This window comes from Lampris incognitus, chromosome 5 (genome assembly GCF_029633865.1).
Source record: "Lampris incognitus isolate fLamInc1 chromosome 5, fLamInc1.hap2, whole genome shotgun sequence".
NCBI classification, from domain to species: Eukaryota; Metazoa; Chordata; class Actinopteri; order Lampriformes; family Lampridae; genus Lampris; species Lampris incognitus.
In genome coordinates, this window is record NC_079215.1 from 32063551 (window position 1) to 32207729 (window position 144179).

Consider the following 144179-nt stretch of genomic DNA (forward strand, 5'->3'; position numbering starts at 1 on the left):
GACATGGAGCAGGGTTTCTGTTGTGTAAGCGAGCATGGAGAGGAAAATAGAAAAACTGGAGTGGAATTTACCTTTTTTGTTTTGTTCTTACACCCAGTGTTCACCCAATCAGCGCCGAACAGTAGACTGCTGTCTTTGCCATTTCTTGGTCACATATGAGATGGGGCATTCTCTGGATTGTTGTGTCAGCACAAAAATAAGCAAAATTGTTCACTTTAGCTCATTCATTCATTCATTCATCATCACCCGCTTCTCCAGTGTCGGGTCGCGGTGGCAGCAAGCTAAGTAGGGCACTCCAGACATCCCTCTCCCCAGCAACGCCCTCCAGCTCTTCCCGAGGGATCCCAAGACGTTCACAGGCCAGATTGGACATGTAGTCCTTCCAGCGAGTTCTGGGTCTACCCCGGGGTCTCCTCCCAGTTGGCCGTGCCCGGTAAACCTCCGGGCACGGCCAACTGCTATTAACAAATGGTAGCTACTTCAGTAGCTATAATTTGTTAATATTCGGTCTCTGTAATAATAATAAAAAAGACATCACAAAGTATTGGATATTTTGAAACTGCAAGTGGCTCCTCCATGGTTGCAGTGGCGCCCCCAGAAATTTTTCATAGGGGTGGTCAAATGGGGCCACTGAAAATCTTGGGGTGGCACACCAAAACCAAAAGCCCTGACTGAATTTCAGGAATTCTATTATGCTGTTGTAGTATACCGTATAGGCTAGTTGAAAACTGTCAGTATGAGAGTTAAGGAATCGCATACTGGAATACTTTGGTTTCTTATTTTATTTTATTTTGTTTTTTACAGTTAATGTTACTAAATATCTGATGTGCATAGACTAATACCGGTACAGTTAACATTTTGAGTTCCACAACAATTCTGTTTTAATGTGTTATGTATCTGTATATATTGTATATATATATACTGTATATATATTAGACGATTCATTGTTATATTGTATATGTCCAAAAATGAAAAGCAAAACAAAAAACCACAATCATGGTCAACAATATACATTTTATTATAGCCTACTCACAACCTATTCATATCCCTGCTTTATTAGGCTACATTAATTTCAATACAGCTTTGCTTTAGGTTGTCCGTCGTGTCCGATGATGACAATCCTGCCTCTGTCACTTGTGAGTCTTCTTATGGCTGTAAAGCCCAATCCGCGATCCACAATGTCTGCCACAGACAGAACAGGTGAAATCACTGACTGGGGGTGTAGGTGTGGTACTGGCTTCATGTCTCTTCAGACGTCTTCTGGTCCGTCGATCACCGCGGTCCTTCTCGAGGTTTTGCACCCCTTGTTGACAGAGCTGCCGCCAGATGGAGCGTTGGGCGGCAGTGTCTTCCAGCTGGCTCGGGTTCAGGCTGCACTTCTTTATGATGGTCTTCAGCTGGTCTTTGTACCGTTTTTTCTGGCCCCCTGCCAAGCGGCGGCCAAGATGTAGCTGGCCATACAGCACTTTACGCGGTAAGCGCTCCTTTGGCATCCTGATGACGTGACCGAGCCATCGAAGTTGGTGCTGGGTGACGGTAGCCTCCATGCTGATGCAGTTGGTCTTGCGGAGTATTTCAGTATGGGGCACTCGGTCACGCCAGGTTATCCTCAGGATGCATTGTAGGCATCTGATGTGGAAGGCCTCAAGCATCCTGAGGTGGTGGCTGTACAGGGTCCACGCCTCACAGCTGTAGAGGAGAGTCGTGATGACAACTGCCAAGTAGACAGATATTTTGGTGTGGAGGTTGAGGTCTTTGTTTTGAAAGACCCTTCTCCTAAGTCTGCCAAAAGAGGATGACGCTTGTTTAATCCGGTTTTGCATCTCCCTGTTGATGCTGCAGTCGTCAGAGAGAAAGCTGCCCAGGTATTTGAAGGATTCCACTGTTGCAAGTGGTTTGTCGGAGATGTTGAAGGTTGGTGAATGAGATGGAGGAGTAGATGCCCACTGGCATACTACTTCGGTCTTTGTCACATTTATAGAGAGCCCCAGCCTACCATACGCCCTTGTAGCAGCTGCAAGGGTAGCTTGTAGTGCCTCGGGTGTGTGGGCCACAACTGCACAGTCATCTGCGTACTGTAACTCAATGATGTACTCCGATGTCATTTTTGTGACCGCTTGGAGCCTACGGATGTTAAATAGGTTTCCATCTAGTCTGAAGTCCACAGTAACCCCACTGTCCTTCCTGATTTCCTTGTGGAGCAGCAATGTCACACACAGGAGGAAGATGTTAAAAAGAACTGGAGCAAGGATGCACCCCTGACGTACCCCGGTGCACACCCTGAAGGGCTCAGATTCCTGGCCTCCAATGGTCACACGTGCCATCATCCCCACGTGAAATCTTTGAAGGATGTTGACAAACTTTCGTGGACAGCCAAACTTCAGGAGGATGTTCCATAGGATGTCCCTGTTGACTGTGTCGAAAGCCTTTGACAGGTCGATGAAGGCTATGAAGAGGTTCTGATGTTGCTCCCTGCACTTCTCTTGGAGTTGCCGTGCTGTGAACACCATGTCCACAGTACTCCTATTCCTCCTAAACCCACACTGTGACTCAGGCAACAGCTCCTCTGAGATGTGTTTTACCAGCCTGTGTAACATGAGTTTGGCCAGGACTTTTCCAGCAACAGCCAGTAGTGAAATGCCACGGCTGTTGCAACAGAGGGACTTGTCTCCTTTGCCTTTATATATGGAGATGATGTTAGCATCCCTCCACTGCTGAGGGACAGTTTCGTTCTTCCATACGTGTGAGATGAACAGGAAAAGTGCACGGGTGCAGAGGTAGCCTCCCTGTTTAAAAATCTCTGCAGGGATACTGTCAGGGCCAGGGGTCTTGTTATTTTTCAGCGACCTAACTGCACAATGAACCTCTTCAAAGGTTGGTGGAAGGTCAAGGTCTTGGATGGTGGGGCGGACAGGTAGTTCATCCAAGATCGAGGGATCGGTTGGGGAGGGCTGGTTCAAAAGAGTCTCAAAATGTTCTGCCCATCTTTTTGTGATGAATTTCTGGTCTTTTATGAGGGTGGTACCATCATCAGACTTCAGGGGGGAGACAGAGCAGTTTCTTGGGCCGTAGATGGTTTTCACTGCATCATAAAAGTTGTGCATATCATTTCTATCGGCATGGGATTGTATTTCATTTGCCTTCGATATCCACCACTCATTCTGCAGGGCACGCAATTTTGACTGCACCTCTCTCCTGGATGCTTGCCATTGTTGCCGGAGTGTAGCTGATGTGGGATTGTTGAGGACAGCACTGTGTGCTTTATGCATGCCTTTGAGTATGGAAGTTATTGTGCCTGTGTTGTCATTGAACCAGTCCTGGTGTTTTCTGCTCTTGTAACCGATGGATTGGGATGCTGCCTTGTAGAGTCTGGAGCTCACGGAAGACCATTTCCTGTCAATGGAATCATCCGTGCTCAAGAGAAGCTCAATGTCTTCCAGGTTTTCAGCCAGAGAGAGGCGGAGATTGTTCTGGACCTCAGCCTTTTCTAGCCGGGTACAGTCAAGCCTCTTCTTTCCTGACCTTTGGAGACGAACAGCAGGGCGTACCTCCACCTGGAGCCTGGTCATGATGAGCCGGTGATCTGTCCAGCACTCAGCACCTCTCATTGCACGAGTGAGTAAGACGTCTTTTGTATCAGCACGTCTCACAATGATGTAGTCCAATAGGTGCCAATGTTTGGAGCGTGGGTGCATCCAGGATGTTTTGTGCTTGTTTTTTAATTGGAAGAGGGTGTTTGTGATGGTCAAGCCATGCTCAGCACAGAGGCTTAGGAGGCGCAGTCCATTTGCATTGACTTTCCCAATGCCATGCCCACCAATGACACCACTCCACACCTTGTTGTCTTTCCCCACTCTGGCATTGAAATCGCCCAGCAAAAAGATCTTGTCCTCCTTGGGTATATGACGGAGAGCCTCATCTAGTGACTGATAGAAGCGGTCCTTTACGTCATCCTCTGATGGCAGTGTTGGTGCATAGGCACCTAGGAGGGTGGCATAACGTTTCTTGGCCAGAGGGATCCTGAGCGACATGAGTCTTTCACTTACGCCAATCGGTGTTTCAGTGATTCCGGTTGCTGGTCTCACCGAGGCAGAGGTGGATACCTGCGCAAAGAGATTATTTACAGTGCCGCTGGGGGTGCGCATGTCCCAGCAGCACTTCTTCACTGTGAGAGGGTGGGATCTGGTGGCAAGGGGGGCCCAAGACGACCAGCACTCTTCCACAGCTGCAGGAGGCTGCCGGAGCTCCAGTCTGTCAGAGGACCGCCTATCGTGCGCCGCCATGCACGTTGCTTTTCTCTCAGGGTGTGCTCCCCTAGCCTTTGTCGTCCTACACTTACCCACAAGGCAGTGGGACAGTGGTTGGTCAATGCCAGGGCGTATCCACTTCACATGGGCCTGCGCATTAGACCTCTGGGGACCACTGTAGCTCCGAGATCCCCTACAGTTTAGCCAGGGACCGCAAGGTACCCAGTTACCGTGTGTGGCCACGAGGAGGCACTGCAGGAGTCTTGGCGGTAGAGAGGCTATGTACCGGCAGGGGAGACTTACGCACTCGGCTCCTCTTTTCACCCCCACAAAGAGGGCTAGCCGGCGGCAGTAGCTGAGAGCAGAGAGTAGCAAGCAGAAGCAGCATGCAGCATGCACTAACTACAAGCACTACTACCCCAGTATTACTGCACTGACGCATCACACACGCCCTGTGCATCACGCACACACACACAGCTTTATTCACGCAGTGATGAACGATCAAAAGTGGCTGGCTGCCTCGCTATGCATTTGTTATTTTCTTTGGCATGAACTATTATAAAAAATATACATTATTGATTTAAATGAACAACACCTAATGTAAAATATCAGATAGAAGCATATTATGCATAATCAGAAGCATATTCTGCATATGCGACTCGTGGCTGGGGGGGGGGCAGCGGGGGGCCAGGGATAGTATCAGGGTGGCCGTGGCCACCCCTTGGGGGCGCCACTGCATGGTTGTCGCTGGGACCACCGAGCACTGGAATGTTTAATTGACTTTACGCATTAAGGGAGATTATTTCAGAAGCGCTTTAACGCACATGACATGGACCCTGCTTTCTCATTGGCTGCCGCTCTAAACTCAAACTCGAAAGTTGACAGGCAGTCAACTTTATGGAGTGAGCAGATAGCAGCGTAAATACGAGTTCTTCTTCTCCGTGGCCAGTCTCCACTCTTACCTGCTCTTCTCCACAGTTTTCCATCGGCAATGTAATGAATCATCTCGCTTTGCCACTAATAAGCACTGTCTGTGCAAATTGGCCGTACTATCTGGGCGTGCATGTGTTTGATTTGAGCGGCAAGAGGGGAGGGGTGTGAAAGTGTGGGAAGATACTTTTTACAATAGCAGTTAGAGGAAAGCATCCTCGCCTGGTAAGCACACGAGTTCGCAACCGCTTGTTTCAGTAGGCTATCTTATAAAGAATGACACACACACGAGTTGCTCAGTGCAGCCAAGTATATTCAAAGTGATGTAACATGTTCGTGAGCGCGGGTCATGTGTATCTAAGGTAAACTAGTGGATAGCCGATGGCATCGATCTATCTAGACCCGTAACATCCTCCTTTTCCAAGTATAAACACATACACATGAAGTTAGTGCAAAATAAAATTACTTTCATATACGAACAACCAATAACAGTGCAACAGCAGTAAATCTCTTCATATCCCATACCATTGTAATAACCACAGTAGCGTATGATAACATTTCTCCTCTTTTCCCCCTCTCTCCCACATAGCAACCATCAACATTATTCAGATTACATAGTGAGTTTCAGTGGAGGTTCAGACAGCCGTCCAACCCTTGTGTAAGTGTGTCCATCCGAACGCGGAGCGCCAACAGGAGTAGATGGCGCCTTGGGCATGGACCTGATGGGGCTCGGCTCGAACACAGCCTGAGGGGTCTCAATGACAGTTTCTGTAGCTGGATCCCCGTCCGGTGTGTGTGCCGCAGCGGGTTCAACAGGATCGTGCGCGGCTCGTGCAGCTGGCTCAGCCACTCTGAGACCGATCCTGTTACGACGGTACAGGGAGACATCAATGTCCACAAGATAAGACCTCGGCGCAACCCTGCGGAGACAAGTTCCGACTCTCCAGCGGCCAGTGTTATCACCTGGCAGGGGCTTCATCCGTACGACTTCCCCAATTTCAAGTGCCGGCAATTCACGGGCAGATCTGTCATAGAAGGATTTGGCGAGTTGCTTCCTGTGGCGCAGCTTTTCAGTGACGCCCACGACAACAGCTGGTTCCAGGAGCTTGCTTGCCGCCGGGATGGACGTCTTCAACCGGCGGGACATGAGGCGTTGTGCTGGGCTGCTGCCCATGTTTTCCGTAGGTGTATTCCTCCAGTGAAGCACGGCTTTCCAGGGGTCTTCACCATCATGCGCGGCCTTACGCAGAAGATTTTTTACAATCTTCACGGCCGACTCGGCCTTGCCATTCGCTTTCGGGTGTCTGGGAGAGGAGGTCACGTGCTCAAATTCCCACTCAGAAGCGAACCGTGTGAACTGAGCTGTGAACTGAGGGCCGTTGTCTGTAATAACCTTCTCTGGCTGACCATGTCGGGCGAACTGTGCCTTACATCGCTTGATGACTGTCTCTGCAGACATGTCGGGTAGAAGCTCAATCTCCCAAAAATCGGAATAGTGGTCGACTATTAGGAGATAGTCTTTCTGTCTGAAGCTGAATAGGTCCATGCTCAAGACCTGCCATGGCCTGGTTGGTACTTCGTGAGAGAGCATGGTCTCCTTTTGCTGATTGTGGGCGTACACATTGCAGGTCGAGCAGCTGCTTACAAAGTCCTTTATCTCTGACTGCATGTTGGGCCACTACAATGTCTCTTGAGCGTGTCGGTAGCATGCATCACCCCCTATGTGACTTGAATGTATGCGCGTCAACATTTCTGGGCGGAGTGACTTTGGGATGATGACTTTTTGCCCCCGGAACAGAACTCCGTTCTGCACACTGATTTCATCCCTGAAGGGCCAGTACTCCCTAGCGATGAGGGGCGCTTCCTCCTTTACATCTGGCCAGCCCACGAGAACAGTGTTCTTCAGTGCCTGTAAGCATTCATCTCTGTCGGTGTGTCGTCTGATCTGTTCCAGCCGCTGGTTAGTCACATTCAGGTACTCTGCCTGGTTCACGTGCTGTATGTCTTCCTGCTCTTGTTGCAGAGAGCAGATAGCGTGTCGCTGATATGCAGTCCCTCTGCCGGAGCATCCAGCCGTAGCTCTGCTGAGCGTGTCGCTTATGAACATCTCTGGGCCTGGTTTGTAGATTACCCTCAGGTCGTAGTTCTGCAGAGTCATGAGCATGCTCTGGAGTCTCTTGGGCGCATTGAGAAGTGGCTTGCTGAAAATAGAGATCAGAGGCTTATGGTCCGTCTCTGCTGTGATTGGGTCGCGGCCATATAGGTAATGGTGAAACCTCTGGCAGGCGAAGACGATACTGAGACACTCCTTCTCAATTTGTGCATAGTTTTTTTCGGTGGGGGTAAGAGCCCTCGAGGCAAATGCAATGGGCTGACCTTCCTGCATGAGACAACAACCGAGACCGCTCTGGCTGGCGTCGCTCTGGATTGCGATTGGCTTAGTTACATCATAGTAGCGCAGGACGGGCATGGCTGTCGCCAGCGCCTTAAGCTCATGAACCGCCGCCTCGTGCTTAGGCAGCCAGTGCCAGGGTGTGTCCTTGTCCAACAGGCGTCGCAACGGCTCGCAGACAGTAGATAGATGAGGCATGAACTTGGCTAAATAGTTAGCGAAGCCAATGAGACGCTGCACGCCCTTGGCATCTGTTGGGTTCGGCATGTCAATAATAGCTCTCACCTTCTCTGGATCGGGCTTCAGTCCAGCAGATGAGAGAATGTGGCCATGAAACTGCATCTCAGCCACCTTGAACTGCAACTTCTTCAGGCCGAGGCGAAGCTTGACCTCGCGGCAGCGTTCCATCAACGCCGCAAGCTTGACGTCGTGGTCGTCCCCAGCCTCCTTGTCTGTGTCCCCGCAGCCGACGACCAGGATATCGTCTGCAATGGGCTCAACGCCCTTCAGACCGGCGAGGAGCTCGTGCTGCTTGCGCTGATATACCTCGGGCGCCACCGATACTCCAAATGGTAGCTTGAGCCACCGCTTCCTCCCCCAGGGGGTCCAGAACGTGGTCATGAGGCTACTCTCATAGTCCAGTTTGCATTGCAGGAATGCATCCCGAGCGTCCACTAACGTGAAGACTCTGGCCTTGGGCAATTTATACAAAATGTCCTCCAAGGTAGGCATGATGTAGTGAGAGCGCTTTAGGGCTTTGTTCAATGGTTTAGGGTCAATGCATATTCTCAGCTTCTCCGGTTTTTTAACAATCACCATGTTGCTGATCCAATCTGTAGGATCTGTGACAGGCGCAAGGTGGCCGTCAGCCTCGTACTTGTCCAGCTGGGCTTTGACTGCTGCTTTCATTGCGATTGGGACATTGCGAGGGGCACTCTGTACTGCAGCAACACTAGGATCAAGGTCAAAATGGACCTCCCCAGGCACGGATTCCACAGGGGAGTTGAACACGTCACTGTATCTGTTGATAAGCTGTTCTTTAGTTAGGGCTCCTGGTTGTGTGTGTTCCATTTTGAGCACCTCCTCTGGAATTGTGAAATGCATGAGCCCTAAGCGTTCACAGGTGGAGCCTGACAGAAGAGGATGTTGGCTGGTCCTCACTATTTCGAATGAGAGCTTGTGTGTTTGGCCTCTCACAGTACAGTCAGTCTCAAAGGTGCCCATAGAGCTCAGTGTTTCCCCTGAATACAGCTTCAGTCTGGTGTCACTCGGGCGGAGAGGTGTGTTTGGGGCCAGCCTTTTCTTGTCTTGAAAGCCCATTACATTGCAGGTGGCTCCAGAGTCCAGCTGACATTGTTGTGGCTTGTCGTGGAGTTTCAGAGTCACAAACCACTTCTTTCCTTTGGTGTGCACTGCGCCGATTGACTCAAACATGTACAGATCATCTGCATCATTACTATGCTCTGGGGGTTCTTCTGTGTATTCCACACAGTTTACCTTGCCCTCAGCATGCCCCTTTTTGCTCTTTAAGCACACTTTAGAAAAGTGATTAAGTGTCCCACATGACCTACATTGTTTCCCGAAGGCCGGGCAATGCTCTCTGCCCCTTGAATGCGAGCTGCCACAATATTTGCAATTGCCTGCATCTCCTGCTGTTCTGGGTGGATTGCTCTGTTTCCATTGGTTTTGTCTGGGTTGCCTAGCAACGGCATGCACTGCCTCCGGCTGCGGTGTTGTTGCAAACTCCATTGCTCTCATACGGATGTCAGTTTGCTCTGCTGCGCGACACATGTCAATAGCTGTGACCATGTTCAAATCCTTCTCTCTCAACAGCCTGCGCCTAACGGCCTCGCTTGCAACACCCAGGACTATCTTATCACGGATCATTTCATCTTTCAACTGTCCATACTCACAGGTTGCTGCCCCCTCTCTCAGTCTCGTCACAAAGGTATCAAACGATTCTCCTTCCTCCTGCTTGCAACTCCCGAAAATGTACCTCTCGTATATTGTGTTTTTTGCTGGCTTGGAGTATTTCCCCAACTCTCTCAGTATGGCGTCAGGATCCCCTTGATCATCTTCTGAGAGGTTCAGATTGTGGCGGTAAATATGCCTGCATTCACTTCCCATCACACTTCTTAGAGTAGCCGCTTGTATTTTCTTGTCCTTGCCAAGTATGCCCGTGACGAGGACGTAGTCTTCATATTCGGCCCGAAAAATGTCCCAATTGACACTCCAATCGCCTGTGAAGCTCATCGGGGACGGTGGTGGAATATTCATGGTTAGCTGCCATTGTATGTGATGCTATCGGCGCCGGTAATGCTAGCGTTAGCTCCTCTGTGACAACGTCTTCAGCAGAAGTACTTTGCTCTGAATCGGAATCCTCCGACATGTGACCTACTCAGGCCTACAAACTTAAACATGCGAGCTAGTAAAATAAGAAATAAGTTCTCCGACTTCTGGCACCATGTTTCAGTAGGCTATCTTATAAAGAATGACACACACACGAGTTGCTCAGTGCAGCCAAGTATATTCAAAGTGATGTAACATGTTCCTGAGCGCGGGTCATGTGTATCTAAGGTAAACTAGTGGATAGCCGATGGCATCGATCTATCTAGACCCGTAACACCGCTCTCATTGATTGAATGATTCATTCATTCATTCATTCATCTTCAGCCGCTTCCCCGGGGTAGAGTCGCGGTGGCAGCAAGCTAAGTAGGGCACTCCAGACGTCCCTCTCCCCAGCAACGCCCTCCAGCTCCTCCTGGGGGATTCCAAGGCGTTCCCAGGCCAGATTGGACATGTAGTCCCTCCAGCGAGTTCTGGGTCTTCCCCGGGGTCTCCTCCCAGTTGGCCGTGCCCGGAAAACCTCCAAAGGAAGGCGCCCAGGATGCATCCTAATCAGATACTTCAACTGGCTCCTTTCGACGTGAAGGAGCAGCGGCTCTACTCCAAGCCGAGCTCCTCACCCTATCTCTAAGGCTGAGCCCAGACACCCTACGGAGGAAACTCATTTCAGCCGCTTGTATCCGCGATCTCACCCTTTCGGTCACTACTCAAAGCTCATGACCATAGGTGAGGGTTAGAACGAAAACTGACTGGTAAATTGACAGCTTTGCCTTCCGGCTCAGCTCCCTCTTCACCACAACGGTCCGGTACAACGTCCGCATTACTGCTGATACTGCACCAAAAGAGCTGTGTCCGCATTCTCGGCACAAAATCAAACACGTTTTCGTTGGGTGTCGGGCGTCGCCAAGGTTGTCCATTGTCTCTGATTCATGGACAGGATCTCAAGGCGCAGCCAAGGTGAGGAGTGTGTCCGTTTTGGGAACCACAGAATTGCATCTCTGCTCTTCGCAGATGATGTGGTTTTGTTGGCGTCATCAGAAAGCGACCTCCAGCGCTCACTGGGGCGGTCTGCAGCTGAGTGTGAAATGACCGGGATGAGAGTCAGCACCTCCAAGCCTGAGGCCATGGTTCTCTACTGGAAAATGGTGGATTGCTCCCTCCGAGTTGGGGATGAGTTGTTGCCTCAAGTGAAGGAGTTCAAGTATCTCGGGGCAACCGCTCTCATCATCATATAATTGCTGCATATGCTTTCTCGAAATGGAAATATGTTGCAACTAGGTGTGCAAGGAATCGATTTATTTAATTGAATACACATTGGAATTCCTAAAAAGTACTTATGTCCTCGGGTTTTTTTTTTTTTGCTGCCCCCATCTCTAGTCCATATGAACCTAGAGACCATCTGCCTCAGTGTTGGCAGATTTCATGACAGGCACTCAAACGTCAGCACTAAATTTTCTGTAGGTTACTTGGCCAGATGCAGAGTCTCCATTAGCTTATAACGTTGGACATATTCACCCCCGAATAAAGAAGATAATCCCTGTAATGATCTGTGCCCTCTGGCTATGTTAACTTATAACATTAATAAAGCAAGGACGACTTCTCTCGTGCTGGGTGTTTATTCACCGACCGGATTCCGACTGACGTTGTTACGTACATCACGTGACTTTGTTGTGGCGCTACGGAAAGCCGCAAGGGACGTTAGCAAATCAAATATTACAAGCAAATATTACATCTCCCTTTTTCTGAAAAGTGCCGCTTTCTCTGCAGAGATACAGATCACATTGAGCACGTTTATAAGCGAATACAATCTTAATAAGAAAGAATATGAAAGTGGAACTCTTATATAACTGGACTGCAACAAAGTAGTGTAAAACATTTCCTTCACTGTCTAAATGTGACACCGTAATAACATTTCATCTTTTTTTTCCATTTCATTACTGGTAACTGCAAACAGAAGGTAGGTACACAAGGTAAGTGAACGCTGTAAATATTTCTTTTCAAAACATAGCAGGTATAGTACAGGTTGGTGTACAATTCTCTCTTTTTTTACATTCATAAGTCAAGGATTTGTCTTGGTTTGATCGTGCGACCTGACCTCGTGGTGTAACCAGGCTGTGTGTCTGGTTGTCGCTGATTGTTCGTGTCTGGAGGTTCAGCATGCTCTTGCTGATGGACTTGTGTGTTGCTGTTAGCGCTGGTAACAGTCTGCTGTGAAGTGTGTGTGTGTGTAGTGTGAGTGTTCACTCTGCTTTGTTGCAGGTGTTGACGGTTGCGTTGGTAGATCTGTGGCTGCAGGTGTTTTGCTGTTGATGGGAGAATGGACCGCAGCCTCCGACTCATCAGTAGCTGTGCTGGTGATTTCAGGTTGTCCACCGGTGTGTTGCGATACTCCAGTAAGCTCATGTAGGGGTCTTTGTTCTCAGCTTTGGCTTTGTCCAGGATGCGTTTGGCCGTCTGGACAGTCTTCTCGGAGAGGCCGTTGCTCTGTGGGTAGTGGGGGCTTGTGGTGGTGTGTGAGAAACCCCATGTCTGTGAGAAGTTGCGGAACTCACCAGAGCTGCAGCACGGACCGTTGTCGCTGATGATAGTCTCGGGGATTCCGTGTCGAGCCATTGCTGCTTTCAGCTTCATGATGACGGCAGATGAGGTGCAGCTGTAAAGTCTCTCTAGCTCGAAGAATCTGGAGTAGTAGTCCACAGTGACTATGAAGTCCTGTGAGTTCCATGTGAATAGGTCTGTGCCTATAACTTGCCACGGCTGCTCGGGTATGGCGTGTGACCTCATTGGTTCTTTTGCATTTGCGCTGCGCCGTTCTTGGCATATGCTGCAGTCTGCTACCGCATCCTCGATCTGTTTCCCCATGCCAGGCCAGAACAGTAAGTCTCTTGCTCGGCATTTGCTTTTTTCCACGCCAAGGTGGCTGGCATGGATGCGCTGTATCATGTCCTTGCGAAGCTTTTGGGGGACAATGATTCTCTCACCTTTGAACAGGATACCGTCCATTTCTGAGATTTCTGCTCTGTGGTTCCAGTATTCCTGGATGCTGGGCGGGCACTTTTTCTTTGTGTCTGGCCAGCCAGTGAGTGTGGCTCGTCTGAGTGCGGTGAGCTGTGGATCTTGCGCTGTTTCCTGCTTGATTTCTGTGAGTCTTGTGTCGCTCACAGGGATGTTGCTGAGGACTGTGTGCACTTGGGCCTCCATCCCTTCCTGTAGGTCACTGTCGTGGTGTTCTATTGACTTGCGTGACAGTGTGTCGGCCACCGGTATGTCCTTACCGGGGCGGTGGATGATTTGGATGTCGTATTTTTGGAGCGCCAGGATCATCCGTTGCAGCCGGGGTGGTGCTGCTGCCAGTGGCTTTTTTAGTATTGCCTCCAGAGGCTTGTGGTCTGACTCCACAATCACTTTTCATCCGTACATGTACTCGTGGAACCTCTTGCAGCCGAAGACCACAGCGTAGAGCTCCTTCTCTATCTGTGCGTAGTTTTCTTCAGTGCTGTCGAGTGACTTGGACACATAGGCAATTGGTTTGCCATCTTGGAGCATGACAGCCCCAAGGCCACTTTTGGATGCATCCACTTGGAGTCGCAGCTCTTTCTGCGGGTCGAAATATGAGAGTACTGGACCTGGGTGCTGTGTAATGAGATTATTCATCTCTTGGAACGCCTTGTCGTGGACTGCATCCCACACAAACTCACTGTCCTGTTTCAGAAGCTGTCTGAGGGGTGAGTTTATCTGTGAGAGGTGTGGAGCGAATCTGGCGAGGTAGTTGATCATGCTGAGGACTGTCTCCAGCTCTGCTTTGTTCTGTGGGGGTTGCATGTCCTTGACCGCCTTGTTCTGTGTGGGTCTGGTTTGATGCCTTCGTGTGAGAGCGTGTGGCCAAAGTAGCTTACCTCGGACACGCATATGTGACACTTGTCGGGGTTGAGCCTCACCCCTCGCTCCCTTGTGCGCTTCAGCATCGCTCTGAGACGCTGGTCATGTTCCTCTTTAGTCTTGCCGAACACTAGTATGTCGTCCACTATGGCCGTCACACCGTCCAATCCTTCATATGTTTCATCCACGCGTCTCTGGAACTCGTCTTGAGCGGACACGATTCCGAATGGCAGTCTGAGGAAACGATACCTGCCAAACACTGTGTTAAATGTCGTCAACATTGAGGATTCAGTGCTCAGTTTGATGGCCCAATAGCCTGACCGCGCGTCTAACACGCTAAAGTACTCAGCTCCAGCGAGCTTTGTGGTGGCGTCCTCCAGCGTGGGGAGGGGGTAGTGAGGTCGTTGTATCACTTTGTTAAGAGCTCTGGGGTCTAAACACACTCTAAGTTTGCCTGTCTTTGGCTTCTCAACAATAACGAGTGCGTTCACCCATTCTGTGGGTTCTGTTACCTTACAGATTATGCCGCCTTTCTCCATGCTATCAAGCTCGTCCCTCAGTTTGCTGCGTAGGGCGATGGGGATTCTGCGGGGCGGGCAGACGACCGGCGTTGCATCTGGTGTGACGCGGAAGGTGCACTCGCCTGGGAACTCTCCTATTCCCTGGAAAACATCTGCATACTCATCCATTATGCTCTGTGATGTGACATTGTTTTCCTCGCTCACAGCCATCACTATTTTTACCAAGTTTAGGTCACGGCATGTTTTCATTGCCATGACTGGTGGGGCGTTTGTGTCAATGACGTAAAAGTCCAGCATCATTGCATTGTCTCTGTACTTACATTTGAGTTTGCATGTGCCTTTCACGCTCAGCGCGCCTCCTCCATATTCAGTGAGTCTGTGTATTGCTGGTTTCGGTGTCACATTTTTGAACAGCGCCTGGAACAGGTTGGTGGGAATAGTATTGGCCTGTGCCCCAGTGTCTAGTTTAAACTTTACCTTCTGTGGAGGTGTGCCAATTCCAACCTCTACGTAAGCCTGCTCGTTGCTTTTTCCGTTGTTCTCTATTGAGATGCAGTCTATGTACAGCTCTGTCTGTTCTCCCACAGCGGTGCTCTCCACTGTAATGTTGTCGAAGTACAGTTCTTCCTGCTCTCTGTCAGTGGTGTACTCTTCTGGGTTCTCTCCGACGGCATGTACTGTGCCGCGGTAGTACTTTGTCTGTCCCTGGGAGCTAGACTTGCATACTTTAGCAAAATGATTGAGCTTCTTGCATTTAATGCATTGTTTACCCTTAGCTGGGCAAGTGGCTTTAGCGCCGTGTAGCCCTCCACAATAGCTACACGCCCTGGCGGCGGTGCTAACGTTACCCTCCCTTTGTCTGAAGTTAGCGTTAGCTGCTTTGGGTGCGTTCGGTTTGTAAGTCTTTCTGCCTATTGCGTGCACCGTTTCATGTGTGCTGCCCTGGCCCATAAACTTTAGCTGTTGCTTTGCTAGCTCGTGTGAGCGGGCTACATCTATGGCTTTTTCTAGCATTAGCTCAGCTCCCTGGCTAAGTAGCTTTTCTCTCACTCTGGGTGAGTTGGTGGCAAACACGATGCGGTCCCTGACCATCTCGTCGGCATTTGGGTAGCCACAGTCTTTGACTAGGAGCTTTAGTTCAGTTACAAATTGTTCGAAGGATTCACTCTCTCCCTGCATCTTTTCATGAAATTTATGGTGGTGCATTGAAGGAGATAATTGAGGTTAGGTGGCGATATGGGGAAGGAGCTCCACGCAGTGGTTCAATCCAGAAAGGAATGACGTTGTTGTAATCATTATGAAATACTTTAGAGGCTGCTGTTTCCCACTACTATAGATTCTACCTTTAAATGAGCAGTACTGTGGGCAGTTGCCTCCAGTTTATTTTGAAGTTCCCTGGCCACACAGTCTTGGCACCTCCAACATAGTGTCATGCTACAATACGTGATAAACTGAGTTCAGTGCCACAGCTTCTTGATATGAGCTGTTGCAGAGGAGAGAGACAGTGGCTCTGATGCATTTTCAACCATATTTCTCACCACACATTCAAGTCAAGCCAATTTTATTTGTATAGCCCAATATCACAAATTACAAATTTGCCTCAGTGGGCTTTACGGCAAACAAACAATCTTAATCTTACTTGCCTGGGTTCGGCTCTGTGCATAACTGTAGTCCACTTACTTCCGGTTTCTACTGCAGCGGTCATACCCTTTCATGTTTGTTAGCGTGTGTTATTGACAATGGCATATTTTTCGCGTTCCCTGCAAGATTTACTATGGATAAATGTCAACATGCACGCACATAATTGTCGACAAACTTTCACCTGCACCTACCAGCAAACGGGTGAAAAGTTTCAAGTTGTACATATCAACTTACGTCGTTCACAATTCCGTCCGTCCGGCCACTCATTCTCATAATTGTGGAGGTAACTTGATTATGTACAACTTGAAACTTTTCACCCGTTTGCTGGTAGGTGCAGGTGAAAGTTTGTCGACAATTCTGTGCATGTCGTTGACATTTATCCATGGTAAATCTCGCAGACATCGCGAAAAATATGCCATTGTCCATAGCACACGCCCATAAACAGGAAACTAGTGTTGGTAAATAAGGGTTTACCGCTTTAATAGCAAGATCTGGGATCGGACGCTGATTGGTTGGTAGGGAGGGCGAATGAGGAAGTTGTTGTTGTTGTGTGGCGCGAACGGTATTGGGAGCTCCGCGCAAGTGAAAGGAAATATTATTACTAAGAACTGTGATATATTTGACCTATGTCAACGTTTTGTGCAGCTGTGAAGAAGGATCAAATGTGTTTCCAAAGAGAGAAGACGGTGTCTTCGCCATTTTCAGACGAAGTGAACTATTGAACTGTGTTCGGTTGTACTCCGGAGTTTAGCTAGCTAGCACCAGGCGGTGATGGACAGCGCCAGCGAACTTCGGCCCTGGATCCGAAATAAATTCGGTTCCCCTGTATCTTCCGGCGAAGGTAGTCAGAAGACGGAGACAGGAAAAGTAACACTGGTATGACCGCTGCAGTCGAAACCGGAAGTCAGACGCACGCTACATAACTGTAGTACACTATTCGCGTCTTAAGCTATGACGTAGGCACGTCCCTGTTGCGTAGGCGCGCGCGCGCGAATTTGCTTCCGGCTCCATCGACTTGTTGACAATATGCCTCACTGCTGTGTCCCCCTTTGTTTAAATCGATCAGAGAGTAAAACCGAGACCAAACTGTCTTTCTATCGCTTTCCTCCGAAAGACAAAGATAAGAAGAGGTGGCTGCAGTTAATACGGTAAGTTGCTATTGAAGAAATGCATTGAAAATCGAAGTTTGGCGCCGACTTTTGTGCTAAGTGCAGACTAGCTACCCTGCACTGCAGACTAGCTACTACCGGTAGCTACCCTCTTGTTTCCGAAATCCACGTTACATACTAGACAGGTATTTAGATTTTTAGCTAATTCAACAAGCGAGGATCAATATATGTGCTTTTCCATATGTTTTTCTGCTCAATAAGGCTTTAATCAGAGTGTAGTGGAGGGTAAACAAGCATCGGTTAGCCACTTATGTTGTTACTACTACAACCCTGTCTGTGAAGACATACAGTTACTGTAAGCAAGCATTATGTCAGCTACACACTCGGAAAACTGCATTATTCTATGCATTGTTAGCCCATGATTATCTAAAACGAGATGATGCATCTCAAGGGGATTATCATTAAAGAGACTTGGAGTAAATGCATGAATAAGCAGGGGTACATAACGTTAGATAGTCCAGGTGAATGTGCTGTTTCTGCCTGTTTTGTTACAGTAGTTTCACTTCTGACTTTTCCCATATAAATCAAACAATGAAACTTCATATCTACAAAAAATAATGTTTCTGTAGGGAGACTGACATCTAATTCTAAAGCCTTACTATGTAACCTTTCCTTTATGAAAAGGCTATGAAAAGGCTATAATATTCCCCCCCCCCCCCCAAAAAAAAAACTGTATTGTATAGTATGTGAATACAATATAACTTGCCCAATCTGTATGGTAGACTGTTTGTATAATATCATTATACAATCTTTACAGTAGAGTATGTTAACCCAATAGAAATTGTGTTTTAAATAATTGATGGTTAAAGTGGCATTCTTTAACTTTTTTTGATAAAAAAATAAAGTTGATTTTGGTCACAATTTACCACTATCTTTCACTGAAGGAGGTAACAGAGGACTGATTTAGCCTATTTCCCATTCACAAATCCTTCACCATCTGTTACAATGCCCATGTTTGTGACTGTGTCTAACCAGACACAGACACAAAAATGGGCATTGTAGCAGATGCTGAAGATTTCATGAATGGGAAATAGGCTGAATTAGTACAGTGTTACCTCCTTCAGTGAAAGATAGTGGTTAATCTTGACCAAAATCAACTTTATTTTTTATCGAAAAAAGTTAAAGAATGCTACTTTAATTGTTCAAATCCAGGGCAGACGATAAGTTACAATGCAGCTTCAAGTTTTCATTGCCAATCATTTCTAAATCTCTCATTCTTTTTTTTTTTTACAGGCGTGATGGCTTTACACCAAGCCCCTGCTCAAGGGTGTGCAGTTGGCATTTTCCAAATGGCAAAGCTGCTGGCCCATCACGTTTTGCTTGGAACGAGGGGAAGACTTTCCCAGGCCACCTCAGCCTTCCACACAAGAAGAGAAAAACAGTACCACTCCCTCCCAGTGGTGAAGAAGGGACAAATGAACTTGAATTACAAAATTCTGACATTGCAACCACAGAGCCCCCTAGTACTTCAGACAACCCAACCGCAGACACCCCTAGTACTTCAGACAACCCAACCGCAGACACCCCTAGTACTTCAGACAACCCAACCGCAGACACCCCTAATACTTCAGACAACCCAACCGCAGACACCCCTGGTACTTCAGACAACCCAACCGCAGACACCCCTAGTACTTCAGACAACCCAACCGCAGACACCCCTCGTACTTCAGACAACCCTTTTAACAGTGTTGCGCTGCTAGAGATAGAGGTTGACATGTTGAGAAGAGAGAATGAAAAATTGAAAAGAGAATTGGAGAAACAAAAACAGACCTTTTCCTTCAGCCAAATATCTTCCAATCGTGTCAAAGTAAAATATTTCACTGGCTTACCAGATGTTGCTACCGTCCTGGTTTTGGAAGCACTCTTATCTAAGTTTGAGCTACAATATCATTCGAATTGGACAGTCCAGTCTATGCCACTAGTCGATCAGTTGCTACTGACTTTGATGAAGCTCAAACTTAATTCTGGTCATGAAGACCTTGCAACCAGGTTTAATTGCAGTACAGCCACAGTTACCAACATTTGTATCACCATTGTCAGTGCCCTGTATGACATTTTATATGTTGGTATGCTTGAGAACAACATCCCCTCCATAGAGAAGAACCAGGCATCGTTGCCAGAGTGTTTCCGTCCGTTTCCTAACTGTAGGATTGTGCTCGATTGCACAGAGTTAGCAGTCTCCAGGACAGAGAGGCTTGACAAACAGAATCATTTATGGAGCCAGTACAAAAAACGGACCACACAACACACAAAGCCTTAATAGGTGTGGCTCCTAATGGAGTGATAACATTTGTCAGTGACTTTTATGGTGGAAGTGCCTCAGACAAGGCTATTACATTAGATTCTGGAGTTCTCAATCATCTATGCCCAGGAGACATGGTGATGGCAGATAAAGGCTTCACAATCCGGGACATCTTGCCAGAAGGGGTTTCACTCAACATCCCGTCTTTCCTTGTTAATGGACAGTTCACACAAGAAGAAGTTAAGAAAAACAAACTCATATCCAGTGCTAGGATCCATGTGGAGCGCTCCATTCAGAGGTTGAAATTGTTCAACATTTTGGACAATATCCCATATCAGTTCACTAAAAACATAAACAAAATACTGAAAGTGTGCGTGTGTCTTACCAACCTACAAACACCAATTCTTCGGGAAATAGCATGAAATGACTTGAATAAATGTAAGCAGAATCAGATTCATGTATTTATACTTTTAATAAAGTAATACTGAATTAAGAACACTGCTTGATTTTTTTTAATCAAAACACATTTGTAACAAAATGCATAGTGCAAAAACTAATGTCACTGTAAAAAGTATAAAGTGCAAAACATCAACATTGGTAACAAAATGCATAGTGCAAAAACTACTGTCAACGTAAAGAAGAGGATCACCATATGATGAATACAACATTTAGATATGCAAATTTGCATATTTAAATGAATGATGTACCGTGCATGTTCACATCATGTATACTTTACATTACTTAACCATTTATCCAACCCATATGGTTGGACAGAGTCCTTCAGGGCTCTAACTAAGTGTCTTGTGTTTTATGTTATTATGTTATGCTCTCCTCGAACCATCACCTTAACGTGGTGGAGAGGTTTGAGTGACCCCATGAATCCCGAGAGCTATGTTGTCTGTAGCCTTGCGCTACTGTAGGGTCACACATGGCAAACTGGTCTAGGAGGGAACAGACTAAGAATGGTTCAAGAGCTGTGAGGAGTTGTGCCCCACAGTCCTTAAATACGCACAAAGGTTTAAATTTGATTAATTTGATTAATTAAATTTAATTAAAACCCTTGGCAAACTCGTCTGAGGATGACTAAATGAATGCTGGGGTTCATGTGGTTAAGACCATTCTTCTAATATTACATGTTTCCAAACATTTTGGACAAAATAGAACATTTTACATCAAGGTGCCCAGAGATTTCCTGGTGCCCAGCTGACCTGTATCCAACGTGGCCTATAACGTTAATAAGAAACAGATCGTAGCACACATGGTAGCCCTAAAATGGCTGTGATCTTACATGTAAGTCTATATTTCATTAATTCCTAATATGTATTTTAAATTCATTAAACCTTTACAGCGTTACAGTATGTACGATCATAGCCATTCTGGAGCTAGACACATGAAAAGCTAGCCTTGGATCCAAGAACGTCAGAGTTATTTTAACAAGTCAAACGTCGGAAAACAATTATCTACCGACAAAATAAAGCACTGGCAGTCTTTATCCAAGGCTTATGAATCGCCAGTAAACGTGGGATATAACATCAGAAGCCAGAATACCCAACATTACCAAGCTAACGCTAGCTAACCCTGTTAGCTCACTCACCTCAACCTGATAAACTTTCTGTTTCATGGAAGCCTGTACCTTGCCTTTTATAATGCCCCCTGAAACATTTACGTTCACAACTCTATCTGAATTGAAAGCATTGAGACCCTTTTTCACCCTGAGAGGTTCGTCTTTTAAAAAAGACGTTAATGTAAATATATTTACGGGTTCAGACATATTGTTTTGAGTGGAAAATAATGCAGTGAGATTCCCCAAAGCACCGGAAGTATAACCCCGCCCACACGTGACGTCGCGTCGTGACGTCGTGCTTAAGAGCCGAATTGATTGGCAAAGCTTCAAGGCTTCGGTAGGGAGAGTCGCGCTCCGTCACTCAATACAGACGATTGAAGACGAGGCATATCCACTGGTTTCTTCGTTCCTCTCCCCTCACCATTTCCGCTGTTTACGGTTGTAGCTCTCTTCACGACAACACAGGCACAGGTCGGTTCTTTGGAACGGGCGTTTGGGCACGTCTTGTTTTTCTGATACACCCACGTCTTAGACAGGCTGCCAGGCCATCACAGGGCGCCTCACAAGATAAAACAAATCAAAATACAATGGTGATAGTGATGATTATAATAATGCAATAAATAAATGCAAAACAGCATAAAACGAAGTGTAAATGATGACGTGTCTGTGAATGTTCTCATTCATCCGGGTCATGGTTATCCAAAGGAGTTGAATCAAGTGCAACTGGACTTGGTATATATCCGTGAAGACGTTTCGCCTCTCATCCAAGAGGCTTCATCAGCTCGTGCCTTTCTGACTAGACCAAGCTAGTCTGACTGGCTGGTGATGCGACTCAGATATGTATCCTCTTTGGAGTCGGTATCAGAGCTATAGATGTCCATGGCTCTTTGTGATCCGATGTTAAGCAGCGACGGTCATTGGGGGTGTTAGTTTTGACTTCGTTAGTGCTCCATTCCGTGGTCATGAGTCGTTGGAGCCGTTAGTGACCGACTGTTGTTCTTGGAGGCTAGGATTCTTGAGTCTCCTGGGTAGAGATGAAAGGACGGCATTGTAAGTGGGAGATAGGTGGTGTCGCAGACCTCCTCCTCTGTTGAAGGATGGTTTTTCCAGTTTCGCATAGATGGCTTCCTTCGCTCCTCTTTCAAACCAGCTATCTTCCCTGTCCAAAATGTGTACGTTGCTGTCCTCGAAGGAGTGTGTCTTCTCCTTTAGGTGTAGATAAACTGCTGAGTCTTGTCCTGAGGAGTTTGGCCTTCTGTGTTGGGCCATCCGTTTGTGTAGTGGTTGTTTGGTTTCTCCTATGTATAGGTCAGTGCAATCCTCATTGCATTGTACAGCATACACCAGATTGCTTTTTTGGGTGTGTGGTACACGGTTTTTGGGAGGAACCAGTCTTTGTCGGAGTATGTTGCTGGGTTTGAAGTATACCGGGATGCAGTGTTTGTTAAAAATTCTCCTGAGTTTCTCAGAGACCCCAGAAACATACGGGATGACTATGTTCTCCCTTCTGTTCCTTTTCTCCTCATCGCTCACCCGGTTGGTCTTTTTGGAACGTGTTGCAATTTTCACAAAGGTCCAACTGGGGTAGCCGCAGGTTTTTAAAGCTCCCTTCAGGTGTTTGTGTTCTTTCCGTTGGGCCTGAGTGCTGCTGGGCACATTGTCAGCTCTGTGTTGCAGAGTTCTGATGACGTTCAGTTTGTGTTCGAGAGGGTGGTGTGAGTCGAAAAGTAGATATTGGTCAGTGTGTGTAGGTTTCCTGTAAACCCCAATGTGGAGGCTCCTGTCTTCCCCAAAGTGGACGTCACAGTCCAAGAAGGGCAAACTGTTGTTCTGTACATCTTCCCTTGTGAACTTAATGTTCTTGTCCACTGAGTTGATGTGTTTGGTAAATGCTTGCACCTCTTGTGTTTGGATTTTGACCCATGTGTCGTCCACATATCTGAACCAGTGGCTCGGAGGTGTTCCTCTGAAGGAATTCAGGGCCCTGTGTTCTACCTCTTCCATATACTATAAGTTGGCCACAATGGGAGATACTGGTGAGCCCATTGCACAGCCGTGTTTCTGTCTGTAAAACTGGCCCCTGAATTGGAAATATGTAGTATTCAGGCAAAGGTCCAGTAGTTGGGAAATCTGGTCTGGGCTGAGGTTGGTCCTATCGTGGAGGGTGTTGTCCTGTAGCAAACGTTGCCTCACAGTTTCCAAAGCCTCCATGGTTGGGATGCAGGTGAATAATGAGGTCACGTCGTAGGATACCATGGTTTCATTCGGTTCCTGATGAAGCCTCTTGGATGAGAGGCGAAACGTCTTCACGGATATATACCAAGTCCAGTTGCACTCGATTCAATTCCTTTGGATGTAAATGATGACGTATATGTGTGTATGTGTGTATATACGTGTGTAATATAGCAAAGTCAGGACAGTTTATGTGGGCTATGTGTATATTTGATTCAGCGGGGAGATCCTAAGCATGGATTTTGAAAATGTTGATGATTGTTTGGCAATAGTGATATAGTAGGTATTCCACAGTATAGATCATCTTTATTGAATAAAAAACGGATTGTTAGTATATCATTAATTCCAAGTAACCAGTCACGATTATAGCAAACCAAATTTCGTGAAAATCTGTTCAGAATTAAGAGAGTTACAGTCGATTTATGTAGAGAAGTCTGCATCTCTCAATACACATTTATATTGGTTACTTCCGGATATTGACCGCTCCAATATGACGGATGGGCAGACGCATAGCGGCAACGTACAGCAGCGGCCAATGAGGTATCTACGTATGTCTGCGTATTGTATTTTAACTAACAAATTAATTTACTGTCCATCAAATCACAACAGATTTAAGTTTAACCTTACATCAAATAAATTATTTATTTATTGTATGAAATTATGGAATCGATTATGAATCACGAACATATAGCATTTATGCAACAGCACTTACAAAGGTAATTACCGTAAACAAAGCGCTATAAACTTAGCGACACATGTTGATGTGTTCAGTGTGAGAGCCAGAGGCGACTTTGTACTTTTATGGGTTTTTCCTTTTTTTAAGGGTTCCTGGCTAACTCAATCACCGTGTAAGCTAGCTACTGCTGTTGTATCGTTATAACGTCCGGCTGGTGTTCCGCCATTGTTTGTATTTAAGCTAGTCACTCAGAGACTTTCTGTAAGGTGCTTAAAAACATTATTTCATCACTATAAGGAGTCAGTTCATGTGTCAGCTAAAATACACAAGCTAAAAAGGTAAATGTATTTCATGTAAGTTACAGTACATTTTGTACACTGGTTAAAAATATAATTTACATTATTTAGAAAGACGTAGACGAATAACTTAGTTGTGAATACTGTGGTCCTGAGACTGAATTTGTTCATACAGAAAAAAAGGTGTGAATTTAGTTACTCTGTATATAATTAACACTCAATACAGATGACAGACCGACTGATGACGTACTTCCTGTAGCCACCTTAGTATGGTGGCTGTTACATGTCAAACATGTATTGAAACAAATACAATATTCTACATCCTTTCTCTTTAGCTATGCTTCCATTACTAAGAACACAAATAATAATCTGCAGGCAAGTATAACAATATAGTCCTGGCCATTACAGGTAAATATGAAATAAAATGAATATGAGATAAAATGTATCCACATCCTAATGTCTTGCTGTATGCATATAAACAAACTGTTCTATTATCGCTACTCCGTAATGCTATATTTACATATTGCCCTCTGACCTGGCCTCTGGCGACGCTAGGCTCTGAAATACGCCCATTTCATGCAGCGGCCATCTTGGATTAAAAAAAAAAAACCAAGTGGTGTGAATTTAGCCACGCCCCCTTCTTACTCAATCGGAAATCAATGCAGCTGGGGCCAGCAGCAAACATGGTTTGGACCACCAACCTCGAGCACCTACCGTCATTTACCACAATATGAAAACTAAGCCGGATCTTTTCTTTTTCTAGTACTTTCTGCCTCTCCTGTGCCAGAGAGGAGAGACACACACACAGGGCTGTATTCAAAGAAGCTGTTTAATCACAATAAAATAAAAAATAAGATACATTTCATTTTTATACTGTACATTCAATATTTATACATTAGATTGTCCCATCTACAATATTTTCATTCTTTGTCCTTTAACTTTAACAAAACTGTTGGTTCATTTTAAACTAAAATATGTTCGGTCAACTGTCATTCTGTTGTAGCAATAAACTGGAACTCGCTACCAACTCAAATCATCAATTGTTTACTAAACTAAGATAGTGATTGCTCATCTCAAGGTGTGGGCTAAAAAATGGGACTGTACTGAAAAGAAGTTAAATATGTTTCAATCTATCTAAGGTTTGTGTGTACTATTTTCTTGTCAGCTGAATTTAACAAAGGTTTAAAACAGTGGTCCCTGAAAATTTGTTAGGAGAGCACACACAGTCCACAGTTGGTTGACTGTTCCACTTAGTGAAAGGGGTATGACTCCATCAAAAATGTGGTACTCCTTTATGCGTCTTATTGACCGTTCGACATGTATTCTCAAGCCAGCAATACTCTGTGTGTCTGTGAGCTCATCACAGCTAAACTGTCCACTTGGGCCTAAAAATGCAGGGATGACAAGTTTTACATCTATTTCATTGAGCAGGTCTTTGATAAGGAAACCCTTATCGGCCATGACCTCATCACCTGACTCTAAGAGGTCCAGAACACCTGACCTCTTAGTTATCTCCTTATCAGAAATACATCCTGTGTATAGATTACTTACCAGGCTAACTGACCCTGAGGGAGTGATCCCAATTAGGGATTTCAGTGTAGTGTTACTTTTATAATGGGAGTATGTCATGGTGTTCAAAACCTTCGAACTAGCTGTCTCGATGTGGATCTCTGTGCAGTATAGTATCACTCTTGTGTTTGGGTAGAATTCCCTGAATACTGGTGGCATTAGCTCGTCTACTGCTGCTCTACTAGGCCATATTGGGAGGGTCCCTAACATAAACAGCAAATAGTTGGCCCACGTCGTACAGTTCCTGCTGACTGTAGCCGGCGACACATTGAATCGTACAGATAAATCCAGAGCAAAAAAGCCCTGCCTCACACGGCACAAGAACAGGAAAAACTGATCAATCAGCGATAAATGCTCTGCATGGAAGCCAGACACAGAAATGTGTTCTAGGTTATGGCTGTTCCTTTGCATTTGAGTCCATCGCACCATGGACTCTGCAGCAGGCTGTAAAGCTAGGAAGAGTGCTTTGAGGGTGTGGTAATCCTTAAAACCAGTGTAAAACCTGATCAGATTGGGCACACACTGGAAGCGTTCTAGACCAAAATGCTCACTTTTCAGCTTTTTATTTTCGTCCTCCAGGAAAGCGATGCGTTTCTTTACTGCGTCAAGCTGGTCTTCCACAGAAAGGGGCTTCACGTCGTAGCCATGATCAGGTAGAGTCGCCCAAACCTCACTGGACACATGAGGATATGTCATACATGTGGGAAGCAATATAAATCCACACATTTTCCTGTTATCAAGATGATGTGTCAGAACAGAGCTATCCACTATTGAAAGATTAGTGAATATATATACACTGCTCAAAAAAATAAAGGGAACACATAAGCAATGCAATGTAGCTCCAAGTCAATCACACTTTTGAGATATCAACCTGTCCAGTTAGGAAGCAACACTGATTTGTGAATCAATTTCACCTGTTGGTAAATTGTCTAATTTCCACCTGGTGGAAATTAGACAACCCCTATAAAAGGAATGGATTTGCAGGTGGTGGCCACAGACCATTTGCCTGTCCTCATCTTTTCTGGCCGATCTTTGGTTAGTTTTTCATTTTGCTAGTGCCCTCACCACTAGAGGTGGCATGAGGCGGTATCTGCAACCTACAGAAGTTGCTCAGGTAGTGCAGCTCATCCAGGATGGCACATCAATGCGTGCTGTGGCAAGAAGATTTGATGTGTCTCCCAGCACAGTGTCCAGAGCATGGAGGAGGTACCAGGAGACAGGCCAGTACACCAGGAGATGTGGAGGGGGCCGCAGGAGGACAACAACCCCGCAGCAGGACCGTTATCTGGTCCTTTGTGCAAGGAGGAACAGGAGGAGCACTGCCGGAGCCCTACAAAACGACCTTCAACAAGCCACTAATGTGCAGGTTTCTGCTCAAACAGTGAGAAACAGAATGCATGAGGATGGTATGAGGGCCCGACGTCCACAATTGGGGCCTGTGCTCACAGCCCAACACCGTGCAGCCCGATTGACCTTTGCCAGAGAACATCTCAGCTACCAGCGAACTCGTTGAAGTACCGCCCTCGAATTATACCGTAACTCCGTCTTCTGACACCATGTTGTGACCTCTCTTATGTACACTATTGCAGTGTTACGATTCGTGGGTCACTAACTTAATCACTAATATATATAAGTACACAGGGACGAGGATGCGGCACAAGTCTGATCTTTACTGACGGAGACATCACACACTACTAGGCTCGACCAGTGTATTACAGAACTCAGTAGTGGTGACAGTCCAACACAATCGAGCACCGAGTGCTCGATCCAATACACCATATATCCCTCAATTTTCACCACCCATGCCTTACGGGTGTGCAGGCGTTTGGGGAAGCGGTGAAACGTCAAGGATTTATCTCTTTCCCTTCTTTGATAGGAGTTGCAGGATGGTACACAGCAGTACGACATGTTGCTTCCAGCAGTGTTTTCAATGAAGTAAGAGGGGGGCGTGGCGAAGTTCCCACCGCTTGTTTTTTTAAAATCCAAGATGGCCGCGGCGTGAAATGGGCGTATTCACCGCTCATGCGACAGCATCCCCTTAGCCCCGCCCACAACTGCACTTGACATGCGTCACCACATCGCTCGTCAGTTCGACTAGAGCCTCCTTCAAGGGAAGACGTGTTGCGCTGAGCTCTGTTGCGGGTTTTTTCTTCATTGCTAGCTAGCTTAGCTATTTTCTCCATTTTGACAATAGTGCGGGTTTCTCCATCACTATGGCTGGTGTTAACGTCGACGTCGATGTTCTTTTCACCGAGTTTTATAGTTGTTGCCACAGGAAGAAGGACGCTGGCGATTTCCATCCTTTTTGCAGCGACCATCCTAGCATGGCTCATGTTCGAGAGACTGCAGCTAGCCTAGAGGCGCCACCATGCATGGTGTGCGCTTCATGGCCGTTCAGTCGACGGACGAGCTGGGTTTCACACGCCTTTTCCACTCAGGTTGGTGCCGGTGTGATCGAGATCCCTCCCCGGCCGGGCTCGTTGGTTTTTGCTGTGCTACCTGGGAGCCAGGACCACATGTGCCCGCCGGCGGTTCCGCAGGCTGCTACTCAAGATGGCGGATCTTGCTCCTACCAAGTCCCTGAGGAAGGGTCCGAGGAGGAGGCAAAGTTCGACGACTTTTTCCCTATTTTCCTCGAGAGGGCCTTGGCTTCGACGGGGACCACAAGGGTTGCCCCAGTCCATGCCTCGGTGACGCGTGGATCAGGCGTTCTCTGCCTCGGTGGAGGTGCGCAAGACCATAAGCACATTCCGCCCCCCCCCCATCACGGAGTCCATCAAAGCCACATGGCCGGAACCAGAGAAGGTGCGCTCCACTGTTAAAGTGAACACCAAGTGCCACCTGACGGTTGCCGGCTGGTCTCCTGCTTCTATGCCGCCCCCCACTGTGGAGAAATTTATTTTTCCCCGGCTCTACCCTGGTAAGCTACGCGAACCGGAGAGCAAGGAGGCGGCGATGAAGATCAAACATCCCTCGCCAGACATAGCGTCCATGGATGACCACGCGCGCCAACTCTGGTTCAGTGTTCTCCGCTCCGCAGCGGCCATCTCCACAGCTGGTCTGGCAGCTGGTCATCTGGCGCGGGCGGTGGACAGTGAGAGCCAGGGGGATGACGACACCGATGCCTCACGCCTGGACGAGGCTTGGAAGGCTTCTCAGATCATCGGCCCGTTCCTCCGTGATGCCGCGGTGAACCTGGGTGCGGCTCAGTCCTGCTGTGGCGCGAGTTCTGGACGAAGGACTGTCGCTTGGAGGACAGGGTCGTTAAGATGATCCGCAAGCTCCCCATCAACACGGACGGCCTTTTCGGTGTGGATGAGCCAGCACTGGAAAAGATCCGTCGCGACCTGGCCAACGCGGAGCTGCTGGCTAAGACCTTCAGAGAGAAGGGTCTCGCGCAGCCTCCGGCACGCGCTCAAGGCTCTCCGAAGCCCCAGCCGCAGGGGGGGCGAGGTCGAGCCTCGAAGCGCCGCAAGAACTACGGCAAGAGCCAGTCGGCTGGCCCCGCGCCAGCCCCTGGGGCTCACAGTCAGTCCCACCACGCTGGCGGAGGCGGCGCGGGTGGTCCTCAGCCTGACGTGAAGCGCAAGTACGAGCACCAGACCAGGGGTGCCGGCTCGGGAGATCCGCGCCGCCGCTGACGGTGCGCGACAGACCCCCACACCCCCTGTTCGAACATTGCAGGTATTGATGTTATGGCCACTGGTGGCAAGGTTTTACCATGCAAATGAGGGGAACATGCTGATGAATAAAGATTTCAGTTCTGCATTTTATCCTTCGTGTTCCTCGTTTGTAGATTATTCTACGGTGGGTGGTCTGTCATATAATGTTGGTGATGTCGATGCTACTTTTATTCCACACGTACATGGCATAGTGAGTAATGTTGTGTCACATGCCACCGGACTCTGCAAGCAAGTCAGAAGAAACGAAGATGTTCCAGATATGGCAACGGGTTCACTAGCTTCACAGGGTGTAGGCTATGTGAATTATACCGCTGAGATCAGTTCTGTTTCAAACCGTACACAAGGTTATGGGTTGTTGAACTCTGTATCTATGCCTGTCTCGGATAATCATGAGCTGTCAGATGGGAATGAAATTAGTTTATCCCATCAGACAGGCGTCCAGAGTTACGCGCTGGGTTTTCCCATGCGTAAAGCAGGGTTACCGGAGCGCATGACTCTGTCTGTGGCCAGTCGGAGAGGGTGCTGGGCGCGCATGCTGATGCTGATTTTTCCGCGCTCCCACCTTCTGTTGGGCAAAATCCTGCACGTATTCGCTCCCCATATGGGACGCGGTCCGCCGTGGAAGCCTCTCAACACTTCCGTGGAGAGCTCGGAGGTTGGACCGGAATGGCAGCGATACAGCCTATTTCTCGATAGCCAGACACAACGCGTCACGCGCCCTCTGTCTCCCCATTACGCACGCTGGCAGGCGCTGCCGGGTGTACCAGAGTGGATCCTCCGGACGGTCAGGCATGGGCACGAGATTCGGTTCGAGCAGGGTCCTCCCCCTTACACGGGCATACGTCAGACGCTGATCCATTCACCTGCCGAAGCAGAGGTGTCGCGGCAGGAAATATTGGAGATGCTGTCCAAAGACGCGATACAGGTGGTGGATAGAGGCACAGAGGAAATAGGGGTTTATTCGAGATATTTCCTCGTGCCCAAGAAATCGGGGGGCATGCGGCCGATTATAGATCTGAAATGGTTCAATACTTGGGTGCGCAAAGAATCATTCCACATGCTGACGGTCCCCCAGCTCCTAGCCATGATATCGAGCGGAGCCTGGTTCACATCTGTGGACCTCAAGGACGCATATTTCCATGTCCCGATAGTGGGTCACCACTGGAAATATCTCAGGTTCGCGTTTCAGGGAACGTGTTACGAGTACAACGTCCTCCCGTTCGGCTACAGTTTGGCCCCACGGGTCTTTTCGATGTGCGTCAAGGCAGCTCTCACTCCGCTATTCGCCCAGGGTTACGTTATAGCCTACTACTTGGACGATCTGCTTCTGATAGCCCCAGATCACCGGCTGGCTATGGAACGCACGAGTCGCCTGGTCTCGCACCTGTCAGACCGGGTCTCACGGTAAACTGGAAGAAGAGCGCTCCCTGGCCGTCACGCGAAACCACCTATCTGGGATTAGCATTGGACTCGGAGGATGCTGGCTTCCGTCTCGGAGGAGCGGTGGCAGGGGTTAGAGGACCTTCTTGCCAGTTTTGCCCCAGGCCGGTCGGTGACAGTAGGTCAACTGCGTCGGCTCCTGGGCATCATGTCCTCTGCTCACCAGGTGGTGCCTCTGGCTTATTCGAGAGGGCCGGTTCCGCCGGCTGCTACAACGGCACAGGTTAGCGGTCCCGGAGGGGGTGAGCTTGGACCTGGATCACTGGGCAGAGGCCTGCAGATCCAGGGTTGGGGTTCCCCTCGGACCCAGATCGGAGGAGGTGGTTCTATTCACGGACGCATCCCTGGGAGGTTGGGGTGCGATCTGTGGCCACGGCACAATCAGAGGAGTATGGCCCGTGGGTCACAATGCGCACATCAACGCGCTGGAGCTGGGGGCAGTGCTGTTGGCGGTGCGTCATTTCGCTCCTCTCCTACGACATCGACACATTCTGGTCAGGTCGGACAGTACCACTACGGTGGCGTATATCAACAGGCAGGGCGGGACGCGGTCGGCTGCGTGCCGTGCGTTAGCCTACGACCTGTGGAGTTGGGTGCATCAGAACGCGCAGTCCATTCGGGCAGTTCATGTGCCTGGCAGCCAGAACGAGGCAGCGGACATCATGTCGCGCGGCGGGCCCAGCTGGGACAACTGGTCCCTCTATCCTCTTATCGTGGAGATGATCTGGGCGAGGTTCGGAGTGGAGCAGGTGGACTTGTTTGCGTCCAAGAGGAACGCCAAATGCGCACGATGGTATTCGCTCTGCCCGAGCGACAACCCGCCTATGGGGGTGAATGTGCTGGGCATCGAGCCGTGGCCACGCGAGCTGCTCTATGCTTTTCCCCCTCTGGGTCTGATACCGGCGGTGGTGGAACGGATCGGATGCACGGGCGCGTCGGTGATCCTGGTGGCGACCAACAACCCAGGCGCGCCGTGGTTTCCGAACATGGTTTCCATGGTGCGCGCGCCACAGTTCCTCCTCCTGATGTGGCTGGACGCTCTGACGCAGGCAGACGGGATTATCCAACAGGAGCCCCTTCTAGCGGGGTTCCAACTGGCGGCCTGGCTTCTGAGAGGGCCAGGCTGAGAGAGGAGGGCTTTGATGAGGCCACGGTGGCCACTATACAAGCCGCGCGCGCTCCGTGCACATCGGCGCAATACGACTCCAAGTGGAGAGTTTTTGCTAGGTGGTGCGTGGGAGAGGGCGTGGAACCTTGTCTGCATCCTTGGCCCACGTTGCAGGGTTCTTGGAATACAAGAGATGGACTGACAATTTAGCCTACGAAACGATCAAGGGGTACTTGGCAGCGATCTCAGCCTTTATGCCTAGGCTGGGTGGCGACACTGTCTTCTCTCACCCCCGTATGGTGGCGTTCCTCAAGGGGGTGAGGAACAGGCAGGGTGTTCGGAACGACCGCACGGCCACTTGGGATTTATCCCTGGTTCTGTTGGCGTTGTGTTCTGCGCCATTCGAGCCTTTGGAATCGGCTGACGTTAAGTGGCTGTCGGCCAAGGTGGCGCTCCTGCTGGCCCTGGTGTCTTTGGGTAGGGTCAGCGAACTGTGCGCGCTCTCCACGGAGGGCATCGAATTTGCCGCGGACAGTTCAAAGGTGATAGTCTGCCCGAATCCGTCGTTTCGTCCGAAACATGTCACCGCGCGCTACCAGCGGGTGCCATTGGTGTTGTCGGCCTTTTATCCCTCTACCTCTTCGGAGGAGGAGAGGAGGCTCCATCTCCTCTGCCCGGTTCGTGCGCTACGGGTTTACCTGGAGCGCACTGGTCCTTTCAGAAAGACTAAACAGGTCCTTGTCTGCTACGGGGCGTCGGGCAGGAAAGGAGAGGCGCTGTCTAGCCAGAGGCTTTCTCATTGGATTTGCTCCGGGATCTCCCAAGCCTATGTGGGGGCTGGTAGAGAAGTACCCAGGTTTAAAGCGCACTCCACGAGGGGCACAGCCGCTTCAGTGGCTCTCTATGCTGGTGTGGCGATGAAGTTTATTATGTCAACGGTAATGTGGTCTTCGCCACATTCGTTCATTAATCATTACTTAACTGACCAGTCTGCTATGACAGTGACCGGTGCTGTGCTTGGCACAGCGAGGCGCACTGATGTGTAATGCGCTCCAGCCATATGCAAGTGTCTCCCGTCGGGAGCGCGGACGTTTGTACATAGTTCATTTAAAATAAAATGAAAAAAAAGAATATTATATATAGGCTATAGCCTATGTGTATATGTATATGGAAAGTTGGAACGGTTACGTTCCCTTTTCTCTTTTTTCCCGCCCCCTTATGCGAGCCTCCCCTCTACGATATACTAGCCGGCCAAAGGGGGGATTTGAGTACTGGGTGTGAGGTGTTGTTCCCCTTATTGTCCTCAGCGCGGGTGGCAGGCGAGGGGCATTAGTCCGCCGCTACTCCGTAGTTGGGGCAATATGTAAATATAGCACTACGGAGTGGCGATAATAGAACTCCTGGTTCTGTGTAGAGAACCTAGGTTCTATGAGCTACGGAGTAGTGCTATATTTTCCTGCTCGCCTGCTGAGGTCCCTTGAAAGAGGCTTTGGTGGGTCGAACTGACGAGTGATGTGGTGACGCATGTCAAGTGCAGTTGTGGGCGGGGCTTAGGGGATGCTGTCGCATGAGCGGTGAATTTCAGAGCCTAGCGTCGCCAGAGGCGAGGTCAGAGGGTAATTTGTAAATATAGCACTACTCCGTAGCTCATAGAACCTAGGTTCTCTACAGAACCAGGAGTTTTTTTTTCTTCCTTCACTGCCCCTCTGATTGTTGTCCTTATACTGTTCATTGCGTGTATTTTCTGTTTGGCTTTCAAACGCGGCCTGCCCATGTGATGTATGGGCCATTAATTGATTTCTGGGTGGGCTGAAAAAGTTTTCTGAACAGTCTCTTGTTTACTGGCATTTCGCTGTGTTTTGCTGAGGGTGCCTCTCATGAGAGACGAGATGATTGTCGTGTCCATGCTGGTCAGTTGGTTGTTGAAGCATGATGTTGGGGTCACTGAAATCAACCTGTGGTAGTGGTGGGTCCAAGACAGGAAGAATGTGTCTCCTGTTTCTTCTGTACTCTTTCCCTGTTGATTTTATGATGTAAGATCTTGGTTTTTGACAGATGTTCTTTACTGTACCCATCCGGTCAAACCCTTGTGGAGTCTGCAACCTTACTACATGTCCCTGGGCCAATCTGCAGGGTTGCTGCTTCACAGGTGGCCCAGGGGTAGTCAGGATGTCATATTGCACGAGGCTGGTGCAGCCAAGGTTGGTGGGGCCTGTAGAGAAGACATCACTGTAGGCCTGTAGTTGGCTGGCCAGCCTATGGTGGTCACCCTCAGGCAGGCTCACACAGCTCTCGGCATACAGGACCTATTGGGGGGTGGTGGTGGTGGTGGGGGGGTACAGGAGCACAGACAGGATTAACAAGTTCAGGCACTGTTGGGACTTTGAGAAACTGGGGCTCCATCACCCTCAGCACCTTTGCTGGCTGGAGAACCCCAGCCACGGCCCCCTTCTTTAAGCTGACGGAGGTGGCACCAGGGTTGAAGACTGATGGGGATGTTGGTTGGCTGCTATGCCTGCATGTGGGAAAGAACATGACAAAAATCTCAAGAAAGTCCTCGATTGAGCACGTGAGGGCAACTTGAGGTTAAACCCAAAGAAGTGCAGATTCAGACTGAAGGAAGTCAGTTATGCGGGTTACATGTTCACAAGCCAGGGGCTAAAGCCAGACCCATCCAAGACAAAAGCTATCAGTGAAATGTCTGCTCCAGATGTCACAGCTCTACAGCGATTCCTTGAAATGAGAGGGACAAACAGTTGCTACAGTTAACTACGGGCTGAGTTACACGTTCTGTGTATTTTTTCTGCTTGACACCACGTGACTGTTTTTCCTTGGTTTTGTGTTGCAAGCTGTCTACATTTGCTGAGTTTTACATCAGTGTAGCCAGTGTCTTTGTTTGTTGCTTATTCATTTCATGTATCTGACATATTTCAACTGCTTTGGCTAAAGTCAGTTCACTATCACTCAGTAGAAGTTTTCTCATGCTATCATTTATTATGCCACACACAAGTCTGTCTTTTATTAATTCTTCATGCAAGACTCCAAATCTGCAGCTTTTTGCTTTGTTTTTTAAGTCATTGATATAAGCTTCAGTGGTCTCACCTGATCTCTGATTTCTCATATTGAACTTATGCCTTTCCATTGTGACATTTATTTGAGGATTGCATAACTCACAGAATTTCCTCTGGGTCCTCTCTTGATTCAGCGAGGACAATTATGTGGCGATCGTCTCCCTCACCCTCAGTTACAGCTGGCGCATACACAAATGTGTGCTCCTGCTCGATGGCTTCTTATCTGGCCAGGTTCAATAAGATGAAAGCTTGAGTGTGAGCCAGTTTATCTGAGTGCACAACTTCAATAAATATGTCATATTCCTGTTCAAAAACTCTCCAGTTCTCAGCAATATTGTTGTCAAACACCAATGGCTCTGGTTTACGGAATCCCCCTGCCATGATTGTCTCTTTGAGTTTCAGTAATTTTTTTTCACCGTCTATACGATAGCTTCCATGCTAGCCAGCATTAGCCATTAGCCTTCAATTTGAGGAATGTCCTATGCTGATCGGAATGTGTTACCTTTCAATCTTTTGTTTGGTTACCTTAGTACGTTGGCTGTTACATGTCAAACATGTATTGGAACAATTACAATGTTCTACAATAGGTTTGCCTTCACCGTTGTAACTGAAATTGCTACTTACATTGCAAATGTTATGTTAACTTTTATGTTACATTACTTATGTTGCACATTATAAAACCAAAATCACCCTCTTTTCTTAACGGTCTCTTTAACTCTGGCATTGCTTTGCTAGCTCCACCAGCACCTCACTAAGGGGGCAGTTTTTCAGAGAACAAACTATCATAGTGTCTCCTTTTACACTTGATTGATGATTCTTAAAGATGGAATGAGTAAGATTTGTCTGTTGCGGTTTGTAAACACAACATTCAAAGTTGACCCTTCTCCCCGACTTAACGTCATCAGACGTGTGCGCCCCCTGGCCGCAGTTACCTGAACACATCCCAGTGTACAGACCAACTCAGCATTGGCACAGGTGGCACAGTGGCCCAGTGGTTAGCGATGTTGCCTCACAGCAAGAAGGTCCTAGGTTCGAACCTCAGGCTGTCCCAGGTCCTTTCTGTTGGGAGTTTACATGTTCTCCCCATGTTTCTGTGGGTTTCCTCTGGGTGCTCAGGTTTCCTTCCACCATCAAAAAGACATGCATTTTAGGGTTAATACTTCTGTCTGTGTCACTGACCAAGGCAGTGGAAAGAAGAATGGAGTTGGTCCCCAGGTGCTGCAGCTGCCCACTGCTCCTATACAATATGATGGGTTAAATGCAGAAGACAAATTTCATTGTAACCTGTACAGTGACAGAATAAAGTGGCTTTCTTCTTCATTTTTTCTTTCTCTTCATTCCCATCCTCTCCTTCATTGCTCACCAGTGGGTGGAAGGAAACCCCAGATTCACTCTCGTTTTGGAATGAGCTTTGTCCGCTTGGCATTTCACCTTGCTATATTTGCATCTTTTTGGCAGTGTCCATCGTTGTCGTAGTTTCCTCTTGGATGAGAGCTTACGATCTCGGTCTGTCACCAGGTCGCTACATTTTTATCGAGTCCCGCGGCCCAAAGGTTAACACCCACAAACGTCCCATACACAGCAAGAAAATATAGACTGAGGGCAAGGTCTCTGCAGATACAGACTCTGCCACACACGTCTAGTGGGTCATAAGTGATGATTGAGAGGGATTATTTTTGTATGAGTCTATACATTGATTTTTAGGAAAACCCTACTCGTTCTACCTTTGAGAACTGAGATAAAAAAAAGCATTTTGACAAAACCAGGCTAAATAGCATTTAGAGAAGTTTTAGTGTTTGGGATCCATATGAAGTTTCTTTACCTTGTTAATCATTCAAATAGTTAGAGAGAACCTTTGTCATCCTATTAATATTCTGTGGAGGAATGTTTCAAATAGCAAAAAAATTCAGATGCTAGATTTGCTCTGGCTATGTTCTCCTGACACATCAGCTGCAGCTCCCTGATTTTGAATGCTACCAACCTCTCAATTTTGGACAGAACTTATATTTCTTCCAAACACACGGAGATGCTCTCACTGTCTCACCTACATGTTCTCCTGTCCATCTGGTTATTTCCTGTTCTGCCTTTTCCTTCCTGTTCTCTGCCATACAGAGAATGATGCCATTCATCTGCCTCAGCTATTACCTAGCCATAAGGAAGCAGGGACAAATTGAATCCTTTATTGCTCTGTTGTAACCAGGTACTTATGGCTTGATTGTCCAGGAATTATTGTCTCTTAAAAGTATGACAGCTCATATAGCATTGTCAGACAATTGAAATGGCATTAGAAGATCTTTGAAAAATAAGATCTCCATTATTTACGGGGCTACAAAAAGGATATCCTCACACAATAGAGTTGTTCATGAAGAGAAACAAAACAACTAATTAAGGATTATAATTTCATTAACATGTTATGTTAGGCTGGAGATGCCTGGATGGTGCAGGGTAGTTAATAAGCTAGTGTCAACACGGACATGCATGTTTTGTGCCCCAGTGATGCCTCTGTCTTGGCCAGGTGTCACATGGAGCACAATTAGCATTGCTCCTGGTTGGGATAATGCATGCCATTGTTGCGTTTAGTAACTCCTACAAGTGGTGGGGCACCTGTAGTACAGCTGGGGGTGGATTGCATTCCCCACTCATTAGAAACCTGTAGCTGGCAAGTTAAAAGTAGTGGTCATTTGGCTTCACATTTATTGGAGGGTGAACGTGAAACTTTATGCACTCATGAGATGGTGATACCATAGGAGAACATGAGATTTGATCTATCAGACTGGAATGAAAAGGGAAGAAAATTATAGAAAAAGACAATTGTTGATATTATTGAACATTTCCGTTAATACATTTTAACTTGCTCTTTTGTTTTCACCTCCAAATACATTGTTTGGATAATTGGGTTGAATTAGACTTGTTGATACATGTCTGACACTCATGTTTTGATGCCCCAAAAAACACTGTTGTAAAGCTACACTCACCGGCCACTTTATTAGGCACACCTGTCCAACCTTGCCTGGTCTGATGAGTCTCCATTTCTGCTGTGACATTCGGATGGTAGGGTCAGAATTTGGCGTCAACAACATGAAAGCATGGATCCATCCTGCCTTGTATCAACGGTTCAGGCTGGTGGTGGTGGTGTAATGGTGTGGGGGATATTTTCTTGGCACACTTTGGGCCCCTTAGTACCAATTGAGCATCGTGTCAACGCCACAGCCTACCTGAGTATTGTTGCTGACCATGTCCATCCCTTTATGACCACAGTGTTCCCATCTTCTGATGGCTACTTCCAGCAGGATAATGCGCCATGTCATAAAGCCCGAATCATCTCAGACTGGTTTCTTGAACATGACAATGAGTTCACTGTACTCAAATGGCCTCGACAGTCACCAGATCTCAATCCAATAGAGCACCTTTGGGATGTGGTGGACCGGGAGATTCGCATCATGAATGTGCAGCCGACAAATCTGCAGCAACTGCGTGATGCTATCATGTCAATATGGACCAAACTCTCTGAGGAATGTTTCCAGTACCTTGTTGAATCTATGCCACGAAGGATTAAGGCAGTTCTGAAGGCAAAAGGGGGTCCAACCCGGTACTAGCAAGGTGTACCTAATAAAGTGGCCAGTGAGTGTATGTCCAGTGATAGACTAGTATCCAAAATTTCCACAATGAAGCCAGTGAGTAAAATTATATAACCACACAAATGCACAGTGGCAAAATCTATGAAAATCAGACCTAGGTGTTAAAAAATAGAGTCAGAATTATCCTTTTAAGATTTTTTTAATAGACCAAATAATTAAAAAAAGACATGTATTTCACTCCACAATAATTCCTTTTCAGCACTATTTTAATGTAATTTGTAACTAACACAGTGTAATTTGTAATGGTGCCATGTGGCTGCTGAAACCATTATCCTTGTGAAAAGATGCAGACTGTGTGTATCTAAAAAAAGCATTGCAAGGTAGCGGACCTGAAACAAGTGACTGAAGTGCCTCTAACCAGGGTATGATTGAGGTGGGGGTGCAAGGCTTTTCTGATTTTACAGCCTTAATTGAAATTTAAAGTCCTATTTTTTCCCATTAACACCCAATGTACATTACCCCTTTAATCACTATCGCCATCTTAAGTCATATTAAATTCTCTTTCCTCCTTACTCTGTCCTCTTATATTATACTGAGCTATACAAGCTAAGGTTTGCTGTTATACATTAGAGCTTGCCAAGCTATGGAGATTCAGTGGGGCATGGTGATTGTTCAAGCTCAGAGTGACTGAGCTGAGTGAGTGACTGAGCTTGACTGAGATGAAGTTTACTGCCAGTGACAAGGTATTCATTCCCTCTATACTGTGAGAGATAAGACAACTTGATGGGCTGCAGAGGTGTGAAAAATTAGTGTGTGTCTGTGTCACATTCCAACAGAATATTAAAAGAACCGATGCAGCATAACTCTATCAAAAGTCAAAAGAAGGAGGCAGACATAGCTAGACGGCAAGGGTTTCCTCTTGGTTGCACAAATCAATGAACATGTTCAATGTGAGCTAGAGATTTTCCTGATACTGTGAAGCAAAAACTAGTTTCATACAGAATCCTATTCTATTCGGAGACTACGTTTCTCCCAATTAATGTTGTGTCCAGATGAACTGACTCACCTTTCTGTGATTTCCTTCCCCTGGATTATTGAGCATGCATAAAGACATCTATTCAGAGACCTGTCAATTTCTTTCAAAAAAATGGATAATTGATGATGATTATGAGTGGTGATTGGATTATTATTGGTATAGATATGGTATAGATCCCATTGCTGATCTATATTTTTACCTGTTTCAGGGTGCCTCCCTTGGAGTGCAAATAAGATCTGTGGGACATTTGTAAGCAATAGCAGTGATCAGTGATATCTGCACAATATATCTATAAAAGCTAGCTCACCCGTCTAAGACAGCGGGTGTGCTTACAGCTATCACTGGCTCAAACTGATTGAAAAGCGGGTGTGCTTACAGCTATCACTGGCTCAAACTGATTGAAATACAGGTAAGACAGAAATACAGATAACAATGCTAAAACCGTAAATACACTGTACGTTGTCTAAAGAAATCAATAAAACATCAACCAAAACGACTCATCATAATGGATGTGGCAATAGTCCTGGCTGCTGTTGTTTCATGTGGTGTCATCAAACATGTGTTCAAATGTCAACTCATTAGTATCTCAATGCTCAATGTGTGTGTGTGTGTGTGTGTGTGTGTGTGTGTGTGTGTGTGTGTGTGTGTGTGTGTGTGTGTGTGTGTGTGTGTGTGTGTGTGTGTGTGTGTGTGTGTGTGTTTGTAAATGTAGTATCATCCTCCACTTCATACAGAGACTTTTTTTGTTGTTGTTGATTCCCCCCCCTTTTTTCCTCCCCAATTGTATCCAGCCAATTACCCCATTCTTCTGAGCTGTCCTGGTCGCTGCTCCACCCCCTCTACTGAGCCAGGGAGGGCTGCATACTACCACATGTCTCCTCTGATACATGTGGAGTCGCCAGCCACATCTTTTCACCTGACTGAGGAGTTTCGCCAGGGGGACGTAGCGCATGGGAGGATCACGTTATTCCTCCCAGTTCCCCCTCCCCCCTGAACAGGCGCCCCGAACGACCAGAGGAGGCGCTAGTGCAGTGACCAGGACACATACCCACATCCGGCTTCCCACCCGCAGACACGGCCAATTGTGTCTGTAGGGACGCCCGATCAACCGGAGGCAACACAGGGATTTGAACCGGTGATCCCCGTGTTGGTAGGCAACAGACTAGACCGCCACGCCACCCGGACGCCATACAGAGACATTTAAGACTGTTCCCTGAGACATGACAACTCTGTTCCATGGCATGTAACAAGTGGCTACCAAGCTGCCTCATTTCCCCCTTCTTGCCCAGTTGAACCCATCAGTTAGCCATGTGCAACAGATGGCAAAGTCTATAACAGTGTACTGAGTGTGACTGAAATTCTCCTTTAATAAGGTGGTACATTTGCCAGTATGTTCACTACTTCACCATTTTCTAATAACAGTCTGTGGCTTCACTTGGGCCTTGGTGGGTGTTGCCACCCTGTGATTCCTCTGCCTGTGTCTCTGCTAATTATACTCACATCTGTGCTGGCTTTCCACATTAATAGATATTTTAGAAAGCATTGATTAATATGTTCGTCCTCAACCATTAGCCATGGCTTTGCTGTTTGTAGGGCAAATCTAAATAAGAATAAGTTCTTTGAAGGCCAAATGAGAGGGATGTCACATGATGAGAGTACATGAGTAAGATTTCTGTAGAATAGTTCATATTAGAGTCAAAACAGGAATCAGGAACAATTTATTTGTCATTTCATATTATGTACTATGTACACAAAATAAACGAAATTCTGTTTCCCCTAGCCCACAGCAGTACAACACAAAAAACTTATCCAAAAACAACACCACCAAAAACATACAAAAACAGAGAACAAAGCAAAAACAAAACAAAACAGCAAACAACACAGTCCACCCAGTGCAACACAGTCCAAAAAACTCTGCTGTCCAGAGAACGAACGCCAGCCAGGATGACTGCCGGTCTGTGTGGGCTAGCAATTGGCCTAGCCTGCCCCGTCTCCGCGTCCCGTGAGAATGCCCTCAGTGTTTCCCCCTCTAGCGCAGCTCCAGGCTGCGCCGTGGTCCCTGGGCCTGTCAGATGCAGCAGACCAGGTTCCCCCGGCCAATCCAATGCCAGCTCTCCAGCCAGACACCCTCGACACATTTCCCCCGCACTCCATGCAACGACACTAATGCATATGCAGTCAAAACACTGTATAGTCGACACAAGGCGAGGCCGCCACCAGACTGCCTCGGTGATTCCTCTCGGGCAGGCCCGTGGGCTAGCAGTTAGCTTAGCCTGCCCTGCAGCAGACCAAGCTCTCTCAGCCAAACGAAATCGACGATCAAACTTAACATGATGACACAAACTTAGATGCGGACGTAGACGTGGACAAAGACACTGCACAATCGGCACTAGGTGAGGCCGCCGCAAACACGAGTACGCGCCGCCATCTTCCCACACAGGATCCATCTTTTGTTAGCTCTGCAGACCTTTAGGGGCTCATGAACTAACTATTCATGATAACACTGCAGTGTGCAAGCAGTCTAATTATAGTGCGCTTTCTCACGTGTGCAGAGCCGCCTATAGCAGCTACCCCAAAATGATAATAAAATTAAGCCACATAAGTCCCATTCACAACGTTTTCAAAACTAGAACTAATGCATTGACAAGTGGCTTACTTTATATATATCCACACAAAAACTGCATTTCAGGCAAGGACATTAGCATAACATGTCCTCATTTTAGATTTTCACAAGTATCAATGTGGTGAACTGAAAAAATACAAATAAAGATTTAGAGGTGCACACACTCATCCCACCACCTTCTTGTATTCCCACTTAAACAATGTATTTTTAGGACAAATGAAAAATAAGTGAAAGCATCAATTTTGTAATTTCAATTGGCCAGTATTCTAATTGTAATGATGTAAATCTTGTTGGCTTCTACATATTTGGCTGTCTCCATTTTCAACAGACTGTAAAATGGGCAAGAGAATTTAGAAATCACAAACTAGACACTATTAGCATTACCACTGTGTAATCTATGCGCTGCAAATGCCCAGAGGACTCCAGTATTTCCTGGTGTGGTTAATATTCAAGGTCCATCCAGATCCAAAGAGCCATCTAGCCACATTGATCAACTTTCAGAGACAGTAGATTATGCTCTTAAACTCAATGATCTTGTAGATATGCGAGGACAATACCCATCACTGTTGAGTTCACAGTCAAAAAAATTTTTTGAATGAATTTACAAGCTTTTAATTGTAATTGGACTTGTGACTGAGTTTGACCTGAGTGTCTAATGTGAAAGATCTTCCTGTGCAGGATCTTTGAAATGTAAACATGCTTGCTTCATTAGTTTTTAAATTAAGCAGGGAAATTAATCTAATCCGTTTAATCTGGGGCATCACTTGCAGGTTGATTGGCTAATAGACGTATACATTACTCTCTACAGTGGGACAGTTGCGCCCAAGGCATCCAAGACCTGTCTCCCCATCTAAGAGAGAGAAAGTGTAGGAGGTTAGATATGATTATTCCTCACCCTGTGTATGTGTTGAATGTCTGAATTACTTGTTGTTCAGAGATTAATTTGTTGAAGGAAAAACATCATAACTGCTACAGTGAATTTTTTTAGTTTTGTTTAGCGCTTTGTGGGTGTGCTCTGCTTGACTCACTATATCGCTGTCAGTTGCTAACAGCGCACAACGTGAGAAATATCCAGCAGATTCTTAAGCTTGCAAAATGGCATGGGTTTAACTGTGGAGACCGACATAGTAGAGCTGCTGACCAACGTGCTTTGTTTTTGAAAAAGCCCCTGGAATTCACAAGCACTCTCACTAATGGATCCTGCATTTACCTCAAGTGTTGTCATGCTTTTATTAGCTTGTCTTCTCTTCGCTTCTCTTCCTCTTGAGTATTTCAGGGTATGCTAATTTCAGAGCAGTTTGTCAGCAAAGCTTTTATTGTCATGTTTCAAAACAGCATTACTACCGAACAGCTTCAAACATAGGGGACCACAATATCTGTTTATTCAACTGGAGTGTTAATTCAATTCAATTCAATTTATTGTCATTAAAAACAATGCGCAGGCACATGTTAAAAATGAGGGTTGTGGCTTCACCAAACAATGCAAGACGGACACAGACAAACACAGCAAACACAGTATAAGATATACACACATGAAGACCAAAAGCTAAAATAAGTTAAAAAAAGAGCATTAGTACAAAATATTTAAAAATATGTACAGATGGGTGAAAGACATGTGAAATCTGGAATGGCAGGTGAAAGTATGAGCTTTATGGTATTGGAAGTTCACTGTCAATGGTGTGATTTCAGAGAGAGATGTGTGGGCATCTTGGCTGATTGAAGACAAAGCCGTAGCATTATCCTGCATCCTTCACAGCCATCAGATTGCACATGCTGGGAAACCAGCAAGAAGTGCATTGTCATAACCTTTACTATATCTTTGACTATATTTTTTCATCAGTACAGTTAATTCAAAAAGAAAGAGATAAACCATCACCTCTAATAAAGAATTACATTTTGATTTTTAATAAAGTGGTCACTTGACCCTCTTGAGCTGAATTGTCAGATATGTTGCTTGAAAAAGGTTTTGCCTCTCAGCATTTCCCTAAAAGATTGTTTCACAGCTTCTACGTTTTGCTGCATGTTTCATCAGGCACAGTGCTTTTCATGTTTCCTGTGAGCTCATTTATGATTCATACTTGTGTTTATGCTGACAGTAACTTTTTTTTGTATCGTTGCTTATATTTCCATAGTTAGGTTAATCCTCAGTTGTGTAATTCTGCAGTATACCACTATGGCCCCCACCATTTTAATTAACTACTTTAAACCTGCATCCAAACTGTTCTCTGTATTCTCTTAGGACCTCAGGTTGGCGGACCAGAAGAAAAACAGAAGTGAAAGGAACTTTGGACTTTGTGAAACAGTTTGCCAGAGGGAAGGGATGTGCACTAGAGTTTCCACTATGTGTGATAAAGTGACTGAGCTGGGGTCTGCCATTGCCCATGGGATCTCATTGGATCCTGCTAACGTCCCCTAATTGCCCAGCCTCACCTGATTCATCATGAGAGGATCGGTCCGGTGCTTGGCCACTGTCCCCTCATACTGGCACTACTGTTGTGCCGTGTGAGCAGCCCTACTCCTCTACTGCTTGTAACACGGAATGGCCTCTCTGGACCTACCTTACCGCTGTCCTCGCTGCGGTGAGCATAAGCGCTTTCGAAGCCTGTCGTCATTACGTGCCCACCTGGAATACAACCACACCTACGAGACCCTCTACGTCCTCTCCAAATCCAACAGTGTATGTGACGCTGCCGCTTTGCTCCCGTTGGTGGCTGAGGGAGCTCTCCTCGCCCCTACCAACAACAACGACCCCTTGGAGCCACTTCGTCCTTCCTCCTTCAAGGAGCGACGCTTCCCTTGCCGTGAGCTTCCCTGTCCAGAAGACCTGGGTTTGACCCCGGCGAACTCCAACGCCACACCTCGGTACATCCCCAATGTAGAGTTCCCTCTGGGGGAGATTTTCATGAAACGAGCCATGACTTCCACAGACCCAGGTCCCCATGCGAACCCAAGCACAGCTGTCGCAGTGGCAGCTAATGTGGCAGCGAGCGCAGTGGAGGCGGCCTATGAGGAAGGACTTGCCAGGCTTAAAGCACGGGCATTTGAACGACTAGAGCTGGATGAGAGGCTGGAGAAGTTGTCTGAAGAGGTAGTCATAATAATTGTGTTATAGCCAGTGTTAGAGAAATTTCTGTTTTTCAGTTATGAATTTAAATCTTTTGATGCTCTTAATGAAAATGAAAATTCGAATGGATGCACACTGAATTAGAATGATATACCACAGGCTATATGCTTCTCGTGCTCTTTCTTTTTTCTTTCTTTCATAGATTTTCAATTCTATGGACTGTTCTATTATTGCAGAAGAAATCTCTGAGTCAGATCTTAAAGTCAGAAATCGAAGTCAGGTATCTAAGTATGATATCAAAGTTAGATAATCTAAATCAGGTACCTAAGTCTGATATCTAATATATTAAAGTCACTGTCAAAGTCAGATATTTAACCAGGTACAATGATTTTCAGCTGCAAAATTCATGGCCAAAATTTTTACATTTAACAAAGCATCACAAATGTTTTTTTTTCCACCAGTTTCAATGCTTTGTTTATTTCCAGGTGGAGCAGAAAATAGCAGCACGTGTAGGCCGTCTTCAGGCAGAGTTGGAGAGGAAGAGCTCTGAGCTTGAGCGGGCCAAACAGGAGAGTGAGCGGCTGAGCCAGGAGAAGCAGGACCTGGAGGACAAGGCTTCAGAACTTTCTAGGCAGGTGGACGTCTCTGTGGAGATGCTGGCTAACCTCAAGCAGGATCTGGTGAACAAGGAAGAGGAACTCAGCCACAAACAACAGTGAGCTCCCTTTTTTCTATAATATTTGTTCTGTTTTATTTGAGGTATTTCAATTCATTTAGAATGAGAAAAAAAAACATAAAAAATAAATAACAGTAAGCATCCTCCCTCTTATCCACCGACCAAACCTCACCTAACCCCATCTACATGGCGGTCAAAACCATATAGAAAGGAAAGAAAATGTAACACAAAGTAGCTCTCGGTACTTATCAGAAGTAGTTCAATGCAAAGCATTGACTATACATCTGGTATACATAAAGGTATCCCTTCTATATATCCCCTGTCACACTTTTACGGTTGCTAAATAAAATGCTCTGATCCCTCCTTATGCTCATTCACATACAGTTGCGCACAATCTAATTGATGACTTCTTCGTATCCAACATCAATCTTCTGTGAAGTCTGCAAAACATTGTGTCCCATTTTGAACATTTTGTACCAACACCCAAGCATATACAATGTTTCCCGGACTACAAGTCGCTGTTTTTTACTCATCTGGCTGTTCCTGCAACCTCATTCATTCATTCATTATCCAAGCCGCTTATCCGGATTCGGGTCACGGGATGCTGGAGCCTATCCCAGCAGTCATTGGGCGGCAGGTGGGGAGACACCCTGGACAGGCCGCCATTCCTTCACAGGTTCTCCCTGTGTCTGCGTGGGTTTCCTCTGGGTGCTCTAGTGTTCTCCCACAGTCCAAAGACATGTAGGTCAGGTGAATCGGCCATACTAAATTGTCCCTAGGTGTGGTCCTGCGACTTATACTATGTAATTTTGTCAGATGAATACACTGCATTTCAACAAAGGCCACTAGATGGAACTGTTTAATGTTGTGACTCAAATGCTGCACCACCCATCATCATCATCGGCGGTCGCTCGGGGTCGAGTATGACAATCCTCCCTCTGGATCCTCAGGTGGTTGTAAAGGCTGATCGTGGAGCTGCATAATGGGAGGACACATGCGCTTGACAGCTTTTTATGTGGAGTGGCTGATGCACCTGCAGCCACCTCACGGTCCTTGGCAGGGAGTGGCCAGAGTCCAATGGCATGGAGAAACAAGACAATTGGGGACCACCCTCTGTTGCAGCCTTCATCTGCCTTCATTGCCATTGTGATCTGGAGACATCTTCCACCAGTTCTGCCATTGAGGTCTTTGTTGGATCACACTTCGTCTGGAACCTCCCCCTTGACCTATCTGCCTTGAGTGACCCTACCAGGAGCCATGCTGCGGACAGCATAGCTCTTCGGATCATTGATATGCGCAAGCTTCTCCGTCATGGCAATCCAGGAGAAGTGCACCACCCATAGACATTGAATGAGAGTAGAATGGACACTGAACTGTTTGCTGTGGTCAGTTGAGTAGCTCAAAAGAAAATTACGATGGTTATTACTTGTTATGGTGCCAGCATGTCAATGGGGCCATAATCGTACTACTCAACTGCTTATTTGGTTGTTACTGCAAAACTTCACCATTGTGAGTCTGCGACCAAAAAACAACAACCCTCCTCGACTTGCTGCAAGTCGGTCTATACAGAAGTTAGCCCGCTACAACAGTCACAGTTCTTTGTAATGGCAACAGTTCAAATAAAAATGGCTGCTGCTCTGATCGTCCTGTTATGTTGATTTGAATGGGATTGTCTGTTCTACTCTCAATTTCTATGATACTACCATATAAATGTGACTTATATGCCGATTTACATGTTTTTTTTTCCTCACAACAATGAGTTTTTTGCTGAGTGTGACTTATACTGCGGTGAGACTTGTAGTCTGGGAAATACGGTACACATGGAAACAACGCAGCAATGGATTACTCCACACATTTCAATCACACTAGAAAGTGTAAATTCAAAATGTCCGATCCTGTGAGGAGCTGAATAATCGCACACCAATAAACAAAAGAGGATTCCATATATTTAGGTAACTGGTGGCTTTCCCAGTTATTATACATCCAGTTTTCTCCATATATAAAACACTACTGAGTTGGATAGTCAGTGTAGATAACCTTGAAGCGTTATGTTTGTACTGACATGCATTCCATACTTAGAGTCGTCACGTGATCATACAGCCTAGTGGTGGCATTATACACACAGTTACATGCCTGTGCGCTGTACGTGAGTTCCCCTGCAATGATTATTAAATGTTAAGCCTAGACGCTAACACTGCCTCCATACGAGTCATTCTACATGGTGTCAGAAGTGAAACCTGATACTTTCCCAACTCGAAAGGTACATAGTTAGATCCGACGCCTTGTCCGGCAAAGTGAGTTTAGTTAGAAGTGCTGGCTAACTAACGTAGCCATTCCCTCTGCACGCAAGGAACTCCACAAAGACGAAAGAAGAAAAAGCTCGCTAGAAGGGTGACAATGGCAGACGGATTTTGGCGACTGGACCCTCTTACCTTCGATGGTAATGTAGCAGCGAATTGGCACATATTGGCACATATTCGAGCAAGCATACTGTAGCGAATTCAGGGGGCAGTCGAGGAACTGCCACAGCCGGGACGTGAACCCGTGGTTCCCACACCGCAAGCGACAACATTAACCAGTCGACTAAAGGGTCCGACCCGTTAGTCAAGGACCAACGTGTCTACTTATGCATGCACGTTACACTACCCCCCCTCCTTTGGGAAGTGCGTCAGCATATCAGCTCCCTCACGCCTCTGGGCGCACGCGCTTCCGATGGCCTTACAGTCCCACCATCCCACTTCGGACACCAATGCAGCGAATTCAGGGGGCAGTCTGGGAGACCTTCGCCACAGCCGGGACGCGAACCCATGTCTCCCACTCCGCAAGCGACAACGTTAACCAGTCGACTGAAGGGTCCGACCCGTTAGTCAAGGACCAACGTGCCTACTTATCCATGCCTCCATGCGAGTCATTCTACAGTCAGGTTTTAAAATAGGTTGCAGTTAATTTGGAATCATTGGAGTTGTGAAAGGACTAAGAGATTCTCACTTGTATGACCATCCCAGAAAGCAGTTGCAGGGTCTGGTGTGTGATCGGCACAATATACATCAGTAACACTGAAAAAATTCTGAGAAACTTTTAGAAATATCCAAGGTAACCCTCAAAACACTGTTGTTGTTTTTTTAATGCAACTTTGATCCCAGTTTTATAGAGTCAGAACTATTACCATAACGCCTTTTAATTTGAATTTTACCAGCATTAATACAGTGTTACTGGTGGAGCTGATGGCTAGATTTAACTGTAGATTAGAGAAAGCATGTTGTTGCTTGATCCTCTGTAAACAAAGCAAAATGTTCCAGGCAAACAGAATGGCCCACTGGAGAAATTGGGAACTAGTGAAAGGATTGAGAAGGCACTATCAGAGGGCTGAGCACAAAAATCTTTCAGTTCATCTGTAAAGATGAACTACACATATACTATATCAAGAAGATGAGACTCAATCAGTAATGCTTCTCTAGGATCAATGATAATAAGTCACAAACCTTTCAGTGCATGATTGATAATCATTTCAACCCCTCCCCCCACAATAGTTTCCTAATGAGTTTTTCAGCAATGTTTAATGTGAAATATTTGTGGCATTTTTCTATCAAAAATCATACACATTAAAGCCAAGTCAACAAGAATGCCCCAATTCATTTCGATATAAAACCTCCACCAGCGTCTATCCTTGAGTCGATGTGCATCTATTTGATGAACTGTGAGTTCTCAGGACACTGTTCTGTTCTTATGCATCAACGCTGCTTCACTCATGTTTTGTATAAGAAAAAAAGGTGTTTGCTGGTTTTGCAGAGCATTAGTAAACACACTGCATTTTGTATTTGATCAGTGTCCAGTATGCGTTACACTCAGCACTTGAATCGAGACATATGACATATTTCGCTGTTTCTGTGTTGTTGCGTGCTGGCCTTTAGGGAGAATATTGCTGTTTCTGGATCAGCTAAGACAAGATCTCCCCCCTACCATGTATCCCCCAGTGTGATATTACAGGTTTTATCATTGTTAACCCAAGTTGACAAGGTTGTCAAGTCCTCCTCATGTCCCCTTGACATATTCCCTTCTAACTTCTTTAAATGTGTCATTTGCTGCTGTCGTTAGCTGCCTATCTGTCAATATTTAACTTCCTACAACACGTAGAACAGTTTTTAATCTGGTTTTCGTAACAGCCACAGCACAGAAACTTTTGTTAAGGTAGGAAATAATATTAGAATTAAAACAGATGCAAACCATCTTTTTATCCTAGTCCTGTTGAATCAGAATGCATGATTGATCACTGCATCTTAATGAAGAGGCTTGATTACTGGGTTGGCCTTTTAGGCAGTGTTTAATTTGTTTAGGTCCTACCTTCTAGATAGTAAGGCCTTTGTTTCACTTGGTAACCATAGACCTTAACACAGATACTGCCATATTTAGTTATTTCACATTGCATCATGGAGGGCAGCTGTGCATTGTGGGATAGCCTGGGGAGAAACAATCTGGTGCAAGGTGCACAAATATGTTATATATCATTTTATCACTAGGAATTTGAGCATATTTGCCATGCCATGTGTTGTGATGATCGTTTTGTGGTTGTAGGCTGTCATAATGTCCAGCGATATCCTAACAGGTGAATGAGATGCATACAAACCCTCTGCATGATAAACTTGGTAGGAGCTCAGAGTAGTAACATATACATTAACATGTTCATCAACAGAAAGCTGAGCAAGTTCAGGCAGGGATGACAGGCTATCTTCCCATCCATAATGTAGCTAACAGCCACCATTAAGTTGCACCTTCTGAGCTCTTGCCTCCTCCAGAGAATCACAATGTACCTTTCCACTTATACTTGGCTGTAAATGTAATCTCACAGCCAACTTACTGACTTTAGTTACTTATCGGCATTTGAATGGACTTCTCGCAAATCAGAAAATTTCCATGCATTGAAGTCATCTGCGTCATTCAACTTAGCCATGTTGCTTGCTTGTTTATCTCCAAGCTACCTCACAATGCGCAGTGCTCTCCCATGGTGCAATGCAAAATCAACAAATGTGGCAGTATCTGTGAAATGGATTATAGCGCAAACTAGAAGAGTTCACTCAGTAGAGTGCAGATCTCAGCCAGGCGTATATTCCCTTCTCCGGTGCTTAGACTTGGTGACAAAGCACCTACCGGGAGAAGGAACAATACGGAGGCAATATCTGCATAGCTCTCCTTCTCTGGTGCTTGGACTCAAACGGAAAACCAGCTGAGAAGTTAACAATCAATTGCAGTGTAAAACCGGTTTTTCACAGGTTTTGAATCACCACAACCACGAGAGGGCCTTGATCATACAGTTAAAACTGCACAAAATGTATTAGGCTGACAGGTGCAGTAGTATGCAAGATTAGCAGCGGACAGATACATGCACACATGGACAGACAAACCAGTGTTTTTCCTGCCATTATAAAACTTTATATATTGTAAGTATATATTATAATTATAATTGTAATTATAATATGTATTATAAGAATTTAGTGCAGTGCCCAAGTTGATTGAATGGGAAATATGAAGAAAGAAAAAAAGGTTTTAATATGCAGTGCTCAAGGTAAAAATATCCACTTAATAAAAGTGTTTTGCTTGCCTGTCAGTCTGTGGATGCGCAGCGTCCTAGGCGGACCTTTGCATGAATGTGACCAAGTCTAATATGAACTTGCACGTTCCAAAAAGCAAAGGTTTGCTTTGCAACCATTTTGGTCTAACCCTAAGCCGGCCTTTATTTTCATAATATAATAATGCTGGGTAAACCGCTTACGATCACACATGCGCGAGTCACATCTATCATTGACTCAGATTGGGCAGCGACAAGAACAGGCAAGACGTAACTGTTTCGGCTGCAACCTAGAGGAAGTTGTTCCTTTATAACGTTCACATTTTTTTGGATTATCAGAATTATTTTAATAACTTTTGATTATGTAACTGCCCAGTCTGAGTCAGCTGTAGATGTGAGCCGTGGATGTGCACACATGCGCAAGGTTGACTCAGATTGGGCAACAAAAGAGAGCAGCGTTGATCAATCAAGCTGGAGAGTGAATGCAGAGTGGGAGCAGCGATAGCAAGAAGAAACATTTTTCGAAGGTTTTGAATCACCGCAACCATGAGAGGTTCTTCATCATACAGTCATAACTATCCATCCATCCATTATCTGAACCGCTCATCCTGCTCTCAGGGTCACGAGGATGCTGGAGCCTATTCTAGCAGTCATTGGGCGGCAGGCGGGGAGACACCCTGGACAGGCCGCCAGGCCATCACAGGCCGACACACACGCACAAGCCGATTCATACCTAGGGACAATTTAGTATGGCCAATTTACCTGACTTACATGTCTTTGGACTGTGGGAGGAAATCGGAGCCCCTGGAGGAAACCCACGCAGACACAGGGAGAACATGCAAACTCCACACACAGAATGACCCGGGATGACCCACCAAGGTTGGATTACCCTGGGGCTCAACCCCAGGACCTTCTTTCCGTTAGACGATTGCGCTAACCACTGCACCACCATGCTGCCACGGTCATAACTATAAACAAAAAAAAATTAAGCTGATAGGTCCAGTAGTTTACAAGATTAACCGTGGACACACACACACACACACACACACACGTGACCAAACACATAATTCCCTCTAGGCTATCAGCCTGGCAGAGATAATTAACCAGTCATGGGGACGCACTTCCCAATTGAGTGGGATAGTGTAACAATTACAGATGAATAGACTCGCTAGCGCTTGGCTAACGGGTGGGACCCTTTAGTCGACTGGTTACCGTAGTCGCCCGTGGTGTGGGAGACCCGGGTTCGCGTCCCGGCTGAGGTGGTCCCCAGCTGCCCCCCTTAATTCGCTACATTATGATATGATATGATATTATATGATATAACAATATGAGAGAACAAACCACCTGGAAAATTCTCTCAAAGAACAAAGCATATTCAACCAGCAGTAAAATGTGCAATCTATGTCTAACTAAAAAATATTTTATCATTTGCAAACCAGAAATGTCCACGTTGAATAACAGGAATAAATTGGCCAGCAGTTGCAGACATAGATATAAGCACCTATTTTGTAATTATAAATAAATCATGACAATAGACAAATACCAACCCCCCCCCCCCATTGGAGCATTAGCGATCACGTGTTTTTGAAGTTTTTTAATGTCGCACCTCCGTTACCAATCATGTATTTTTGAATTTTTGTATGTTGCACCTCTCCCTTCCCCATAGGACATTGTGCACATGATGTGCATGACGAGGCAGTAAATGGTATGTCCTTTCCTTGGGTAGCTTTATTGACAGCTCATGATTGCTTATCAATCAATCAATCAGATTTTATTTTTATAGCACTTTTCATACAAACACATGTAACACAAAGTGCTCCACACAATAAAGCAGTAAAATCCCCCCCCCCTCATAAAAAATAAATATATAAAAGTACCGGCAAATTTTATAAAAGTACAGACAAGTTTAAAACTGAGTTAGTAAAATAAATAAAAGTGCCATAAACACGGATTAATTAAAAGAAACAACAGAACAGAATATATAAAAATAGCAAAATATATAAAACACTCACACACACAACACTATGAATTTAGCTGTAGGCTGTTTTAAAAAATAAGGTTTTCAACCTGCTTTTAAATGTGTCCAGTGTGGGTGGCCTCTCTCAGGTCCTCAGGCAGGGCGTTCCATCTACTTGGGGCGTAAATAGAAAATGCAGCTTCCCCTGCTCTAGACCTAGCACGAGGGATGGTTAAAAGACGACTGCCATTGGACCTGAGAGTTCTTGCTGGTTTGTAAGGAATTAACATGTCTTATATAGTGTGGTGCAAGGCCATTTAGCTCTTTGTATATAGTTAAAATAATTTTAAGATCAATTCTAATTTGACAGGGAGCCAATGCAGAGATCTAAGAACAGGTGTAATGTGCTCATACTTTTTAGTTCTGGTGAGAACACGTGCTGCTGCATTTTGAATTAACTGTAGTTGGCGCACAACTGATTTTGGGTGGCTGGTGAATAGTCCATTGCAGTAGTCTAGTCTACTTGTTATAAATGCATGGATTAATTTTTTACAGTCTGATATTGATAGAAAGCCCTTTAGTTTTGAAATATTTTTAGGATGGTAGAAGGCTGATCTTGTGAGATGATTAATGGGGCTCTTAAAATTTAGATCACTGTCTATGATTACACCAAGATTTCTAGCTTCACTTTTGCACTCCAGAGACAGAGAGCTGAGATGAGCTGCAATTCTCTGTCTCTGAGTCTTTGCACCAAAAATAAGTATTTCTGTCTTGTCTTTGTTCAGTTGTAAAAAATTATCTGACATCCATAGAGTAATATTGTCAGTACATTGAATTAGGGAATGTATGGGATCTAGGTCATCAGGAGATAGGGATATGTACAGTTGTGAATCATCTGCATAATTACGGTAATTTATTTTGTGTTTCTGTTTAACATGTGCAAGTGGGAGCATATGGAGATTGAATGGTAGTGGTCCAAGAATCGAACCTTGGGGTACCCCACACATTATACCCACTTTGTCCGAAGAAAAGTCTCCAATAGACACAAAGAACTGCCTGTCCTGAAAGTATGTTCTAAACCAGTTGAGAACCGGGCCAGAAAGGTCCACCAATTTTTCTAATCTCTCTAGCAAAATATCATGATGAACAGTGTCGAAGGCAGCACTGAGATCCGGGAGCACAAGAACAGACAATTTATCAGAATCTGTGTTCATATGCAGATCGTTCAAAACTTTGATAAGAGCTGTTTCTGTGCTGTGGTGAGATCGAACACCTGACTGATAAATGCCTAGAAGGTTGTTAGGTATCAAATAGTTATTAACTTGAGAATAAACTGTTTTTTCAACGATTTTGCTGAGGAATGGTAAGTTGGAGATGGGCCTGTAGTTGGCAATACTTGTCACATTAACATTACTCTTCTTCAGAAGTGGTTTAACGACAGCTGTCTTAAGTGTTGCAGGGAATATACCTGCCTGAAGAGAGTAGTTAATAATTTTTAAAACATCATGTGCTAAGCAATTAAAAACATTTTTTAAAAACTTGGTAGGGGGAGGATCCAAGCAGCAGGTGGACGACCTGAACTGCCCAACAATATTGTCTAGACTTTTAAGGTCTAGAGTGTCAAAGTGAGACATGGCGCCATTGATATTTCTGGGGAACTGGATGGTAGGTTCATTACTGGATCTTAAGGGACTAATGTTCTGTCTAATGGCAATAATTTTGTTATTGAAGAATGTAGCGAATTGCTCACATTTTTCAGTGGACAGCATCTCTGATGGGTTTGGAGATGGTGGATTAATAAGTCGGTCAATAATAGAGAAAAGCACTTTACTGTTGTTAATATTTTCATTAATGATTTTAGAGAAAAAAGACTGGCCTGTTTAATTTCTTTGCTGTACTTGTTGAGTCTATCCTTGTAAATTTCATGGTGAACCTGAAGTTTAGTCTTTCTCCACTGTCGTTCTGCCTGGCGACAGTCTCTCTTAAGCTGCCCAACAACCACTCAATTTCTCCAGGGGGCTTTTTGTTTTTGTATGTTTTTAGTTTTAACAGGTGCAATGTTATCAAAGATATTTCATATTTTTGAATTGAAGTTGTTCGCAAGATCCTCAGTTTGTGATGACATGAACGGCGACAACTCATTTACGGTTTTCTGAAAGGTTTCAATTATGTTATTATCAATGAAGCGGTTTTTTTATCATTCAAGTGCTCTTCTGTTGTATAGGAAGAGCAGACACATCAAAAAATATACAACAGTGATCAGAGATAGCAAAATCCATGACACAGGGTACAGTAATAGTAAGTCCTTTTGATATGACTAAGTCTAGAGTATGCCCCTTATTGTGTGTGGGTCCAGAAACATGCCGAGTGAGAGCAAATGCCTCCAGTAAGCTAATTAGGTTCAAGCTAGCATCAGGGTCTGTTTGATTGTCAACATGAACATTAAAATCAGCCAGAATGATGAAACAATCATAATCAGTGGAAACCATAGACAGTAGCTCCGAAAATTCATCAAGAAAGCCATGTTTGGATTTTGGTGGCTGACAGACAGTAATGATTAAAGTCATAGCATTACAATGTATAGTAAAAGCGAGGTATGGATAGTAAAAGCAAGGTGTTCAAAAGACGTGAATTTCCTGAGGGAGATTTCCTTGCAGCTATAGGAATCAGAGAAGACAGCAGCTATTCCACCGCCTTTCTTATCAGATCTGGTGGTATGGATGGATTTGAAGCCAGGAGGTGCAGTCTCAATAAGCGCGACTGCGCCATTTCTATCCAGAGAGGTCTCGGGTCAGTCGGGTGAAGTCCAGGTTATAGATACTTATGAGATCATTGCTAAAAATGACTTATTAGTTAGCGACCTGACGTTTAATAAAGCTATTTTTATCGTCTGAGGTGCATGGCTTTGTGGGGGACTGATAATTGAAGTCCGAACTGGCAACAAATTGTTGCCAAATTGTTTTTGAGATTACAGGGTCCGTATCTATAGTTTATTATTACAGGAATTAGTATGGCAGATTGAAAGTCATTGGTATGATGGATCGAACTCACCAAAGGCCATGAATAAGTATGGTTTACAACGGAACCAAAATTGAAGCCACTCTGCTCCTGTGGACGTCAATTAGTGACGGAACTGTCCGCACCTGTGTGCGGGCACCAAGCACAAACACGAGAGTTGGAGACAATGGAATAAAACACGTTTGCAGCCAGCATTCGTGAGCCTGCTTGATTTGAATGGAGTCCATCACGTTTTAAAATAGAAGAGCACTCCCAGAACAGATTAAAATTGTCAGTAAAACCAAATTGTAAACGAGAGCACTGCGAATGAAGCCAGATGTGAAGCTGCAAAAGTCTGCTTATGGCATAAAACAGGCTTGTACTGTCTCATAAAGAATTTACTTGACTCACTGGATATATATATATATATATATATATATATATATATATATATATATATATATATATATATATATATATATATCGTAAACTGTATGATTCTGTATGATATATATATATATATATATATATCATACATAATCATACAGTTTACGTTGCCCAGCGTCACGCCCCTAAATGCTTTCAGAATAAGCCCCAGTCCCTTAACCCATTGGTTGTAATGTTTTCTACCCCTCCATTGGTTGCTGTGCATCATAAATACCTACCCCATTGGTTGTTATAGTTTAAATGTTCCCTCATCTAATTGGTTGCTGTCCAACCAAAATTAGGGGCGTGAAACTGAGCAATGTAAACTGTATAATTCTTTGTTTAACCACATTAGCGGCTGATGAGTAGGCGACGCACGAAATAGGCCTGTACTGCAATGTATTAAAACTTTTTTTTTCTGTATATGTGTTGATATTCCGCTCCTCATTAGTTGAGCACTTACAACAACAGCATTGACGGTTTTGGAAAAAAAACAATATATATATATATATATATATATATTTTTTTTTTAATATATATATATATATATTTTTTTTTTCATTTTCGTTGGGTGTCAGACTCCGCCAAAGTTGTCCCTTGTCTCCGATTCTGTTTGTGATATTCATGGACAGGATCTCAAGGCGCAGCCAAAGTGAGGAGTGTGTCCGTTTTGGGAACCTCAGAATTGCATCTCTGCTCTTTGCAGATGATGTGGTTTTGTTGGCTTCATTAGAATGCAACCTCGACCGCACAATGGGGCAGTTTGCAGCTGAGTGTGAAATGACCGGGATGAGAGTCATCACCTCCAAGTCTGAGACCATGGTTCTTTACCGGAAAATGGTGGATTGCTCCCACTGGGTTGGGGATGAGTTGTTGCCTCAAGTGAAGCAGTTCAAGTATCTCGGGGTCTTGTTCCCAAGTGAGGGTAGGATGGAGCGGGAGATTGACAGGCGGATTGGTGCGGCATCGGCAGTAATGCGGACATTGTACCGGACCATTGTGGTGAAGAGGGAGCTGAGCCGGAAGGCAAAGCTCTCAATTTACCAGTCAATCTTCATTCCAACCCTCACCTATGGTCAAGAGCTTTGAGTAGTGACCGAAAGGGTGAGATTGCAGATACTACTACTACTACCTTCGGCTGCTCCTGTTAGGGGTCGCCACAGCGGATCATCCGTTTCCATTTCTTCCTGTCTTCTGCGTCTTCCTCTGTCACACCAGCCACCTGCATGTCTTCCCTCACCACATCCATAAACCTCCTCTTTGGCCTTCCTCTTCTCCTCTTCCCTGGCAGCTCCATATTCAGCATCCTTCTCCCAATATACTCAGCATCTCTCCTCCACACATGTCCAAGCCATCTCAATCTTGCCTCTCTTGCTTTGTCTCCAAACCGTCCAACCTGAGCGGTCCCTCTAATATAATCGTTCCTAATCCTGTCCTTCTTCGTTACTCCCAGTGAAAATCTTAGCATCTTCAACTCTGCCACCTCCAGCTCCGCCTCCTGTCTTTTCGTCAGTGCCAATGTCTCCAAACCATATAACATAGCTGGTCTCACAACCATCTTGTAAACCTTCCCTTTAACTGTTGCTGGTACCCTTCTGTCGCAAATCACTCCTGACACACTTCTCCACCCACTCCACCCTGCCTGCACCCTCTTTTTCACCTCTCTACTGCACTCCCCATTACTTTGGACGGTCGACCCCAAGTATTTAAACTCAAATGTCTTTGTCACCTCCACTCCTTGCATCCTGACCATTCCACTGTCCTCTCTCTCATTCACGCATAGGTATTCCGTCTTGCTCCTACTGACTTTCATTCCTCTTCTCTCCAGTGCATACCTCCACCTCTCCAGGCTCTCCTCAACCTGCACCCTACTCTCGCTACAGATCACAATGTCATCCGTGAACATCATCGTCCATGGAGACTCCTGCCTGATCTTGTCCATCACCATTGCAAACAAGAAAGGGCTCAGAGCCGATCCTTGATGTAATCCCACCTCCACCTTGAACCCATCTGTCATTCCAACCGCACACCTCACCATTGTCACACTTCCCTCATACGTATCCTGCACCACTCCTACATACTTCTCTGCAACTCCTGACTTCCTCATACAATACCACACCTCCTCTCTCGGCACTCTGTCATAAGCTTTCTCTAAATCTACAAAGACACAATGCAACTCTTTCTGGCCTTCTCTATACTTCTCAATCAACATTCTCAAAGCAAACATCGCATCTGTGGTGCTCTTTCGTGGCATGAAACCATACTGCTGCTCGCTGATCATCACCTCTCCTCTTAACCTAGCTTCTATTACTCTTTCCCAAATCTTCATGCTGTGGCTGATCAACTTTATACCTCTGTAGTTGTTACAGTTCTGCACATCGCCCTTGTTCTTGAAAATCGGTACCAGTATGCTTCTTCTCCACTCCTCAGGCATCCTCTCAGTTTCCAGGATTGTGTTAAACAATCTAGTTAAAAACTCCAGTGCCATCTCTCCTAAACATCTCCATGCCTCTACAGGTATGTCATCAGGACCAACTGCCTTTCCACTCTTCATCCTCTTCATAGCTGCCCTCACTTCCTCCTTGTTAATCCACTGAACTTCCTGATTCACTATCCCTACATCATCCAACCTTCTCTCTCTCTCTCTCTCTCATTTTCTTCATTCACCAGCCCCTCAAAGTATTCCTTCCACCTTCATAGCACACTCTCCTCGCTTGTCAGCACATTTCCATCTCTATCCTTGATCGCCCTAACTTGCTGCACATCCTTTGCAGCTTGGTCTCTCTGTCTAGCCAATCGGTACAATTCCTTTTCTCCTTCCTTAGTGTCTAACCTGTCATACAACTCACCATACGCCTTTTCCTTTGCCTTTCCCACCACTCTCTTTGCTTTACGCTGCATCTCCTTGTACTCCTGTCTACTTTCTTCATCTCTCTTACTATCCCACTTCTTCTTTGCCAACCTTTTCCTCTGTATAATTTGCTTTACTTCCTCATTCCACCACCAAGTCTCCTTGTCTTCCTTCCTCTGTCCTGATGACACACCAAGTACTTTCCTAGCTGTCTCCCTCACTATTTCTGCAGTGGTTGTCCAGCCATCTGGCAACTCTTCACTACCACCCAGTGCCTGTCTTAACTCCTGCCTAAACTCCACACAACAGTCTTCCTTCTTCAACTTCCACCATTTGATCTTCGGCTGTGTCTTCACTCGCTTCCTCTTCTTGGTCTCCAAAGTCATCCTACAGACCACCATCCTATGCTGCCTAGCTACGTTCTCCCCTGTCACCACCTTGCAGTCTCCAATCCCTTTTAGATGGCGCCTTCTACATAAGATATAGTCCACCTGTGTGCACTTTCCTCCACTCTTGTATGTCACCCTGTGTTCCTCCCTCTTCTTGAGATTGCAGATACAAGCGGCTGAAATGAGTTTCCTTTGTAGGGTGTTTCGGCTCAGCCTTAGAGATAGGGTGAGGAGCTTGGACATCCGGAGGGAGCTCACAGTAGAGCATCGAAAGGAGTCAGTTGAGGTGGTTTGGGCATCTGATTAGGATGCCTCCTGTGTGTCTTCCTTTGATGTTTTCTGGTAGCCAACTGGGGGTAGACCCCAGGGTAGACCCAGAACTCGCCGAAGGGACTACACTTCCAGTCTAGCCTGGGAACGCCTTGGGATCCCCCAGGAGGAGCTGAAGGGCATTGCTGGGGAGAGGGACATCTGGAGTGCCCTACTTAGCTTGCTGCCACTGGGACCCGACCCTGGAGAAGTGGTTGAAGATGAATGAATATATGTCTAACTTTGTTAAAAGGAACACTCAACGGTAGGGAAAGTGCTCAACAAATAAGGAGCAAAATAATCCAGTGACTCAAGTAAATTCTTTATGAGACAGTACAAGCCTGTTTCATGCCATCATCAGATGTTAGCTGATGATTGCTTATGATAGCACTGACCTCCATTGCCATGAAGTGCTTTGAGAGACTGGTTCTTGCTCACATCAAAAACATTATCCCCCCCACATTCGACCTACATCAGTTCGCCTACCATCCCAAAAGATCTACGGAGGATGCCATTGCCACTGCCCTGCACTTTGCTCGGACACACCTTGAACTTAACAACACATACATCCGGATGCTGTTCATAGATTATAGCTCTGCCTTCAACACTTATCATCCCCTCCAAACTAACCACCAAACTCCTCTCACTTGGTCTCAACTCTTGCCTCTGTAACTGGACCCTGGACTTGCTGACCAACAGACCTCAGTCTATTAGGTGACGACACCTCCTCCACCCTGACCCTCAGCACAGGTACCCCTCAGGGCTGTGTTCTGAGCCCCCTCCATTTCTCCCTCTTTCCCCACGACTGCCTGCCAACTCGGCCTTCAAATGTAATAGTTAAGTTTGCGGATGACACCACAGTCATTGGCCGTATCACTAACAATGACGAGACGGACTACAGGGATGAGATTCAGCACCTCACATCATGGTGCACTACCAACAGTCTTGTTCTCAATGTGCAGAAGATGAAGAAGCTGATTGTGGACTGTAGGAGGTCTAGAAGCTGCAGCCACTTCCCCATACACATCAGTGGTGTGGAAGTGGGGCGTGTCTCCAGCTTTAAATTTCTTTGAGTCCACATCAGTGAGGAACTTTCCTGGATATCAAACACCCAGGCCCTTGTGAAAAAGGCCCAAACAACGCCTGCATTTCCTGAGGAAGCTGAGGAGCATCCATCTATCCCCCAAAATCCTCCGCAACTTCTACCACTGCACCATAGAGAGCATCCTGACCAGCTGGATCTCAGTGTGGTACGGCAACTGCACATCAGTAGACCAGAAAGCTCTGCAGCGGGTCGTCAAGGCGGCCCAGCATATCACCGGTACCCAGCTCCCAGCCATAAAAGACATTTATCACAAATGCTACCTTTGAAGGGGTCTCAGCATCAGCAGAGATCCCGCCCACCCCAACCATGAACTGTTCTCCACCCTGCACTCTGGGAGGCGCTACAGTATCCTCAGAGCCCGCACTACCAGGCTCAAAAACAGCTTCTTTCTCCAAGCTGTTGCCCACCTGAACCTGGCTACCCGCTGAATATCTGTGGATATTTTTAAGTATTTTGTACTCATGCTCTTTTTTAACTTATTTTTAGCTTTTGGTCTTCATCTGTGTATATCTTATACTGTGTTTGCTGTGTTTGTCTATGTCTGTCTTGCACTGTTTGGCGAAGCCGCAGCCCTTATTTCATTTTTAACATGTGCCTGCACATTGTTTTTAATAACAATACATTGAATTGAATTGCAGTTCACCATATTGAACTGTTTGGTAATTTAAGGCATAATATCAAAACAAAACTAGTGTTCAAATAATATTCCCTTAGTTATTTCAGACCGTATTTTGTGAGAAATGTTAGGTAATAGATTCTTATAATTAATTTAGACAACAAAATGGTGTATGATGATATGATGATATCCACATTTCATCCCAATACAATAGCATTAAAAGACAATAAGCAATAATAATGAATTTTTGCCCAGTCCTAACTGGCATGCTGACCACCTACAAGCCTAACAGACCTCTCAGGTCATCAGACATTGACCTTCTCCTCATTCCTACAACCAAATCTAAATCTGATGAATTGGCCTTTAAGCCAATATGTTACAAAGAAATGGAATGGACTGCCTGCTGATCCATGGTCTTCCCTAAGGTATAGCTATTTCAAAGGCAAACTTACAATTTTTTTATTTAGTGGTACTTACACGATTAGATAAATGTTTGTCTTTGACTTTTTTTGATATGCGGTGGTGTGTTATTGGGTTTTATTATCTGTTTAATCCTTTATTTTATTTTGTGAAAGCATATTGGCAGGGATTTGATGTGAAATTGGCTTTAAAAATAAGATTGTACTTGAATGTGCGCTTGGTACAGAGGGATGAATGTGAAAGTATATTTTCATATTCATCCCTCTGATTAGAAAATCTGAGGGAAGTACCGAGATAGCCCAGATAATAAAATGTGATTGACACGACATTGATTAGATGTCAAACATAAGCTTTAATCAATATCAGTCTTCAATTTTGATTCAGTGTTGATCTTGTTTGTTGTTTTGGTCATCTAGTCAGTGTTGAAAAATCAACCATAACTGAATCTAAATTGATGCTAAATGGACTGCATTTATGTAGTGATTTTCTAGTCTACCAACCACTCAAAGTGCTTTACAGTGTATGCCTCACGTTCGCCCATTCACACACACATGCATACACTGATGGTGGAGGCTGCCATGCAAGGCGCCAACCTGCTCATTAGGAGCAGTTAGGGGTTCAGTGTCTTGCCCAAGGACACTTTGACCCATGCTCTTGAGGAGCTGGGGATTGAACCAGTGACCTACCGATTACTAGACGACCCACTCTACCTCTTGAGCTATGCCACCCTTGATGTTCATTCAGTGCCTAAGATTGCGCTAGACCATGCTTGAATCAATATTGACCTAGTGTTTTAAGTTTTACAAAGGTTTATTTTAAGTTAAATCAGTGCTGAGTCAATCTGATTGTAAAGATTGAACTAATGTTCAAATTATGCCTCTTCTACTATACAGCTGAGTTACTACATCTGGGCATTGATACAGGCAACTCTGAGATGTGATTCCTGCTTGCTCCTCTGTGAAACATACACAGACAGACACACAAGTGCATTCACACAGCAAAGTAACATATAACAAATATTGACCCCCGCGCCCCCCCCCCCTCGCCAGCTGCCTCTCTGTTGATTGTGTGATTTTTCAGAGGCAGATGTGTGCTGCATCTGTCTTACTGCTGCCTTCATATCGCTCAGTGCCCACCGGGACTTTTTGGCTGCAACTGCTGAATGAAAGGCTGGACAAGAGCAGCTGGGTTGGCAGCAGAGATGCCTGGTCTGCATCACTCTGTATCACCTCGTCTACGCACACCGTGTGTTTTTTAGCGGTTCATCTTTTGCATCAGAAACACTCTCTTTTTGATCAGTGGTCTGGATCAGTGAAGATTAAAGCTTCAGTTTTTTTTTTTTTTTTTTTAATTTTGCTCTAAAACATCAATGCTGGGGGTGTCCCGGTGGCTCACCTGGTAGATAGCGTGTACCACATAAGGCTGAGTCCTTACCACAGTGGTCTGGGTTTGAATCCGGCCAGGGCCCTTTGCTGCATTGTCATCACCTGTCTTTCCTGCCTCTCTCTACTATCGCTACCAAATAAAGGCGGAAATACCAGAAAATGAGCTTTAAAAAAACAAAACAAACATATCTTGCTGTGGAAACTGACTCAGTCTACTGAGAATGAGTTTCATAGACCAGTGCAGCAGCAGTCCAGAGATTTTCGATCCCTTCTAACCCATCAGAAGCTCAAAGGGAAGGGGCATACCTCTTCACTGTCAATCAACTTTGTCCACACAATTGTATGCTTGTTTCTGTCGGCCAAATGAAAATAGCGATCTACTTCACCTGTTACTTGTAGGCTATAAAAGGGGAAACTACTTTACAGGAACAACTAGCCTCATTCATGAAATGATCTTGCGCAGAAATTTATTCTTACACACTTGTGGGAGTTTTTTGCGCTCAAGCTTGTCTCATAGAAAAAACAGAGCCAGAGTAAAACTTGAATCTAGGCACCAATTCATGAATGAGGCCCGTTATTGCTGTAACTAATAGAATCATTTTTACATGCATAGATTATCAGCTGCGATACATTATACTCTCAAGTTGTCAGTGCTTTGAAAATAGCGATCTTTATTCTTATAAATAAGTACATCTATAAGTAAAACAGTGCTTCACAAGAATATTGTTGGTGTAACTAAGAGATTTGCTGATTTTTTTTTTACATGCATATATTGTCATCAGCAATATATTATATTCTCTTTGCACTGTTAATTAGACTCTTGTGAATAGGTGGACGGTGTGTAAAATGATATCATAACCAATATGCATGATGGCAAAAACTATGAAAATAAGACCCAGGTTGTAAAAACATGGAATTATCCTTTAATGTGTTCATGTTATTTTTTTTGTGAAGATTCTCCAGATCAGAAATCCAGATCCAGATATCACAAGCTGCCCACCAAAGAGTGTGCATGTTGGATACATTTACTTTAGAGTAACAACCCACCTAATTGACCTTTCGCAAAGTCCTGCCCCCCCTTAGTTACTGTTGCTATGCCCATCAAGCTTTTCAGAACCACTCAGGAAGTAGCCAGAAAACCCCAAAACACGAAGGAAGAAATCAGCGCATTCCCAGAGAATATAAGTGATGTATTTTGGAGTAATTCATCATTAATATCATCCCGTGAAAGGCAGAAGGGGTTTCAGTATGCAGGAGGGATACATTCAGAATATTAAAAGTAAAACTGACTTGCGTGGACTCCGGGCTGCCAGGTGCGACTATAATTGAGGGTAAAGTTTACCAGTCGCAATCAAAGAATGAAAAACCCCATCAACTAATTCTGAAACATATTGTGGACCAATTGTGCTCTTGCACTGTAGGATAAATTAAATATTTCAGCTATTATTGGTATATTTTTAATAATCCATTGTCAGCATCACCGTATTACAGTGTTGATTTTGGCCAAGGTTGCCCCAGGGCTGGGTGAACCGCCCCGTGTTTGTTTTTTACTTTCGGACCAGAACCAATATTTTCAACAACATAAGCCAAACGAGATGCCTCCGCGGGCGGGATGACTTTTCCGAATGGCTGGTCCCCACCTTGAGCTCACAGAGGGGGAGAAACGTTTAAAATAGGCTGGATATGGGGAGGTCAGACTGGCCAGAGACCATCCCAGCCAACCCTCTCTCTTTATGCTCTGAAATGAAAGATGGAACCTAGCTAACCTGTGACTAGCATAACAAAGTTATGTTAGTGGGCTAGCTATCATTAAATTAGGTATCTCTGGCCACAGACTAAGCTGGTTATGTTCATCAGTTACATTAATAATGTTATTTAGTTAGTAATCCGTTGATAATGGTAATAATCACTGTGTGGGTAAAAGTAACTGTAATAATACGTTAGCTATATTAGCTATCAATAATAGCTAGTAGCAAGCTTAGCTTGGAGCAGACAGGTATTTTTGTTGATTTTGGATGGATTAAGCTGGCCATGCGGTCTGCTATACTGCAAAATCCATTGCCGACATTGCACTTCTTGTGTTCTGGGTTTCGGGAAGGGAAAGAAAATTACACCCCCTCCAAACTTTTCAGATAACTAGTATCCGATTTGCAGATCCCATAGGCACACCGTTTCAGCATTTTGCTGTCTGTTTGAAAGCTTGACGGGCCTCCCTCACATAAAAACAATTGCTAATGTAGGATTGGACAATCACTGTTCTGGGGCAGTACTTTGCGAAAGGTCAGTTGGGAGCAGCTTTGTAGACCCTACAAACAAACCAGACATCTCTGTCATAGACATTCATACTCCGTTCAATGTTCCTAAAACACATGTTTTATCTATCAATCTGTCTTCATCTTTTGAGGTTTTCTAGTTTTATTATCACTCCTCTTCAGTTTCCTTATCTGACCCTCTTGTCAACACCAATCTATAGACAGAGAGGAAATCTCTGGGCAAGACATCTAATCTCATCTCAACAACCAAACTGACTTAAGTGCATATATCACTGTAAATCCTGTGTTGGGGAGGGAGCTGGTGCCCTGGTTTCCATCTCTATGACACATTTGTAAATAAACCCTAATGTAGGGCGTCTGGGTAGCGTAGCGGTCTATTCTGTTGCTGACCAACATGGGGATCGCCGGTTCAAATCCCCGTGTTACCTCAAGCTTGGTTGGTTGTCCCTACAGACACAACTGGCCGTGTCTGCAGGTGGGAAGCCAGATTTGGGTATGTGTCCTGGTCACTACACTAGCGCCTCCTCTGGTCGGTCGGGACACCTGTTCGGGGGGGAGAAGGAACTGGTGGAATAGCGGGATTCTCCCACACCCTACGTCCCCCTGATGAAACTCCTCACTGTCAGGTGAAAAGAAGCGGCTGGCGACTCCACATGTATCGGAGGAGGCATGTGGTAGTCTGCAGCCCTCCCCGGATTGGCAGAGAGGGTGGAGCAGCAACCGGGACATCTCGGAACAGTGAGGTAATTGGCCATGTACAATAGGGGAGGAAAAAAAAGGGGGGGGGGTCCATAAATAAATAAATCCTAATGTAAGCATCATTTTTGAAAAGTATATACCCAACATCCCCATTGCAATGATCAAATGGAAAGTTTTTGGTGGCAATATTGTCATCCATCCTATTTCATTCCTTTCATTTCATATCCTAAAAAAAGTGTGACTGAGGGCGATGCGGTATGTGTCTCAATTGCAATGGATGCACACTTAATTATTGGTTGTAGTTGCTTGCAGGTTGTATGTCATCCACAACAACCCACTGCTCACAAAATTATTTATTTTCTTACAGTTTGTTCACAGGGGTGATCTATGAACAGAGAAAAAATGTATATCTTCTTTTATTTAGTTTTTGCTTTTCATGTGTAGCATTGATAAGGGTTAAAGTAGCTGTGATTTTGTAATCCAGATCTGTTAGTAAAGAATGATCTGAAAAGTTAATCTCATGAAAACGACAAAACCTGCTTCTTTGTCGGTCACTGGAAATTTTCTCCCTCCCTCTCCCTCTGCCTCTCGCTTGCTTGCTTGCACGCTTTCTCAAAGGAAAAGCTGGCAGTTGAACACTGACTTCTTTGAGACTAAAATACAGTGGCTCAAGAGATGGAAAAAAATGCATCACAGACATTGAATGTTCAGGAGAGTTGGCTGTTAGTATGACTAAGCAGTACTTCACAGACACAGAACAGCTGCTCTGCTCAAACATGGTGATGTCTAAATATTTCACACCTTTAATTTTCCCCGGTGAAATAAGAAAATCCATGAAAGCTACGTGTTAAATGATCTCACTTGTACGATGTTGTTAATTTCAGATGCTGTCAAAAGCTTAAAATACTAGTCATTAATTGTTTATGTCTATGTCTATGCAACCATGGGAGACTAATGAGAAGAGTCTAAATCTGCTTGCAACACTGTGCAAGAAGATAAGAAGCAACTCTAATCATTTCATGTTCTAGGCACACTGTAGTCAATGTAGAAAACGTTTAGAGATATGCTTCTGATAGAGTGACATCGACAGCAGCTTTAGCCGAAGAAAAAAGAAAAGCAGTGCAAGGTTTTTGTTCAATTTATCATTCTGTTGGGAACTTGCTTTTGGTATGTCAGAGAACCATGGAGAAGGGGCATCCAGGTAGTGTGGCAGTCTATTCCATTGCCTACCAACACGGGGATCTCCGGTTCGAATCCCCATGTTAGCTCCAACTTCGTAAGATGTCCCTGCAGACACAATTGGCCATGTCTGTGGGAGGTGAAGCTGGATGTGAGTGTGTCCTGGTTGCTGCACTAGCGCCTCCTCTGGTCAGTCGGTCAGGACGCCTGTTCGGGGGGAACTCAGGGGGAATAGCATGATCCTCCCATGCGCTGCGTCCCCCTGGCGAAACTCCTCACTGTCAGGTGAAAAGAAGCGGCTGGCGACTCCACATGTATTGGAGGAGATGTGGTTGTCTGCAGCTCTCCCTGCATCGGCAGAGGGGGTGGAGCAGCAACCGGGATGGCTTGGAAGAGTAGGGTAATTGGCCAAATACAATTGGGGACAAAAAGGAGGAAAAATCCCCCCCCCCAAAAAAAACGGAACCATGGAGAAATCTTCTTGGCCACAATTGAGGACAAAATGGACTGAAGTATTGTTTTTATCGTGGTTATTAAGGGATGCAATTTTGACTCTTGTTAGTGGGCCATTTCCCACTTGATGATGCCAGCTGATCTGTTGAGCTGTCATTTCTAATTTGTTCCTGCCATTAACAGTTAAGATTATGGTTTAATTTGAGAAAGTAACCATGCAAGGAGATATAAAAAAGCTTTATAAACAGACTAATCACCTCTAACACTGACATGTGAGCGACTTAAGCCTGCAGAATAAATTTATGGTGCTGTCTTTACATGTATCTGCTTGGTCAAGTTTGGAATACTAATTCATTGCTTTAATATAGCTTGCTGTGCAGTGAAGAGATAGAGACTGGGAAAGGAGAGTAACAGACAGCAATCAGTATAATGGGCATATGAAAAGTAAGCGGGGAAAAAAATCCATCATATCACATTCATTACACAGCATGTTGCTACAGCAGACCTCAACCCTGATGCTGTTATTGAGCTGATATGGATTAAGCAGAATGAAAAGCCCTTTAGATAAAATGAAAAGGACTCTCAATAAAGCACAGTCATACTGAATCCTGTTCTCCGCGCACAAGAGTGAAAGGCCAGGATGCTTCTTTTTTTTTAAATACGACAGGCATCACATAGACACCCAATTCACAGGAAAACAACACAAACAAACATTGATTTAATAACCAACAAATGATTGGAAGACATCGTTGGTGTAGCCTGACATCTTTTACGTGAGGCTACACCAACTAGTTGTCTGGAGTCGACTTGCTGTCATTCCTTATTGTTGCTGCCATGAAAACAAGCACGTCTCCAGTTGAGGAGGCATCTTTGAATGCAAATTGCAGTTGACAGGCTAGAGAGAAAGCTTGCCTCATTAACGTCACTGTCAGAGTTGGGGAACAATGAGAGTTAGCACACAGTATAAACATCAGGCAAGGTTATCTCTGTTGCAGTGATAAGAGATCAAATGGCTTTGAAATTAAAAGAAATCTGCATTGGAGTGTGGTTGATGTCAAATCTGAGAGTCAAGACAATGTGGGATTGTGAAATGTGTAAACTATTGTGAAAGCTGTCCTTGAGATGTATATAAAGTTGGCTACATTTAAACCATCCATCCATTATCCAAACTGCTTATCCTGCTCTCAGGGTGATTAGTTTAATTATAATTTTAAAATGAAGTTTCTAGATATAGAAAAAAGCCACATTAGTTTGAAAAGTACCATGCAGTGTGTATGGTGCAGTAGTTTATCAAATGTCTTGAGGAAAGAAGTCATCATACAAGATGTTCTGTACAGTCTGTTCTGAATCAAAAATACCTTAAGTTCAGGGACATCTGGGTAGCATAGTGGTCTATTCCGTTGCCTACCAACACCAGGATCACTGGTTTGAATCCCCGTGTAACCTCCGGCTTGGTTGGGCGTCCCTACAGACACAATTGGCCATGTCTGTGGGTGGGAAACTGAATGTGGGTATGTGTCCTGGTTGCTGCACTAGCGCCTCCTCTGGTTGGTCAGGGTGCCTGTTTGGGGGGAGGGGGACTGGGGGAATAGTGTGATACTCCCACATGCTATGTCCCCCTAGTGAAACTCCTCACTGTCAGGTGAAAAGAAGCAGCTGGCGACTCCACATGTATCGGAGGAGGCATGTGCATGTGCAGCCCTCCCCGGATTGGCAGAGGAAGTGGAGCAGCGACCGGGATGACTCGGAAGAGTGGCGTAATTGGCCGGATACAATTGGAGAGAAAAAGGGGGAAAATGAAAAAAATAAATAATAATCATTTAAGTTCCATTTATCCACAGGCAATTCATAGTGATTGTTCACAGTTAATACTGTTTGATGAATTTTTAAATTGTCTAATATTTGTTCATTTTACTTTTTGGTGCACCAGTTCAACTGGATGTTCAGGCTTTGTCAAAGAAAGGTTGTACTATGTGCTGTACATTGCTCACCAACAGTAGACTTGCTTACTCAGAGTGAGATTATGTTGAGAGTGGCATTTCATTTCACAAAGATTTAGACATTTACCTCTGTGCATTTACAAGACCAGTTCAGATGTTGTGCCTCATCAGCAATGTGTTGCAACCTGAAATGACAAGGTGCCATGTTTGCTGTTAGGCTGATCAGAATACACTGCATGGAGTGGCCAGTGAACACATTCTCAGGGTCACAGCAGGGTCTATAGGTGTGGGCTTTTTGCTGTGGATGTCAGTGATGTGATGGGATGAGAAATTTGTGAGTCCCTGAGGCTTGATGAATTGATTTGTAGACTAGTGTCATGAAGAGACAGAAGCTTGGACACCCTCTCCTCCGCTGGATACATCCCTCACTATGAGCGAATGTTGTTTCCAAGGCCTTTAAGGCAGAATTTCTCTCTTGGACATCTGGTTGGAGCACTGGTTTAGCTCTGTGCTCCAACCAGATGAGCTCTGTGCCTCCAAAGCCAGTAGGGATCAAGCATTTTGCCTAAGGATACCTGGACAGACAAACATTAGGGGTTGGGCATCCACCCAGGTCACATTTTTCAACAGTTTAAGATAGAAATAACAGAATGCACTGCAATTTTGCTGTCAAGTGTGGGCTGTGTCATGCCTTATTGGGAAGTCTAATTCAAGGCTCGTCTTTTTTTTTCATTTTTTTTTTTTTATCCAGAGCTATCATAGGGTTATATGAGTGCTGTGGTGCATATGTGCGCATGGATAGAATTGCATTTGTGCCCCGCAGTAGCTTAAAAAAGGTAAAATTCCCCATTTAAAAAAAAAAGGCCTATCCAGAGTGAATGCTCCCCAGAGGTAAAGTACTGTATATTAAGTCAATCTATCAAAGAGCTGTTACTGCATATTTGCCTTCTGGATTGATTGGTGTTTTAAAATATTCACAGATAATTTTAATTTCACTTTTTCCCAGGGAATATACAGCCGTAAGAAGCAAAACTACTATTTATCTTTCATTTTAAAAAGCACCTCATAATCACCTTGCTAAATGTCCGTGGGTGGATTGACTGAAGTAATCATATTTGGATGGGGATTTTGAAACGAGAGAGTGAGGAAGCAGATGCTGAGCCACTGGGATATATTTCCCTTCTCTGACTGATCACAGCCAAGTCTTTGGATTAGTTGCTTTTTAGGAAGCAAGTCTTGCCCCTCGGTGGGGGAGGGGGTTTAAAATTTGGGGTTGATGAATGTGTTAGGATAGTGAAATCATTTTCTGTCTCTTTGTGCATATATGTCTGATATTCATGCATTTTTCACCTTATTCTGGGGACAGATATGTTTCTCTCATTCTAGGACTGTATTTTGTGTCTCTGCTCTCCCTTCCTTCGCGTTATGCTTCCCTTCATCCTGCATGTCCCCGGATGCCCCTTTTCTCTCCTCCTTTTCATCTCTTTCTGTCTCAAAGCATATCTTCCATCGCCTCTCATCTAATCTCACTTGTACCCTTTTCACAGGCCACAGCCTCACATGCTGCACTAATCTTTTTGTGTTGATCTCTGTCCAGGCAAGCGTCTGTGCGCGCAATTGCATGAATACATATAAATATTTTGTAGGTGACAGGATGTTTCTGACTGAATGTGTCTCGCCCAAAACACAGCCAAACAAATAGAAAACGTCATTCCCTGGCTCATTCGAGCCAGGTGTCAAAACAGAATGGCATACGTGCAACTGCCTCATTTTAAAGCAGACAAAGCAAACTATTTATACAACACCTTTCTATTCTTTATCATACATGCTTTTCAACCAATCATCTCCGCCTGTGAATGTCAACCATGAATAACTTTGAATTAATGGCCAAGGATGATGAAAATGCAGGGATGCTGACCAGTGATCATAATTAACATTGAAACAGTACACTATAGAGGGTCATGACTTATTCATCTGGCCTGTTATGGCCAGAACTACAGAAATAAAGCAGAGGAACTACTTAAATCTCTGTCAGGTCTGTCAAGTGAAAGAGTGAATGAAACTATACAATCGAAGAGTTGTTGCTATTCAGTAACTTGTTTTGGTGGAAGCAGCAATATGAGTCATTTATTGAGCTTTGCACTACCCATTCCCATATACTACATGCTGTAGGAAAAGACAGCAAGAAAAGACTGCAAACTGCTTTTCATCTCCCTTAGCATCTGGGTAAACTTGTGTACATATTTGTTGCATTGTGGTGGGAATTCTGAGGTGGGAGCGTGCCACAAGAATGAGGTGTGTGTTTAGGTTTGGCTCGAGGAAACCATAAACCACCCATTAGATGACTGACCATTTCTCTCTTTCTCTCTCACACCTCCTCTGCTTCAGCGTGGCTGCAGATTTCAGGTCACTGTCTGTTACTTTTGGATGGTCTTCTGCAGTGATCTCACGGTCTGTCTGGGCTCCTCTTCCTGCTTTCCCCTTTCTCTCCAGTTACCCACATGTCCCTTGATCTGGCAAGGGCAATTTTTTTTCCCCAACTGTTGCTGTCCTTCCTTTTTTTCTCTTTTTCTCACCTCTCATGGTATCCTTCAGCTCTCCTTTCTCTACTGTTCACCTCCCAACTCCATCTTGTTCTTTTCATCGCTCTCCTCATTCTTCTCTATCTCTCTCTCTCTCTCTCTCTCTCTCTCTCTCTCTCTCTCTCTCTCTCTCTCTCTCTCTCTCTCTCTCTCTCTCTCTCTCTCTCTCTCTCTCTTTGTATCAAGGGTTCAGACTGCTCCTGTCTTTGAGCCCTGCGTTGTGAGGTGCAGTCAGTCGAGCGGTATGGCTGCCAGGCAGCAAGATGCATTAATTCAATGTTCCCTTTTGGGAAGACATGGAAAAAGAGAGGCTTTTTAGTGTTCCCTTAACAATGTTGTCTGCACACCCTCTTAAAGTGAGAGCATACTGTATACCTATGCTGTAGACTGTAATTAGATTGCAATAGTCTCTATCTTCAGCAAGAACTGGATGATAGGGGGCACTTACCCCCAACATAGGCCATTATTGTAAATAAGAGTTTGCTCTTAATTAACTTGCCTATTAAAATAAAGGTTGATGATGATAGATATAGGCTAAGTTTGCAAATCATTGATTTTAGAGCATTGTATGAAATAATCACACTGACCTAACTGAGGCTGTTGCTTTATGCTACATTGAACATGGCATATCTGTTCACAGCTGTGGGGCACAGAGTATTAGTACCTCTAATGAGCTACCCCATAATCACAGACCTCGCATCATATGAGAGCACCCTCAAACTTGAGACAAACTAGAAACAATGACAACAAAAACTATACCCAGAATTTCCCTTATTTGTCAGTAGCTTGCAGCTGTTTGTAGTGAATAATCCTAAAACATTAAACATCAAGTTCAGACTACCAAACCATATGAAATGGTAGTTTACCTGTATTGTGAAGCATACATGTCTGTATTATAACTGTTTTTGGAGTCATACAGAGTATGCACTTCAGCAGGATGCCCAGTAGAGAGGATGAACCAGTAATGGATGGTGCAGGGCTGAGCTATATTCTCTGAGTGGTCTACTGAGACATGGCCAACACATGGTGCACGAGGACCTCCACCAGAGCTTCCGAGATTCTCCGGCATATTCAGTTTGCTTTTAAACACAGGGTTGTTACCTTCATTTCTAATACAAGCCTGACAGGGCTGACAATCTCTCCAGGATTTGAGGGAGGTGCATCTTGTGTTGTGCCACTACAATCCTGTGTCAAACGATTATTTTTGAAAGCCCCTAATTTTGTTTTTACATTGCAGGAGACCTCTCATCCTCCCATCTCCCATGTGTCACTGTCTACAGTTAACCATGTGTTGTGTTGCTAAGGGACCACTTGAAGACACACGTCTGTTAGCATACGCTTCTTTACTTGAACAACACACGTCACACTCCTTCTCCCCTCTTACAGTCACCATGACAGCCCCTTTCACCTCCCATGATACATTGGAAAAGAGGCCCTGCCCCTTCCTTTCCCCATCTTTCAAGATTGTGTTAGGGCATTGTTGATATGGCCTCTTTTTTATGTTTTGGATATGTGGTGACGTGATTTTTTTGTGGTAACTACAGATTCCTTATTACTAAAACTGACACTGATCACAATAATTTCCGGATGTTCCCTGAGAGAGCAGGAGAGATGATGAGGAGTTTGAGAAACTATGAGGACAGCATTTTCAGTTCGTCTGTCTCACCATTTTCTTAAAATCTGTGTACTTCAGTTGGAAATCTGTATTCATTCCCCTCCCTCATAATTAAAAACGCTCTCTAATTTTGGAATTCTGTTTTTGAGATCTTTGCCAGAAGACAGGAAATGTTAAGTGTGTCAGACACAAAACTAATTTTAGTCCCAGTATGCCCCATTTTAATTTGGCTTTACTGCCAAGATTGGAATGGATTATTATTATTTTAGAGGGCAACGAGCTGAAGCTTTGAGAATAAATGAGATTCAACAATATCCTTTAATGGCCTCCATTATGTGTTTACGCATGTAGATAAGGGCAGGAATCCATGTTGGAATTTCCATGTCCAATTTTGTCTAGTGCACTATTGGCTGAGATATTTAAAGAGGAAAAAAACAGGGAGCAGAAGCCAGTTAAAAATGACAGATTTATACATTTTATGTCCCTGTACTTAGTGTGCCGTGATGGTGCCGGTCTGGGCTCATGTCTCATACACTGACCTTTTAGTTTTTCCTTTGGCATTGTCAGAGACAAGGCAAGATGGCCTTGTTTAGCTCTCCTGGCTACATGCTGTAGACAGCAGTGGCTGGCACTGTGTATAAGGAGATAGAAACATACAAAGAGAAGCAAGACAGCCTTGCCATATGACGCCTGCGTCCTCTTGGGAGTTCTATAATGCAGCTCCACATTAACAAGTGAGGAGAATGAGGGAGGAGTTGCAGATGTGGGGATCAAGGCGAGAATGACAAGATATTCAGAGATAAAAAGAATGTGTGGAGTGGGTCCGGCTGGAAAAAACATGAACGTTCACTATGAAAAGAATGAAAGTGGGAGATGCATTTTGTGTTTGTGTGTTGCACTCTCCATGTCTGTCACTGATCTATACTGTATTGGGCTGATATTGTCCCACAGTATGTGCTCATGATGATTTTAGTTAGCTGGTCTTGACTTCTGTAAATGTACTGCTTAAGAATGGGGTTTGTTTCTATCAACATAGAATCAGAATCAGGATAATGTTTATTGACCTACATGGAATTTGACTCCGGTTTTGTGGCTCTCTCAATGTCCTTAACATAGAATAACAACACTACAACACAACAATCTCCAGATATATACACAAGGATTGACTTATACAGGCAAAATAAGAGGTGATGAAGTGCAATGGTGCAGAGAATATACATAATTTATATTGAGGTTGCTCATGATGATCTGGATATTGCATCTTAGCTATTGAGTCTCACCTGTTTCACGCTTTAACTTTAAATTCTACCAGATAGAAAGCTTGTTGGAGATTTTTATAATTTCTCATTAATGAAGAAATTATCACCATTACCAGATCATGCACATGTAAGGACCTCTAAAATCTATTGTACATACGTTGTGGTACGTCATTTACCAGCATGCTTTGTGTCTTGGATATTTCCTATGTTCGTGTGGGTTTCGAAACATGTGGACCAAGGGAATGTATTTGTTCTTTGTATTTTTATTTGAATTTTGTTATTAGCCAATGATGTGGTGTGGAGTTGTTATGCCCGCGAAATCGCGAGGTGCGCAACGGTCGATCTCCTCACGAAAAGGGAGGAGTTTGAGTTTCCAAGCAAGACTCCGAGGAGAGACGTCCATTTTTCTCTACTGCTCCGTCTCAGTACCCGTTTCACGGAGACTTTATACACAGCCGTGTACTAGGCCCGCATTTGAGGTCAGGAGTGTTGCGATTGGCCCACGGTCGTATGCTTGCTGGTGGGGTTTGTTTTAGTCCGATTATTTTGTTTATGCCCCATAGCCAGTGTCGCCGCTAGCTAGCTAAGTGGATTTAGCATCCAGTGCTAGTGTGTTAGCTGACTAGAGTTGTGGAGGCTAGCCAGAAGTCATCGGGCTGCGCTGGACAGTGATCTAACTAGGGGAGCCGCTCTGCTCCATTCCTGGGACTTGTCTGCTGTCCAAAGAGGACTCGCTTCATCTGCTCTCCGGCGCTGGGCCCACCGGAGGACCATTATCTTCGCCAGGGTTGTCTGAACATTGCAACCTGTGGCCATCTTGCGGGTGGAGGCCGCTACCAGGGAGCTGACACCTGCCAGCTGCTAGGCTAGCACTACGCCTTCCATCCTCTGGACTGCACACAGCCTCCCGGTCGAGGGAGCGATGGGTTGTGAGTAACCCGAAAATTTCATTTATACTGACACACACACACTTTTATCTCGTCACCTGGGCATCGTAGCGGTGGCTGCCTTGCCCTCCGCTCAGAGAACTGCTTTAATGTGCACCAACAGGCCCCAACGGAAAGCGCTGAGTATTTTTGTGTTCTTTTGATACTTTCTTCCTGTTTATTGTGACCAGTTGTCACACCCTGTGTAATTTCAATTAATGTTTATTTAATCAACAATACTACACTCGTGTGGAACTCTCTCTCTTTCTCTCTCAGTATTATCAAATAAATCCTATTATTATTAATTATATTTCGGGTGTATTGGCAGCTCATTTACTTTTAGAGTGCTGGTAATAAGCTTGTACAGTACTTCAGTACACAGCAGGGTTATAAGATCTGCCTTAACCACATGTTTGTTTAATTCTGGGAAGATACACCATTCACTAGCCTTAGGTAAGTGTAGTATTTTCACAGTGGAGGCACTGCACTACTAAATTGATAATTATCTTGGTTAATTATTTCTATTATCATTTATCACTAATATTGTCATTAGTGGCACTAGCCTACTAGTACACAGGAAGTTCAGCCAGCTCACCATTCCACCGCTGAGAACTCAGGATCCAATACAATCCATTGGATTGGATTGTAACACTTAAGTAACTGGTAGCATTAGGCTTTTGTCTTGTTTAAATGTGCTTGGCGTTGCCCACCAGTGAAAAAGGGGTTACACACAAATATCAGGATTGGAGTCATATTGGTGATTATGACACCGAAGCAAAACTTCATGTACAGTCAGATATATAGATTTAGGAAGGCAATGATACCGATATGTTCTGCATTATGAGACATTATTCATCAGAATATGGAATATGTGATGGCCAGAGAAAAATATGGTTAAGAAATATTAGCACTTCTCCTCCATCCCCATTACAACACACTCCATTGCACACACTGGGCTGGTGAGTGCCTCGAGCTGACGGGAAGTCCTACAGCAACCTGTTTGTGTCAGCAAAGAAAAAACAGCTGCTTTCCGCTCTCTCTCTCTCTCTCTCTCTCTCTCTCTCTCTCTCTCTCTCTCTCTGTCTGTCTCTGTCTCTCTCTCTCGCTCTCTCTCTCTGTCAGCTCAGCCCTAGTTTGTATGTCGGAAAAGGATGGAGGTGGTTCTATCAAAAATGTGGCAAACGAGAGGCGTCAGGGTAGCGTAGCAGTCTATTCTGTTGCCTACCAACACGGGGCTCACCGGATCGAATTCCCGTGTTACCTCTGGCTTGGTCAGGCATCCCTACAGACACAATTGGCCATGTCTGCAGGTGGAAAGCCGGATGTGGGTATGTGTCCTGGTCGCTGCACTAGTGCCTCCTCTGGTCGGTCGTGGTGCCTGTTCGGGGGGAGGGCAAACTGGGTGGAATAGCGTGATCCTCCCATGCCCTACATCCCCTTGGCGAAACTCCTCACTGTCAGGTGAAAAGAAGCGGCTGGTGATTTTACATGTATCGGAGGAGGCATGTGGTAGTCTGTAGCCCTCCCTGGATCGGCAGAGGGGGTGGAACAGTGACCAGGGCGGCTCAGAAGAGTCGGGTAAAAGGCCAGATACAATTGGGGAGAAAAAGGGGGGGGGGTATACAGTGCATCCGGAAAGTATTCACACCCCTTCACTTTCCCCACATTTTGTTATGTTACAGCCTTATTCCAAAATGGATTAAATTCCTTTTTTTTCTCCTCAATCTAAATACAATACCCCATAATGACAAAGTGAAAAAGGTTTTGTAGAAATTTTTGCAAATTTATTAAAAATAAAAAACTGAAATATTTCATGTACATAAGTATTCACACCCTTTACTCAGTACTTGGTTGAGTATTCAAAGGAATTGAATCGAGTGCAGTTGGACTTGGTATATATCCGTGAAGACATTTCGCCTCTCATCCAAGAGGCTTCATCAGTTCGTGCCTTTCTGGCTAGACCATTTCTGACTAGACTAGTCAGAAAGGCACGAACTGAAGAAGCCTCTTGGATGAGAGGCAAAACGTCTTCACGGATATATACCAAGTCCAGTTGCACTCGATTCAATTCCTTTGGATAACCATGACCTGGATGAATGAGTACCTTCATGGACATACTTGGTTGAGGCACCCTTGGCAGCGATTACAGCCTCAAGTCTTCTTGGGTATGAAGCTACAAGCTTGGCACACCTACGTATATTAGGGGTATTTCTCCCATTCTTCTCTGCAGATCCTCTCGAGCTCTGTAAGTTTAGATGGGGAGCGTCGCTGCACAGCTATTTTCAGGTCTTTCCAGAGATGTTCATTGGGGTACAAGTCTGGCCTCTGGCTGGGCCACTCAAGGACATTCACAGACTTGTCCCGAAGCCACTCCTTCATTGTCTTGGCTGTGTGCTTAGGGTCGTTGTCGTGTTGAAAGGTAAACCTTCGCCCCAGTCTGAGGTCCTGAGCGCTCTGGAGCAGGTTTTCATCAAGAATCTCTCTGTACTTTGCTCCACTCATCTTTCCCTCGATCCTGACTAGTCTCCCAGTTCCTGCTGCTGAAGATCATCCCCACAGCATGATGCTGCCACCACCATGCTTCGCTGTAGGGATGGTATTAGCAAGGTGATGAGAGGTGCCTGGTTTCCTCCAGACGTGACGTTCAGCATTCAGGCCAAAGAGTTCAATCTTGGTTTCATCAGACCAGAGAATCTTGTTTCTCATGGTCTGAGAGTCCTTTAGGTGCTTTCTGGCAAACTCCAAGCGGGCTGTCATGTGCCTTTTACTGAGCAGAGGCTTTCGTCTGGCCACTCTACCATAAAGGCCTGATTGGTGGAGTGCTGCAGAGATGGTTGTCCTTCTGGAAGGTTCTCCCATCTCCACAGAGGAACGCTGGAGCTCTGTCAGAGTGACCATCGGGTTCTTGGTCACCTCCCTGACCAAGGCCCTTCTCCCCCGATTGCTCAGTTTGGCTGGGCGGCCAGCTCTAGGAAGAGTCCTGGTAGATCCAAACTTCTTCCATTTATGAATGATGGAGACCACTGTGCTCTTTGGGACCTTCAAAGCTGTAGTCATTTTTTTGTACCCTTCCCCAGATCTGTGCCTCGATACAATCCTGTCTCGGAGGTCCATAGACAATTCCTTTGACTTCATGGCTTGGTTTCTGCTCTGACATGCACTGTCAACTGTGGGACCTTATATAGACAGGTGTGTACCTTTCCAAATCATGCCCAATCAATTGAATTTACTAGAGGTGGACTCCAATCAAGATGTAGAAACATCTCAAGGATGATCAGTGGAAACAGGATGAACCTGAGCTCAATTTTGAGTGTCATAGCAAAGGGTGTGAATACTTATGTACATGCAATATTTCAGTTTTTTATTTTTAATAAATTTGCAAAAATTTCTACAAAACCTTTTTCACTTTGTCATTATGGGGTATTGCGTGTAGATTGATGAGAAAAAAAAGGAATTTAATCTATTTTGGAATAAGGCTGTAACATAAAATGTGGGGAAAGTGAAGGGGTGTGAATACTTTTCGGATGCACTGTATGTATATATATATATATATATATATATATATATATATATATATATATATATATATATATGGAGAACAAACCCCTCTTAGTTACTTATGGATAGGGCCCTACCAAATTCACGGTACATTTCGCTCAATTTCACGGACCTAGTTTCTCGAAAATCACAGATTTCACGGATTCCATAAGAAAAATGCGACATTTCACGGCAATGATTAAATTACACTTTTTATTCACACAGGGCCTTAATAGCCCAGCCTACTGTACACAGCATAACCGTACTAGTGGTTGAATGTAATCATTGAGCATCCTGCGACGGTGCTTGGCTTCATGCTCTGTCTCTGCGATGAAAATACTTGTCCATGTTTTGACACGGCCCTCTCCGCGTCCACAGAGTTCGTCGGGATTGACAGACAGCGCCACGCTACTTTAGCAAGATGTGGTAGCCTAGATTCGGAGGATTTCCAAAAAGCTAGCACTGGTAAAGTTGTGTCCACCTCTTGTGCGATGTGTTTGTAGTTCGGCAATTCCAGCCTACAGTTTTTGTCAAATCCAGGAATGTCCGTGCTGAGTGATTTTAAATCCACCGTCAAAATAAGTATTTGTGCAGGGTCAAAAATGCGCACTGCTTTCAGGAATTCGGCCGCTGGTTGTTTAAATCTACTTTGCGTAATGTTCTCGTTTGACTCGTCTCCGTAGCAGTAATACTGCCTGATCTTTCGTATCATGCCAGAAAACAAGTGATGAGCACTGGCATTTAAATCTGCACGCTCGGAGTGAATTTCATTCGCCTGTGCTTCTGCCCAAAAGAGCAAATCCATGACCCTGTTGTGCGCCTTGTGAATTAATACATGTCGAGATTCAAACCAAGTGATCAAGTCCATTAGCTTAGTGGCATTTTTGGAAATGAATTTGACCTCCTCATTCAGGTGAGGATCGTGTAAAAGATTTAACAGTTCGGTCAATGCCTGTGTTCGGGGTGTCAGTGCGAGCTCCTGTTCCACAAAATCTGCGTAAAAGTCCAGATGAGCTGCGTGATACTGTACAGCCCGAAACCACGAGTTCCATCTCGTAATCACTGGTTCAGGTGGAAGGGCAATTTTCCCCACCGTTTCCCCTGTCTTCTCTGCAATGCTTTCCCGATAGTGTAGTTTGCGACTGGGACAATGCTTAAACACTTTTTTGACGTAGCTCACTAACTTATCTACTCTAGGAAACTCAGCTCTCCACAACTCACTCACCAGAGAAATAATGTGGGCATTGCAAGTGATATGCACCGAGTTTGGCATGAGACCCTGGAGTACAGATTTGTATGACTTCGTCATGTAGGTTGCATTGTCACTAATGAAAGCAGATACTTTGTTAAAGTCTGCACCATATTTTGTGAGGGTTTTAATTATGGCTTGTGAAACAGTGGTATAGTTTACAGCATCCAAGTAAGCACAGTCGGCCAGCACTGCTGTTAGAGTTCCAGTCTCAACATCTTCCGTCTTGTCCGACATGAAATCGAAAATAACATGCAAAACATAATTGTCCTGCTCGTCGGTGGACTCATCCAAAATAATTGAAAACGATTCACGTGAATTTATGATAGATTTTACCTCTTCAAATTGTGCGTCAAACAGCTTAGGAAGGTAGTCTTGTCGGAGCTTATTTGCACTGGGTAAACCGCCCGCATTTCTCACATTACGTTGAAGGTAGTCCCTCAGTTTCGGGTGATCAAGCTTCTCCAGCGGTATGTTAGCACTAGCAAACGCCTCAACAAGCTCCATGGTCGCCAAATGTCGAGACTCGGTGCTCTCGGTTGTTTTCTTAAACATCGATGAAATTGTTTTTTGCTTCTTGTTGGTTCTACCTTGTGGTTCTTTTTCGGCAGCCCTCTTTTTGTTGAGATGAGTTTCACTTTCCAAGTGACGCTGAATCGTTGCTCGTCGACTGTGATCTAAGGAGATATTACAACTCGTACAAAATAATTTTCCGCCATCAGCGTGTAAAATATGTTTTCCAAACTCAATTACTCTGTCGTCTGCAGTCGTGTTTTTTGAGGTTTTAGATTTCGACATCTTCAGTACGTTAGGGCCTAAGCTAACATGCTGACGACAGCTAACTCAAACTATGCTAGTAACAAAAATGATCATTGCGACCACCCCGGATGCTCATTTAACCAATCAATGTCTTAGACACGTGAATGCTTTTATTCGCGCATCCAAAATGTCAATCATGTCAGCACAGTAGTTTCTCAAACTAGTTGCGCACTTAAATTCTGCATTTCACTGCATTTCACGGCAAATGGTCAATTACACGGGAAGAGGCTGATTTCACGGTCCGTAACGCGATTTTCACGGCCGTGAATTTGGTAGGGCCCAACTTATGGACATATTAGAAGACTAAACAACATGTGCTCCTGATAATGACAGCACTGTAATGTCTCTGGTAGATAGACAATATATGCCTTTGTAGCTGTCAACCATCACAAACCATGAAGAGATAGTTAAACTGGTAAGTTTTGTCAAAGTCTTAACACATCCCCTTTGAGATACCACTTTTCGTCTGCCCTCCCAGGGAGGTCGCCCAGATCGACCAATTCCTTCAGGAGACTGCAGCCCGTGAAGCTAATGCCAAGGTGCGCCTGCAACAATTCATTGAGGAGCTGCTGGACCGCGCTGACCGGGCCGAAAAACAGCTGCAAATCATCAGCAGCTGTGGGACCACACCCAACGGCAGCCTGGGCCGCTGCAGCGCCCAGGGCTCGAAGGGAAATGGACGGCAGGTGAGGAGGAGCTATAAGGGTTTCAATAGTGTTGTCAGATGGATTTGAGGTCTGCTACTATTTTAAACCTTTTGCCTTTCATCGTCTGATCAGAGAATGTTTCTGACTCGTATAACAGTTTCTGTTTGGGAACGGTCAGTGCAACAAAAAGACCAAGTGCATTTTGAGGCTGCTTGAAGGGCTGGTTCAGGGTATTAGCGTTCATTCTCAACTCAGCTGCTTTCGAATAATGTATAAGCATTGGTAGTATTGATTATTGTCCCTGTTGTAAAGCATGATGCAAAACTATGAAAGATTTAAATGTGCTTGAGATAACATGTGTACTGGTACATAAACATCTTAAGACTGATTGAGGGACTATGATCATGAATAGGGTCTGCTGAATTTCAAGTCAACGTACTTTTCTTTATTAAATATTCCCTTGCCTGTTCCAGAAAATTAGAGTTATGTGTTGATTTGTGACGTTGCCAGCCTGGGTAATTACACAGAAGCGAGACAGTTTTATTTATCATCAGTTTGAGTTCTTTGCCCGAGACTAATTTTCAACTTTTTAAAGTCATTCCGTTTTTGTCATTTTACTTGAAATTAGAAGAGTTCATAAAACTTCCTTCATTAAATTTCTTTTTTTGTTTAAAGTTTTTATTGAGTTTCTTTAAGGAACGAACATAAATACAAATGATAAAGTACAAAAGGCCAAAAAAAAGAAGAGAAAAACAAAACAAAAAAACGAACATAAACAAGAACTAAAACAGTAATGAATTAACAAAAGTACAGCATCATCTCTGCAGCATTTGCGACATTAATGATTGTATTGTAAAGTCTGTCAGCATATCATCAGTCCTTGAAGGAGTCAGCAAGTGACCCATTCTACAGCTCAAACCTGGAAACCAAAGAGATGTCCCTAAATGAATAATCTTGGTGCAAACAGCTAAACATCCAGAATGACTTTCATATTTTGGACTTTTTGCTTTGGGACAACAATGTATCCCCAGAGATTCCACGACATGCCTTAGTCAGGCTAGTCTGACAGATTAAATAGATGTGAATATTCTTTACCCGGTTCATTTAGGAAAGCATTTTGGGGAATGTCTTTGCTCTATATGCTGGTGATTTTTTTTTCTTTTATATTTATAAATTTTTTAATCCACTTATAGAAAAGAAAGAACAAAACACAGGGGAAAAATATATACAGGTAGGGAGTGGTTTTTTTTTTAACAACATAATCATTGATTTGTGAAAATAAAATCAAGCCTATGGGGTGCTATGTAGTCAAACCCTTTTTTCCAGTATAAGGCTAATTGTTCCAATTTATGATTGACAGACACTGTTATCCTCTTCATTTTATTAATGTCCATTGTAATTTCCATCCATGTGTTTAAAGTTGGGCTCTCCCGTGATATCCATTTCCTGGTAAGAGTCTTTTTACAAGCCACCAGCAGTATATTCATTAAATATTTATCTCCTTTCCGCCGTTCTTGGGGTATATACCCAAAATATATGGTCTTACTATCTAGGAGTATTTCACATTTAAAAATGTCTTGTAGGGCATTGTGTATCATTTTCCAGTAGTCTCAGAACAATCCCAGAAAATATGGTAGTGGTTTGTTTATTGGTTTCCACAATTTCTCCAGCAAACAGGGAGGTTACTATCATAATGTGATTTCTGAGATGGTTTAATAAAATACCTTATCAGATTTTTCCAACTAAACTCCCTCCATTTCTGCGAACTAATACACTTGTGTTGATACCTCCATATTGTTGTCCATTCTTCCTCAGATATAACTGTCCCTCCTTCTTTCTCCCATTTTATTTTAATGTATAAAGTCGAATGTGTTTTAAAATTTAACAGACCCTTGTATATGCACGAAATGATTCTACTATCAGTATCTGAATTATATGCTTTTCTAAACAGTTCTATCAGACAAGTACTTGCCTTGGTTACATTTTTCATCTTCATATTAACATAATGTCGCATCTGCAGATACCGATAAAAGTCTTGTTTTTCAAATAAGTGTTTCTTTTTAAGCATTTCAAAACTCAGCAGTGTTCCTTCTTTCATTATATTGCATAGAACTGTTATTCCTTTAGCTGTCCAGTCCTTAAATATAGTATCTAGCTTATTTGGTGTAAAATCTGAGTCATATGTACACCATTTAAGAATTACAATATCTCCCTCTAGTTTATATTCTTTTATAATAGTTTTCCATGTTTTGAGAGTGCATTTCACCCATGTGTTATCCATAGTATTTATGTAACTTTGTAGATTGTTATTAGCTAAGGTTGCCTGTATGGGAATGGATGGTATCCTCTCTTCAATTTTTCCCATTGAGCATCACATGATGGGTTGCACCAGCATATCATAGCTTTCATCTGTGCTGCAAAATAATAATCTCTAATAAAAGGTAGGCCCCACCCCCCCTTTTCTTTGGCCAACTGCAAAGTTTTGAGACAAACCCTAGGTCTTTTACCTTGCCATATACGTATGTACCTTGATAAAATTTTGTCCCATTCATTGAATTGGTTTTGGTTAATCTCTATTGGTAGGGTCTGAAAGAGATACAGTAGTTTGGGCAATATATTAATTTTAATGGATTTGATCCTTGAACTGAGACTAAGGAAATGAATTAGGTTCCATCTTGTTATCCATCCATCCATTATCCGAACCACTTATCCTGTTCTCAGGGTTGTGGGGATGCTGGAGGCTATTCCAGCAGTCATTGGGTGGCAGGCGGGGGAGACACCCTAGACAGGCCGCCAGGCCATCACACAGGGCCAACATACACACACACATTCATACCTAGGGTAAATTTAGTATGGCCGATTCACCCGACCTACATGTCTTTGGACTTTGGGAGGAAACAGGAGCCCCCGGCAGAAACCCACGCAGACAAGGGGAGAACATGCAAACTCCACACAGAGGATGACCCGGAACGACCCCCAAGGTTGGACTACCTCAGGGCTCGAACCCAGAACTTTCTTGCTGTGAGGCGACCGCGCTAACCACTGCGCCACCGTGCCACCATCTTGTTATGTCTTCCTTAATTTTTTTTTTCCTGGTCATTTTGTTATGTCTTCCTTAATTTTTTTTAGTTATAGGCGAATGATTGTATTTGATAGTTTTGCCAAATCTTTTGGCATGTTGATGCCCAAATATTTGAAAGACTCCGTTTGGCATGTCAAAGGGTATCTACTTTCAATTTCTCTTGGTGGGCTATAGTTATATGGGAATAATTGGGTTTTATCGATGTTGATTATGTATCCTGATAATTGACCATGCTGTTCAAATCACTGCGTCAATTTAGGTAAAGAGTATGTTGGTTGCCCTAGATAGATCAAAATGTCGTCTGCGTAACAGGCCAATTTATGCTCTGTCCCGTTAATAATAATTCCCCTGATATCTTCATTTTGTCTACTGTATTGAGCTAGTGGTTCCAAATATAATGCAAAGGGTAATGGTGACCATGCACAGCCCTGTCTCGAGCCCCATTTAGGGTAAAATTATTTGATAAATATCTATTAATTTTAATCCTAGCAGTGGGATTATCATATAGTGCCTGTATAGTTTTGATAATTGTGTCATGGAAACCAAATCTGTGTAGAACTCTAAAGAAAATTCCAGTGAACCAAATCAAATGCCTTTTCAACATCCACGCTTTTCACTATTGCTTTATTTTTTTTTTGTATGTGATCCATAATGTGTAGTGTCCTTCTTATATTGTCTTGTGTTTAACGTTGTTGTATAAAACCTGTCTGATCATTATTTATCAGTGTGGGTAGGAATTCTTCTAATCGTTTGGCCATGATGGAGGTAAATAGTCTATAATCTACATTAAGAACAGATATTGGTCTAAAAGTCCCACATTCCATTTTATCCTTGCCTTCTTTCGGTATAGCTGAGATTATCGCCTCCTCCCAGCCGGGCGGCGTTTGTCCTTATTTAAAGCCCAGTTCAGCGTGGGGAGTATAACAGGAGTTAACTCATTTTCAAATTATTCATACCACTCTGCTATATAGCCATCTGATCCTGGTGACTTGTTTGATTTAAGCCTACTAATTTCAGCTTTTAGTTCACCTTAAGTTATGTCTGCAGTCATCGTTTTATTTTGTTCTTCATTTAACTCGAGGGAATTCAGGTAGGTAGGGGCGTCTGGGTGGTGTAGCAGTCTATTCTGTTGCCTATCAACACAGGGATTGCCGGTTTGAATCCCCGTGTTGCCTCTGGCTTGGTCGGGCATCCCTACAGACACAATCGGTTCTGTGCGTAACTGTAGTCCACTGACTTCCGGTTTCTACTGCAGTGGTCATACCAGTTTGGCGGCACGGTGGCACAGTGGTTAGTGCAGTCGCCTCACAGCAAGAAGGTCCTGGGTTCGAGTCCCGGGGTAGTCTAACCTTGGGGGTCGTCCGGGGTCATCTTGTGTGGAGTTTGCATGTTCTCCCCATGTCTGCGTGGGTTTCCTCTGGGGGCTCCGGTTTCCTCCCACAGTCCAAAGACATGCAGGTCAGGTGAATTGGCCGTACTAAATTCTAAATTGTCCATAGGTATGTGTGTGTGTGTGTGTGTGTGTGTGTGTGTGTGTGTGTGTGTGTGTGTGTGTCTCTGTGTCTGTGTGTGTGTGTGTGTGTGTGTGTCGGCCCTGTGTGATAGTCTGGTGGCCTGCCAAGGGTTTCTCCCCACCTGCTGCCCAGTGACTGCTGGGATAGGCTCCAGCATCCCCATGACCCCGAGAGCAGGATAAGCAGTTCGGAAAATGGATGGATGGATGGAATTCAGGTAGGTGTCAATTTGGGTTACACTTCCCCATGGAACTTTAGAATATAGAGTTTTGTAAAACACTTCAAAAGCTTCCTGAATCTCACTTAATTTATTTTTTATCACTTTTTTCTTGGATCCCTAATTCTATGAATTGTGTTTTCTGCTATCTTCTTTTTTAATTTCCATGCCAGTATTTTCATAGATTTAGATCCATTTTCATAATGTCTCTGTTTCAGAAACATTCAATTTTTCCTGATTTCTTGTGTAGCCGAACTATTAATTTTGTTCCTATTTTTCTAATTTCCTCCAATGTATTCTACGTCAAGCTCAGTTTATGTTTTTTTTTCTAGTTCCTTCAGCTTGCTTTTGTAATTCCTCTGTAATTCCTATGAGTTTCCCTCTTAAGACAGCCTTTAGAGTATCCCATAAAATGAGAGGTGAAACCTCGCCATTATCATTGAATTCTAAATAAAGGCTTATTTCTTTTTTTAATTTGGTCCTTAAAATTAGGATCATTGAGTAGACTTGAATTTAGTTTCCATGTAGTACTCTTTGGTCGTAGGTCAAAATCAACAGCTAAATATATAGGTGCATGGTCACTTAAAGCTATTGTTCCTATTCCACAGGTGTTTATTTTGTCTTATCTTTTCCAAATGTTATATGAAATAGTCTATTCTTGTATATACAGAGTGGGGTGCAGAATATTAAGTGTAATCCCTTCTGTTAGGGAAAAAGTCTCTCCATATATCAATTAAACCCAAATCCTCAAAAAGTGTGTTAACTTTCTTATGTAGGGACTTTGTTGCATGGGTTTTTCTACTGGAAGAGTCTAGCTTTCGTTGTAATTGTAAATTTAAATCTCCCCCACATATCAGAAGACCTTCTGTTTCCATTATTATAATATCCATAATTTTCTGGAAGAAACTAATATCACTTTCTGGGGGTGCATATATCTTCAATAGAGTAACTGGATTCCCATCTATATTCCCCCTTACTAGAATATATCAGCCCTCCGTATCTCTCATTTCAAATACTTTCTCAAAATTTAGCTTGCTTGAAATGAGAATAGCAACTCCTCTCTTATGTGCTGATTTATATGAAGAAAAAAAAATAGTGAAGCCCTTTTTCATGCTCCTTATCATTTAAGAGATGTGCTCCGCTTTAGTACCACAGCCCGTTGACATTAGAAAGTGCAAATATGCTCCGGGAACTAGATGTGTGTATTGTAGGACCTTGTTTTTTTTTTTACGTTTCAACCCATCCATCCGATTTTTAGAATTTACACTGGAATGGATTAAGGTAGTCGAGAACGAAGGAATGAATGCAGTTTAAAGCTTTTACCATACTGTGCAGATCTTTTACATAACCTATCAGAATTCCAGACAATACATTTGAAATCCCTCAAACCAATAAATCAAAGTCAGAATTCGGGTGAAAGTTTTTCATCAGTCATGGATCCTGCCTTAAAACCTTGGGTAAACCAGTTAAAATATAAGACTATTTTGCTCTGGAATTAATTTTCTGGGTTCAGCGAGATGAGGTTTAAGACACTGACTCAGTTTGATAGGCGACTGTGATGTATTTTGTCTGCGACAGCCTGCACAGGGACCCCATTCCCATATTAATCCTGATTAGGAATATTCACAGACAGTTCCTATTCATAAACGTGTCATCTAGGAAAATTATTATACAACACACCATGATAAAGAGGTGTGATGTGTCACAGGCACTAATGTGTGTTGCCGTGGAAACCAATGCCTTCTCTTGTTTAAACCTGCGAGATAATTTTTTAAATCTGTGAACTGTAGCAGAGACCTATTTGAGAAATAAATAATTTTTTGGCCAATTATTTGGCTGCTTTACACAATAATCCACTGGTTGTTCTTTTTGTTTTTTGTTTTGTTTTGTATTTTTTTAGATCCTGGCATTAAATGCCAAGATCCTGCACCCCTAAGCTCATTCACCTCCCACTTTGATCCAAGATTGTAATGTTAAGTGATTGTATGACAAATGCTGTCATACATTTATGGAAGAGCATGCTGTTTAGCCTGACAGTGACCTGAATCGTCGATAACTGTTTCAAAATGTCTTACAATTGGCATTTCAGCAAATTGTATGTCTGTGTGCTAGTGTTGCACATGCTTGAGTGCAAACTGTCTGACACTTGGTACACTGTTATTTGTCTGTCTTGGTGTAGACAGCAATATTAAATCCCACAACCCCATCCAACTATTAATCTCTTCTCCGTGTCACTACTGGCCACACTGGCAATAGTCAGCAAGGTCAACCTCATCTTCCAGGAGACAGGTTCCAGTAAAAGAAGGCAATGAGATATCTTAAGGATTAACATTGGAGAAGGGTGGGGGGATTGATGGGCAGATGCTTTGCATTACAGGCCATTTCTGGGAGATATACCCCCTTTCTGCCCTCCCTGCTGGTTGATTGGATGTAAGGACCATCAGTGCTGTCTGTCTTTTTTCCTCCCTGGTCTGTTTTCTCAGACACTAGGCACAGATCTAACACAGCATGCATGTTCGTGTTTGTGTGCATTACCACCTTGGTGCATCACTGACTGGTTTGGCAAAAAAATTGAATTCCACCTGGCAGTAGTTCATTCATAAACACCCACTTCACTGTACAGCCATTGCTCAGGTTGCTGTGAGTGCTGTGAGGAAGAGTGGCACAGAGGATTTAGTTGCAGGTCAGCAAAAAGAAGAGTCCACTCCCACATACAGTTATATGATCTTTATTTTAGCCTGTCAACAGCATTAGAGCTCCAACCAAACTCCTGAATGATTGCAAAGATGATGGTGGTTGTTCATATGACCAACCATCTATTTGGCTTAATAGAACGGCAGATGAACTGTATTTAATATTTGGATGTACTGCAGGGTTCTGCAACATTTTATCATTATTATTATTTCACAAAACACTGTAAATGTTGCTTTTCTACTTGTCCCTGCTCCCCAATCACATATTACTAGTTATTCCCAATTGTCTAGCGGGCTTCCTATACCTAATCCTCATCTATGACCATCAATTTGCTGTGATCTCATTGTGGTTGGAAAAGGGTTTGCAACCTTCCTTGTTCCTTTACTATAAGCCTAATGCATTCACCAATCCTGCTGCAGACGCTTAAACCATTTTTCTGTTTATAATGAGATGCAGGCAAGCCCTTTCTTACTGAGATGCCGAGTGTCTTTATTTGTCAGCCCTTGTTGCTCACTAAACACCTTGATTGAAATTATATTTGACAAAAATTGCCACTTCTAAACCCTATTTTTAAAGAACAGATTATCAGAAAAGATTTACAGTTTGATTGTAACTGTCTGCACACATTTGCATGTCAATAGCAACAGTAATTTGCATAAACCACCTTTTTATTGCAATCGCTTGTGACTTCACCATAGAATATTTTTGAAGATGGTATGGGATTATAATTATTAGAGGTTAGGTTTATGTTTTTAGGACAAAAAATAGATTTGAGTGATCACACACAAACACTTGTAGTGTTATACATTGTTTCCCTTTCACACAGAAATACTGAACATGATGCAGTTAAAGTTAAAGAAGTAACTGTAGGGCATCTGGGTAGCGTAGCAGTCTATTCCATTGCCTACCAACAGGGGGATCGCTGGTTCGAATGGTGTTACCTCTGGCTTGGTTGGGCATCCCTACAGACACAATTGGCCATGTCTGTGGGTGGGAAGCCAGATGTGGGTATGTGACCTGGTTGCTGCACTAGATCCTCCTCTGGTCAGTCGGGGCGCTTGTTCGGGGGGGGGGACTGGGGGGAATAGCGTGATCCTTCCACGCACTATGTCCCCCTGGCGAAGCTCCTCACTGTCAGGTGAAAAGAAGCGGCTGGTGACTCCACATGTATTGGAGGAAGCATGTGGTAGTCTCCAGCCCTCCCCAGCTTGGCAGAGGGGGTGGAGCAGCGACCAGGACAGCTTGGAAGGGTGGGGTAATTGGCCAAGTACAATAGGGGAGAAAAAGGGGGGAAAATATATATATTAAAAAAAAAGATGTAACTGTAGCACTTCGTGGACAGGTCTTCACTGGGAGCAAAAGGGACATCTTATGTTAGCACTTTGCCTTCTGCTTTTGGTTCCCTCTCCCTTTGATCCATATCCTTTCTTTTCGTCTCTCTCCAGAGAAACTCCAGCCTCTCTGGGGGCACTCGGGGTATGTACCAAGTGTCTGACCGACGTTCCTCCCCCAGCACAGGGTAAGTCAGTGCATTACAACGTGGATTGGTTTCACTCAGCCAGTCCTCTGTCTGTATGGCTAATGCTTTCTGCAAGTTAGAATGGAAGCTCTCTGACTGTGCAGATTGGACCAAAGTAGAAAAAACACAGGAACCACTTTGTTGTAAACAGGGGCATCACTTAATGGGGGGGGGGGAGCCCACGTACAAGAATAGAAGAAATAAGACCCCTTGGACCCTTTTTTGTTCATCCAAATTAGGCAAGTTAAGATAAGGTAATTGCTTTACTAATGTGGTACTAGAGAGTAGTTGATCCAGCAATTTATAGTTTGAAATGAAATTTAGTTGGCTAATTAATTGGTTTTTCATGAGATGGATACACATTTAAACTCTGGCCATTGACAGGAATGAAAATTTGTACCTTACATTCTTGGCTGTGATTTTCATCCACTCGCTCCCAAAAGGAGGTATGCAAATGGTGTTGCTTCTCTCCATTATGCAATGAAAAGCAGAGGAGTGAGGGAGGAAGAAAATGAGCTGTCCTACTTTTTACGAGGCTTATTCCAAACTACTTGCGTTCTTAGTTGTTTCTCTTTTGTCTAAGGATGGAAGTTAATAAACATACTGTGGCGGTAGGTCGACTGCAGTTCATAAATGCAGCTGTTTTCTCTTCTTCAGGCCAATTTGTGGCTGCTTTTCCTTGAGTGGTTCAGTGGTTCCACTGCCTCTGTAGCAATCTTTTTTTAATTCTCTGAGACATAAGATTCAACATCATCTGTTCAAACTTTACCTCTGCTTGCTCAGATGGATCTCATGGACTGCAGTCGGGACTGAGCTAGATGTTATGAAGGACATCTAAGAGCCCAGTTATTCTCTCTCCAAAAGTTTTACAGATGGTACAAAGAGGATATTTTCTTGGAGGTTTCACGTATGCAGCAGCAGACTCTAAGGTTTAGTGACTTGCAGAGTGACCTTTTACATTATCAGGGTCAAATTAAAAAGCAATATCTCGGTAATTTGCTTATTTTGGCTGAAGTCCAGCTTTGAAGACACCATGCCCCTCTTGTGTCAGTCTTTTTCCATACGGCTTATACCCAAAGTGTATTTCAGATTATTATCCCTAGTAGAAAAGATATGCTACAAATGAGTTTGAATTCAATTCCCAAAAGATAATACGACATGGACATTTATTATGTTTCTCATGCTGATGATAAAATAAATAACTCACAAACATATGCATGCATGCAAAACATACAGTGACGGGGACACTGTGCTGTAGGAGATGCCGCCCTTCAAATGAAACATTAAATCAAGGTCCTGACTAACTGTGGTCATTAAAGATCCCATGGCACTTATCGCAAATACTAGGGGGTTCCTCTGTCCTGGCAAAGTTCCCAACCTGGCTCTCTCCATCTGGCCACCTCATCATCCCCCTGTGTAATTGGCTCAATGTTTCCTCCCTCTCCACCTCAAGCTGATGTGTGGTGAGCGCTGTAGTGCAAAATAGCTGCCATGCATCACCCAGGTGGGTGCTACACATTGGTGGTGGTTGAAATGAGTTACCCCCTTCACTGTGAAGCACTTTGGGTGTCTAGAAAAACGCTATATAAATGTAATGATGATGATGATTATTATATCTATCAGCCATCTGATGTGCATGCTATTAATGTAATAACATTAGAAACAGTACAATGAAGCTAGCAGTCTTTTGGCATGCAATACAAATCAAATGCTTCTTTAAGCTTCAGGTAGCACTTAAGACAACATGTCTGTGTTTTGGAAAATCTTTCTGTACCCCATTTTCCCATATGTTATAGAGACAGCCCTCGGTTACTGAAATTAACAATGGTATAATGCCCTTTTTCACAACTATATAGACAAAGTTCATATGAAATTGTTCAACAGATACGTTGATACTTTTGATTGGAAAGGAGTGACCACGGAAAATATTATTTGGATGATTATGATACTGCTTTTAAAGGTTTGTCTGGAAAAACAGAGGCAGGGATCCTCTCCTTTACACTGATCATAACAAGACAACACATCTGCTTTGGCTCATAGCTATTTTCCGGAGCAATGTCAGTATACCCCCAAGGTTGGACAACCCCGGGGTTCGAACTCAGGACCTTCTGGTCACCTCACAGTAAGAAGGTCCTGGGTTTGAACCCCAGGGTTGCCTAACCTTGGGGATCATCCCAGGTCGTCCTCTGTGTGGAGTGTGCATGTTCTCCCCATGTCTGCGTGGGTTTCCTCCGGGTGCTGCGGTTTCCTCCCACAGTCGAAAGACATGTAGGTCAGGTGAATCGGCCATATTAAATTGTCCCCTAGGTGTGAATGTGTCGGCCCTGTGATAGACTGGTGGCCTGTCCAGGGTGTCTCCCCACCTGTCACCCAATGACTGCTGGGATAGGCTCCAGCATCCCGTGACCCCAATTGGGATAAGTGGCTTGTATAATGGATTGATGGATGTCAGTATAGTATTTTTATGTCGTAATTGTCTGCTGAGCTTTTGTCTGCTTTGCTATGGTATGGTCAGTAGACATCTCAGTCACAAAAGGTGTTGCTGCCAAAAAAATTTCTCTAATAACACCTGTTTGTGCTGGCAGGTGTTTGTTTATTGGGTGACCCGTGCTATAGACTGGAGGTACTACAGCCCAGAGAATCCCCACAGTGGTTTTTATCATGAAAATATTCAATCTGTAATTTATGATGATATTTTTGTATATTTTTTACAGTGTTTTCATTTTTATAAAATGTAATATCATCATGCATTGTTCAATTCTGTGGAATGATAGAAAATAAATAATTCATTCAACTATTGCATTATTTGAAATTCTTTCTCACCGATGGACCTTTTCTTTTTCCAGTGCATCAGGGCACATCAAGTCAGTTTCACAGGGCTCTGGGGGTTACGACAGTGACAGTGTCGAGATGCACCCCATGGAGGAGTGTCCCGAGGCGCAGTATTACCACGTCCAGTGCCGACTGGGTGAGGGAGGCTACGAGCGTTCCCCCGGGGTTGGGGGGGTGTCTCGGAGCTGGGGCCTCCGTAAGCAAGCAATACAGAACTGGCAGCGGCGGCCATACAGGAACAGCACAGAGGGGGAGGAAGGAGACGTGTCAGACGTGGGCTCCCGGACCACTGAATCAGAAGTGGAGATGTGGGAGCAGGAGAGGAGGGCTGTGGCAGAGGTTCAACAGTCTGCTGCCCCCCACCTTCACCATGGCAGGGCTGGGTACCGCCCAAGCACAGGTGAGAGCCTTGTATGGGGCTAGCTCACTAATGGTTTAATTTCTATAGCTAATTTTTTTTGTTTTTGCAATGAACAATTTTATTAACGTTTTTCAAAGAGAAAGACAGAACAGAAAAAGAAATATCAATAATTAATAATGGCTGTTTTTTTAAAAATCTGCTTCCAGTCCAACTTATACGTTGTGCGTACCAGGGTGTTCTGCTGGGTATACAACTTACTGTTGTACGGCGGTTCGAATCTCCGTGTTATCTCCGGCTTGGTTGGGCGTCTCTACAGATACAATTGGCCATATCTGCTGGTGGGAAGCCAGATGTGGATATGTGTCCTGGTCGCTGCACTAGCGCCTCCTCTGGTCGATCGGGGCGCCTGTTTGGGGGGGAGGGGGAACTGGGGGGAATAGCGTGATCCTCCCACGCACTACATCCCCCTGATGAAACTCCTCACTGTCAGGTGAAAAGAAGCGGCTGGTGACTCCACATGAATTGGAGGAGGCATGCGGTAGTCTGCAGCCCTCCCTGGGTCAGCAGACGGGGTGGAGCAGCGACCGGGATGGCTTGGAAGAGTGGCGTAATTGGCCAGATACAATTGGGGAGAAAAAGGAAGAGTGGGGTAATTGGCCATATACAATTGGGGAGAAAAAGGGTAAAAATCCCCCCAAAAAAAAATTGTTCCTAGAAAAAAAATTTTGCTGATATGGATATGAATGAGGCTTGTCCTATGTCTACAGTTTTTTTTCCCAAAAAAATAGGAGACTGCTTGATGTAAATGCTATAGTGTCAGACTCCTATGTGTGTGTGTGTGTGTGTGTTATATAAATGCGTATGTACTATGTGTATGTGTGTACATTATCTCGGTTTTCTCACCACACTTGGAGCCAAATGAGGGAGCCAGTTTTGTGCACACACTCACTGCCAACAGAGTGCACATCCCTCTGTTCTGTGAATGGCCCTGTCCTGCCAAGATAATGACTAACCACTACCTTTTTTTTCCTCCATCTGCCATGCTTTTCATCATAAACACCAGTTGTACTCTGACTGTTCAGAACAGAGCAGAAATGGGCCAGAACATATGACGTATGAAGCGTATAAATATAGTCTGTGAAAAGATTCCTGTCATGGTATAGTTACATCAAGTTAAAGGTTTTCTTATGGCCCAACACAGTCCTTCATTTGGGAGAGTAATTGCAAGATTTCATCAGATGGTACGATTCTACAAAGCACAGTTTTTTCAAACCATCAAATGCACTGCTTGACTTTTAAGCATATTTGTCAGGCTTAAACGTAGATTTTGTGTGTGTGTGTGTGTGTGTGTGTGTGAGAGAGAGAGAGAGAGAGAGAGAGAGAGAGAGAGAGAGAGAGAGAGAGAGAGAGAGAGAGAGAGAGAGAGAGAGAGAGAGAGAGAGAGAGAGAGAGAGAGAGAGAGAGAGAGAGAGAGAGAGAGAGAGAGAGAGAGAGAGCGAGAGCAAGAGTAAATTAGAGCAAGAAAGTGCAATAGCGCTTTGAAGAATATACCTTCCAAGGCTAAAGATGACATATCCCATCAAGGGGGCAATGCTTGCTTGGAGGGATAAGCTTGGTTTGGTCACATGATATTGGTCAATAGGAAAATAAACCATTCAAATATACCCAGCAGAAGACCCTGATACGGTTTTGAAAGTGGGCGCCACCATGTGGATATAAGTGGAATATCAAAATTTCACCATTGTTGCACTATGCAATTACTTAAATGTCTGCATAGGGCATGGAATATCCTGTCTAATATCTGGATTTTTTTTTTTGAACTGTACAAATGCAAGATGCTCATTGCATTCAGGTAGCTGGCCTTTCCATGTATTAATAAAGAAAAAAATTGATTGTGTGTCAGTTCAGAAGAGAACTTATTGCCATGCCCCTCCAACAGGGCGGTCTGAAGGGCCCTACAACAAACCATGTCGCCATGAGAAGAGCCCATCCAAGTCCAATGAAGTTATCAGCCCAGAGATCTTAAAGATGCGTGCAGCCCTCTTCTGTATCTTCACCTATCTCGATACAAAGACCTTATTGAGGGCTGCTGAAGTCTGCCGTGACTGGAGGTTTGTGGCCCGTCACCCAGCAGTGTGGACTCGAGTACTACTGGAGAACGCTCGCATCTCCTCCAAGGTGAACCCATAATACCGATCGCACTGATTGGTTTTTAATGTTTTTAAGACTGATCCAAGCATTTCAGCAGCTGTCAAAACATGTTTGCTCTAGCTGGTCTGGATAATTAACATTTGAGTTCGTATAAAAAGGCAGTGGCATGTTTGTCTTGCACTGTCTTTTGTAAATATTCACTTCTCCTCATGTCTCCTCCCCAGTTCCTGGGCACGCTGTCTCAGTGGTGCACTCAGACCCACTCCCTTATTCTACAAAACCTCAAACCACGACAGAGGGGCAAAAAGGAAACCAAAGAGGACTATCTGAAAAGCACACGGTGAGGCCTGTTTACGTCACAGATTGGCTCTCACTGGGTGTGGTAACCCAATATGCCCAATATGTCATCAAAAAATACATCCTTGCTTTGGGTTATTGCACTATGAGTTGTGTTTGTTTAGTTTTGCTATTCAGGATCATAATGAATTGCAAATCTTGGTTGATTAATTGGTCATTAGAAGCCTGCATGAAAGTGGGTTGCTCTGTTTTACAGAAACATAAGTTCAGAGATTTGTGTGTGCATAGGACCCATGTGTACTTCTGTGGTTGTGAAAGATAGATAGTGAGGGTGGATTTCCACATATTTTTTTCTCTTTATTGATTTGGAGATCTGCAGGTTCATTTCCTCATCATGCAGCACCTCCAGCTATTTCCCTCCGGTCCTCTTTTTATATCTACCCCTGTAGATGTATTTTTGTGTGGGTGCACGCATCTCTTTTGTGTGTCAACATGCTGAGTCACAGTGGGTTTCTCATTACCATACTCTTGGACTGTGTTGCCTTCCTCATTGCCTCATTAAAACAAAGGATTTTCTTACAATCTATCATGGGTTTGAAATTTCTTGAGAGTATATTATAGCTCAAAAATGCATCTTAGCTCTGCAGACATAGCATTAATGTGCTGTGGCCTGTATGGTAGAGGTGCAATTCTTAGCTTTGTTGTATTGTGCTCCCCACCCCCTCTCTCTCTTTCATATTCTCCTAATTTCTTCCCATCACCACCTTCTCAGTGGCTGTCTGGAGGAGGGTCTGGAGGCTATGCTGAAAGCCACAGGAAGCAATCTGCTGATACTGAAGGTGTCCCACTGCCCCAATTTGCTGACAGACCGCTCTCTCTGGTTGGCCAGCTGCTACTGCCGGGCCCTGCAGGCAGTCACCTATAGGTAGAGTGAAACACTTGTACCCATTTATAAAATCATTTTAGAGAAGTACCTATATGATGCTAGTTGCTTTTCGCACAACTTGATGTCAAGGTCATACAATCAGGGCAGCCCCCCAGAATAAAATGTGATCATTGACTCTCAGTATAAGTATGGGTCATATTAGGATCAAGACCCTAACTGAAAGCCACGAACCATAACTCAAACCGAACGCCACGCAGATATTCTTTTCTCTGACTTAAGATGAAAGTACAATTTATGTGTCAGGTTTATCAAATATTGGAACAAGAGCATGCATTTTATATATTTGTTTTATTTGTAGGAGTGCCACAGACCCAGTAGGCCAGGAGGTAATCTGGGCCCTGGGAGCAGGCTGCAGAGACATCATCTCCCTGCAGGTGGCACCACTACACCCATGGTGAGACATGAAGAAGTATTATCTAGAACTATTTCAGTTGTTCAGTTTCCTGTCAGCAAGTGCATTACAGACACAGTGATAAGTTAAAATCAAAGTAATGTACACTATGTATTTTCCCAGCCAACAGCCAGCTCGCTTCAGTAACAGATGCCTACAGACCATAGGTAGATGCTGGCCTCACCTCCGTGCCCTGGGTGTAGGTGGAGCTGGGTGTGGCATTCAGGGGCTTGCTTCACTAGGTAAGTGTGTCACTCAGTAAGATAGGTAGGTATATAGAATAAACTATTTATAATGCATTTCTCAGAATCAAAATTACATAATGCTGCATTCTGCTTGATTATCAAACCAAACCCACTGAAGAAGCCAACCATACAATTAAAATCAGAAGAGAAAATAAGAAAAGGTGCAAGGAACAAGGACATACAACTTTATTCATAGGCTTTGCTTTAAAGGCAATGAAAGCAAGGGCCCTGTTAACCTTATCCTCTCTCTGCCTATGGTCAGTTTCTTCCTCCTCTATGTTTCTTTTACCTCTCTGTACACTCCCCTCACATCCCACCAGCGAGGAACTGCATGCGCCTGCAAGTGCTGGAGCTGGACCACGTAAGTGAGATAAACCAGGAGGTGGCTGCAGAAGTTTGCAGGGAGGGCCTGAAGGGTCTGGAGATGCTTGTGCTCACTTCTACACCAGTGACGCCCAAAGCCCTTCTCCACTTCAACAGTGAGTATGAATAATATTGTTTTTGAGTTACTGTGAAGCCTATGTCAGCTGCAGCATTATGTATAATACCCCTTCCAAATGATATCCCCTCTTTCTCTTATGCAGGCGTGTGTCGAAACCTAAAGTCCATTGTGGTTCAGATTGGCATTGAAGACTACTTTGAGGACCCCAATAGCCCTGAGGCTAGGAAGCTGTTTGATGAAATGGTGAACAAGCTGCAGGTAACAGTTGTAAAGAGTAACTCTGGCCCTTTTTCATAGTTTGATTTTTCTATGTAGGGCTAGTCACTCATGAAATTCAATAATACCATCATATTTTCTACAGTTGATCACAAATGTGCCGGTACCGGTATTCATCTCACGAAATCTGGCTCAGTACATCCATCATCTTAAGTTGAAATCAGCAGAAGCTGTCCACTTGAGGATGCGTATGTCTACTGAAACAATTGTACAAAGATAGGACATTAGGTTACCATCCAAATTATAAAAGTAGATTTGTTGAGCTGTGGCCCTTCCCTGTGCCAGCTCAATATCCTGCTCATTTCCTGGTCACACTTGATATGTGATCAGTGTTTGCACACATTTTAACCCATAAAAGATGCAAAGAAATGACACAGTGAAGAAAGAATGGAAGTGTCTATTTGCATTTCATATTGCTATATACAACTTTTAGTAACATTTGTAACTTGTGTTTTTCATTTCAACATGGAGATTTAGAACAACTAATCTCACCAGCTTTACAATATACACTGATGACTAGAGCGCAAAACTAAACCTTTGTCAAGTGTTATAGTTTTGCATTTGTTTTGATGCATGCTCAATAATCCAGGTAAGAATATCAAAGACGGTTGAATCAGTTCATGCGGATACAACGTTTATTCGCAGATTATTTTTATTTTTTTTACATTTCATCACTCAATTAAGTGACATCTTCAGTCTAAACTGACTGCCGGTATCTCCACTCTTATAAACCATACAGTGGCATAACCACCAAAACCAACGACCAGTTTCATATGCAAATATGGGTGTGACCATTAAGTAGAGTTTCAATGGCCATGTGTACTATTCACAGAGGATTTGGGAATGTTTGCAATCACAGCATGGTGACAGATGTACTCTTAGGCTCTCGGTGCAGGGATGGTCGTTCCCTCTTCACATAGATGGCCTCTTTGACTCCCCGTTCAAACCATCGTTCCTCCCTATCAAGGATGTGTACATCCTCATCCTTGAAAGAGTGGCCACTGGCCTGTAGATGGGTGTAGACTGCGGAGTCCTGGCCTGACATGTTAACTTTCCTATATTGTGCCATCCACTTGGACAGTGTCTGTTTGGTTTGCCCGATATACAAGTCACGGTAATCCTCCTGGCACTTAACAGCATACACTATATTGCTCTGTTTGTGCCGGGGGACCCAACCCTTGGGGTGGACAAACTCCTGGCGCAAGGTGTTTTGGGGTTTGAAAGCAACCGAGATGCGGTGCTTGGAAAATACGCATCTCAACTTGTCCGACACTCCCGCCACATACGGAATCACCACTGGTTTAAGCTTAGGCAGCTGTTGTCCTTCTCTCTTTGATTGGCTGGTGCACTGTTTGGTTTTCTCCCTGGCTTTGATAAATGCCCAGTTAGGATAACCACACTCTGTCAATAAACATTGTATCCGGATAACTGATTCAACCTTCTTTAAGTTTTGCATTTGCTTTTTCTTTTTTTTTTACTTTTACTCCAAGTCAATGGTAAAATTGATGCTGCATGTTTCGAACAAAATCCTGTTTTGACCATCCAATAGTATAGAAAAAGTTTATAAAGCTTGCTTTCAAAGGTCAAACTGGAAAGCTATTTGTCCTATTCCATTTCTAACTTTCTGAGGCCGACATGTCCAAGTCTGTGGCCACCGTTTAGCAGCAATTGGCCATATGTACGTAGGTGTGAAAATGGTCAGGTTGTCCAGTGGTTTTGTTTTGTCAAAAATTTGTTTCCTGTTATATCTTTACATAAATACTTCTTTCACCGAGTAGATTGCCCATCACTCACCATGAATAGCTTCCATGAAAAGCTCTTTGAGAGCGTTAATCTGTATCCACATTAGTTTGACTCTGTCTAGTGATTACAAAGACACTCCTTGTCTGCAACATAAATTGTGTATTTTTTTTCCTTTTTAACTGGTAAGCACTTTGTTGATATACTCAAATATACACACACAATGTTAGCAGGCACCCGGGAAGATGTTTTAAGCAGGGGCGCTGCCAACTAAAACGAAAAGTATTGTGGCGAGCTGGCGTGGAAGAATGAGTTGAGAGGCAGAGATCTCTTTTTAATTGCAAATCCCGTGCCCCATACACCGCATGACCCCGGGAGTGCTCTTTCATTCACGCCGGCCAGAACGGGCCAGAACTGACAACAATGTAACGAACCCCCCCATGTGCCAAGAGGCGCCATCAGTCCCAGTCATGGTCCTACAATCAGTTAGTCAGTAAATGGTCTCCTACTTAGTGTGAGTCGAACCCCAAAAACAACAAAAAAGAATAACCACAACATGAGCACCACATCATTAAAACACAATTTTAAATCTAACTCTAACATTCCCATCAGCCATTGCGCTCCCCTGGTGCAGAACCGCCGACAGTCAGAGCGACCGCCTCCCCCAGTCGCTACAGTATGATGTCATTGTTTTGTTTGTAAGGTATGTGTGTGTAGTAGATTTGGAACGGAGTGTTTACTCACTTTATCATTAAAAATGTACATTCCACACAGCCCTAGCCCACTGTTTAAAATAGAGGTGTTTTATTTTTTTGCATTTGTACATTAGGAAAAGTCAGGGCATACTGTTGGGTCTAAGATGTTACACAGCCACTACTGTGGCTACTGCCACTACTGGGGGGGGGACTGCACTCACCACTAGGGGTAGCTGCAGCCCCCCCCGCTTCCCACGCTAATGAATGTGAGTGTCATCAATACAGACAGTAGCCCTTGTAATCTGCATGCCGTCTCTATTTGGTTCATTTGGGGCTTCCCATGTTCATCACCCCCCCCCCAAAATTTAAAAAAAATAAAATAATATTAATAATCCAAAATCTAATCTAAATCTAGAATAACCATCACTTTAGTCTGGTAAATCATTCATCAAACAGAGTGAAGCAACAAGAGAGGACAACTGGGGTACATAGAGGCAAAAGTACAATTTAGCAATCAAATAATTTGGCTTAAATGATAGTATCCACAGCTTGAAGAAAGGAGGTTGGCACGCTCATATCCCTCCCCCTTCTTCTCCTCTTCTCTTACAGGCTCTGAAGAAGAGACCTGGCTTCTCTAAAATCCTGCACGTGAAAGCAGACAGTCTCTGCTAACATCCTTCATGGGCTACAATTATCAAAGAGAGGCAATCCCGACTCTAGCCATGCTATCAGATCCAGTCGTTTTAAGTCCTCTCCATTGGACTGATCCAGTCTGCAACACCAACAGAAATGATGGATGACTGTAGACCCCGGAGGTGAACTGGGAGGCTAGCTGCACTACAGAGGACTGCCCAGCCAGCTCAGGCAGGCTCAATCCATATATTCCCACTACAAAAACTGACTAATAAATCATCTCTTACTTATCTGGTGGGGCATATCAAAGGTCATTTGCTTTGGTTGTGACAGAGTGCCACTCAGGAGGCTAATTCGGACCTTAAGTCTCTTTACAATGGTGCTTGATATCAGATAAAGGTCCTGCCTTTAATTTGCCAATCAGACTTAAAATGACACCCAACAAAATTGACTCTTCTTTCTCAGTTGTCTGCTGTTTTCAACACATAAGTGGATCTCATCTGGAGTTCAAACCAGATCCCAGTCATGATGCTGTCTTAAATTATCTGCACCTATAGTATGTGTAATGTGCGCCTGAGACTAACTTAGACACCAATGGCTAGGGGGTGGCAGCGACTTTTGCGTATACGTTTGCCAAGAAGGACTTCAAACTATGATGCAGATGGAAAATTGTCTGGTGGTTATTCAAGTTTAGGTATATTTAGAGGCGTGTGTGTGCGTGTGTGTGTGTGTGTGTGTGTGTGTGTGTGTGTGTATGTGAGGTCCAACCCTTGACAGCCCACCTCTCTTGTGACAACAAACTTAGTTTGTGAGGACATTTCAGCCAGTCCTCACAAGGAGCTATTTTTTTAAGGTTGAGACTTGGGTTAGGTTTAAGGTTAGGATTAGGTTATGCTCAGGGTAAGGGTTAAAGTCAGGCATGAGGTCCTGATGGTTAGGGAAATTAGGGAATGAATGTAATCAATTAGGGCCCTCACAACTATAGTTGTACCAACGCGTATGTGTGTGTGTGTGTGTGTGTGTGTGTGTGTGTGTGTGTGTGTTTGTTTGTTGTCAAATGGCCAAGATCATGGTAAGAATAGATGGTTTTTATCCAGCCTGCCCTACACTATCTTGTACTCATGTCCTGCATGGACGAATTAAAAAACAAACACAAAAAATTGCTTTTCCCGAGAACAGACAAATTCTGTATCAGTTCCAAGCACAGGGGGAAGTGTGCGAGGACAACCATAGTCATCTGCTGTCTTCTAGTCTAGCATGGAGTGGTTGCCTCAACAGCAATGTGCAATACCTCCTCTGCCACCTTCTGCTTACCATGTGAACAAGATCATTAGGTACAGGACCATGATCAGTTTGGCACAGATTTACATCTTAGGATCCTCAGACTTAGCATTTGGCTCTCCCGGTATTTCTGGCAATGTCCATTTCTTGAACAAAGATGCAAGTTTATTCATGATGCATTTTTCTTAAAGATGCTGCCATTCATAGCAACACGAGTTAGTCCTCATCCCATCTTGTGTTTTCTCCAGTGTGCCATTAACAGGAAAAGATGGACCGTTGAAAGGACATATTTGTCCATTAAAAACACAAGCAACTAACTTGGAAACATCAAGATTTGAAGAACTGATACGAGCATAAGCACATCTTTCTAGTAATGAAAGGCGTTGCGCTCACTGTAGAACATGGTGCATATAGTTCTTCTTCAGGTACGCTCATGTTATCAGTGTAAACATTTATGTCATGTGACTTTCATATCGTATCACTCTTAACAGTGCCATACAAAGGGCTTTTCATGGTCAAGCCCCTCACTACTCCCCCCACAACAGTGGACAGGCAGCATCCTCTGACTCCACCTGCTGGGTGAGTGTGGTAATTACATTGCTGGAATATGGGTCGGTATATTTCAGGCAAGACTGCGCCCCTTGCAGCGTGTGCTGCATGGAAAAGTACCACACAGACATATGCATACTCAAAACCTAGTCACCAGGTCATTAGTATCATATTTGTTCTCTTTCAAGTTGAGAGTTTAATATGGCACAATTATTGTCTGGTCACAGCCTTAGTTTGGCCAGACATTCACATCGAAACAAGACACCTTCACTTAATACTGTTTAGAAGCAATACCTACAGTGGTCACACTATACGGGCTTGTATGCACTCTTGTGCTGGAGATAAACAATAACAGACAAAAGCTATTATAACTGCAGACTTCTCGCTCCTTTGCTGTAAAGAAAAAGTGTACATAGCTAGATAAATGTCCATCTTGAATTACTCCTGTGTCAGACATCAGGGTGAATATGACCAGTTTTCCTCTCATGAAACGAGTATCTTAGAGCTTGATAAATTGTTCTTTATTTTGCAAGGCACAGTCACCTTATTTGATTCCAGGCAACTACCCTTGTCTCTCAGCTCAATGGACACCAAAAATGTACTTTTTCTTGGTTGAGTGAAAAGCAAACGGGATTTATTCCAAAAATAGTGAGGTGGGATTAGATGATAGACTTTTGTAATAGCTAAAGTGTAGTGCTGAATAATTGTCAAGCACTGTTTTGGTCTCTCCTTCACTGTCCATATGTTTCAGAAGAGCTGTGTCGTTGCGTATTGTTGTGCTAATGTGCTTGTCCCAGGTTAACATGTAAGGCACATTGTGACCGTCTTGGTTGTCCATCTCCTCGTGTTTCTGCCACGTTCACATATTAGACTATTGATGCTACTTATCATGAGTTGTTCAAAGATTTTCTGACGCTTTATAAAATGAAATGGGCTTCAAGCGGGGGTTTGTTTCAATCTTGCAGACACAATAGAGAAAACACAACGCATTTGTTGATACTGAGTGTCGGACAATCCAGCCTTCACTAAGATGCATACTGTATATAAGTTGTTTGTAAAAATAAAAAAAAACAACAACAGCAAAACAATAACATTTGATGTTATATAATACCAAGGTTATAGATACGAGGATCTTCCAGATGGAAATGTTTACAGGTCTTCGCTCTGTAAGCATCCTCTGTCCAAAGTCGAAAGAAGGATAAACATAGAGAATTATATTACGTATTACAGTAGTGTTGGAAATTGTGTATTATAGATACTTTATATTAAATGTGCACCAGAGTCATATAGAGATGGAAATTATTTAAGAAGAGGATAAATATGGTAACTCAGCTATTTATTTCTTTAAAAAGAGTGATGTCTATAATGTTGGCATGTTTGTGTTCAAGCATCAATCATTACGTTGCCTTCTCAGCTGTTCTGCTATTGTGGCCAGGAACTTACTAGATGTTTAAGAGCTTTGATTGCTTGTGGGTTAATGCTGTTTCTCTTTCTTTGATCAAGTCTGTTGTTGCACTAGTGAGAAAAAAAATACTTCAGACATTAATTATTAGCGTGTTGTTTTTAATGTTAAGCTATTTCTCGGTATTTCACATTATATGATGCACTTTCTCTAGCGCGCTTTAATTGGCTCATTTTCCATCGTTTTGTCAGAAACACAAATGGTCCCTGGCCAGCAGACGCCTGGTTTTCCTCTCTTGTAGGAAGTCACAGGGCTGCTCCTCACATGGTGGCGTTACGGTGGGAAAATTCCTGAAAGTGAATGACTGCTGATGAAACACCATGAGTGGGATCGACCGTGTATAGTTAGCCTGTGGGTGAAAAAAAGGTGCTCATTTCAACACAAAACCAATCGCGTTTTGCTTTTTCAAACCATTTCTGTCATTGGCTGTGAGAAGTTCAGCACTGAACCTGATTCAACCACATCTAAGTGCTTTTTGAGGTTCATTGCCAATTTGACCTAATGTTTTACGCCCACATTTGTTATTTTCCAAAGGTTGCCAGGTATGAACTGGTTTTTTTCCCGTGCCGTAATTTTTTTTTGTTTGTTAAAGAGTATATTTCAACTTCACAGCTACATTTGCTTTGTTATGAAAACGGACCTACTGAAGTTGTTTCCAGAAGATAGAAGAATGCAAAGTGTGAAGTACTCCAAATTATTTGTGTCTTACTTCTCCATTTTTTACCTTCCCAAGTGTCAAACAGATTGATTTCTTCCACCATTTAAATGTATATAATTTCCTCTTTTATTGTTTTGATTTGATAGCTGAAGCATCATTAAACGGACCAAGGTCCAATCTGATTTACCTTGTGAAGGGAAATCAGTTTTTGCTAATTTTTTTGATTGAATATCAAGAGTTTGTCGTACTCTGGATTTGAAAATGCAGTACCTGTTTATCTGTCTTAACGTCGCTCATAATTTACCTCTCTGTACATATTTCCTGTATGAATGATTGTACTCTGCCCATTCATCTGAATAGTATTTTACACATTACCTCAGCACTTATCTGGGCAACTAAGTGTACACTTTTTTTTATTTCAGTATGTTGATTAATTTTAACAAACTTCATTCTCGTTATGGTAACCCAATGGGTTTTGTAGCTGACAAAAACTTTTCCAATTGAGGGTCAGTGTTGTGAATTGACTGCAGTAGATGAAAATGTTTTGTTATTCATTTTCACTCATTCCTTGACATCAATAAAACTGCTTATTGCATTCACAATTTGTTTCCCGATAATTTTTGTGTAATTCTAGCATCAAAATCTTCCAGAGAAGGGCGTCCGGGTAGCGTAGCAGTCTATTCCGTTGCCTACCAATACGGGGATCACCGGTTTGAATCCCCGTGTTACCAGGCCAAAGTGTTATCCAAGTGTTATACGGCTTGGTCCGGCGTCCCTACAGACACAATTGGCCGTGTCTGCGGGTGGGAAGCCAGATGTGGGTATGTGTCCTGGTCGCTGCACTAGCGCCTCCTGTGGTCAATTAGGGCACCTGTTCGGGGGGAGGGAGAACTGGGGGGAATAGCGTGGTCCTCCCACACGCTACGTCCCCCTGGCAAAACTCCTCACTGTCAGGTGAAAAGAAGCGGCTGGTGACTCCACATGTATCGGAGGAGGCATGTGGTAGTCTGCAGCCCTCCCCAGCTTGACAGAGGAGGTGGAGGAGCAACCGGAATGGCTTGGAAGAGTGGGGTAATTGGCCAGATACAATTGGGGTGAAAAAGAAATCTTCCAGAGAAATCAGGTTGTTTGAGTGATACAATTGTTGCGCTGCTGTGGTTCAAAATAAAAGTGACAGATTTAGGATTTTTGATTTATACAGGGCGGCACGGTGGCGCAGTGGTTAACGCAGTCGCCTCACAACAAGAAGGTCCTGGGTTCGATCCCCGGGGTAGTCCAACCTTGGTGGGTCAACCCGGGTTGTCCTCTGTGTGGAGTCTGCATGTTCTACCCGTGTCTGCGTGGGTTTCCTCCCACAGTCCAAAGACATGTAAGTCAGTTGAATTGTCTGTACTAAAACTCTCCCATTTAAACAGATACAAAAAGTAAAGGGGGATTTGTGTGAAAGTCATGACTTTAAGCAATTTAGCACCCGGTTCTTAATGCCAGTTTAGGAGTTCAAGTGGTTAATTTGGTTTTTGTGATCCAGTGTGTCAAAGGCCACAGCGAGACCTTGGAGATGGACTCAACTCTCACCCTGAAAAGAGCAAGTGAAAGGTAGTCCCAAGTGGTGATTTTCTTTTCTAAAACCACTTTTTAAAATCTTTGTCAAGTTATTTTGGTTCATTAAAGCTGTAAATATAGTGGATACAAGTTTCATTCAGGTTTGATACCTTTGATTTTTCTCTGTTCATTGAAAAAGTTATAACTGCTGGGATTCAAGGGATCTGGGATAACATTTTTTCAAAGCTACAATCCTGAAAATGTATATGCAAACCAAAGTCCTTCTGATACTTTCTACTGCAGGCGTATTTAAGGCAATAGGCAAGCCATGAATTTCCAAACCATGAACACTTTTGTAGTTCCTCAATTTGATAGTTGGAGTTGTATAGGACTTTCCAAGGAAAAGTAGCATTTTAGCATCTTCAATATAGCAGCCCAATGTAAAAGAGGCCACGTTTGTAAAGGCAGAGGCTAGCAGGCAGGTGACAGAACAAACTTGTGAGACATCTTTACCAACAGATAAGTTAGTTGCTAAAACCCTGGTTCAGCCATTTCATTTATTTGGTGGTAAAAAAAAAATGTACTGGGCGTCCGGTAGCATAGCGGCCTTTTCCATTGCCTACCAACGATCCCATTGTTGCCTCCAGTGTCACGGCACGATCATCTCGGGGTAAATATTTTCCCGGCTAAGGCCCCCTTGTCGTATGTTTAGCAAATTTTTAAGTAGCTAAAGTTCTGCCCGTTTAAAAAGATCGCAAAACATAGCCTTTGTGGCAAAATAACGTTAATATTATATCTTATTTTTTATAGATAATGAAAATATTATTCAAGCTTAATGCAATCAAGTTTATTAGTCAGTCTATGTCCTGGCTAAATTACCGCAAGGTATATAAATATGTCAAATTCTGTATGTAGTGTTCGCTGCAAATCAGGGGAAGCAATAACTTAATAACCAGTCAATCTCTATTTGCTGTGTGGAGTCACAAATCACTATGTTCACACTGGGTATAAATACAACTGAAAAAACTTAACAGCTTTGAGGGTGATTTGAGGTGACAGATTGAGATTGCTGAGATTTGATACTGCTGAGATTTGAGACTTCTGACTGAGGAGATCCAGGCTCGCCGATTCTATAATCAATAGCTTTCGGTTTGATAATAACTTGGTTACAGACAGACTTATACGGACAGATTTGTGAGTGAAGACAGCTTTTGAGTGAAGAGCTCAGGTTCAAGATCTTGAGGGTAAGTAAACGTTACTTAGACCTGAATCACGCCAGAAAACACTACCACACCCGCAGCTCTGTCAGATGTGTACTCTTTTTCTCACATTCACAGAGCTGGGAGGCAAGGTGGTGATACTGGCCTGCTAATCTCCCCGAAATGGAAATACTCTCTTATTTCCATTCCACAATTTTCTCCGCCCTCTTGAATTTCATGCTATTACTGTCTCTTATCCAGTCAAACTCACCATTGTGGTTGTGTACCGCCCACCAGGCCCCCTTGGTGAGTTTCTGGAGGAGCTTGACATACTTGTCTCACACTTCCCTGATGATGACTCTGCACTTACCCTTCTCGGTGACTTCAACATCCACACTGACAAGCTAGATCCTCTTTTCTCTTTCCTCTCCTCCTCTGACCTTCACCTCTCACCCTCTCCTCCTACCCACAAGGCCGGCAACCAGCTGGACATTATCTTTACTAGACACTGTCCTATTTCCAATCTCTCTGTTACTCCCCTCCAGCTCACTGACCACTATTTCATGTCCTACTCTCTCTCCCTCTCTTCTCCCCCCTCAGCCCCTTCCCCTACCCACATGGTTTCCATCCGTAGACACCTCCACTGCATGCCCAACTCCACCTGTCCCTTGGCTGTCTGACTCAGTACGTACTGAAAGACAGAGCCTAAGAGTGGCAGAGCGCGATTGGAAAAAAAGGCAAACTCCCAGAGGACCTTCTCAACTTCCAATCTCTTCTTTCCACTTTCTCCTCCTCCCTTTCTGCTGCTAAAGTTGCCTTCTATCACTCTAAAATCCAATCCTCTCCCTCTAATCGTAAAAAAACTATTTGAAACCTTCTCTACACCTCTTCAACCCCCACCTCCTCCTCCTACTTCCTCCCTTCTCCCTGATAACTTCGCTAACTTCTTTGACAAGAAGGTAGACAACATCAGATCCTCATTTTCTCACCACCCGGTTAGCACTCCTTGCACTAGCCCACCCTCTGCACCCTCCCTCACCTCACCACATCCCACCTTATCCCACCTCGCTCCCCTCTCCCCCGATGAGGTCCTCAACCTCATTACATCCAGTCGCCCCACCACATGCTTGACCCGGTCCCCTCCCCTCTTCTTCAGTCTATAGCACCTGTACTCCTTCCCTTTCTAACCCACCTCATCAACACCTCCCTCCAGGCAGGATGCTTTCCATCTGCCTTCAAGACTGCTAGAGTCACCCCCCTTCTCAAGAAACCATCACTTAACCCCTCTGATGTCAAAAGCTACAGACCGGTTTCCCTTCTACCCTTTCTATCCAAACCTCTCGAACGTGCTGTCTTTAACCAGCTTTCTTTGTACCTCCACCAGAACAACCTCCTGGACCCCAACTAGTCTGGATTCAAGGTGGGTCACTCGACAGAGACAGCCCTCTTTGCAGTGACAGAATCGCTGCACTCTGCGAGAGCAAACTCTCCCTCTCCTGGACCTGTCAGCTGCGTTCGACACAGTGAACCACCTGATCCTCCTCTCTACCCTCGAGGGGCTGGGTGTCAAAAGCTCTGCACTCTCAATGTTTGCATCCTACCTGACGGGTCGCTGCTACCAGGTGACATGGAGGGGATCTGTGTTGGAGCAGACTGAATACAGGCATTCCACAAGATTCTGTTCTGGGTCCTCTCCTGTTCTCCCTGTACACGACATCCCTGGGTTCTGTTATTTGCTGGCATGACTTCTCTTACCATTGTTATGCCGATGACACCCAGCTGATCTTATCCTTCCCTCCCTCTGACACACACGTAGAGAAACGCATTGCTGCGTGCTTGACTAGCATCTCGGAGTGGATGGCGACACATCACCCGAAGCTCAATCTGGACAAGACAGAGTTGATGTTCCTCCCGGGGAAAGGTTGCCCGCACCGAGACCTGGCCATCACCATTGACAACACCGTGGTGATGCCAACTCGGACTGCGAGGAATCTGGGTGTGATCCTGGATGACAAACTGTCGTTTGCTGCAAACGTTGCATTGGTTGCTCGCTCCTGCAGATTTCTCCTCTATAACATCAGGAGGATTCACCCATTCCTCACCAACGAGATGGCACAGGTGCTCATCCAGGCTCTGGTCATCTCCCAGCTGGACTACAGCAACTCCCTCCTTGCCGGCGCCTCGGTGTCGGCCATCAGACCTCTGGAGCTTGTTCAGAAAACTGCAGCTCGTCTGGTGTTCAACCACCCTAAGTTCTCCCACACAACTCCCCTTCTCATATCCCTACATTGGCTCCCAGCAGCTGCTCACATCCAGTTTAACACTCTGGTGCTAGCCTACAGGGTAGTGAAAGGAACAGCTCCTTTCTATTGCCAGGCCATAGTCAAGCCCTACACCCCTGCCTGACCACTTCGCTCTGCTGTCTTGGGACGCCTGGCTGCCCCGTCGCCACTGGCGTAACATATTTATTATGGGCCCTGGTGCAAGCAACCCTCATAGACCCCCCCCCCCGTCTCTCTCTCACTCGCTCACACACACACACCACCACCACCATAGGTGGGTTTAGTAAATAATTTTAGTAATTTATTTGTATAGCACCTTTCACAGATATACAATCACAAAGTGCTTCACAGCATAAAATATAACAAATAGAATAGAAATATCAAAGTAACAGACGAAGTTTACACACATTAGTTATTGTAAAGGTCAGTACGTCAAAGATTGGCTACACTTCAGAACCACGGAGAGTGGACGCACCATGGACAGAGTTCGGAAACCTAAACAGACGGTCTCTAAATCAAATCAGTCGACAAGGCAATGAAACAAGTCAACAAAGCAACTAGGCTGTAATATAGCTAAAAGCCTTGTCATTCAACAGTAACAGGGTAGCACACATCAGACTCAAAACCTGGTAGATTGCATGGTTTGGCACGCACACAGCACACATTGCAGCTTTCCTTTTTTTCCTTGCTCTCCTTCCTCTTTTTACATCCACTTTTATGTGTGTAACTCATACTTGCTTGCTTGATTTTATTTTTCTAACGTTACTTAGGTAGGCTAGATAGGTAAATGATATTGCGCGCGCTAAACAAGCTATCATCACATGCTCAAAACAGACATGTAACATTGGAATACGACAATGCATGCAGAAATATTGACGCCCCCCCCCCCCCCCCCAGCGACGGGCCCTGGTGCCACTGCACCGGCTGCACCACCTATATTTCGCCAGTGCCCGTCGCTCAGAGGCCCCTGGTGCCGACCGACCCAGTCACGGCTCTTTTCTGTCCTGGCCCCATAGTGGTGGAATGAACTCCCCAGTGATGTCAGGACAGCGGAGTCGCTGCCCATCTTTTGGCACAGGTTGAAAACTCACCTCTTCAAGAACTACTACCCTGTTAGTTGCTCTTAGCACTTATTGTATTCACTCATTTTTAAAAAAATCTCTTTCTTGCGCCTTTACTTTAGCACTGATTTTGCTCTTAGATGCTTGTTTAGAGAGAAGATGCACTTATGACCTCTGATGACTAGTAGTTCTCCTGATTTCCTACGTTAAATGCACTTAGTGTAAGTCGCTTTTGATAAAAGCGTCGACTAAATGACTGTAATGTAATGTAATATAATGCTACTAAAATGTATGAATGAAATAATGTTAATCTTAGTTATGATAGTGAGCTCGCTTGGACTAAGCTAAGTAATGTTAATGTTGTAGAGGAGCTCAAGCAGGAGTCGTGACAACTTTCTCTTTCAGCTACACAACGTGCACCATTTATTCCTTCCACCATTACAACAACAACAAAAAACCCGCGCAGCGGAAGTGTGTCACTGTAAACCCGAACCGAGAAAACAGCAGCTGTAAACTAACGTTCCTACTAGCTCAATAAGGGGAATTATGTATCCCCATAACCACTACACACGTCCCCCCAGAATTCGCCTTAATACGAAAAGTCAGTGTGGCGAGGGGGGCGGATCTCTCTGCTCCAACGGCTCCGCTGAACAGGAGCTGGGGGCTGGTTAACCACAGGCAAAGCAGCAGAGTCCTCACAGCTGGATCGGGGAAAGGGAGGGGCTGGGGAAGCAGGGGGCAGCTTGCCAGGGGAGGGGGGCAGAGCCGGGGGGCGCCCCCGCCGTGGGGGCAGGGAAAGACCAACAGGGCGGTCTAAGTCCAGGTGAGCAGGCTTGAGGCGGTCCACAGAAACCCGCTCCAGCCTGCTGCCAACCTCCACCACAAAGTGCTTATCTCCAGTGTCCCGTACCCGAAATGGGCCATCGTAGGGTGGCTGCAGGGGACCGCGGTGCGCGTCGTGATGGATGAAAACATACTCCGCCGACCGCAGCTCCGTGGGGACATAGGACTGAGAGCCGCCATGCTGAGAAGTGGGGACCGGTGCAAAAGCCCTGACTTCCTCCTGCAGCGCAGTCCATTGGCAGCTGGCGGACCAGGGAGCTGTGGCAGTGGGAAGGAAATCCCCCGGGACCCGAAGTGGCTGTCCGTAGACCAGTTCGGCGGATGAGGACTGGAGATCCTCCTTGGGGGCCGTCCTGAGCCCAAGCATGACCCAAGGCAGTTTGTCGACCCAGCGGTCGTCCTTGAGGGTAGCCCGCAATGCGGCCTTCATCGAGTGATGGAACCTCTCGACCAATCCATTCGCCTGAGGGTGATACGCTGTGGTGCGATGGAGCCTCACCCCTAAACCCGCGGCGATCTCCTCCCAGAGCGCTGACGTGAATTGCGGCCCTCTGTCCGAGGAGAGGTCAGATGGGGTGCCAAAGCGGGCGACCCAGGTTCCGATGAACGCTCAGGCAACCTCAGGCGCTGTCGTGGACGAAAGCAGGACGGCCTCTGGCCATCGTGTGGTCCTGTCGACCATGGTGAGCAGGTATGTGAAACCACGGGAGGGGGGTAGGGGGCCTACCAGGTCCACATTCACGTGGTCGAACCTCCTCTCAGGTACCGTGAAAGGTATCAGGGGCGCTTTGATGTGCCGGAGCACTTTGGAGCGTTGGCTCTCCACACAGGTGTCAGCCCAGTCCCTCACATCCTTTTTGAGTCCATGCCAGACAAACTTTGCCGCCACCAACCTCTGTGAAGGCTTTCTGCCAGGGTGAGACAGCCCATGGACTGCGTCGAAGACCCGCCGCCTCCAAGCAGTCGGAACGACTGGTCGGGGCTGACCCGTAGAGACGTCGCACAGGAGCGTGGCGCCAGCGTCGTCGAAAGCCACATCCTCCAACTGCAGCCCTGTGATGGTCGTCCTGCATGCCAGCACTCCTGGGTCGGCAGCCTGGTCAGCCGCCATCTGGCTGTAGTCGAGTCCCAAATGGGCGGCACCAGCGATGGCCCGGGAGAGACAGTCAGCGACTGGGTTGGACTTCCCAGCGACATGCCTCACGTTGGTGGTAAACTCTGAGATGTAGGCCAACTGTCGCTGCTGGCGGGCTGACCACGGCTCTGCCACCTTGGCCATCGCGAACACCAGCGGTTTGTGATCAACGAAAGCCATGAACTGACGGCCCTCCAGTAGGAAACGAAAGTGCCTAACAGCAAGGAAAAGGCCAAGCAGCTCACGATCAAAGGTGCTGTATTTGCGCTCTCTCAGGTTCAACTGCCGGCTGAAGAAGGCAAGCGGCTGCCACGCACCGCTCACCCACTGCTCGTAAACCGCGCCGACAGCGTAGTCCGAAGCATCCGTCGTGATGGCAATGGGCGCTCCAGACACAGGGTGTGCCAGCATCGCCATGTCAGCCAGGGCGGCCTTCACATCCTTAAAAGCCGTGTCCCTCTCTGCAGACCAGTCCACAGCGTGTTTGGGGGCTGTGCCCTTCAGAGCCTCATATAGGGGGCGGAGGAGATCGGCAGCCCGGGGGATAACCCGGTGGTAGAAGGACACCATGCCAATGAACTCCCGGAGGGACTGGGCCGTGTGTGGGCGTGGAAAGTCTGCGATGGCCTCCACCTTAGATGGAAGGGGGGCCGCCCCGTCCTTGGTGACCCGGTGGCCCAGGAAGTCGATGGTGCTCAGACCAAACTGGCATTTGGCCGGGTTAACTATCAAGCCGTGCAGGCTGAGTCTCTCGAAAAGGGCTCTGAGGTGGGACAAGTGCTCGGACACGGAGGTGCTAGCGACCAGGATGTCATCCAGATACACAAAGAGGAAAGGCAGGTCCCGCAACACTGAGTCCATGAGGCGTTGGAAGGACTGCGCGGCGTTCTTAAGCCCAAATGGCATGCGCAGGAACTCGAACAGTCCGAACGGAGTTGTCACAGCCGTTTTGGGGACATCAGCGGGATGGACGGGCACCTGGTGGTATCCACGGACGAGGTCCACCTTGGAAAAGATCACTTTCCCAGCCAGGTGGGCGGAGAAATCTTGGATGTGAGGGACCGGGTAGCGGTCCGGTGTTGTTGCGTCATTGAGCCAACGGTAGTCACCACATGGACGCCACCCACCGCCAGGCTTAGGCACTATGTGGAGGGGTGAAGCCCATGAGCTGCTGGAGCGACGGATGATGCCGAGGCGCTCCATGTTCTCAAACTCCGCCTTGGCGACAGAGAGCTTGGTCGGGTCGAGGCGCCGAGCTCGGGCGTGCACCGGCGGACCGGTGGTGACAATGTGGTGCTCAACCCCATGTTTGGTCGTAGATGATGAGAATGTGGGCTGAGTGAGGTCAGGGAATTCGGAGAGAAGATGGAGAAACACGTCCTCATTGGAGAGCATGCTGGACAGCCTGACGGAGCCTGTATCGCTGAGTGCACACGCGTGTGAAGCGAAGGTGATGGCGTCAATCAGGCGTCAATTCCTGACGTCCACCAGCAGCCCATGAGCACAAAGAAAATCAGCACCGAGGAGGGGATATGCCACGTCGGCGGTAACAAAATCTCAGCTGAACCGCTGTGCGTTAAAACACATGTCAATGTGCCTCGTGCCGTACGTACGGATAGAGCTGCCGTTAGCAGCTTCCATGGGAGGGCCGTGAGCGCCCGACAGGGCGTCCACACTCGATGCAGGTACGACACTCCTCTGCGCCCCAGTGTCGCATAGGAAACGCCGCCCCGAGATGGAGTCTCGCAGGAAAAGTAGCCTGTTGTCCTCCACGCCGACGCCCATGGCCACTAGTGAGCGCCGGCCTTGGCGTTTCCCGACGAGCTGAAGTTGCACGAGGAGGTGCACTTTTTCGCCTTGGCCCCGAACTTTGCATGGTAAAAGCACAGGCCGGGTTCCTGTCGCCGACCGAGGGTTGCCGCGGCGACCACCATGGAGTCACCAGGTGGTGGCGTGTGGGAGTGGGCAGGGGTGAGCGCGGACGCGCAGTGCTGCTGTTGGCTGGCCAGGACGAACTTGTCAGCTTCTTCAGCTAGCTTGCGGCAATCGGTAATGCTGGTGTTAGCCAAAGCGGTCCGCACCTGAGCAGGCAGTTGTCGCAGAAATAGTTGTACAAAGAGGAAATCAGGTGTGTGCGCCGGTCCCAGCAGATTCAGCATTTTGTCCATGAGCTCGGATGGCTTGCTGTCACCCAAGCCTTGCAGAGAAAAGAGACGGTGGGCCCTCTCGGCGTCGGAAACTTCAAAAATCTTCAAGAGGTGATCTTTGAGCCCCTTGTATTTGTCTGCCGCCGGAGGATTTGTAAGGAGACTCGCCACTCTAGTTGCAGTCGAACATCCGAGCGCCGATACCACGTAGTAGTATTTAGTAGCATCATCCGTTATTTTGTGGATAGCAAACTGAGCTTCCGCCTGGGCGAACCATGTCGTTGCCGATGACTCCCAGAACTCTGGCAATTTCAGAGAAACCGCGTTGATTTCGTCAACCATGTTCGTTCGAAAGATTGTCTCTGATAACTACCGAGAGACAAACGTTGGGGTCACCAGTGTAGAGGAGCTCAAGCAGGAGTCGTGACAACTTTCTCTTTCGGCTACACAACGTGCACCATGTATTCCTTCCACCATTACAACAACAACAAAAACCCGCGCAGCGGAAGTGTGTCACTGTAAACCCGAACCGAGAAAACAGCAGCTGTAAACCAATGTTCCTACTAGCTCAATATGGGGAATTATGTATCCCCATAACCACTACAATGTTCCCGTTTTGCTGTTGTAGCTAATGTTAACATAACTTCATATTAGCTTGCTAGCTTCCCTTGATATCTATAGTCTCAGCTAATTTAGCTAGCTAGCTAATAGTGAACTGGATAGTTTTTACCAGTTTTGGACAAACGAGAAATGCGATTTAGGGTAAAACTTCTAGCTAACTTAGCTAACTGGCTAGCGGTTAGTTGGTTAGCTGTTAGTGATACCACATTATCCTGCTAATGTTAACTCTACTCGTCTTTTTGTAATTAGCTACCTAGCTTGCTGGCTTCCCATGAGATCTAAAGTTAGCTAACTTACCGTATTAGTATCATAGTCTCTGATCTAGCTAACTTGGCTATCTGGCTATCGGTTAGCTGGCTAGCTGTTAACAGTTTTGGATTAAGGAGAGACACGATTACACGAATCGGGGCAAGAACGACGGATTTTTTTTCATTTTGGTGTCAAAGGTCTTCTTTTTTTCTTTCTTTTTTTTTAGTACTCTCGATTACTGTAGCGATATAAGAAATTTTAAATTTTGCCAAAAATCGGCTGCCGCCTATAGCTCCTTTAAGTACTGATCGGTATGTGTTGGTTTATGGTAAACATCAACAATCAAATGTCCCCCATCACCAATTGCAATTTCGGTGTAAGAAGGCTAACCTGTTATTTTTCACATCCTCCCAGGTGAACTTGTGTTTGTCCACAGAATTAATGTGGTCGGTGAAATGTGGTACATCCTGAGATTTAAACCCGGTGTCGTCCACAAATCTGAACCAATGGCTAGTTGGTGTCCCTGGATAGGACATCAGAGCCCTCTTTTCCACTTCCTCCATATACAAGTTGGCCACTACAGGTGAGACTGGGGAACCCAAATGTAGGGCATGCAACTATTGTGAGTATAGTCGTATATGATAGGGTTCCTCCATTGTAGCCAATCAGAGTGAGGCTCTCTAACACACCGAGGGGAAAGGAGGGTAAAAAGAGAGAGAGAGAGGCGGTGTGCGAGAGCTTTGCGGTTGTGTTTGGGTCGCTGAACAGTTTTTTTCTAATAGAAAAAATACAAAATCTAGAGAGAGAGACGGACACGTACAGTACGGGGAGTGAATGTGTTACCGTCTACAAGAATCCTTTGGGACGAATTCGTGTTTCCTGGGGTGCGTCAGAGAAGGTATCCTGCTTGGAGGCTGCGAGTGACCACCAGCTAGCATGAAGTCTAGCAGTGGAGTCTTTGAAATGGTCATGGACTGAGAACTTGGAAGTCAGTGCTTCGTCGGTGCCGTGAGATTCAGAGGAACATTTGCCATTTTTGTAGTGTGCATGAGGCACGAAGAGGATTCTAGACAGACAATAGTAGACATTAGTGTTTAGTGATTGGACTCTCTCCAGCACTAGCTTGGTACTGTACTGGATAAGCCTATAGTACTGTAACGTGCATGGATAAGAAGACACGCTGGCTCGCGGGTCTGACCCTTTAGTCGAGCGGTTAGCAATGTCTCCTGCGGTGCGGGCGGTACAGGTTCGCTTCCCGGCCGCGGCAGTTCCTGTGGTTGCGTTGTCCCCCGAATTCGCTACAGTACTAACGTTAGTCTATTTGTCAGTGAAGCTAGCTAGCTCACTGATCGTAGTGGCTCGTTAGTTCTCAATACTGGGACTGCGCGCGTCCGGGTGAACTGTTGGAGACTCAGAGGACAGTCGTGTTTTTTTTTTGTTTTGTGACGGAAGATTGCTTGCCCGAGTGAAAGTTATTTCAAGAGCAGTGTGAACATTGAACGTATTGCATGGCTGTTGGCGCCATCTACCTTCTACAGTGAGTTACATGGACTACACGCACGTCCTGCCGGTTTGTCCTGCCGTACAGTCGTCTCTCCAGCTGCTCATCTCGTGTGCCCAGGATTCATCAGACTGGTATTTGTGTCAATTTCGTTATTACTCATTACTAGACTGTGTTGAAAAAACGAACTGAACTGTTTATGTTTGAACATTAATTGGTTTTGATACTCAACATTTAGAGTGAGTTTCTCATTTGAGGTTGTGCTGACATTGTGTATACCAAGAGATACAGTGTATACAAGCAAAGTCAAACTATGTTTTTTTGCATTTTATTTTATTTTTTTTGCTGTTATCATCCTATAGTACTACATTTAATTAATACTAAACTGTTGTTGCCTATTGATTCATCTTTACTGTGTTTGGAGTTTAGGACTTACTACAATACTTACCTGAGGGTTTATAAGTATTTTGGAGTTGTGTACTTACCTTGGAGTAGGGGCGTCTCAACTGTCCTGTTAGTTCTGGGGAGGGAGGGTTATGCTGAGTTGGACCCATAACACAGCATACACTCTACACGTCAGGGGCAGCTGTGTCAAATACCTTAGCGTGAAGCCCACCTCACGATATCTAATAGGGTACTAACCACTCTGTTCAACAGGGTAAGCATCCTAATTGCATTGGGACTGGGGACCCAGATCCTTTCATTAACCTAATCTTTCAAGGTAAATAAGTACTATTACTACCCTACAAGGCGTGGCTTATTATGCCCACTACACATAGCACACCCATGCCTCTGCTTATAGTACTGCCCCTGTATGTGAATTACGTGGACTGAAGACATAGTTTCAGGAGCAGACACACTTGGTCAGTGTTAAGGGTGGCCCTATTGCTAATAGTGCTGAAACAACCCCACCCTTAGTGGATTTTTCCTCCTCACCAACTCCAAGAAAAAGTCCAGAAACAGAATCAACCATTGTAAATGGCTTTCATAGACTTAAGCTTTCGATTCCATAAACCACCAGGTCCTCTAGCTAGTTCTGTCAAAAATAGGCTGCCCTGACAAATATATCAGAATACTATAATTACTGCATGACAATATAGTGCCTTGCAAAAGTATTCAACCCCCTTGACAGTCCACTAATTTCTGGATCATAAAAAATACTCACATCTGTTCCTGTACCATCCCACTGTCTACCACTATGTCCACATTTACGTGGTCAAACCTCCTTTCGGGCACCAGGAACTGTGCCGGGGGGGCTCTGGTGTGGTGGTGCATTTTAGAGTGCTGACACGCCACACAGGTGTCAGCCCAGTCTCACGTCTTTTTTGAGCCCTTGCCAGATGAACTTGGTTGCTCATGGGCAGTTCATAATGGTGATTGGGCGACACACCACCAAAGGCGAAAAAGGAGGGAATTTTTTCTATTATATTCTACCACAGTGTTACAGTCACTGAGGATGCACGAGCCAGTGCATTCTTAGTGCCGGTCCCAAGCCCGGACAAATGGGGAGAGTTGCGTCAGGAAGGGCATCCGGCATAAAATCTTTGCCAGATCAAATATGCGGATCATAAATAAATTTCCATATCGGATCGGTCGAGGCCCAGGTTACCAATGACTGCCACTCATACTGTTAACCAGCAGGGTGCTGGTGGAAACTATGCTACTGTTGGGTGAAGGAGAAGGAGAGGGAGAAGGCATGTCCAGCGGCAGCTAGAGAGGAGGAAAGGTAGGCGTGTGGAGGTGAGAGTCTGAACTATGACTGGTAAAGGGAGAGAGCTGGATACGGTGTGTGCAAGAGACCAGGTGGAAGGGGAGTAAGGCCAGGAGTGTCGGAGGTGGGTTCAAACTCTTCTACCATGGTGTGAATGGGAGGAGAAATGGGGTAGGGGTAATTCTGAAGGAAGAGTATGTCAAGAGCATGCTGGAGGTGAAGAGATTGTCAGACAGAGTGATGAGTATGAAGCTGGAAATCGAAGGTGTATTGCTGAATGTTATCAGTGCATATGCCCCGCAAGTTGGGTGTGAGATGGACGAGAAAGAAGAATTCTGGAGTGAGTTGGACGACGTGGTGGAGAGGGTACCCAAGGAGGAGAGTGTGGTGATTGGAGTGGACTTCAATAGACATGTTGGTGAAGGGAACAGAGGTGATGTGATGGGAAGGTATGGAGTTAAGGAGAGAAATGTGGGAGGACAGATGGTGGCCGATTTTGCGAAAAGAATGGAAATGGCTGTGGTGAATACATATTTCAAGAAGAGGGCGGAACACAGGGTGACGTACAAGAGTGGAGGAAAGTGCACTCAGGTGGACTATATCTTATGTAGAAGGCGCGATCTAAAAGGGATTGGAGACTGCAAGGTGGTGACAGGGGAGAACGTAGCTAGGCAGCATCGGATGGTGGTCTGTAGGATGACTTTGGAGACCAAGAAGAGGAAGAGAGTGAAGACACAGCCGAAGATCAAATGGTGGAAGTTGAAGAAGGAAGACTGTTATGTGGAATTCAGGCAGGAGTTAAGACAGGCACTGGGTGGTAGTGAAGAGTTGCCAGATGGCTGGGTAACCACTGCAGAAATAGTGAGGGAGACAGCTAGGAATTTACTTGTTGTGTCATCAGGACAGAGGAAAGAAGACAAGGAGACTTGGTGGTGGAATGAGTAAGTACAGCAAAGTATACAGAGGAAGAGGTTGGCAAAGAAGAAGTCGGATAGTCAGAGACATGAAGAAAGTAGACAGGAGTACATGGAGATGCAATGTAAAGTGAAGAGAGGGGTGGCAAAGGAAAAGGGCGTATGGTGAGTTGTATGGCAGGTTAGACACTAAGAAAGGAGAAAAGGACTTGTGCCGATTGGCTAGACAGAGGGACCAAGCTGCGAAGGATGTGCAGCAAGTTAGGGCGATCAAGGATAGAGATGGAAATGTGCTGACAAGTGAGGAGAGTGTGCTGAGAAGGTGGAAGGAGTACTTTGATGGGCTGATGAATGAAGAAAATGAGAGAGAGAGAAGGTTGGATGATGTAGGGATAGTGAATCAGGAAGTTCAGTGGATTAGCAAGGAGGAAGTGAGGGCAGCTATGAGGAGGATGTAGAGTGGAAAGGCAGTTGGCCCTGATGACATACCTGTGGAGACACGGAGATGTTTAGGAGAGATGGCCGTGGGGTTTTTAACTAGATTGTTTAACACAATCTTGGAAAGTGAGAGGATGCTTGAGTAGTGGAGAAGAAGCATACTGGTACCGAATTTCAAGAACAAGGGCGATGTCCAGAACTGTAGCAACTACAGAGGTATAAAGTTGATCCGCCACAGCATGAAGATTTGGGAAAGAGTAATAGAAGCTAGGTTAAGAGGAGAGGTGACGATTAGTGAGCAGCAGTATAGCTTCATGCCACGAAAGAGCACCACAGATGCGATGTTTGCTTTGAGAATGAGAGAAGTATAGAGAAGGCCAGAAAGAGTTGCATTGTGTCTTTGTAGATTTAGAGAAAGCATATGACAGGGTGCCGAGAGAGGAGGTGTGGTATTGTATGAGGAAGTCGGGAGTTGCAGAGAAGTATGTAGGAGTGGTGCAGGATATGTATGAGGGAAGTGTGAATGGTGAGGTGTGTGGTTGGAATGACAGATGGGTTCAAGGTAGAGGTGGGATTACAGTGGGATCGCCTCTGAGCCCTTTCTTGTTTGCAATGGTGATGGACAGGTTGACTGACAAGATCAGGCAGGAGTCTCCATGGATGATGATGTTCGCGGATGACATTGTGATCTCTAGCAAGAGTAGGGTACAGGTTGAGGAGAGCCTGGAGAGGTGGAGGTATGCACTGGAGAGAAGAGGAATGAAAGTCAGTAGGAGCAAGACGGAATACCTATGCATGAATAGGAGGGAGGACTGGAATGCTCAGGATGCAAGGAGTGGAGGTGACGAAGGCATATGAGTTTAAATACTTGGAGTCAACTGTTCAAAGTAATGGGGAGTGCAGTAGAGAGGTGAAGAAGAGAGTGCAGGCAGGGTGGAGTGGGTGGAGAAGAGTGTCAGGAATGATTTGCGACAGAAGGGTACTAGCAAGAGTTAAAGGGAAGGTTTACAAGATGGTTGTGAGACCAGCTATGTTGCTATGTTATATGGTTTGGAGACAGTGGCACTGACGAAAAGACAGGAGGCGGAGCTGGAAGTGGAGGTGGCAGAGTTGAAGATGCTAACATTTTCACTGGGAGTAACGAAGAAGGACAGGATTAGGAATGATTATATTAGAGGGACCGCTCAAGTTGGATGGTTTGGAGACAAAGCAAGAGAGGCAAGATTCAGATGGCTTGGACATGTGAGGGGGAGAGATGCTGGGTATATTGGGAGAAGAATACTGAATATGGAGCTGCCACGAAAGAGGAAAAGAGGAAGGCCAAAGAGGAGGATTATGAATGTGGTGAGGGAAGACATGCAGGTGGCTGGTGTGACAGAGGAAGATGCAGAAGACAGGAAGAAATGAAAACGGATGATCCGCTGTGGCGACCCCTAACGGGAGCAGCCGAAAGTAGTAGTAGTAGATTCTACCACAGTGTTACAGTAATTGTGACTTTTTTAGACAGTTTGACCTGCCTCTGTATGTCATTGTCCAATTAGCGTAAGGTCGTGCTCCTTGGAGTACCGCCCCTTTTGGGCGATTTCAGTCAGGTTGAAAATCGCCCAGATTGCTCTGATAGACTCATGTAAAATCAAAAACATTTTTTTCAAACCGTAGGCTCTACAATGCAATCCCTGTGGGTTCCAGGAGTGCTTGCACTAACGTTCTTTCGTCATACGTAACCTTGCCTCCAAACTCACGCGAAACACCACCGCTTACTTTAACTGAGCGCTACCCACGACACGACACGAAGAAGTAAAAGAAAGTCGAAGGCGACGACATACGATCACATCATTATACATATTTAATGAAAGGTATTTATCACATCCGTTGATTTATTAAATATTGTTTGATTTTGAAGCAATAGTGAAACTATGTTTGCTAAGGAGCCGTCCTCCTTTCTCGATTAAAAAGCAGAGCTGTGTCACGGCTTTATGGCCGATGCGGCCTGCCTTGGGCCGGGTGTAATGTATGTGCATTGCTATGCACACCAACTGAATTTGATTATGCAGCAAGCCACTTCTCATATCCCAGCAGTGAGAGTTTTCTTCTCCGATCTGGGCGGTATTGCCAGTCTTCTTTTTTTTTACCCGGTCACCAAAATGCACCAGCATTCTTGACCAGATTGTCGCACGAAGGCTGCCAAGAGCTTCATTCACAAGATGGAACTTCAACAGCAGACTCTTCAACACCGTGTACGAGAACCTACAAATCCCAATTCCAATTACGTTGGGACGTTGTGTAAAACATAAATAAAAACAGAATACAATGATTTGCAAATCCATTTCGACCTATATTCAATTGAATACACTACAAAGACAAGATATTTAATGTTCAAACTGATAAACTTTATTGTTTTTTTTGCAAATATTCACACATTTTGAGTTTGATGCCTGCAACACATTCCAAAAAAGCTGGGACAGGGGCAACAAAAAACTGGGAAAGTTGAGGAATGCTCAAAAACCACCTGTTTGGAATATTTCACAGGTGAACAGGTTAATTGGACAATAAAGTTGATCAGTTCGAACATTAAATATCTTGTCTTTGTAGTGTATTCAATTGAATATAGGTCGGAAAGGATTTGCAAATCATTGTATTCTGTTTTTATTCACGTTTTACACAACGTCTCAACGTAATTGGAATTGGAGTTTGTAGATGACCTCATACAGTGTTTCGAATCCATCAGGACATCGGGTTCATTTGACAACACCACGATGAGGGAGGCATCTGGCTTTCTGAGGATGCTGCCTTCCAGTTTTTTTCTGCAGTTATTTCATCAAATCATGCCTCATGTTGACATGCTGTACCAGCAGCTGCAGAAGAAGGACATTGATGCAGTCTTCATCAAACGTGCCCTCCAGAGCTTCACAAGCAGTGTGCAGGCCATAAGGTAAGATTAAATAATGTTGTTCAATCCTTCTCAATACAGAACCTTGGCATAACGAAATGTATACATGAAGTAAAGCTATATTAGACCAGCTATGTTATATGGTTTGGAGACAGTGGCACTGATGAAAATACAGGAGGAGGAGCTGGAGGTGGAGGTGGCAGAGTTGAAGATGCTAAGATTTTCACTGGGAGTAACGAAGAAGGACGAAATGTATACATGAAGTAAAGCTATATTAGTGTTGGAAATTAGCATTTTCTTCTCATTTCTAAATTCTATCAGGCCCTCATATTTTCATGTAATAACAAACACTGTTGGTCTGCTTGCCCTCAGGGACTCATCTCAACAGCAGCAGCAAGTAGTGACAGGAACCACAAGACCAAGGAGAGCCTTAGGAGAAGAGGAGAAGCAGAGGCTGTCTAAAGAGGTCTGCAATACCATCCTGACTCACGCCAAAGAAAGGTTCTCCTTCAGTGACCACCTTGTATGTGCCACACTACTACAAGCAGAGATATTTGAGCAGCACATTCATACATTTCCTGTTGAGGCTCTGAATGCCACTGTGAAGGCATATCCCATGTTGAACAAGGCAAAGCTCAGGACAGAACTATCTCTTATCTACAAGAATCCAGAATTCAAGGGCTGCTGTGGTGCACTGGTGCTGTACCAGGCTCTACTGAGATACAACCTCTAGGAGACATTTTCTGAGACTGTGGCTCTGTTGAACATCCTCATAACCACTCCCATGATGACTCCTGAAGCTGAGAGGTGTTTCTCAACATTAAAGAGAAATAAGACATTCCTGTGAAATGCAATGGGCCAGGAATGTCTGAATGCACTGGCCATGCTTTCCATGGAGAGGGAACTAGTCAGGAACATGCCTGATTTCAATGAGAGGGTTATTGATCACTTTGCTGCTTTGAAAGAGAGATGAGCAACATTTCAATATAAGTAATGTAGTTTAAATAGTGACACATTCTCAATCTGTCTCCCTGTCTCTCTCTGTCTCTGTCTGTCTGTCTGTCTGTCTCTCTCTCTCTCTCTCTCTCACACACTCACACAAAATTGGTTAAGTGTTGATTTTGATTTTAAATAGTTATTTTTTCATTCAATTGCTGTTTTTCAGGCAATATGTTCATCTCTGTTCATGTTTGTTCATGTTCATTTTTACAAATCTATACAAGGGACCAGAAGATGTGTGTTCATTTTTACAAATCTATACAAGTAGCTAGAAGATGGATGTTCATTTTTACAAATCTATACAAGTGGCCAGAAGATGGGTATTCATTTTTACAAATCTATACAAGTGGCCAGAGGATAGGTGTCCATTTTTACAAATCTATACAAGTGGTCAGAGGATGGGTGTTAATTTTCACAAATCTTGACAAGTGGCCAGAGGATGGGTGTTCATTTTTGCAAATCTATACAAGTGGCTAGAGGATGGGTGTTCATTTTTACAAATCTATACAAATTGCTGTGTTTACCTTTTTAGAAATTATATGCTTCACTTTCTTCATTAGTCTTCATCAAAAGCTGTTGGTGTGAATTAGGCTGTGGTGCATGTCTTTTCCATTTCAACCATGAGGCCTTTTGAAAAAAGCCGTGAATGTGTAACTATCAGAATTGCTTATACCTGGTTTGACCTAGTAGCACCTCATCATTCTGGTTTGGTCTATGTGAAATGTGTAAAGCCAAGATGCATTAACAACATTAGGTCAAGCCTCACTTTTTCTCTCTTTTGGGATTTTTTTATTCTGCTTTTGTTACAGTAAATAGCCCTCTGGTGGTATCCTTGATAAATAACAGAAATTGTAAGATGTGTAGATCCACTTCACTTTTTTATTTTAGATTCCACTTCACTATTCTATTTTGTATTCTGTCCTAATACTATTGCCATTCTATTGCTATTTATCGTTCAATTTGAATGTGTGCACTTTCTTTTGCACTTAAAGAAAATTAAGCTGCACAAAATCTTTAAAATGTTCAGGCAATCTGTTCAAAAAGCCAGACTTTGTATTTGCTGTTTGTTTCTGTAAATACATGTAGCCGGGTGGTAAATCTGTTAAATATGTTAAATGATTTTCCACTTAAATTTAGTATAGTTTAACTGTTAATATATGTAATTGTTACACTGTCAAGCCATGTAAAATGTCATTTGATGTATTTAAATTGTGAAGCAGATTGTGAGTGTATTTTTATAGTTTTGGGTGTCATTGCATGTTTTGACCAGTAAGTGGCAGTGTTGCAGACTTTTATTGTAACTCCGTGCAAGGTATCCAAGTGCATCTTGGGTACTCTTTCTGCAAGTTATCCAAGTGCATCTTGGGTATTCTTTCTTTTTTCTTGTGTGAACCACCTGAAGATTGCGGTGTGACGGTGCTCTGACTCCGTAGTAAGTAGGTGTAAATATCTTGTGAAATATACCTGTAACATTATTCCAAACAATATTATATGTCGGTAATTTGACAAGATGGTTTGATTTAGACGCTACTGGAGTTGATGTTCGGTAATTTTGGGCGCGAGCCGTCGACCACTGTTCGCCATTGCATGCATGACAAGGTGATGTTGGCGTGCATAAAGCCACACCATGCCATTGTATTTGGGTAGTAAGGGAAATGTAAAGGTTTTATATGCATTTTAATTCTGTTTAAAGATAACTGACGGAGTGAGAAGTTGCGCAATCTTCAGGAAGTTCCACATGTCTTTGTTAAACCCTGTTTAACATGCATAGTCCACTGCCATATTTTGCACCGTATTTTGTATTTATTATTTTCCTTTTAAAATCTTTTCTGTTAAACTTGCCACATCTGTGAACGTTTATGAGCTGTTTGCTCGAAAGACACAGGAATTTATGCACTCAGTAAAACGATCTGCATTCGAAGGTTCAAACAATAAAATTAAAGCTACAAGAACCCCGGAGGTAATTGTGTCCTGTGTGGTATCTAATTCCACGGGCTACATACAGATTATTGTTTGTGCAATGTTGAGGAATTTGAATATACTACCCCTTTATTACTTGCATTTTTATAAACTATTGTGCACTTGCAGTTTATTTATGTTGTTTGTTATTATGTTTACAATAATACCATACCATTGTCACTTTTCATAGGTGACAGTTATATAAATGTTCACGCCATGCAATTTACTATTACTAGATACTAAATATTTTCTATCTGATAATTTGGTTATTTTGCCAGTGCTTTTGTAAACCATTTGTAAGGAGAACAAAAACCCCAATACTTTCAAGAACTGTAAATAAATACTTCTAATGTTTTTAACTTATATGTAGTCCCCTTCTTTGTTAATGGTAAAGCAGATATCTCTCTCCATGTTCAAATTTATTTGAAGGTAAACTGGCTGATGACAATTTATCTGTTGATGACCATAGTGGATTGATCATATTCATTGTAGAGCCAAGATTTTTTTTAAATTTATGATGACTCCTGGATGTAACTTTCCACAAATCGGCCTAGCATATAGTATGTAGCTTATCTAGCTGAAGGGAAACTCTTTTTGTTGTGTGTTGCCACCTCGTGGTTACAGGTGTTATTGCTATGTGAGTTGACCAGAAAAAATAACAAAACAATTTGTGACAATTGTCTAGCTACCTATTAATTTACCCATTGAATGGGTCACCTTAGTTATCATCGCAACAATTGCCGCCCCTGAGAAATTTGTCAGGAGTCGCCACTATTCGCTAACCCTAACCCATGCTGCCTTCCCTTCTGAAGCTGACGGCTAACGTGAGCTATCGATACACGTGAGATTTTTAAACGAGTCACGACCGCTACAAGGTTGATGCTAGATCCAACAGGGTGTAGGCACGGAAGTAGACGTGATTGGTTGTTGCGTCGGTCAATAGACAGCGCCGATCCCCGAAGCGCACTGACTGCCTGACCGACAGGCAGAGCAATAGTTGGGGCGAATTAAGTTAACGTTAGTTAGCTAGCGATAGCAATAGCGTTAGGGGTTACAGTACGATCTGGCAATGTTAAGGTCAGTTGTAAGCTAACTAGCTAAATGTTTCAGTGCGCATCGTTTGTTTCAAGTCAGTGCGCTTCGAGGTTCCGCGCTGTCTATTGGCCTACACAACAGCCAATCACGGCTGCAACAACCAATCACGGCTACTTCCGTGCCTACACCTCGTTGGATCTAGCATCAACCCCGCTACAACGAGCACTCACCCTCCGTCTCTCCTGTATGACGACAGTATTCGTCATAGCACAGACAGACCATAGGCGAAAATCCCGGGGGGGACCCGACGGTTCGAACTACGGGGAAGCTAGGGGGAGCTCAGCTCCCTTTAATAGGACATGGGCTCCCCTGAAAATGTGATGTGTGAAATTTTGGGGGGGGGTCTCTAAAAATATTGACAATGTGTTATTTTGACATGCAATTTCAGTTTTGTGTGTTGTCATCATCATGGATTATTATGTGTAAAACTGCGAATGTGTCATTCATTCATCATGACGGCGATTTAACACCAATTCACTTCAATAAAGATAATTACACATGCTATTCTTGTCATGACCATCAAGGCGTGGCGGCGCTGCTGTGAAAAATAAAACTCCAATCATGTTTACGTGTTAACTCAAAAGATTCGTAGAAAAAAATGAAATAGACGTTGGAAGCTGAGTCTCATTGATCTGCGCATGAAGTCCTTAGCATTTTCTTTTTGCAGTTGGCATCAATAGCCATGTCAAAAAAGAAAACAAGGCAGTTTAATTAACTTTGGTTTCACTGAGAAATCGTGTTCTAGTGATGTTATCATGACCGAGTCACTTGCTGCAAGCCCTGGGACCGCTCTTAGCACAATGCTCGCCCGGGTGCCAATGCAGCAGGAAGAAGCTGAAGAAGAGGAAGAGGCCACGGCCGGTCACGATCCTAACCCCTCTTGCTCCTCTCTCTCGTCAAATTGGAACAGCCAGCAATGGAGAGACTGGAAGAGCCGTTATACATAGCTGTTCGTTAAGGATGGAAGCTTGGGGTGCACCGCTTGTAGGAATGCAAAAAACCCTTCTTCTGTCTGAAAAGGTACCTGGCACGCACTTGTCTGGTGGGTGGATTAATGGGGAAGTAAGCAGCACTGCTCAGAACAAGTTGCGAAAAAAGAGATATAAACATAGGGCAACATTGCACACAAGAGGGCGATTGAAGTGGCATTCAATTCAATTCAAAACTTTATTGCAGACTCGTGGTCCATAACAGACAAAGACAAATAGGTAAAAGACAAACCCCAGACAATACAAAGAGTAAACACAATAAATAACATAAATTGAACAAATCAGTGTCTTATAAGAAGGCAGCTGTACCAGTGGTCCCACTGCTGGGATTGGTAGCATGTGGCACTGAATCTTATATTAGTTAAACTCTTGATGATTACACTATCAGAGTCATTGAGCCAACAAATAAATTTATACACGAGCTTTCTTAGAAGAGCCTGAAATGTACTGACTCCTGCAGCCAAAACATTTCACTTGCATTACACCATCTAGATCTTTTTAGTAGTATTCTCATAGCATCATTATAAGCTACTCGAAGCCTCTGTAAGCTTGCTTTTTTATATAGTTTGACCACAGGTTTGCAGTATAGAGTGTGGTACAATATGCTCTGAATAGAGACATCTTCACACTAACTGAACACATACCAAACTTGCGTGACAGTGTTTGCTTGTGCATACATCATGCGGCATTGCCTATAATATCATCATCGTCTGTCATTTGTTCAGTAATATAGTGCCCGACTCCCCCCGAGACAGAGCCGGCCCAAGGCATAAGCGAATTAATCGGTTGCTCAGGGCCCCTGCTGGCGCAGGGGGCCCCCAAGAGTGCTTGAAATTTCAAACACGACAGGTTGATGTATATTTTTGTGTGTGTGATATATCATATCAGTAGTAATCACCATAAAACAAAAACAAAATATTTTGATATCATGTTAACAGACTGACAAATTAATGCTACTGGTTTAATCATTTCCGCTGCCTATGTCAGCGCTGGGGTCAGGTACATGCACATAACTGTAAGCAAGTACATCGCAACAGTATGTCACCTAAAAGGGTTTATCCGGCGCAGTGAAGCGAAAGAGGAGGAAAGCAGAGGAGGACAAAAAAGCATGAACATAATATTGCCGGTGGTGGGAGGTGGGTTTAGCGTGGGGTGGGCGGGGGGGGGGCAAATCAAATTCAGCTTAGGGCCCCATAAAGCCTTGGCCCGGCTCTGGCCCGAGATATTGCACCTTATTACGTACCCCAAGATTATTATCTGACGATTTAAAATCAGGAAATGTTAGATGATTGACCTCTTTGGTTCTGCAGATCATGACAACACTCTTACTAGCACTGTATTTGATATCATGCTCCACACCATGGACTGGATGTTTGGAAAGTCACGCTTAAGCCTTGCAATGACTACAGTGGTTTTGCCTGTGAGAACTGAAGCCCCAGTTGTGGCGATGCTGATGAGGTGTTTCCCCAAAAACTCAACATCTAATCCTGCTGTGCGAAAGCACTGTCTCAAACTGTTGTAAATGGATTCTGCATCTGTGCCCTGTATCAGCTCTACAATGTCTAAAATACAATTTTCCAAATATCCTTTGCCACTCACATCACATTTCACATATACAATGAGATAGGCACGACCGTGTACTGTGCTTTCATCAATGGTGATACTGATTTTTTTATTAAGCTCTCGAATATTCGAAATAAACTTCTTCTGCATTTGCTGTGCAATATGACCTATAATCCCAGCGCAGGAGTGATCTGATTTATGCGCAGTACCCGCCTTTGCGCCATTAAGCTCCCGAAGCTTCATTAAAGGGGTGAGCTTTCTGTAAGACAGCCTTTCCTTAGCCACCATATAGGCGGATCTGAATGATGCTGTGGTCTCATTCAGTAACTTGGAATTCACCTCAATGACTTTATTTGGCAGAATCGCCTTTTGCTTGGTCAATGCCACTTCAATGGCCCTCTTGTGTGCAATGTTGTCCCTATGTTTATATCTCTTTTTTCACAACTTGTTCTGAGCAGTGCTGCTTACTTCCCCGTTAATCCACTCCTCGGACAAGTGCGTGCCAGGTACCTTTTCAGACAGAAGAAGGGTTTTTGCATCCTTGCAAGCAGTGCACCCCAAGCTTCCATCCTTAACGAACAGCTATGTATAACGGCTCTTCCAGTCTCTCCGTTGCTGGCTGTTCCAGTTTGACGGGAGAGAGGAGCAAGAGGGGTTAGGATCGTGGCCGGCCGCGGCCTCTTCCTCTGACGAGCTGTTACCGCCCCCATCTTCAGCCAGAGAGGGCTTTTCTTCAGCTTCCCCCTGCAGCGTTGGACCCCCGGCGGGCGGTGTGCTAACAGCGGTGTCAGGGCTTGCGGCAGGTGACTCGGTCATGATAACATCACTAGAACATGATTTCTTAGTGAAACCAAAGTTAATTAAACTACCTTGTTTTCTTTTTGAGATGTCTATTGATGCTAACTGCAAAAAGAAAATGCTAAGGACTTCACGCGCAGATCAATGGGACTCAGCCTGCAATGTTTATATTTTTTTCTACGAATCTTTGAGTTAACATGTAAACATGAGTGGAGTTTGATATGCACCGCAGCGCCGCCACGCCTTGATGGTCATGACAAGAATAGCATGTGTAGTTATCTTTATTGAAGTGAATTGGTGTTAAATGGTCGTCATGAATGAATGAATGACACATTCGCAGTTTTACACATAATAATCCATGAGGATGACGATACACAAAACTGAAATTGCATGTCAAAATAACACATTGTTAATATTTTTAGAGACCCCCCCCAAAAATTACCCAAATCACATTTTCAGGGGAGCCCATGTCCTATTAAGGGGAGCTGAGCTCCCCCTAGCCCCCCCGTAGTTCGCACCATGGCCCGCCACCTTGAATTGGCTGTCCATGATTCTCTGAAAGTGGTTGTTGGATGTAATCAGTTCAAGTTTTTCCATTGCCAGGCTGTATTCTTTGTACCACCAGTCTGCAAAGCATGTGAGATTGCTTGAGGAAGCAGCTGCAAATCTAAATATCCTGGACGACCAACTGTCATTTGCTGCAAACGTTGCATCGGTTGCTCGCTCCTGTAGATTTCTCCTCTATAACATCAGGAGGATTCGTCCACTCATCACCGACGAGATGGCACAGGCGCTCATCCAGGCTCTGGTCATCTCCCAGCTGGACTACGGCAACTCCCTCCTTGCTGTCGCCCCGGCGTCAGCCATCAGACCTCTGGAGCTTGTTCAGAAAGCTGGAGCTTGTCTGGTGTTCAACTGCCCTAAGTTCTCCCACACAACTCCTCTTCTCATGTCCCCACACTGGCTCCCAGTAGCTGCTTGCATCCAGTTTAACACTCTGGTGTTGGCCTACAGGGCAGTGAAAGGAACAGCTCCTTCATATCTCCAGGCTATGGTCAAGCCCTACACCCCCGCCCGACCACTTCGCTCGGGTGGCCTGGTTGCCCCGTCGCTCAGAGGTCCCTGCTACCGATCGACCCGGTCACGGATCTTTTCTGTCTTGGCCCCACAGTGGTGGAATGAACTCCCCACTGATGTCAGGACAGCGGAGTCGCTGCCCATCTTTCGGCGCAGGTTGAAAACTCACCTCTTCAAGAACTATTACCCTGTTACTTGTTCTTAGCACTTATTGTAATCACTCATTTAAAAAACAAAAAAATCTCTTCCTTGCGCTTTTACTTTAGCACTGGTTTTGCTCTTAGATGCTTGTTTAGATGCACTTATGACCTCTGATGACGAGTAGTTCTCCTGATTTCCTACGTTAAATGCACTTATTGTAAGTCACTTTGGATAAAAGTGTCGGCTAAATGACTGTAATGTAATGTAAAATATGCAGATTTTGAGATTTGGACAGATATTTACCATCAGATGAGTGGTGAGTAGTTTCAATACTGTAAAGGCAGTCTGGAATAACTGCCTTGCTTTAGCGTGCCACTTCAAAACTGCAAGCGAGGATACATCACGCAATGACACCGAGAGGAAGAAATTCCTGGCGCTATACAAACACCTCACAAACACTGGGTTTTTACTTGATCTGGCTTGCATGAAAGACATACTCCGTGAGCTACAGGGCATGTCACTGAAATGTCAGCAAAGAGACATCACTCTAGTGGATGTCAGTCGCCACATTCTGCAGTCTATTGTTATACTAAAAGCAATGAAAGCGAGTGGAGGTAAATCCACTCAGAAGGCCGAATAGCGCATGTCCCTGGGGCTGTTTAAAGATGTTCCACTAGTTAAGGGCACGGGCAAGATTAACCGAAATCAGTTTTATCAATCTGTGATCGACAATGTCACAAGGTGAATGCCAGAATCAGACCTCCTGCAGATGCTGAAACCCCTGGACAAGAACTTTTGGCCACAGGATCGGAATGCTTTGATTCTGTATGGAGAAAACGAAGTATGGGCACTTGCTAGAATGCTTGGAGAATCAGCCAGAGAGGCAGTCGAGGAGTTCCGCGACTGGAAGTTACAAAACAGAGCACCAGGCAAAACGCTGGAAAAGCTTTGTACAGAGAGTAGAACATACCTTTCCACTCCAGCTGAGTGTGAGAGGGGATTTTCTCCCGTCAATGATACTGATAGCAAGACCCACAATAGGTTGCATGAAAACAGCCTCTCGTTGCTCCTTTTTCTGGATATTAATGGGCCCCGTTGGAGAGTTTTGACCCAATGCCCTTTATCACATCTTGGATTAAGGCAGGTCATCGCCCGCCCGCCCACATCATGGATTTCTGGACGAACAGCAAAGGCAGCTGACCCCAGGCTTCTGTGGTTGATTCTGTATTAAGGTAAGGCATGTTATTCCCAATGTGTTGTGGCTGGGTTGTTATAGGTCTACGTGACCCTCGATGTCTTAATTGAGCGGAGGAATTATGGTGTTCTTCTGGTGTTCTTCTGTGACGGGTAACTTGAACCATTGTTGATGTACTCGATTGTAGGCAGCCTGATGTGCTTTGTTTATAGCCTATTTTATATAGAGGGACTGTAAGAGTATATATTTATATAGCCTATACGATGTGCTGGCATAAAGCAAGTAGGCTACACAGTTGAAACTGTTGTATCTGTAAGTCATTGTAAGTCCTCTAGTTGAGGCACACGCAAGCGCCCCGCCCCCCGTCGGTGAAAAACAAAAGCAAAAAGTGGGCTCCCCAAAGGCCACGGTATAGTTCAAACACTGGATATACCCCCCCCCCAATAATCACTATAAACATAACTATGTAATTTCAATAATATTAATAATACACAATGAAAGCACCTGTGGTGATTATAGACAATAGTACATATTTAAGTTTCAAAAGATCGCGATCCCCCGCCCATTACGTCACAATGGTTTGATCCACTGCCACTACCCCCCACTCCTGAGTACTACAGTGCGTGTGGGAAATCTGACAGTCTTTCTTTGGTGGCTAACATTAACCTCCAGTCCAGTAAGTAGTTCAAACAAATGATATGTTAGACATTTCTTTACTTCTACCACTCAGTACAATAAAACGCATTTACACAGCACTATTTTTGGTGCCCCCCTCAGGAACTGCGCTTGAGAAATTTTCATGTAATTGTCCCCTCCAAAGTTGATATCAGATTTTCGCTCCTGAGACAGACGGATATTAATTAGATCTTTCAAGGGGGTTATAAACCTATAACACAGCCTATGTTATACCTGTAGCTCCCTCACGCCTCTGGGCACTTCCCATCCCACTTCTGACACCAACGTAGTGAAATCAGAGGGGCAAGTCCGGGAACGGCTGCAGCCAGGACGCGAACCTGAGTCTCCTGCACCACGGGCAACAATGTTAACCAGTTGACTAGAGGGTCCGACTCGCTAGCGAGTCTGTTTATCTGTGCAAGTTGCACTATATATACATGAGATATTTTTACTGAATCTTACAGAATATCTTGTTTAATGATGTTGAGGGTACTGGCCTGTATAGATAGAAAATGGCGGCTCTGGTGATCTTTAAAGTAGATTTTAAAGCTTAAATCTTTGTCTTGTTTTGAGTTTCTTATGCCACGATTTTTGGTTCCCAAATAAGAAACACTGCGGTCTTAAGAGACGTGATTGGATCTAAAACCATCTGTCACTGTGTCAGAGTACGAGCACAATGCTGTTTTCTTCACCCCCCTTTTATTTTAACACATTGCTCAGTTGGTTCTATTGATTTTAAAAGAAAATACCATCGTGACAGAAGGTGTGCCGACAACTCTGGGCTGTGTTCACATCAACCAGATGTTTTGACCTCGTTTGATGGTGAGTGAAAGATGTGGCTGAAGAAAGAGATGTTTGATGGCTCATACTGCACCCATGTAGTGCTTATGATGCTTCATGTTTTAAATAACTAAACAAACTATGAGTTTTTGAAGACAATAGTTTTTTTTAATTATAGTCATTTCTTTTCATTTTTATATTGTCTTTTCATTGTTTTCATAACATAAAATAAAGAAGGCACTTACAAAAAGGAGATATAACATAGCCGCCGTTAAGATAAACATAAACTTACTGATTAAAAAATTAAGGGTAAAGACAAGAAATGACAGTCGTAAAGAAAATAAATGACAGCACCCTTGGCAAATTTTGAACAGTACATGAACTTGAATAAAATCTACTGTTTAAAATCTACAATACAGTAAAAAATTATTTGTTTCAAATTAATGCCCCAGCTATGCTTTGATAAGAATAACTTAAATAATTTCTTTATAACATAGAAAACCTGCAACACAACAACTTTGTTATTGGTTTTTCTTTTTTTTCACTAGTCAGTGGTTCTGTTTTTTTACATATTAGGCTTCGTGGTTTCAGCACTGTGCAAGTCCTGGTACATCTCTATCAGGCGGGTGGCCTCTGTCTTTCCTGACAACAAAGCACCATGGGTGGTGGAATAGTATTTTCTGTGGGTGGCCTCTCCGGCAAACAGGACCTGAAGAGGCTGAGATGGAGAAAGACAAAGAGCAAAGATGGCAAACAGGCAGAGAAGGTAAAAGGGTAGATTTGAGAGAGAAAGAGAGAGAGAGAGAAAAGGAGCAGAATCAGTTAGTCATCTTGATGCAACGTTTGCTTGGCCCCTCAACACAGTTCTGTCCTCCTTTTTTTTGTAATTCAAATTTTTATTGCATTTAACTTTGGTACATGACAGTTTCACATTGCGAGACATTTCTTGTTGATTACTATACATGCACAACAGTGGCATAAAAAACAAAAACAAAAGATACAAAATGAATAAAATCAATAGCATAAGGGACATACTAATAATAACATGACTAGAAAGAATATCCATGCAGCACTTGATGGTATTAGGCAGAGTTCTATTCTGATCGCAGATGTCCTTTAAGCTATATGTAGGACGGCATGTTTTCTGCCAGAATGCTAGCCTGTTACTGATTTGTCAGGGCTGCAGGGGAATATCTGTGTTTGTACGTACATGCGTGTGTGTGTGTGTGTGTGTGTGTGTGTAGGGGTGAGGGTTTACATTGTTTCGTCTGCAGCTTTAAATGGGCATACAGAAGCCCCCCCCCCTTTACAGCAAAATGCATCAGGTTTCATGGTCTAGACTGCTGGCTGGGAGTCAGGATTCATAACTCATACAACACCAGCTGTACTGACTCCATGTGTGTGGTGACGAGGCATAGTGATGATGACACGGCCACATGAGGGAGATACCAGGAGTGCTTTAGCAGCTATAAAAAACTATGTATAACTGATTATAACTGTGTATGTACATAAACTATGTAACTAATAATTATATAAATGCACACAACATGTAATAGTGGGAAGTCTCTGCCATCTCCAGTATCCACAAACAAAAGGTAAAGGTGAAGTCTTTTCCCTTAATCTGTGACATCGGCCCCATTCACAGCTCACAAAATGTTAATAAATACCCAAAGAATTTAGATCAAACATTTGCATTAAGATCGCGGGATCTTTTGTTTTGTTTTGTTTTTTTTGGGGGGGGGGGGGGTTCCACCCTTTTTCTCCCCAATTGTACCTGACCAATTACCCCACTCTTTTGAGCCATCCTGGTTGCTGCTCCTCCCCCTCTCCAATCTGGGGAGGGTTGCAGACTACCACATGCCTCCTTCGATACATGCGGCGTCGTCAGCCGCTTCTTTTCACCTGACAGTGAGGTGCCGCAGCACATGGGAGGATCACGCTATTCCTCCCAGTTCCCCCTCCCCACTCAAACAGGCACCCCACCGGCCAGAGGAGGCGCTAGTGCAGTGACATATAGCCACATCTGGCTTCCCACCCACAGACACAGCCAATTGTGTCTGTAAGGAGACCCGACCAAGCCGGAGGTAACACGAGGATTCGAAAGAGCGATCCCTGTGTTGGTAGGCAACGGAATAGACCGCAAAGCTACCTGGACGCCCAATAGATTGTGGGGATCTTAACTTGGAGCTATAATCTTGTTTGACTCTCTTGCCCAGCCAAGCAGGCATATACTGTACATATATACTCCTTTCACACTGGCTAAAAACCCGCTAACATCCGCCTTTGGTGGTGAATGTTACATTGACCAAAGGTGGAGGTTAGCAGGTTTTTTGGCCAGTGTGAAAACGCCAATACAGTCTGTCGGTTCATCTCACCGGGGCCTTGGTGCTCTTGGCATAAGGCAGCGGCATGGCCAGTCTCTCAAAATCACCGCCATTGGAGCCTACTCTAGTGAAAGAGTAGGAGCCTCGAATGTAGGGGTTACTGCCCCAAGATGAGCGCAGGATATGTCTTGGCTTTGGAATGTTGGGGTTTCCTGTAGATGGAGAGATAGACAGGATGAAAGGAGATTTGTCTTTTTGTCATAAACACACAGCACAAAATCCTTTCAAAGTAGAGAGTTGGGGCTTTGACTCTAGACAGATACATCCAAGTCCAAGGTCTCAACTCTGATTGATGACCCTCTTACTGCACAGGCGTGTGCTGATGTACATGTAATTAAATGACAGCTGAGGGGATTAAACGCATTGACCTAAATCAGGAAGGTATCTGTGAATGGGTGTGTATGTGTCTACATGCAGCTGGTGGGTGTCATCTAGAATGTGCTAAAGGATCTATTCATGAAGCCACAGCAGCTGTATTTACAGACACATGCCAAACCGGGTTCCTTTTGACCTATTTCTGAGCTAAGTAATTATTAACCTATTAGTTGTTAGCTAATTATTACTGTGGAAAAAGCAAAGTGAAAGAAAGGAAAACTTACACACAAAACAAAACTTTGTCCCTGACTGGGCCCCCGCAATATGATATGGCTTTTTTTTCCATTACATTTTTTTTTATATATGGCTTTTAAAAACATTTGTTACTTTATCTGTTCAGATCAGGGACACTTTGAAAAGTATGATCCCAAAATTAAAAACTGAATACATTACATGTAATGAATTCATTAATGAATGTATTGGGTATATTTATTTTTGCGTAAATCATAGCTGAGAAAAGCATTTGCTGTCTAATGTTGATGTTGCAGGTTGTAGCAGCCACAAATCTTCAAGCTCTTTCTGATGAAATTTTGAGGCCATGCACTAATAATAATAATCAACATTCATTGTACCATAGCGAATGGAAACCCAGAGGAAATAGTATAACAAGGATAAATGTTTCGAAATGACTGCCTCTTTATGTTAATTAATGTGATATTTTTTGGACATTGCTACCTTGTGAAATCGCACCACTACTCATTTCACATCTTCAGAAAATCAGTCATTATTTCTTTATCACAGTGCTGTTCAATCTGGTTCTCTGATATGTCTATGTACCGCTTATTTTCTGTTCTGCCAGATAGTTAATTATATTCACTGGTTGTTTCTGGACCAAAACCTCCCTGTCCAACTGGCAGAATAGAGAACCAGCAGTACCATCCCTGAGAACTGGATCGTAAACTCCTGCTGTAATAAACTTGAGATGATTCTTATTTTCCATTTCCTTTCCAAAATGTTAATTTTTCTCTGTCCATGATTACTGGTAAGTACGAGAAGGGCACTCGAGACCGAAAGGCAGAAATAAAGGACAGACAGAGAGACAGTTGAGAATTCACATGAGCTTCTGTGTGTAAAACGAGTATGCACATCTACGTATGTGTCTACATATGTAAGCTGTATGTCTGTGTGATTTAACCATGAGGCACTAAGAAAGCATGCATATCAAAATCTGGTTCAGCTGCTGTGCGTTTGCCTTAACTAATATATATCTTAGTCTCGCTAGTTCTGTTTTTTTTTTTTTTTTTTTTTGCCTTCCCATTTCGATCAAGGCAGTGATGCTGATACAACAGGGTAAGTTATGAGGCAGTTCTGAGACATTCAGCTGCCCAACACACAATACCTGAGTCATTCACACACATTACCAGTGTTATGTTTCACCCTTTTCTTACGAAATACCACTGACCTCACACCTACAGCAGATGTCCTTTCCCTTAACTACAGCACAAAGCACCAGGAAGGGACTGAATCCCTGTTGAATGAGTCACTCGTGAACGGCTTAGCAACAGTGATGCAATACGATCTGCCAAGACAAGGTCCAGCTACAAAGAACTGGGGGCCATGTTTTGATGATGAGACTCGGTGCCATTATCTATTTGAAGCATTCACAAGGAGAAGGACTCTAGAACATCCTTGATTTTGTTTTGTTTTTAAGAAACCTGCTTGATTAAAAGACGTTAAATTAAAAGGAACGATTACTATGAACATTTAAAAACATACAAAAGAAAAATAAAGTAACAGTGAAAAATTATAGAGTCCACATTAGCCTTCAACAAACTTAGAAAGAATTTGTGTGTGTGTGTGTGTGTGTGTGTGTGTGCGCGCGCGTGTGTGTGTGTGTCCTGACACTGACCTGTGAAGCACCGCAGCAGCTCAGTGCAGGTCTCAGCAACAGTTTCGTCATCACAACCCTCCATGAGCAGCGCCTCCTGGCCACAAATCCAACCACTCAACATGTAGCCGTAGCGCTCCGGTGGGTAAAGGACATCAAAACTGCAGATCTTTTTGTACCACATCTTCTCGGGGTAGACAGGCTGCTCCAGCTGAGCCTCGTCCTCCCACACAAACTGAATGCTGTTGCACTCTGGGCTCCAAAAGGGCTCTGCATATTCCAGGAATATCTTATCAGTGGTGCTGATGCCCAGCTTCTCAATGGCCAGCACTTTGTCCTCTGGCAGAGAGGGAGAGAACATGGCCTCGTGGCTCTTCTTTAGCACACCCAGAGACGCTGTTACGATAACGTGGTTGGCTTCAATCCATTCCTCATCTTCGCACTCGACGCGAACAGGGTAGCCTAGGATCTGGGGATCCTCCTGAGGTTGGCAGCTGTAGTTGTTGTCATTGTGATTGCTTCCTTGGTTGGCATGGTTGCCCTTGGAGACCGTCTCCTGTTGCTGGGCAGACCAATTCCAGTGGATACAGCGGACAGGCTTGCCAAGGCAGATGGTGCGGGAGGGGATATCCTGGGCCAGCAGATCCACAATCTTCATGAACCCTCCTGGAATAACATGATGGGCCCCAGGGATCTCTGTCCATTCTCCAAACTCACTCAGAGACACCTCATCCATGCTGGGAGAACTGCTTTCACAACTCTCCACCTGAGAAGGAGGATGGTGTTAACACAGGTAATCAAAACAAAAAGGTTGTTATATTTCCACACAGTGGGCCTCATATTTCAAGCAGGATAACGCATCTCTTCACAATTCATTTGTACAAATTAAAGAGTTCGTACAAGAGGAGCAGTATTTAGAAAAGTTTACTAGAGTCAGGTTTGTTAGAGAAAATTTTTGTATCCTTCAAAAGTGCCTGAGCATGTGTACGTTTTAAGTATGGACACATCTGTATCTGTTAATGATATCGTTGCTATTTTTTCTTAAAATAATACTATTGAACAAGGATTGTTCTTAAAAAGGGGTAATTTACACATGAAGTAAGCAATTAGCATACACAGCCGAGTAATTTGATAAGTTTGGCAATCGCCTACTAAGAACCGGGAGCCAATTCATATTCTTCTTCTTCTTTCGGCTTGTTGCCCGTTTCCCAGGGGTCACCACAGTAGATTTGATAGTTTCCATCGGTACCCTGTGTAGGCACCGCACACCGAGACCCAATTCATATTAATCAGTGCAAAACAAAATGTCAGGCTCAAGTTGAGACAAATGTGCCCAACTATATGTCTACAGTCTGCAACGGCTGACCTTGCACTACAGGAGGATTTAGCACTTGAGACAGAGCAATTGTTTAAGGGAAGGTTTAATTCTCTTTTTTTGCTAAGGACAAAGAATGGATGATTATTCTCTATCTTCAGGGCTACTAGTGTTCCCCAAGGAGATAAGTGATAATTCTGGGTTAATGCAGCCAGCTATGAGCCACATACTTTCTAATGCCATTAGGCTTTTTCTCTGAATTTTTGATTTTGAGATACTTTATTGATCCTCGCGGGGAAATAACGCTCTGCATTTAACCCATCCTAGTTGTGTAGCTAGGAGCAGTGGGCAGCTGCCGTGCAGCACCCGGGGACCAACTCCAGTACGTCTTTCCATTGCCTTGGTCAGGGGCACAGACAGGAGTATAAACCCTAACATGCATGTCTTTTTGATGTTGGGGGAATATATATGTTTCCCTATGCAGTTAAAGAACAAACTGTAGTGGGGACATTTCACTTTATTAAGATATTCCAGAACCATTGGTGCCATAGATTGCATGATTTAAGGCTCTGTCAACTAACACCTCTTCTTTTCTGAATAGAAAAAGATATCACGCTACCAATATACAGCCAAACTCTTGTTTTTGTGCAGCCATTTTCTTATTAGAGTTAGTGTTAGTTCGAACCGTTTTCATTTAACTTCACTGACACTGCACTCAACTGAGAACACTGAATTAACCTCTGCTTTTATTTATTTCCAGATTTTTGTTTGTCAGGTGAAATAATGCCACTGTAAAACTTCTGTTATTAATAGAATGTGCTTTGAGATTGTAGACTGTTCAATATAAATTCAAATTCTGAGTCTGAAAAGTTCTTATGTATCTGTCTTTTGGAAGCCATTCAAAGCTTTTCTTGGTAATCAGTTGTAAAATGAACAGGCTTTTCAGTTATTAGGGATTAGTATTCATTTATCAACATACTCATTAATTTGAATAAAATCTGTACTCCCAAATGTGTTTTTGATACCGCAAGATAATTTACTTCAGGTAACAACAGACTGATAAATAAGGCCCAGTGTAGAAAGCATAACCAAAATGACTAATGATTTTTTTTTTTTTTGCTATGCATGCATGCATTCACTTTGAGTGAAAATTTACACCTTTGACCCTCTAGTGTTATTAGTCTTTCCTGTTCATGGTCAAATTACATGCTAAGAGTATTACTGCCAACATTTGGGTATTCTCTATTGGTCCATTTCATTTAAGATATTACTCCCAGTGATGGTACAGAGAGAACAATATTAGCCACAT

At 44.5% G+C, this 144179-nt stretch overlaps 2 protein-coding genes across 2 annotated transcripts in view; one reads left to right on the plus strand and one right to left on the minus strand.

Annotated features, from left to right (window-relative positions):
* Positions 1 to 44571: 44571 nt before the first annotated feature.
* On the plus strand, positions 44572 to 103253 carry fbxo41 (F-box protein 41). Its single transcript, XM_056280928.1, has 13 exons — positions 44572 to 45331; positions 45793 to 46022; positions 83011 to 83218; positions 92132 to 92205; positions 95052 to 95437; positions 97338 to 97576; positions 97774 to 97889; positions 98619 to 98771; positions 99091 to 99186; positions 99307 to 99425; positions 99749 to 99907; positions 100013 to 100128; positions 103191 to 103253. The coding sequence occupies exons 1-13, from the start codon at positions 44783 to 44785 to the stop codon at positions 103251 to 103253; spliced, it is 2508 nt and encodes an 835-aa protein (XP_056136903.1). The 5' UTR covers positions 44572 to 44782.
* A 33872-nt stretch (positions 103254 to 137125) lies between these two features.
* smox (spermine oxidase) overlaps positions 137126 to 144179 on the minus strand; it is a 16602-nt gene continuing 9548 nt past the window's right edge. The window contains exons 5-7 of the mRNA XM_056279931.1: positions 141577 to 142321; positions 139344 to 139504; positions 137126 to 137686 (exon numbers count right to left, since the gene is read on the minus strand). Coding sequence (XP_056135906.1) covers positions 137534 to 137686; positions 139344 to 139504; positions 141577 to 142321 — 1059 coding nt within the window. The 3' untranslated portion in view covers positions 137126 to 137533. The remainder of the gene's footprint in view (positions 137687 to 139343; positions 139505 to 141576; positions 142322 to 144179) is intronic.

Excerpts from the sequence above, each read along its gene's own strand:
- fbxo41 (XM_056280928.1), top strand. The coding sequence starts at position 44,783 with ATGGCCTCTCTGGACCTACCTTACCGCTGTCCTCGCTGCGGTGAGCAT. Across the intron at positions 45,332-45,792 it reads TGGAGAAGTTGTCTGAAGAG|GTGGAGCAGAAAATAGCAGC; the intron begins GTAGTCATAATA and ends GTTTATTTCCAG. Across the intron at positions 95,438-97,337 it reads TGGGTACCGCCCAAGCACAG|GGCGGTCTGAAGGGCCCTAC; the intron begins GTGAGAGCCTTG and ends CCCCTCCAACAG.